Raw genomic sequence first — 144,179 nt, forward strand, 5'->3', positions numbered from 1 at the left:
TTCCGGGAAGCAATCTAACTTCTCGACAATTTTCAAGAGAACTTACATTCTCTGCCACAGAAGAAACTTTTATGAAAGCAAAAAAAAAAGTGAAGCGTTTCTGCTTGAGAATTTCAGGGAGAATTCCCGAAGAAAAGCGATCAGTGGAAATCTGTAAAGGGCTTTGGGGATACTTGCTAAACATCCTAATTTATGTAGGGTAAACACCATCAGGAAAGGAAATAAATCTTATGTTACAGACTACCATCTTTTTACATCGTCATGACCTTCCCCACCGTTCAGTCCATTGTCTTTTATAAGTGTGCTCACTTGATCATCACAGATTATCGCAATCGAGCTTAATGGGGTCAAATAAGTAAAAGCTCTCTCCATCAACGAATTAAACATAAGGGCACATGGCTGCCTGATCAGCCCTGTCAAGTTTTTTCAAATTCATGACTAGCTACTCCAGTCCAGTCTTTTTTTAATTTGAATTCTGGGACTTGTACTCCTGTTTATTCTATTATAAAGTTGGGGCTTCAAATGTCTGAATTCTAAGGAAAAAACCTTGACTGGGGCAGATCACCAAACATGGACCTGGGCAGATATGCCTGATCTGTGCCGTGACATATGGAGACATAAGGGAACACTCCAAAGCCCAGGCTCCTTTATCTGGCTGGTGTTCTGAGATCCTTGTTATCCTCCTTTCTAATCACAATAAGTATCTGGTGGTGACTCATTCTACATCATGAATGAACTGCTGAATGTAGTGATTGGCCACTAATACAGGTGCTGTTATTAGGAGGGCAAATGGTCTCTGTGCATGCTCTCATTGGTCCCTTTTAATTGTGGGCACAAATAGCATGGTATAGTGGTGGAGACGGTGGATGTTATTTTCACCTAGCAATAGGAGGGCAGATTGAAAGATAGCATAATAGTGCTTATAGGAATCCACACAGAATTGGCAGAAATTGGCTACTCCGCATTATTTTTGTATTGTGGTAATTTGGCCAAATTCAGCCAATCGCCACGTGGCAGAATTTTTCCCAGGGAGGTTCCAGAAATGCGAGCGAGATTCAGTGTCCCCAGCACCATTTTCTAACACAGTCGGACGCAGGCGGATGCAAGCAGCTGCGATTAGAGGGCTACTTCTCGAGTAGATTTGCTGCACTTGAGTAGAATTTCTACTCAAGCAGCAGCAAAATCAACTCATGCTGACGCATGCTCTTGCTCATTACATGGTGCAGATTGTGCTGATTTTTCAGTGCTGCTTGAACTATTGGGGCTAAACTGCAGTATGAGTAGCATGGCATGCATATTTCCACCCTTTGGCAGAAGTCTGTTAAATCTTGCAGAGTTTTTATGTAACTCTTAAGAATTCTGTGTAGTAAAACTCTGTGACTTCTGCCCACCACTACTAGGATACCTCATATAAATTTGCGATCACCAAATAGGATGTCTGGGGAGCCTGAAGTATGCCTGTGAAGGAATTTAGTACAATATTATACTAGATCATAAGGAAAGCCAGCAGTGGAAAAAAACTCTTCAAAGGTGTGCATCACCTTCTGCAGTGGACCCTTTTGGGAAGCTTTGGTTTGGAGGGCCTCTCTAGAGATACCAACAGGACCAGTGGTCATCTGAGTGTACAGCAGGTTGGGAGTAGCTCTATCCTGAGCTGATGACTCCCAATCAGGATTCATCTCTATACTGAGATATAAGTTAAAGACTTACTGGAGTCCCTCCTCGGGCTGAATAAGAATTGACAGTGCTGGTTTGAAGTGCTGCCTTCGCCGTCTAACTGCACATCCATATAGACAGACCACCATTCCTGTGATGGCTGGCCACCATCTCTGTGATGGCTATTTTTCTTAATGGGACACAAATTGTGACCTACCTCAATAATATTCACAAGGTAGGTCAAATTGTGCCCCATTAGGAATCGCTCTTGAAAACCTTTGTTTTCTTACATTAGGAATTTGACTTCCTAACTGCTTTTATGTAAGAATTGCAAATAGGGAATCACAATTCCTAAATGTTGAGCATGTGGCCCTATATGTCTAACTAGGCACACTTAGGTTTCAGTAATTTAAACCTCGGCTGAACCCTTCGTAGCTGTAGCACAGATCAGTCAGGCTTAACTTCAAAGAAGTGTGTGCAGCACTTAAAAGTAACAAAGAAGTTTATGAGTAGAAAACACAACACAATAAAAATTCCTCTTCAATTTACAAAAATTGAGAGAATTTTAATGCAAAAATAGACACCAAAGGGACAAAAATCAGATGTTGGGAACCGGAAATGGGATTTTTCAAATTTTTAGATGTTTTGAGAGCCTAAAAAGCATGAAGCGACAACTGTGGGTATCTCATCATGGTAGACTACGTCAGAGGTTTAGGCTGATCATGACGGAGCACAGGTCAGATTCAGGGACCAGGATCAAGCATGCTGAAAGTATACTTTCTGACTTAGGGCCTGATTTAGATATTAGCAGATGAGTTACTCTGTCACAAAAGTGATGGATATCCTGTCTGCCAAAATCGAAATCCCATTATATCCGTTGTGATGGAGTAACTTGTCCGTCAATATCTAAATCGGGGCCTAAGTCTTTTTATTGGAAAATTCTAGACAATGAAGCAGTCAGTCGATCAGGGTGTGTAGTGATATTTGTATTTTGATCACTGATTTCGTGTTGCACCACTTTGCATCTGGCTTAGCTTTCCACCGTCACACTAGTGATCACCAGTTACAGACTCCATTTTGTAATCAGCCTAGCCTTAGCTTCACTGCTTCACTGCCACGTTAAGGGTACGAGTACTTTTCTGCACAAACATGTTATGCAACATGTTTTCTGTTCTGCATGTTCTGTTTCTCACCGAAGAGCTAGGACATATTATCACCGAAGAGCTGGGGCATAATATGGAGTAGTTAGTCAGTCAGCACGATAAGGATGGTACAGCAGGGAACGGCTTAGGTTTGGGAGAGACACTTTGGGAAACTGGCCAGTTCCAACCTGTTTCTTCTAACCCTGACCTAAAATAGCCAGCATTTTTTTATACTTCTTGCACAAGCAGGAGGGGTTTTTCCAGAAAGCTCCTTCTTCGATTTTTTAAGATATAAAAGAGACCCTGATCGACAGTAGGAGATTCAGAGACCTCGATCAGGATTTTAGACGACGAATGACTGATATATTTCCCGTGAGGGTAGAGATCTCTCTTTCTCGCAGTGGAATGGGTTAATCAGCTTCCTGGCAGGAGAAAGAACGAGCACCTGACAGGCCCTACAGAGATGCATTTTTATTAATGATTTGCTTTGCATTGTGTATGAATCTATATACAAATATTAATATAAGTGTTTGAATCCTTGCATGTATATATTTGCTGTTTATAGATTGAAGATTCTTTATATATGGTCTTACTTCATTGTTGCACATTTTAAAAGTACACTTTAGGCTATTCAACTTCCTTCACAAGCCTTGCGAAAAGCTATAATAAATGTCTTCTTCAGATTAAGAAGTGCATTCCAGAGAATCTTTTCAACTCCTCTCAGTGTGTATATTTAGGCTCAGTCAAAAGTAAAGCAAAACACCCCCCCCTGCCCAGCACCCTCAGAATGCGCACACTCTAGTGTGCAGACAGTTTGCATTCCAAGGGTGCCGTTGTGCTATAGTATTGGCCTCAGTTCCCTTAAGGGAGCTGAGACCAATACTGTAGCGCTGTTACCGCCGGTCAGCCTGGCAAGAAAGTCATAATATAATGTTCCTGCTGGCCAGCCTGGCATAAACATTGTAATGTTGGGGGGAACGCCGCTGACATGATGGCAGCCTCCTCCCTGTGGCTTTGGAAGTCCTGAGGTAGAGCTGCCAATGTCGTAATGGCCCCCATAGTGACTTCATTGAGTAACCTGTAGTCAACACAGAATCTTAGAGAACCTGAGCTCTGACTTCCCACCTTGCCTGGGGAAAAAGGAAGGGCTAAATTCAACTCCAGCTCCACCATTTTAGCAAACTCAGCTTTGGTGCTTGCTTGACCCTTGTCTGACAACTGGTAGAGCTTGCTCTTGAAAGGTAACCTGTTCTTGTGTCCATATCATGGACACACCACTGGGTCCAGCCAGGTGCCAATGAGAACAAGTCAGAATGCTGCTATAACAATTGGTGATAGTCCTTCTGCTGGTGTTCTGTCAGTGTAGTTGAGAGTGCTAGCCCCTGCACTGAACCTTCCTTAGCATTATGTCACAAGACGTTTAGGATAGGTTCACACGTTGCCTCTTCTTTATCAGTTAGCATGAGCATGGTCATGGCAGCCCTCTCATAGTGATTTTAGCTAGTGGTCATTAATCACCCTGTGAGGGTTTACCTGAGTATTCCTAGATCCTCCAGATAGGTGGCCTCATCAATCTTTTCCAGCACCGTGTAGGACCCAGTCTGTTTGACTTGGTGTACCAGGGAGCCACAGGCTGCACAATCCACACTTTCTGAGTGGCTGGTGCTCAGCCAAGGCAGCTTTCTAATAATACAAGTTCTTAACAAGCTCCTGGCTGGCCTACAAATTCTGGTTTGCCTACTTCATGTAGGCTGACAAGAAGGAACACAGGCGCAGTTCATAGTCTACCATGTCCATCTTGTGCTGTTTGAGGGATTTCTCCTATCCCGGTTTGAGGGACCTCTCAGAGGATGCCCAAACAGCCCACTTTCTTCTGTGGTACCTCCCTGTAGACAAACAGGTGTGGTATTTTCTCATCCCATTTACTCCTGCCTTTGCCAGTCAAACTTATGTTCATACCCTTAGGGTCTTGTTGAAGCTTTCAACTAGAACATTGGTTTGAGGGTGATAAGTGGGATTAACTGATAAATCACCCTACACTCATCTCACATAGTCTTCAGGTATGCAGACATGATGTTTGTGCCCCTGTAAGATATTACCTCTTTAGGAAACTCTACTCTGGTGAAGGCACCAAGCAGAGCTCCGACCACTAAGGGTGCAGTCACAGTCCATAGGGGTATTGCTTTGGGGTACCTTGAGTCATGGTCCACCACCATTCAAAAAAACTGATTCACTGAAGCAGTTGGAGGGTCTAGGGGACTAACACTGTCAATCCCCACTCCTTATAGGTATGTCCCAATGTCCCAATCACACTCAGTGAAATGAAGGAAAGCTGTGGTTTCCCTCCTGTCTTGCCACTGGCTCCTTCAGATTCACTGGCATTTGGGGTGAGTAAAAGTGGTAGACCAGTTTGTCACAGGACTTGGCCTGCCCCAAATGCCCAGCAAAGGGGACATCATCACCAAATTCAAGATAAAGGTCCTACATTGTTGAGTCTCTTGCTTTACCGTACATGACATTGCCCTCTCAGTAGACCCAATGGGGCCCACTCAGTTCCCTCCCCTGTTCATGGATTTCAGCCCAATGCAGGACACCCTCAGGAGTAGGGCAGTTCCTTTGCAATTGGCAAAATCCCTCCTTGGAGGGTCCTTCTGCCACTTGAAGCTCTGCAAGCACTGGCTGGTGTTCTAGAAAGGGCACCTTCTTCTTCATATAACAGGTCCTCTGCCTGAGGATCAGGCTCCTTCTGGGCCTTGGTAACTTGGGAGTCTGTTTTACTAGACTTTTTGCCCTTTCTCTCGGGTGTGGTGTCCTGAGCTGTTGTTCCAAACTCCATGCTCCCTTGATTACCCTGATGTGCTGTTTTGGCCCCACTGAAGACCACACACTCAGTGAGACCCAGCATCTCTACATGGGTCCTCTTCTCTACCAAAGACCAATCAGAGGTTTCAATGTCATTTCCCAGTAGACACTACACAGGGATGGCAGAAGGCCCAGTTACCTTCCTGAGGTCAGTAACCCTACCCCACTCAAAGGTAACCATAGACTTTGGATAGTATTTCACCTTATTGTCAGCATTGACTACCTTGTGAAGGACATTTGTAATGACCTGGTCTAGGGAAAGCTTGTCCACCACAGTGATCATGCTAGCTCCAGTATTCCTCAGAGCCTCTACTCTTGTACCCTTTGGTGTTAGGCCATTGTCTGTACTTCACCATGCCTGGATGTAGGAGACACAGGTCATCAACATCCACCCCACCCCTGAAAACTTAGGTGGCTCTAGTATACTACTTGGTTGCCCTTGGGAAAATGTCACCCCGATCCCTACACTAGCAATACTTAGAAGAGCCCACCAGTTTCCCTTTTGTCCTCTTGCTATTGAGAGTCATAAAACACTCCAGCTTGCAAGGGGTTCAAAATGCTTTCCCTGGTAACCTCTTCCCTTGACCTTTGGTGGGTTACAGGGTCACCCCCCCCCCAAGCATACTTTTGGGGCCCTTTTGTACACTCTTTCATTTAATCCCTACTCCTCCCCACTTTACCCTAGGGGGCATACCTCCCTTTTTTAGGATCACCCCCTGGGACTTCTTGGACACACAGACGCACATCCATTCATCAGCTACCATACTCAACTCTCTGGGCTAGACAGCTTAGAATCTAGCAGGTGTTGGTGCAACTTTTCCAAAGAAAAATCACTGAAAATGTGCTCTTTGACAATTAAATCGTACAAACCATCATAAGTGTTAAATGTATTGCCTTTCCACAAGGCTTCTAATGCCTTTATTGAGACACCTACAAAGTCCACATAGGACTGCTGTGCATCTTGTGGGTATACCTAAACTTTTTTTATACTCTTCTGGGTCAGGCCAAACTTTTAGGGATTCTATCATGTGATGGTAGAACTGTGCTACCCCTCTCCTCTAAGATCAGAAGACTATCTCTCCCAGTTACTGGAATCCACTCCAATAATAAGGATCTTCATTATTAGGGGCCCTTCCTTTTCATCTTTAATGTCTTTCAAAGGAGGCATACTATTTGTCTATATCATCCTCTTGGACAGGTGTGTGATCACCCCTCAACCCCCCGCAGATACTTCTTCACTTTTACTGACACCATTGCTGCTGGACTTCATACACATTATGGCATTCTTTTCTTCCAAGGCCAAGCCCTTTGCTGCAAGAGCTGGCGTTTTGTCTTCTGGGGTTATATGGGCCAGCTAGGTCTCCAACAACTTCTGGCTGAGGGCCATCACCAAACCATTGATGCCGGCTGAGCTTCTCCCACTTCTATCTCTAGAAGGAACTATTAAAAGAGTTATTTTTGGACAATTTGTTCTCTGCCTCACTACTTTCTGGAAGGGCTTCTATTGCCTTCTCTGAAGTTTTCTCTATGGGAGAGGTGATCTGAGCCAACTGAGCTTCCTCCCAGGAGTTGGGGGGCTTTTTCATTATCTTCTTTTTTGCCACTGTGGCCTAATTTCAGGTCCCTATCTTTGCACAGGGCTTTCAGTTGGGATAATTTGAGTCAGGACAGGCTGGCTACATCCATTGAGACTCGTAAGAGGTGCAAAAATCAGAATCAAAAACAATTTGAAAAAATCTAAATAATTTAGATTATTTAGAATTTCTAAGTGTCTAACTTTCCAATTCTTCATGGGGAGAAAGTCCAATCTTCACCACCCAAAGGTCCAGGACCTTCAGATACCACTTGGGTGTTAAGTTTCAATCTCTCAGAAGCTATCAGAAAGGTCCACGGCAAATTCAGTTGGAACTGGTTAGCTGGTCTCAGCAGAGTCTTGGACTTTTTGGAGCTTTTGTGTTGCTGAAGCTTAACAGGAGCTAGCCAAATAGCCCTTGGAGACTACTCTTCATGTCCTGGGTACGACTGGGAGCATATCCATCCCTTCGGGTTTCTCGCCACAGGTTTAAGTAGTTGTGGTCCTCTCTCTGAAGTCCAGAGTTCAGAAGGTGTAATCCTTCTTCTGTCTTCTAAAGATCGAGATATGTTCTGGAGAAGGTAGCTAGTGGTGTCATGTTTGGGCCTGGCACTAGCTTGTGGGTAGGGGTGTCTTGCTAACCAATAGGGAAAATGATCTCAGGGACAACTCTACTCACTGTGACATACTTTTCTGAGGTTTTGGCCCTACACAATCCCACAGTGCCCCGCTCTGCCAAAATCCAACATGGCAGAATCTTTCTTCCCTTGGTCATCACTCTGGGCCCAACCCAGAGGTGTGTCTAGGAAAATGCAAAACCAGTTTGGGAGTGGTGCCTATCTGGCTACTTGGACAATGGCAATAGCATGCCTAGGTGTGAGGTACAACTGCCTGTGACATGGGCTGCCCCTTTGAAGCTTACACAGTTTGGGGCCATCCTTTCAGGAGGAGTTCATACCACCTCCCAGCCAAGGCTCTTTTGTTCCTGTCCCGGGAGCTATTCACACCTGCCAGCAGAAAGCCATGTGATGGTTAGGGATTATCTCTGATGGGGAGGCTGGAGGCTTTAGAGAGGGAAATGCCAACTTTCTAAAAGTCAAATTTTCAAAATAGTTACTTAAAATATGACTTTACCATCAGGTTGCATTTTTAATTCTTCATAATTTGAGTTCTTGAACTACTGTTCTAGCTATTCCCAAACTGAATTGTTTTATAATGCAGCACCGTGATCCTTGCTGGAGTGCAAAATGACTGTGGAAATTTTCCACTGTCAGGATGTATAAATCTAAAGTTTGCGTCTTATTTCTTAAATGCCTTGCACCCTGCCTATGCGAACTTCAGGCCTGCCTAAGGGCTGACACATAAATATTAAAAAGGAAGGTTTATATTTGACAAAATAATTATTTTGCTAGGTTGTGAATGGTAATAACATTGGCCAAAAACTAAAATAATTCTTCTTTTTGTAGATAACTACACCTCTGCAGTTTCTCTCTCTTGTCCTTTTCATCTTTTCCTTAATCTACTGCTAACCAGCATAGAAATCCTTTGCATGGTTAGTAGGTTCAGGGAAGTGAGGATACTAGCATCACTGCCTTTGGATCTGATTTGCCAGATGAATGCAATCATAATAGTTTTGCCTAGTGTTAATTACACAAGAGAAGCCTTTGAGAGATTGATGATGCATCATGTGTCAGCTGGCATGAAAGACATTATATTTGAATTTGAAGAGAAATACTGGTAACATTGACTTTGAGCAGTATGTTTCACTCATCTCATAAGAACAACAGAACACAGGTGAATTTATTGATTTGTCTGTCATACAGCAGAAAGCCCACATAAAACACTGGGAATGTGAAAAAAATAAAGAGGCAATAAAGTCTCAGGTCACTCAGGCTTTTAAGTTATCCTCAATTAAGGAAGAAACTCTTACTAAAGTTGAGAAAGCAGGAAGATAAATAGGTGGTCATTACAACCCTGGCGGTCGGTGTTAAAGCGACGGAAATACCGCCAACAGGCCGGTGGTAAAAAAAAATGGAATTACAACCATGGCAGAAACCGCCAACATAGACAGCCACTTTAACACTCCGACCGCCACAGCGGTACAAACAAACACCTCGGCGGTAACCGCCAACAGAGAGGCGGAAGACAATGTACCACCCACACTATTACAATAGTTCAATCCGCCACCTTTTCCGGGGCGGATTCCCCGCGAACAAAAACACGGTGGAAACAGGACTTGGAAGGGAAAACGCTCACCTCTACACACCCCACGGGGAATCAGGATGCCATGGAACCGGAACTTCAGATACTCCCAGCCTTTATCATCCTGCTCCTCTACCAGGAGCATGAACGCCGGCGGCGAAGACCATGGTGAGTACTGCACCTACGACACGGGGGGGAGGGAAAAGAGAGTGACTCACACACGCAACGCGCAACACCCCCACCCTCACCCACAACAACACACACACTAATACAGCATGATACATTACAGTTACACCTCTCAACCCCCCTGGAAGAATGCAAGGACAAAAGGAAATTAGTTGAATAATTGTTATATATTCAATCACATTAATCAAAAATATTTACATATATATACATTTACACTATAAACAATTATATACACCAAGAACACAAGTCCAAGGGATTCCACCATCATAGTCCGTGGACCACTGGGCCCAAAAGGCATGGGCGAGGCCCACACTCAATACCCGAACAAGACGAAGAGAACACTGCTGGGGCATCAGATAGAAATAAAACAGGCACCTCAGGAGCAAGGGAAGGGGGGGCACCTAAGCCGGATGAGTGCACGATGCCAGATCCACGAGGGGGCTCCATGCCCACTGTTCAATCCTGGGGAGTGCAAAGCCACAGTCTCTCAAGTCTATGCAGTGGGTGGGTTGCCCACTGTTCAATCCTGGGAGTGCAAAGCCATAGTCTCTCAAGTCTCTACAGTGGGTGGGTTGCCCACTGATCAATCCTGGGGAGTGCAAAGCCACAGTCTCTCAAGTCTCTACAGTGGGTGCGTTGCCCACTGTTCAATCCTGGGGAGTGCAAAGCCACAGTCTCTCAAGTCTATACAATGGGTGGGTTGCCCACTGATCAATCCTGGAGAGTGCAAAGCCACAGTCTCTCAAGTGGACAACAGTCTCCACTGGTTCTGGAGAGGGCTTGGTTCCCAGAGTGCTTCATCCTGCCAAGGACAGTGGTAGTGGATGTGATACTCCACTGGTTCTGGAGAGGGCTTGATGCCCAGAGTGCTTCATCCTGCCAAGGACAGAGGTAGTGGATGTGAATCTCCACTGGTTCTGGAGGGGGCTTGGTGCCCAGAGTGCTGCATCCTGCCAAGGACTGAGGTAGTGGATGTGAATCTCCACTGGTTCTGGAGGGGGCTTGGTGCCCAGAGTGCTATATCCTGCCCGTGGCGGCCTCAGTAGCGTTGTAATCATTGGCGCTCACTGTCCTGCGGTGGTGCTGGCGGTCTTGTCCTGGGCAGCGGGGCTGCTGGCGGTCTTCTCCTGGGCAGCGGGGCTGCTGCTGGCGGTCTTGTCCTGGGCAGCGGGGCTGGCGGTCTTATACTGGGCAGCGGGGCTGCTGGTGGTCTTGTCCGCCGTACTGATCTTCCCAGACTTGCTGGTTTTACTGTGCCCCTTCCCCACCTTGGATGGTGTCGCAGCTGTCTCCACACTCCCAACTGTACCCCTGAGAGCGGTTTTGGTGGCTGATTTCTTTCCCCTCTCCCACCGGGCACTGGTCAACTTTTTATGCTTGACAGGTGGGGGACTGTCCGTGCTCTGGCTCCTTGCCACACTGGCTGCCCTACTGCCTGGTGCACTCCAGAATCCGGTGACTCCTGTCACCACTGGTCCCGCCGATGTTGTGGCTGAGGTGCTAGGTTGGGACCTGGAGAATCAGGCCCTAGGAGACTGAAGGGGTGGGAGAGGTGAGGGAAAGAGGTCAAGGTTGGCCAGGAAAAGTTTCTTAGGAACACTGGGACGGGTAGCTAGAAGTGGTTTGGGAGTGGAGGAAGAGGTAGTGGTTGTAGGAGGTGTAAGTTTGCTGAATTTGGGTAAAGTTGCATGGGCTGGAGGCTGTCGTGAGGTGGACAGCTGTTGGGCAGGTGGATGGCTGCGTTTGTGTACCTAGGGAGGTGGCCTCACAGACACACTGGGAGAGGACACAGGGGACGTGTGAATGGTAGTGGGGGTGGTGACTGCACGCGAGCGGGGTGTGGTGGTGGGTGTGCTGGTGATGGACGTAGTGGCTGAGGATGTAGTGCATGCAGGTGTGAGTGGAGGTGAGACAGGGAGGGAGGAGGGAGATGAGGAGGAGGGGGACACAGTGGAGGCAGTGGATGTTGGTGTGTCTGCATGTGTGTGATGCTTGCGTGGGTGCCTGTGGGATGTGTGATGCTTATGTTTGCCAGAGCTTCCCTTGTGTGTTGACGTGTGTGCATGCTGGTCTGATGGTGTGCTTGGGATAGGCTGAGGTACAGGAGTGTGGGTCTGAGTGGAGGAAGTTGGAGGGGGGAGGCTAGAGACAGGGACAATGGCTGCCATCAGTGCTGAGGCCAGAGTCTGAAAAGCTTGCTGAAGGGCTGCCTTACCATAATGAATGCCCTCCAGGTATGCATTAGTTTGTTGCAACTGCCTCTCTACACCCTGGATGGCATTCAAAATGGTAGACTGCCCAACAGTGAGGGACCTGAGGAGGTCAATGGCCTCCTCACTGAGGGCAGCAGGGGTGACTGGGGCAGGGCCTGAGGTGCCTGGGGTGAAGGTGATGCCCACCCTCCTAGGTGAGCGGTCACGGGGCAAACGCTGAGGGGCTGCTGGGAGGGCGGTGCTGGAAGGGGGGGCGGAGGCTGTACCTGTAGACGTGGTGGGCACAGATGGGCCCGCCACCGCAAGGGAGCTCCCATCAGAGGAGGAGTCGGTATCGCTGGTGTTAGCTCCTGTTCCCGCCGTGGAGCTCCCCTCGCCCTCCGTTCCACTGGTGAATTCAGACTCCGTGGTGTCACCCTCCAGGGCCTTGTGGGATGCAGCTCCCTCTTGCTCCGGTGCCACTGCTCCTCCGCCTGATGATGCTAATGCACATAAGAACAGGGAGACCACAAAAAGAAGAAAGACATGTTGAGTGCATGCAATACCGCTACCGTTGGCGGACACGACAGACACAGAAGCCCCCTGCACTACGCCGCGCACTTTGATTCCACTATTCACTCCCAGGGACATGGGATACAAGGCTATGCCTGATTTCTGCACACATGGATGTCACAGGAGCCTGACTAGGTGTAGTTGGCACTGTACACAGGTGGGGTGGGGTGCCACAGGGCCTGCTTTAGGAAGGGTCCTTGCATACTGAACTCGCCCTGGTCTAGGGGAACCCCCAGCCCACCTCCCCCACCCAGACACCTACAATGCGTGCTGAATCAGCAGAAAGAGAGTGTACTCACCCCCTTGTGTCTGCTGTGATGCCCTCAAGCGCCCATCCAACTCCAGGTACGGCACCGCCAGGATCCTGAACATCAGGGGGGTCATGGTGCGACAGGCACTCCTCCCACATTGGGAGGCCCTCCCCAGCTGGGCCTCCGCCGTCTTGTTGCTCCAGCGGCGAATGTCCTCCCATCTTTTCCGGAAGTGGGTGCTCCATCTGTGGTAGCCCCCAGGGTCCGGACTTCCTTGGCGATGGCACGCCAAATGTCCTTCTTCTGGTGGGCGCTGACCTACAGGAATTGTACAGGGGAAAAAGAGAAGTTATTACCATCTGTACCGTCACAGTCATTGGCCCGCATCCCTACCATTGCCATAACGCACATGCAATCACCGTCGTTTCATGCACGCCTCATTCTCACCCCCCCTATCTTTCATCCACCCAACTCCACACAGGCATTGCCCATACAGCATGCTCACAGTGTACTTACCTGTTTGTCTGGAGGACCGTAGAGTAGCGTGTACTGGGGGAGGACCCCATCCACGAGTTTCTCCAACTCCTCCATGCTGAAGGCAGGGGACCTTTCCCCAGACACACGAGCCATTGTCTCTTCCAGACTGAGGTCACAGCAGCACTTGCAGTGTAGGTCCTCTCCTGTCGAAGATCAGGTATCAAGTGATTGAACAAATAGAAAATGGCGGTCACGTCCACGGCGGTGTGTACCGTCACCGCCGGCTTACATCGTCATTGGCTCCTGGGACCCATAGCGTCCAATGTTAACCAATGCAGGATTGCGCCGCAGTGTTCGACCGCCTACTGCGACGGTGTACAACGCCAGCGCAGTTACCTCATATCCCCATGTCCCACTTTACAGGTCAGGCAGCCGCCATTTCAGGGGCCCACATGGCATTATTTTGGACTGCGTCACACATATCTAAGCCTTGCCTAAACACTCATACAGGCATATTTCGATTTGCTAGTATTTTCAGACTAAGCTGTGTTTACGTACCTCAGAGTTGGTTGACTCTCCGCTCGCTGTTCTCCTCCATAGGCACCGTCCGCTGGGGCATGTGAGGAGATGACGGCATCCTCCGGTGTACAGACCGCTGGTGGACCTGTCGACAATGGAGGAGTGACATGTGATCATCACCTACAGGCTTGATCGTGCCACAATCCAGGAACTGTGTGCCCAGTTGGAGGCAGACCTGAAGTCTCAAGTGCAGGTGCTGTCAGTACTCCATTTCCTAGCAAGTGGGTCTTTTCAAACTACAGTGGCCATAGCATCAGGGATGTCCCAGCCTATGTTTTCCAACGTGTTGTCCAGAGTGTAGTCTGCCCTGCTGAAACACATGCGGAGCTACATCGTTTTCCCTCAGGTGGAGGATTTGCCTACAGTGAAAAGTGATTTCTATGCCCTGGGACATATCCCCAACATCATAGGTGCCATTGATGGGACACATGTGGCCTTGGTATCCCCCTCCCCGCAGGAGTGAACAGGTGTACAGAAACCGGAAGAGTTACCATTCCATGAATGTGCAGATGGTGTGTTTGGCAGACCAGTACATCTCCCATGTAAATGCAAAATTCCCTGGCTCAGTGCATGATGCTTACATCCTGCGGAATAGCAGCATCCCTTATGTGATGGGCCAACTCCAGAGGTACCGGGTGTGGCTATTAGGTGAGTACATGGACCCAATACAGTGGGGATAGTTGTCTGGGTCTGTGGATGTCCCTATGAGTTAGTGTGTGACTAACAGTTGTCCCTCGCCATTTGCAGGTGACTCTGGATACCCCAACCTGTCATGGCTACTGACCCCAGTGAGGAATCCCAGGACAAGGGCTGAGGAACGCTACAATGAGGCCCATGGGTGAACTAGGAGGATTATAGAGCGGACCTTCGGCCTCCTGAAGGCCAGGTTCCGGTGCCTCCATATGACAGGTGGTTCCCTATTCTACTCACCAAAGAAGGGGTGCCAGATCATCGTGTCCTGCTGTATGCTTCACAACTTGGCTTTGCGACAACTGGTGCCTTTTCTGCAGGAGGATGGTCCAGATGGAGGTGTTGTGGCAGCTGTGGACCCTGTGGACAGTGAAGATGAGGAAGCAGAAGAAGAGGACATCGAGAACAGAAACACGGTGCTCCTGCAATACTTCCAGTGAGACACAGGTAAGAAGACAACACTGCCTGCTACATCTGATTTTAATCTACTACCTCTCTACCGTCTGTCATTTTGACCCAGTGTATGGTCATTGAGTTGTTACTTTCCCTTACGATTTCACAGATGTGGGTCCCACTGTGTGACATCTGCTTTGTTTCCTCATGGACTAGAGCTGTGTGACATAGGTATGTTGACATTACATTTGAAAGAGCATTTTGCCACTGTAATTGCTAATACATTATTTTGAAATCACAGAAAGACTCTATATTGTTTTGTGCTTCAAGGGTGTTTATTTAAGTGCTAAATATTGGAGGGTGTTGTAAAATGGTCAGAGGTGATGGTGGAGGAATGTCCATGGCAGAGTCCAGTCTATTAGTCTCACAGGTGCATTGTCCAAAGGGGCATACGAAGTGGAGCTGGGGCAGTTTGAGGATGGACAGGGTGACAAGGTGGGACATAAGGATGACAATCAGGGTGGTCTCATTTCTTGGCGGGGGTCTTGGCATCGTTCTCTGACTTTGTCCTGGATCTCAGGGACCATTTGCGGGGTGGTTCTCCCTCTGCAGGGGGTGGGGTGATGGTGTGGTGGTCCTGTGGCGGTGCCTCCTTTCCACTAGCGCTGGCAGAGGTGGTGGGCAGCTCATCGTACAGGCTAGTGTCAGGGGCCCCTGCTTGTGCCACAGTGTCCCTCCTGGTGTCACGAGTTCCTTCAGCACCTCTACAATGGTGCCCAGGGTGGAATTGATGGATTTGAGTTCCTCTCTGAAGCCCAAATACTGTTCCTCCTGCAGTCACTGGGTCTTCTGAAACTTGGCCATTACCGTTGCCATCGTCTCCTGGGAATGGTGGTAGGCTCCCATGATGTTGGAGAGGGCCTCATGGAGAGTGGGTTCCCTGGGCCTTTCCTCCCCCTGTCGCACAGCAGCCCTCCCAGTTCCCCTGTGTTCCTGGGCCTCTGTCCCCTGAATCATGTGCCCACTGCCACTGCCCCCAGGTCCCTGGTGTTTTTTTTTGGGTGGTGGGTTAGCCTGGGTTCCCTGTAGTGGTGGACACACTGCTGCATAACGTGTCCTGGGGACAGAGGTATGGGCCCGCTGGGTGGGTGCTGTGGTGGTTTTTCCTGAGGGGGGAAGCTCTGTAGTGGCTTGTGCCAGTGTGAGGGGAACCGACTGTCCCGAGGTCCCAGATGAGCCGGGCTGGTCATCTAGATCCACTTGGACAGAGTTGCTGTCATCACTGTCGGCCTCTTCTGTGGGTGGAGTGGACATATCTGAACCCTCCTGTCCGGTGACATTGGGTAGGGGTCCTGCAGGGGTGTAAAAGCATGATTATTGCATCTCTGTGTGCCATGGTGTGCAATGGGTGGGTGACCATGTACCCCAGTGCTTGCATTCCTGTGTAGAACCTTGTGTGATGATGGTTTAGGGGGGGTGTATGGGTATGTGCAATGGCCATACTTTGGTGATGGGTGTCCATGCTTTGGTGTTGCATGCAGGGCTTGGGTTTGGGATGTGTGGTTTGTGATATTGGGACATGTGTGAGAAGCTGGAGTGATGGGGGTGAGGGCGAAGTTGGGGGTATGTGATAGCATGCAGGTGGGTGGGGGATGAAGTAATGAATGAATTGACTTACCAGAGTCCATTCCTCCAGCTACTCCTGTGAGGCCCTCAGGATGCAGAATAGCCAAGACCTGCTCCTCCCATGTTGTTAGTTGTGGAGGAGGAGGTGGGGGTCCGCCGCCGTCCTCTGTACCGCAGTGTGGTGTCTTGAGACTACGGAACGTACCTTCCCCTGTAGGTCGTTCCACCTCTTCCTGATGTCATCCCTAGTTCTTGGGTGCTGTCCCACTGCGTTGACCCTGTTCACGATTCTTCGCCATAGCTCCATCTTACTAGCTATGGAGGTGTGCTGCACCTGTGATCTGAATAGCTATGGCTCTACCCGGATGATTTCCTCCACCATGACCCTGAGCTTCTCCTCAGCGAACCTGGGGTGTCTTTGACGTGCCATGGGGTGGTGTGGATGATGTATGGGGTGGTGTGTGTTGTGATGTGTGGGGTGATATTTAGAGGTGTGTTGTGTGAGGTGCGTGGATGTTATGTGAGTGATGGTGTTGAGTTCCTGTGGATGCTCGTTTGTAGATGGTGGTGTCTCTCTGTGTGCTTTTTTCTCAATTGTTGTCGTAGGGGTTTGTGGGTGATGTGGGTGTGTGTTTTATACTGTATTGGATGTGTGGGAGTGGTGTGTTTATGTGTATCAGGTGTGTGTATTTCGAGTTGTCAAATGTGGCTGTGTTTTGTAAATGTGTGTGTATTTTGAGCGCGGCGGTGTGTACCGCCAATGGAATACCGTGGTTGAAAAACCGCCACGTGGATTTGTGGGTCGTGATAGTGTGGGTGTATTCCTGTTGGCATGACAGTGGAGGTTTTGTTATCGCCAGTTTTTCACTGACCTTTGGTGTGGCAGACTTGTGTGGGTGTCTAGATTTTGGCGGATTCTGGGCTTTGGGTCATAATGACTGTGGTGGTAGTCCACGGCCGCGGAGGTGTGTTGGCGGTCTTCTGCACGGCGGTAAGTGTCTTTTACCGCCAATGTTGTAATGACCCCCATATTCTTGACATAAGAAGGGCTGCTCCCCCTGTTGACATTTAGAGGAAAGAAGTCAGTCTGCCTTGTTAAAGACTGTGTTCACACTGCATTTACAGCCTCTAACACATTGCTGTGTCAAGCAAAAGAAGTGTCACAATGTGACACAAAGTTAGTCATTTCAAAAGCACATGTAAAGAGGCTACTTAATATCTAGGAACACTGGTTCACCTTCAGAGAGGAACTCACAGTGAAACCCTGACAAGTCCAAACCTGTATCCCAGTCAATACATAAGGCAAGAGACCATCAGGATCTGTTCATCTGAAAGGCCTCAATCTGTGTCTAGTCCATTGCAAAGAGTGTGTTCTCTGTGTGGCGTAACATCCAGTCAGATAATGATAGCAAGTAAGATAAACTCATTGAATGTGTTCTTGATGTTGATCGTGAAAATATCCTCCTTAATGGGCACAGAAGCTTCAAGTAACACCATCACGTATACACAATTTCCTCACTTGTACAGGAACTTACAGCTACAACCAACAACAAGTTCCATGTGTACAGATCAAATATGACCAGTACAGCTGCACGAAGGTCATTGTGTGACACTCATTTTATTTATCATCAAACCAGCTGCTGACACAGGCTAATATTAAACTTTAGCTCTGACATGAAGCTAGATCTACTAAAGACCTTCTGTCATTTGATTGCCAGAGTGAAGTTGTAGAAAATATTCTGGAGAAGCTGATCCCAAACCCTGTTCATAGACTTAAATAAGCTTAGCAATCAACAGGTACACCTGTAAATTGGTCGATCTGTGATGTTTGTGGCACATTTCATAAGCATGCCCTTTAACAATTAAAGGCAAGTCAAGGTTCAAATCAATAATCTGCAGCAGCCGCTAAAGTAGCCCTATCCATGAGCTTCATCTGAAGTTAAAAACCCAAGAGACAATCTAGTGAACAGATTCACATATGTGTGGACATACTCTAAACCAAAAAAATTAGTCTACACAACAAGAGAGCACTTCGTTCCCCACATTCAAGACATTCAGGACATTGTAAAAGTTCTCAATTTTAATCCAAGCTGGACCTCGACAACGGCTATCAGCTTGTGATAGAAGAGTCACCCTGCTGCAATACCACATTGGCTGCATACAGGGGCCTTTCCTGATACACTAAGCTAAAGGAATTGTGACTTCTGCAAGGATCCACTCAATTTCTTTGGCCATACATTTCCTAGTGTTGGCACGCAGTGAGACTTAGACAAAATGGATGCCATTTAGTCAGTGCTTTCTCCACATAATGTATCAGCACATGAATCATTCTTGGGCTTGGTCAGTTACTGTACCAGGTGCATTCACCAATTCTAAGTGCACTACTGTGTGATCTCACTAAGAAAGGTTAGCCTTAAAAAACGCTCACAATTGTGTCAGAGTTCTAATAAAAAAATTATTGTCAAAATAGTTGACAGGACCTATATTGACCCATATTGCATACTGGAATGAGTGTTGATGGTCGGCTGGATGGCATAGAACAACGTGAGCCTGATCTTTCTGTACCCAGAAGAGTTTTTGCTTATCAGCTAACATTTGATGGCCCAGAAAACAATTATTTCTTCAAATTTCCCTTCAATTTTCTTAAAATTTAAGGTTCTTTAATTTACAAAATTTAGAGGAAATATACTAAAGAAAAGAGGTCAAACAACTCAAAGACCATAGAGTTACATATATTAATACTTAAACTTTGATAAAATTCAAGATGCAGTCATGAACTATTGGAATGTTTTGAATTAGATAGTCCTTTGAAATAGATTTTAAGGGACTACCATTTTTTATGAAAAGGATCCTTACGTTTGAAGGACATACTCATTAAAGCAGAAAGTGTTAGTGAATGTGACTATACACAAACGATGAGGACAAGAAAGAATGGAATATTTGCGTGTTTGTTTATTAGCAATATAGCAGCTTGGTTCATGGGAACTCTATTAGGATAAATGATGATTTTAAGTGTGGGCACATTTGTAATTTATACCACTTAGAGGGTCATTACAACCCCCGCGGTCAGTGATAATATGCCGTAAGTATTGCCAACAGGCTGGCGGTACTTACCGCCATATTATGACATTGGCCAATGTACCACTCTGACCGCCGCGGCGGTAACAGCCGCTGGGCTGGAGATATCCATCTCCTACCCGGCGGCTGTCACTGTTCCACCTGCGGGATTATGACCCCGTCTACCACCATGGTTTTCATGGCTTTCTTAACGCCACGAAAACCATGGCGGTAGGCACTATCAGTGACAGGGAATTCCTTCCCTGTCACTGATAGGGGTCTTCTCCACCTCCAGTTAGCTCACCCACCCCCTGTCTCTTCAAAGCACTCCCTACCGCCCCTACATTCATGCCCCCTTCACACACATGCATACACACACCCATTCCCACATGCATCCACACATGCATACATCCATTCACACACACATCCGCTCACACTTTCATACATACATGGAGACATCATTCACATAACACAACATACACGCACTCACACATCCATACTTGCACACACGCATTCAACACGCAACACACACCTGCATCCACCCACACACAAACATTCACACCCCCCACAAACACACACATACAACACCCCCCACCCCCCTCCGCTGTCGGAGACCTGACTTACCTGTGTTCAGGGGGTCCTCCGGTAGGAGACGGGACGGGGCGCTGCTGCTACCAGCAGCACCCGCCAGCAGAACACCGCAGGCCATAATATGGGTCATAAAATGGCTGGCAGCGGTCTACTGGTGTGGCGCTGCTGGTGGCAGCATTGCCACCTTACCGCCATCCGCCGGCATTGCCACAGCTGGATCTCCGCCATTCTTCTGGCGGAAATCCGGCTGTGGTCATAACACGGTGAACGGCTAGTAGCCACAGCGACGGTCTTTTGGCAGCCATCGCCGTGGCGGTAGGCAGTTTTAACCGCCAATCTCAAAATAAGGGCCTTAATGTCTGTGCAAACCTCATTACGTAGAAACAACTTAATTCAAAGCAAAAACACATTAGCATGAAGAAAGTCTAATATTTTGACAAATTGTTAAAAATCACCTTTGGCACTACATTTTAAGGCAAATAGTCACTTGTTAGTACATCGGTGTACATAAATAGTGGAAAAAGTAAGGGCTATATGTACAAAGAAATAGCGACTCACAAATCAGTCGTAAAGTGGTTTGCGACTGAAAAAGTGGTTTTATGCGATGTGCCAAAGCCATTTGCAAATCAAATTTTGCGATGCAGTTGTCATATAATTTGGCATTTCTTGTGACCCTAGTTAACAAATCACAATTTTAGAATCCCAAATTGTGATTCGCAAATGGTATGTTTGAGAATGTCACAATTAGCGACTAGTTGCAAAAAGGCCCATTTGCACATGCAATTTGACACCAATTCCACCCAGGTGGCAACTGTGTGCAAACTATAAAAGCTGGCGAATGCAACAGGGGTTTCCACAATGGCTGCTCTGTTTTTCAGAGTCAGGCTGACCGTTTTTCAACAAACAGGATGAAATAGTTGACAAATACAGAAAGAAGTTCTCTGTGCACCAATTCCATCCCCACTCTTCAGGTGTTGAGCTTGTTACATCTTTTGGCCACTGGCAGTTACCAGGATGTGAATGCTGTTGCAGGAGGTGTGTCTCAAAGTATGCTTTCATGTTTTTTTCTATGCAGTCCTAGATGCAATGCTTTTCCATATTCACTCCCACATAAACCTAGCCTAGAAACCCCAGGCAATGCAAAGTATCAAATTACAATTTTACAGGATTACCATATTTCCCCATGCCACAGGGTGTATAGATGGGACACATATGCCTTTATGTCCTCCATCCCAGCTTGTATATCTTTTTTGGAACAGGAGAAATGCACATCCCATCAATATTCAAGTAGCATGCAATGCCCACCATACAATAACTGATATTGTGTCACAATATCCAGAAAGTACCCATGACCACTTCATGTTTAGGCACAGCAAAATATGCAGATAGCGTGAAAGAGGGGGGTTTGATGACGGTTATTCATTAGGTACTGAAAAGCAATGTAAATACAAATACGTTTTTGGTATTTCCTTGCAAAATGTAGGTAGGTTCACGCTAATTTATGTGTTTCAAGCAATAGTGCCTATGGCTTACCTCCCTGGATTCTGACCCCATGTGCCACCATGTTGAGGTGCATGAGTACATCTGCTACTGCGTTGCAGCACGTGTGCATCTGCAGCAGAGATGTGGTGGAGCTGAACAACTCCTCGCTATTAGGAGGTTCTGCAGTTACCCCACTTCAATTTGGGCAGTTTGTATAACTTTCAGTGCGGTGATAATCTGCCCTCAGTCACTTGATAAATCCCTACTGAAGTGGCCCATTTCCACCCGCAGCACTACAGTTTGCCTTGATAAGGTTCAGGTGGCATGTGCTGACCTTCCAATAGACCTTGTTAAGGCATCCATAATTGCAACACTCCTTCTCTCTCTTCACCTTTGATTAGCAGTGTCCTCTGCCAACTGTTGCCATAATTTCTCTATGCACTTGGTAATTTGTCCATTATAGTGGCCATCCCAGACTGATTGTCTGCCAATTGATTGACTACAGTACTTAAATTTGAAGAAATTGTTTTCTGCTTGGTCTGGAATTTTTTGCTTACAATTGTTAATTGTTTATGCTGCAGATGCTGAACTTGAAGCATGGAAGTCTCAAGCCCACCACTGGATTTTCTGCAGTTGGCTGAGACACAGAGGATTTGTTGCCATGAGATGTATAATGGCACCTACGAACACGCACTGTGAGATGTTGCTCTCGGGACATAACTGGCTTTAATGATGGTGGTTGTGAGGAGAAACATGCACTGCAAGATTGGTCATGAGGTGTAGTAGGGTGGCTCTCCAATAAGACTGGAACTTCTTCCTGCACCACTTGTGCCTGTTCTTCTCCCTTGACATTTGTACCATCATTGTCTTTCTCAGGTGCATTTTTAATAATAATGGACACACTATTAATGTTATTACATGGGGGACCTTTCTATTTGTTGGTGTCATTTCGTTAGTAAATATCTGATACTGAGTATAGTCAGTTACCCCATCTCTGCATGTCCCATTATGCACTATAAAGGGTGCTTTTGCTAAGGAATTATTCTGTACAAATAGGCTTGCATTAGAATAAATTATACATGTATGTAGAAGGCGGTTTTAAGGTAAGAAAAGTTCTCATTAGATATAATGTACACTTACTTTGCGATATTAATTGGCAAAATCAACAACCGCATGTGGCTTCAAGGTTGTCTTTAACATTGCCTCCAGTGTAATTGGTGGGGGCACAGTAGAGGTACTACCTCCTGTTGCCCAGCACTCACTCAGGTGCACTGCGACTTTTTTTTTCTCTTTGGTATCTCTTTGATGGAGCACTGTTCCACCCCTACTGCATTTATTTTCTACTGCATCCCATGCCAGATTTGATGCTTTTGTGCCTCTGGCAAAATCATAGATGACCGCCCAAACAAAAGGTCATGATTATTACAGCACTCCTCTGTACGTACTTCCAGTTCTTTTTCGGAAAACTTCAGTTTTCACTTTCTTCCCCCTGCTTCCTTCTCTGGTCTTGGCTAGCCATTCTTTTTGTTGGGAGTTGTTCCTTTGGAGGTGCGCGCATCAAGTTCAATGACAACAGTTCTCCACACCCACTCTGGCTGCTTAACAGGCTCGAGATGTCCACCACTGCCTGGTTGTGGGACACTCACTATGAATCAGCAAGCAATTGTCCATGTTTCTCTATTTGCAACTGTGTTGGCAATTTTGGAAATTGCAGAATGTTATTTCCAAAATAAAGAAGCAACTCGTTTGCGAGTCACTAATTTTACACGACCAACATGCATACATTCTAATTAGTGATTACCAAATTGAGATCTGCTAAAATTCACAATTAGGTAATCGCAAATTTGAAGCTTTGTACATCTAGCCCTAAAATCCTTAACGAAAGGGAAATCATAAATTACATCTATTACAGTGGGATACGTATTGGAGAAATCAACTTGAAACAAATATATTGAGAGGGTTTAATGACCAGGAGGATTTACTGTGTTTTTTTATTACATTTTACCAAAAACTCCAAATCAGTAATCAGTAATTGACTTTTCAGTCAACATCCTAACAATCACAGAGTTAGTGAGTTGGAAATGTAATAAAATGACAGATAACTTCCCAATCCTCTTGAATCTGTATATTGAGCTGCTAGCTCAAATTTTAAAGCAAGAGACGGATATTACTCCTTTTAAACATGGCCTGTTATGCAATATGGTCGCACTGTATGTAGCTGACCTACTAATATATATACTGCGGACATTGAACACTCGTTATTTAAGATTAACTATATCACAAAGGAATTTGGTATTATTTCTAGGTAACAGGTCAATGATTATAAATCAGAACTAATGATATGATATGTAACAGAGTAAATAGATACCAGAATAAAACAAGAAATTAGGTATTTGGGTTTAAACATTACACATAGGGTAAAAGACATATCAATAAACATTACGTGAAAGGTCATGAAGGACATTGGTCGCTGCCTGGAAAGACGGGAGAATGTGCCACTAACAATTAACAGAAAAATTTATTTAGTTAAACAAATCAATCATCTTATGTTTTAGACAATATCATGCTGCGCTTCAATAAATCTGTAGATAGGCTCCAATCTATAATCAACAGTTTTATCTGCAACTCAAAAGAAGCCAGAATGTCATGGATGAAATTTAGGAAGAAAAAGCTAAAAAATGGCATGAGTTTGACAGATGTTAAACTCTTTTGTTGGACATTCCAGATCAAAGCATTCCGATTATTACTGTGGTTTCTATGGAAGTCTAAGGTAGGAGTGCTTTATCAAGAGATGTTGACAGGATTATTCAGAGAAAACGTTTTGTATAAATTTGTGGGATCCCATATTATGGATCCAGTTTGGGATTCCCCTGGCACCCTGGAGCTTTTGAAGGAGTACCCGAGGAAAACCGCTACTTAGCAGTTGAATAGTTCAGTAGGGCATTTAATCAAGTAAGGAGACCTCCTCTTCTGGGAAGACTCACACCAACAGTCTTAAGGGAATATCTTGCAGTTTGGGTATTAACAATTAAGATCCTGGGGTGCAAAGCAGAATGGCCTCAAAAGGACATCTTGGAGAGAGGAAGAGGCTTTGCACTTACAGGCCTCAAGGGAAATGAGTAGAAGGGCATTTTGGAGCCTTATCATATTTGGGAATTGGACTTGCCAGTGCCTGAGATAGGAAAGCTATGGCAAGTATTTCTGGAATATCTACGTAGCACTCTAAATCTCCTTCACACTTAAGGAATAACTTTTTTACCATTTACAGAATCTACTGGTCCCTGAAAAAACTGTGTAGTTCTCCCACAAGGGTGAGGTAAGGTGTAAGAAGTGCTATAAACCCAGTTGGATGATCTTCAGATGCTTGTTGGATGTTCCACCCTGTAATTATATTGGAGGGGTATAAGTAGGATTAATATAGGAATTTTCGACAGGACATAGAGGTAAGCCCCACCTTATTATTTTTAGAATAAGGAAAGCAAGGGATGTTTACTTAAGAAGTGTCTCTCAGTGCCTTTTATTCTACTTGATTCTTTTTGCAAGAACTCTGATCTGCAAATATGGGACCGAATCTATTGCCACATCTGCAAGGGAATGGATATCCCAAGTTGTTTTTTTACCTAGATAAAAAAAACTGAGGGACAATCTGGAGGAAACTATGGGAACGTTTTGTTGCTTGAATGAGAAATCATATCTGATGGTTACATCATAGCCGGCTCTAAAAGCCTCCCCCTCCTCTTGTCAGGGATAAGGGGTTTTCAGAGGACCCTCACTCCAGTGCTGGAAGACAGAACGGTTTCGGACAAGGACTACAAGGTGCAGTAGATGTATAGACCTATACTTGGAGCAACTATTTTCTGGGGAAAAAAGAATGAAAGATAATTTACAAACTAGCGTGAGTGAACTGAAATGTTGCATTGATATGTACACAGGAACCAACAGATCTGGATCAAAAAGAGAAGTTATGTGCTAGTGTTACCATAAACAAATACAGAGAAATGTGGTGAGTAATCATATTGCGGAGAAAGGTGGATGTAGGTGAAAATACAGAGTGGACACTAGAACACTGGTACGTTCAACAAAGAGTGAAGCAAATTGGGACTACAAGTTGGTCATGACACATGTTCAAGTGTGTTCTTTCTTTCCATAGTTATGTTAAAACCAAAGGTAAAAGTCAACAAAAATGAATGAAGGAAAGACAGAGAAATAAGACAATTTGCAAACGCACCAGAATGAGCGATTGAGTGAGATTTTATGGACAAGGAAAACTGTAAAATATTTGATAATGTGATTGTGCAGATGTAAGGTATAATGTTAGTGCAGGTGATTTGCAGTTAGTGAGTGCTGGACTTCCACCCAAAAGTGCAAACGTTTCATACTATCAGCAAGATTGCCTCATGATGCTTTGTTTTGTAAATAGTGAAATTCTGTGCTAATTCATTCCTTGGATTTTTTTTTTTTTTAGCAAAGAGTGATTATGTGAGTTGCAGTTGTATGCATTTGTGCCAACTTCCTTCATGTCATGAGGGTGAGACACTGCCATTTAGTGACGTCTTTTCTGTTTAAAAGAATGAGCACCCGGGGGGGAAGCAGGCATGCAATTATAGTATTAAAAGTGAAACTATAAAGCCACAAAGTTTAGGTTTGTTCAAAGAAAAAAAGAACTGACTCAAAAACTCTGCCATTATGCCTAGCAAGTTACTTCTTTTCCGCCTCAAATGCTAACCTTGCTGAGCAATGTAGGCACACACTTATAAACAGAAGAGTGCAACTATAAAGCCTCAAAGCCTAGATTTGTTGGCTTAAGAATAGACTGAATGATAATCACTGTCGTGGCATGGGGCAAGTTGAAAACTATTTAACGGTTACTATGTTCTAAATAAAATAGTATGGCCCTCATTATGACATTGCCGGTAAATCACACTTACCGCCATTCTGACTGCTGCCAACATACTGCCACCGCGGCGGATATCCGCTTACCATATTATGACATACCCATACCAATCCGTCACTATATAGCCACACCCACAAGTCCCCCGCCCAAAGGTCAGTGATAAAGTGGCAATATCAAAACCCACACCGTTACGCCAACAGAACTACTCCCACAACATTATGACCCATGAATCACCACAGCGGACATTCAATGGCGGTAAACCATTGGCGGTACATAACACTGCGCTCAAAATACACACCCACTAACAAAACAACATCACATTGGACAACTCAAACTACACACACCTGACACACATACACACACCACACACCCACACCACTATAAAACACACACCCACATCACTCACAACCCTTTATGAATACAAACCTTTGTCACGAGACAGACACCGAGACCACAGCCAAGACCAGAGCCTCACACCACCTACACCTATGCACCACCCACCCACCCCACATCACACACCCCAACACATCACCCTACACACCCACACTCACACCACTCACACCACACTCATGGCACACACAACGTCACCCCAGGTTCTCAGAGGAAGAGCTAATGGTTATGGTGGAGGAAATCATTTGGGTAGAGCCCCAGCTATTTGGATCACAGGTGCAACAGATATCCATCGTTAGGAAGATAGAGCTATGGTGGAGGTTCGTGGAAAGGGTCAATGCCGTGTAACAGCACCCTAGAACAAGGGATGGCATCAGGAAGAGGTGGAACGATCTACAGGGAAGGCGCGTTCTATTGCAGCAAGACACCAACTCGCTGGGCAGAGGACTGGCAGTGGACCCCACACCTCATGGAGGAGCAAGTCTTGGAAATCATGCACCCTGAGGGCCTGGCAGGAGTAGTAGGAGGATTGAACTCTGGTAAGTCAACTCTCTATTCCTATCATCTCCCTACCTGCATGCCATCACATACCCCCACCCTCACCCTGACTCTCATTACTCCACCACCTCACATACACCCCACCATCACAACCCACTCATCCCAATGCCAAGCCCTGCATGCTCTACCAATGCATGGACACCACTCACAGGCCTGCATGGCCACCTATCACCACAGCATGCACACTAGAGAGAATCACCTAGTCCACCAAATAACAACTCACACATGTCAAAGTTGCCAGGGCAATAACAACCATAGAGGGCAACACCCCATGCACAATATGTCACATGCAGAAACAATAGCACTGCATTTACATCCCCACAGGTAACCCAGCCAATGTCACCGGCGAAGAGGTGCCAGCAACATCCAGTCCCCCCCCCCATTAAGAGGCCCACAGTGATGACAGCAGCTCTGCTCGCCTGGATCTGGATGACCAACGTGGCCCATCAGGGACCGCCGGACAGTCGGTTACCCAGCCACAGTCTCAAACCACCACAGAGCCTCCTCCCTCCGGAAACACCACCACAGCACCCACCCACGGGCCCATAATTCTGTCCCCAGGACACGTCAATCAGTAGTGTGTCCACCACTACAGGGAACCCAGGCTAACCCACCACCCCAAAAACAACAGGGACCTGGGGGCAGTGGTAGTGGGCACACGGTCCAGGGGGCGGAGGACCAGGAACACAGGAGAACTGGGAGGGCTGCTGTGTGCCAGGGGGAGGAAAGGCCAACGGAACCCACTCTCCATGAGGCCCTCTCCAAGATCATGGGAGCCTACCACCACTCCCAGGAGACGATGGCAACGGTACTGGCCAAGTTTCAAGAGACCCAGCACCTGCCGAGGAACAGTATTTGTGCTTCAGGGAGGAACTCAGAGCCATCAATTCCACCCTGGGCACCATCGTAGGGGTGCTGAAGGAAGTACTCAACACCAGGAGGGACACTGTGGCACAACAAGGGGCCCCTGACACTAGCCTGGATGATGAACTGCCCATCACCTCCGCCGGCGCTAGTGGACAGGAGGCCCCGCCACAGGACCATCACACCAGCACCCCACCCCCTGCAGAGGGAGAACCACCCCGCAAACGGTCCCTGAGATCCAGGACAAAGACAGAGAACGATGCCAAGACCCCCGCCAAGAAATGAGACCGCCCTGAATGTCATCCTTTTGTCCCACCTTCTCACCCTGTCCATCCTCAAACTGCCCCATCTCCACTTCCTATGCCCATTTGGGCAATGCACCTGTGAGACTAATACACTGGACTCTGCCATGGACATTCCTCCACCTTCACCCCTCACCATTTTACAACCCCCTCCAATATTGAGCACTGAAATAAACACCCTCGAAGCACAAAACAATCTGGAGTCAGTCTGTGATTTTGAAATAGTGTATTAGCAATTATAGTGCCAAAATGCTCTTTCAATTGTAATGTCATCATACCTATGTCACACAGCTCTAGTCCATGAGGAAACAAAGCAGATGTCAAACTGTGGGACACACATCTGTGAAATCTTAAGGGAAAGTGACAACTCAGTGACCATACGCTGGGTGAAAACGACAGACAGTAGAGAGGTTGTAGTGTTAAAGTACATGTAGTAGGCAGGTTTGTATTCTTACCTTGTCTCACTGGAAATATTGCAGGATCACCGAGTTCCTGTTGTCCATGTCCTCTTCTTCTGCTTCCTCATCTTCACTGTCCACAGGCTCCACAGCTGCAACAACACCGCCATCTGGACCATCCTCCTACAGAAAAGGCACCTGTTGTCGCAAAGCTAAGTTGTGAAGCATACAGCAGGCCACGATGATCTGGCACACCTTCTTTGGTGAGTAGAATAGGGATCCACCTGTCATATGGAGGCACCTGAACCTGGCCTACAGGAGGCCGAAGGTCCGCTCTATTATCCGCCGAGTTCGCCCATGGGTCTCATTGTAGCGTTCCTCTACCCTTGTCCTGGGATTCCTCACTGGGGTCAGTAGCCATGACAGGTTGGGGTAACCAGAGTCACCTGCAAATGGCGAGGGACAACTGTTAGACACACACTAACCTGGAGGGATACCCCCAGACAACCATTCCCACTGACTTGCTTCCAGGTGCTCACCTATTAGCCACACACGGTGCCTCTGGAGTTGACCCATCACATAAGGGATGCTGCTATTCCGCAGGATGTAGGCGTCATGCACTGAGCCAGGGAACATGGCATTCACATAGGAGATGTACTGGTCTGCAAACACACCATCTGCACATTCATGGAATGATAACTCTTCCGGTTTCTGGACACCTGTTCACTCCTGCGGGGGGTACCAAAGCCACACGGGTTCCATCAATGGCACCTATGATGTTGGTGGTATGTCCCAGGGCATAGACGTCTCCTTTCACTTTAGGCAAATCCTCCACCTGAGGGAAAACGATGTAGCTCCACATGTGTTTCAGCAGGGCAGACAACACTCTGGACAACACGTTGGAAAACATAGGCTGGGACATCCCTGATGCTATGGCCACTGTTGTTTGAAATGAACCACTTGCAAGGAAATGGAGTACTGACAGCACCTGCACCTGAGGGGGGATTCCTGTGGGATGGCGGATAGCTGACATCAGGTCTGGCTCCAGCTGGGCACACAGTTCCTGGATTGCGGCATGGTCAAGCCTGTAAGCGATGATCACATGTCTTTTCTCCATTGTCGACAGGTCCACCAGCGGTCTGTACACCGGAGGATGCTGCCATCTCCTCACATGTCCCAGCGGACAGTGCCTATGAAGGACAACAGCGAGCACAGAGTCAAACAACTCAGAGGTACGTACCCACAGCTTACACAGAACACTAATCATAATTCGAAAATTGGCCTGTATGTGTGTTGAGGCTAGGCCAAGGTATGTGTGAAGCAGTTAAAAATTAAGCCATGTGGGCCCCTGAAATGGCAACTGCCTGACCTGTAAAGTGGGACAATGGGATGTGAGGTAACTGCGCTGGCGTTGTACACCATCGCGGTAGGCGGTCGAAGACCGCGGCGCAATGCTGCATTGGTTAACATTGGACCCTATGGGTCCCACAAGCCAATGACGATGTACGCCGGCAGGTGACGGTACGCACTGACGCGGACGTGACCGCCATTTTCTATCTGTTCAATCACTCGATACCAAATCTTCGACAGGAGAGGACCTACACTGCAACTGCTGCTGTGACCTCGGTCTGGAAGAGACAATGACTCGTGCGTCTGGGGAAAGGGCCTCTGCCTTCACATCGGAGGAGTTGGAGAAACTCGTGGATGGGGTCCTCCCCCAGTACACGCTACTCTATGGTCCTCCAGACAAACAGGTAAATAAACTGGGAGTATGCTGAATGGGCTATGCCTGTGTGGATTTGAGTGGATGAAAGATGTGGGGGGGGGGAGAATGAGGCGTGCATGAAATGACGGTGAGTGCATGTGCATCCTGGCAAGGGTAGGGATGGGGGCCAATGACTGTGACAGTGCATTTGGTAATAACTTTTCTTTTCCCCCTGTACAATTCATGTAGGTCAGCACCCACCAGAAAAAAGATATTTGGTACCCCATTGCTAAGGACGTCCGGACCCTGGGGGTCTACCAGAGACGGAGCACCCACTGCCGTAAGAGATGGGAGGACATTCGCCACTGGAGGAAAAAGACGGCGGAGGCCCAGCTGGGGATGCCCTTCCAAATTGGGAGGGGTGCCCGTCGCACCATGTTCGGGATCCTGGCGGTGGCGTACCCGGAGTTGGATGGGAGCTTGGGGGCATCACAGCAGCCACAAGGGGGTGAGTACACTCTCATTCTGCTGATTTTGCGCGCAGTGGAGGTGTCTGGGTGAGGGAGGTGGGCTGTGGGTTTCCCTAGGCCAGGGCGAGTTTAGTAGGCAAGGTCCCCTTGTTCTGGCAGACCCTGTGGCACCCCACCCCACCTGTGTACAGTGCCAAGTACACCTAGTAAGGCTCCTGTGTCATCCATGTGTGCAGATGTCATCCATAGCCTTGTAGATCATGTCCCAGGGATTGAACAGTGGAGGCCAAGTGCGTGGCGTAGTGCAGGGAGCTTCTGTGTCTGTCGTGTCCGCCAACTGTAGCGGTAATGCATGCACTGAACATGTCTTTCTTCTGTCGTCACCCCCCTTTTTGTGGTCTCCCTGTTCTTGTGTGCATTAGCATCATCAGGTGGAGGAGCAGTGGCACCGGAGCAGGAGGGAGCTGCATCCCACATGGCCCTGGAGGGCGAGACAACGGACTCGGAGTTCACCAGTGGGACGGAAGGCGAGGGGAGCTCCACGGTTGGGACAGGAGCTGACACCAGTGACACAGACTCTTCCTCTGATGGGAGCTCCCTTGTGGTGGCGGCAACATCTGTGCCCCCGCATCTACAGGTACAGCCGCCACCCCCCCTACCAGCACCGCCCTCCCAGTAGCCCCTCAGCCTTTGCCCCGTGCCTGCTCACCCAGGAGGGTGGGCATCACCTTTGCCCCAGGCACCTCAGCCCCTGCCCCAGTCACCCCTGCTGCCCTCAATGAGGAGGCCATTGACCTCCTCAGGTCCCTCACTGTTGGGTAGTCTACCATTTTGAATGCCATCCAGGGTGTAGAAAGGCAGTTGCAACAAACAAATGCATTCCTGAAGGGCATTCATTCTGGTCAGGCGGCCCTTCAGCAAGCTTTTCAGACTCTGGCCTCAGCACTGATGGCAGCCATTGTCCTTGTCTCTAGCCTCCCCCCTCCAACTCCCTCCACCCAGACCCAATCCCCTCTATCTCAGCCTATCCCAAGCACACCTTCAGACCAGCATGCACACACGTCAACACACAAGGGAAGCTCAGGCAAACATAAGCACCACACATCCCACAGGCACTCACGCAAGCATCACACACATGCAGACACACCAACATCCACTGCCTCCACTGTGTCCCCCTCCTCCTCGTATCCCTCCTCCCTCCCAGTCTCGTCTACACTCACACCTGCATGCACTACATCTACAGCCACTACTGCCATCACCAGCACACACACCACCACACCCCACTCACATGCACTCACCACCCCCACTACCATTCACACGTCCCATGTGTCCTCTCCCAGTGTGTCTGTGACGCCACCTCCCAAGATACACAAACGCAGGCACACACCCACCCAACAGCCATCCACCTCAAGACAGCCTCCAGCGCATGCACCTTCACCCAAAGTCACCAAACACCTCCTACAACCACAACCTCTTCCTCCACTCCCAAACCCCCTTCAGCTACCCGTCTCAGTGTTTCCAAAAACTTTTCCTGTCCAACCTTGACCTCTTTCCCACACCTCCCCCACCCCGTCAGTCTCCTAGGGCCCGATTCTCCAGGTCCTATCCTAGCACCTCAGCCACAATATCTCTGGGACCAGTGGTGCCTGTAGTCACCGGAATCTGGAGTGCACCGGCCACCAGGGCAGCCAGTGTGGCACGGAGCCACAGCACGGAGAGTCCCCCACCTGTAAAGCATCAAAAGTTGGCCAGTGCCCGGTGGAAGAGGGGGAAGACTACAGCCACCAAAGCCGCTCCCAGGGGTACAGATGGGAGTGTGGAGTCAGCTGCGACACCTTCCAAGGTGGGGAAGGGCCACAAGAAAATCAGCAGGTCTGGGAAGAGCAGCACGGCGGAGAAGACCGCCATCATCCCCGCTGCCCAGGAGGCCACCGCCATCATCCCCGCTACCCAGGACGCCACCGCCATTATCCCTGCTGCTCAGGAGGCCACCTCCAGCACATGCCCTGCTGCCAAAGAGGCCACCGCCATCATCCCCGCTCCCCAGGAAGCCACTGCCATCATCCCCGCTGCCCAGGAGGCCACCACCAGCACATGCCCTGTTGCCCAAGAGGCCACCGCCAGCACATGCCCTGTTGCCCAGGAGGCCACCGCCATCATCCCCGCTGCCCAGGAGGCCACCGCTAGCACCAGCCCCGCAGGGCCAGAGAGGACCGCCAGCACCAGCCCCGCTGGGCCAGAGAGGACCGCCAGCACCAGCCCCGCTGGGCCAGAGACGACCGCCAGCACCAGCCCCACTGGGCCAGAGAGGACCACAAGCACCAACCCCGCTGGGCCAGAGAGGACCGCCAGCACCAGCCCCGCTGGGCCAGAGAGGACCGCCAGCACCAGCCCCACTGGGCCTGACACGACCGCCAGCACAAGCCCTGCTGAGCCATGAAGGACCGCCAGCAGCTGAGTCACTGCAAAGGACCCCGCCACCACAAGCACCGCTGAACAGGGCACCGCCACAACAAGCACCGCTGAACAGGGCACCGCTGCCACAAGCACCGCTGGCCCATGAGCGCCAAGGGCACTGACACTACTGAGTCCATCACAAGCAGGATGAAGCACTCTGGGCAAAAGGCCCCCTCCAGAACCAGTAGAGATTCACATCCACTACCTCAGTCCTTGGCAGGATGAAGCACTCTGGGCACAAGGCCCCCTCCAGAACCAGTGGAGATTCACATCCACTACCTCAGTCCATGGCAGGATGAAGCACTCTGGGCACAAGGCCCCCTGCAGAACCAGTGGAGACTGTCATCCACTTGAGAGACTATGGCTTTGCACTCCCCAGGGTGGAACAGTGGGCAAACCACCCACTTTAGAGACTTGAGAGACTGGCTTTACACTTCCCAGGATGGAACAGTGGGCAAACCACCCACTGTAGAGACTTGAGAGACTGGCTTTACACTTCCCAGGATGGAACAGTGGGCAAACCACCCACTGTAGAGACTTGAGAGACTGTGGCTTTGCACTCCCCAGGATGGAACAGTGGGCAAACCACCCACTGTAGAGACTTGAGAGACTGTGGCTTTGCACTCCCCAGGATGGCACAGTGGGCAACCCACCCACTGTTGAGACTTGAGAGACTGGCTTTACACTTCCCAGGATGGAACAGTGGGCAAATACCCACTGTAGAGACTTGAGAGACTGTGGCTTTGCACTCCCCAGGATGGAACAGTGGGCAAACCACCCACTGTAGAGTCTTGAGAGACTGTGGCTTTGCACTCCCCAGGATGGAACAGTGGGCAAACCACCCACTGTAGAGACTTGAGAGACTGTGGCTTTGCACTCCCCAGGATGGCACAGTGGGCAACCCACCCACTGTAGAGACTTGAGAGACTGTGGCTTTGCACTCCCCAGGATGGAACAGTGGGCATGTGGTCCCCTTGTGGATTTGGCGTTGTGCACTCAACCGGCTGAGTTCCCCCGCCTTTCCCTCTCCCTGAGGTACCTGTTTTCTTGCTATCTGATGCCCCTGCAGTGTTCTCTCTGTCATGGTCGGGGATTTTGTGGGGGCCTCGCCCAGACCATGTGGGCCCAGTGTTCTGCGTACTTCAGTGGAGCACTACCTGGACTACTAATCTAGGTGTATATTTTGTTTATAGTGTATACATGTATATTTTTGCATACTGCATTTTAATATATTACAATGGTTACACTCATTTTCTTTGGTCTTTGCATTCTTTCGGGGGAGGTTGGGGGGCGTTACTATAATGTATCAATATGTATTAGTGTGTGTGTTGTCATTGTTGAGGGTGGGGGTGTTGCGTATTGCGTGTGTGTGTCCCTGTTTTTCCCTCCTCTGTATCGTAGGTGCAGTACTCACTGTGGTCTTCGCCGCCAGCGTTCGTGCTCCTGGTAGAGTAGCAAGAAGATAAGGGTTGGCAGGATCTGCAGCTCTGGTTCCATGGCGTCCGGATTCCTCGTGAGGTGTGTAGAGGTGAGCGTTTTCCCTTCGAAGTCCTGTTTTCTCCGTGTTTTTGTCTGCGGTGAATCCGCCCCGGAAAAGGTGGCGGATTGGTAGGTTGTGATACTGTGGGCGGTACATTGTCCTCCGCCTGTCTGTTGGCGGTGACCGCCAAGCTGTTTGTTTGTACCGCCAATTGTTTTACCACCGGCCTGTTGGCGGTCTTACCGCCGCTTTAACACTGTCCACCAGGGTTGTAATGACCACCTGAGTCTGGCTTGCTGATTGTTAGTTGACAAGAATCTCCAGTGTTGCTGGCTTTGCAAAAGGGATGATTCAGCATTCAATCTGTATTTCCATTCAAACAGGCCTAATTGTGCCCAGAAAGCCCCTTATAGCCCCTTGCCTGCGATATGAACCCTTATCTCCGATTTGACTATTAAGATCTCAGGACAATATCACAACAAGCTCCCGCATTCATTCCGTCTATAGATTTTCCCAAGAGGTTGCTAACCAAGCAGAAAGGAAAAGTGTTATCCGTCAAGTAAAAGTAATTTAATCTGACCTTCAAAACACCCCGTCTGACAGCAACATCAGCTCCCAATGAGACCATATTCTTCTGAAATTGAAGGATAAAGAGATGCTGATATTTCCTTTCCACAATCAAAGGCTTCACTGCTCAGGCGTGGCACTTCAAAGATATCTGTACATAGCACGTGCGCTGTTACCTAAAGGAATTGTTTTTCGGGCATTGTGAAGATGTAGGCCATGGCTCAGGAAGCTATTTTCGGCCCTAAACGTACGCTTGTGGCTGAGAGAGGAAGGAGAAAGTTCTGTTTAATGTGAGTGAGCGCTACAAGGCGTGGTTTGCCTTCTAAGATTAGGAAAACCCGCAAACGTGTACAGTTGTGGGCATTCCCAACCTCCCATTGGAAGCTTTCCCACTCTGAAAGTGGTCAGAGATTTACTTCAGTCAGTGCCTTTAGTATGTCCCCTTTAAGTATGGGAAGGAGAACAGATCACCCACATAGCTGTAGAGTGTAGAACGTTTTTTACAGAGGGAAATCTTTCCCCAAGAAGTAAAAAGAAAAACGTGTGTTTGCACATTTTGCTGCCATTCCCACAGTGCAGAATTGTACACTATGTACAATCAGAGCAGTGTACGATTCCACATAAGGGAAATAGGCATTTTTAAAATGGCCACAGGACAGGTGCAACAGTATGCCTGGAAACCTGAACCTTGCATGGATTTCAAGTCATGCCATTCATTACATGTACTTCGCGAATTTGAAAAGAGAAAAGTATGTTCATGCAGAGGCATAGAGCTTCACCCAAACTTTTGCTTTTTTTATGTCTCGCCTAACAGACAGCACAAGCTGTCAAGCAGGACAAGACCTATTGTTGGCTTACCAAAAACTTACAAAGAGTTAGATGCCATCTATTACTTACCATTCGTTGGTTTCAATGTTTGCTTATTGAATGGCTTTCCTCGTCTACCTTGTGTTTGTTCATCCCCTAGACCATAGTCTCTTTACAACTCTTTTGCTTGGCTAAATTGTATCCATCCAATGATGGCTTTTAGAGAACGTTTGGTTTATGTTTCCTTAAACACTCCACGAGAGCGCATGTACTTTCCAACTCTGTCCCTCATGTGCTTCTTCCTGCACTCTGTGTTGCTGTCTCCAGGGTGTTGCAAGCAGTCTCTTTTGTGTTTCTCCTCCGTCCCCCTCCATGCTGCTCCGTGCTCCTTATTGCTTCACCCCCTGCCCCCATGTTGTAATCCCTAATGTGCTGCATTACTGCCCACTCCATTTCCCAAATTCCTATAATTTTTTTTTAAATATATACATTTTATGGAGGGTGGGGCAAGAAGAGGAGGCAGCAAATTGCTCTGTACCCACCACCTTAAAAAACACTTTAAAGCTATTTTTATATTGCATCTTAAATCAGTAAAAAAATGACATCAGCATCATTTGGTAGGTGTGTGCATGTGTAATGGCGTATGCACCTTTGCAATCATACTTGTGTGCACACACCTAATAAAAATAGGCCAATCTGCCCCCAAGGGGGGCAGAAATGGCCTGAAGACAATTTTCTCCCCAGGGGAGTGACCCTTGCCTAAGGGGTCGCTCCCCACATATAAAAACGCAAAAACAAAACCACAAAAAATCCCTGGTGTCTAGGGTTTGCGGCCTAATTACAATGGGCCGATCTGCCCCCAAGGGGGGGGGGCAGAAATGACCTACAACAAATATGTCCCCACAGGGGTCGCTCCCCTCACGTAAAACTGACAAAAAAAATCCCTGGTGTCTAGTGGTTTTTCCCCCCTTGGGGCAGACTGGCCTAATACAAATAGGTCATTGCCTAAGGGGTCGCTCCCTATATAGAAAACAAAAAAGTAAACAAAAAAAATATATATCTCTGGTGCCTAGTGGGCATTTACTTTTGCCCGATCGCATTGCTATAGGGAAACAGAAATGCATGCAGACACATGAAAGGCCTTTCCTTTCCTTTCATGCCTCTGCCTGCGCCCTCCTCCCGAGCGGAAGAGAAATGCTTAGCATTTTTCCTCCACATCACGGGAAGTGACCTCTGATGAGGTTAGCACGCGAACGCTTGGGAGGGGGGTTTGGGGGTGGAAGGGAAGCGATTCACCTTCCGTCCCTGACAGGGGGTGTGGGCTGGGTGCATGACGACCTGGGAACGTTCTCGGCACACGGCAACCATGGCCGATGGCAAGTCCAGCTCATCCAAGGCACCAGAGGGGTTAATTTAATGAACAAAACAGAAACAAAATGACAAACAACAAATAAGTAGAAGTTGAGATAAGAATTTTTAAAGAATATCTGCAATTGTAGTGCTTAGAAACTTATAGTGCCAACCGGGGCTACCTGGTTGTGCTATATTGGGGTAAATCCAAGAGTTTAGGCCTACCACAATGGAGCACGAGCTAGCTACAGGGACCAACCTTGTCCTGCTTAAACAGTTCTTTGCGTGGAGGACTGTGTCAACATCGAGGGTCCGATGTGAGGAGCATAGAAGATGATGCAAAGGCTAAGCATTGGTGCCGACCCACGCAGTCAAGAGATGTCTCATCAACGAGCCACACAGTTGATGGAGTGACCTCAAGTTGTGGTGTCAAACCCCCCTTTTCGATTAAGCCGATGGAGTTTTGTCCAGCCATGCAGCTGGCGATGCGCATTGGTCAATGGTGAGGCATTTATCAGGAGCTGAGCAGTCAGGGATGCAAGGTCCTTGTCCTCCTCAGTGGCAGTGGTGTTGCATTGAAGTTGATGAGGGATGTGGTGGTTGAGATCGGCACACTAGTGGTGATGCATCAACATCAAGAGTTGCAGCAGAAGAGACCCCACTTCCAAGGGCATAGGACTGGATTGGCGCCACTGGGCAGGGCCGGACTCACAGGTGGAAGAGTGCAGGTCGTGTAGGGAAGATGCAGGCAATCTTTGATATCCCTGAGACTGCAGAACAACCCTTGGAGTCAATTGGTTCTGGGGATGTGGAGTCTCAGGTCCAGTTCTTCTCACGCCCAGGCAAGGAGACCACAGGGCAGGCACAGTAAATCAGGGGTCCAGGAAACCCCAGCAGAACTCCAGCAGAGTAGCAGTCTCTTCAACAGCACAGACGTCCTTCTTCCTGGCAGAGTATCCTCAGGTCAAAAGGTGTACTGATTTGGTAGAGTCAGAAGTCCAGTTCTTATACCCAGTGGCGCCTTTGAAGTGGGGGTGTCTTCAAAGAGAGGTACTGAAGTGCATACACATCTTCCCTTTCCTGCCCTGGCTCCAGACACATTACAGGTGGTATGCAACTCTTTGTGTGAGGAGAGGCACATCCCTATTCAGGAACAAGTGTCAGCTGCTCCCTACCATCTAGCTCAGGAAGGCTTAACTACCATGTGATGGGCACACCAATGTTACAATGTTTTGGTGGAGTGAGCACATGCACTTTAGCACTGGTTAGCAGCAGTAAAGTGCCTAGAGTCATAAGGCCAAAAAAACAGATCAGGGAAATTGATGCAAAGGAGGCAAAACGTTTGGGGGAAGCCCAGCCTAAGGCTATCAATTCTAACATTGCCTGACCTCTATAATCAGAGAAACAGTTAATCAGAATTGGCTTACATGTGGCATAGTTGCTTGTCACATTGACTGTGTAAAAACATCAATGTAGAAGGAGAAGGCACCTCTCAGCTCCACAGAAATGGAGGATTAAATAGTTACTGCAACTCAGCTGAGTGAAAGGCCAGCTACTCAGCATATACTCTTCTGGTGTTCACTCTTTCTTTGCTTAGCTTCTCAATTTTCAGAATGATATTGGTACATGTCACTGCAATGTTAAATTGTGTTGAATGGTACGCCTATGCTTTGACACATTTGGAAGCCCGTAAACATTTACTTCTTCCACCATGCCTTGAACTTGAGGGCAGTGAAAGGGATATCAGCAAGAGGTTGGTCAGGTGCAGTGAGGGATAGTCGTGAATAACAGTTGCTACAGCTAGGAAGCCTTAAAAGACTCTAGTACATCCTGTGCTGGATGACGCACTGGCTGTAAATGGCCACAAGGGGAGTTGGACTGGTAAATGGAGGGAGAAAAGTTGCAAAAGGTGATGCTGAGGAATGGCAGTGAGAAATTAGTTAGACAACAGATGACAGTGGGCAGATGTGTTGGACCAGGACAGTTTGGAGCTGAAGGATGAGGAGCAGTTCTGAGGCAGACTTGGAAGTAAATTGCAACAAGGTGCCAGTCGTGCAGGTCCAACCTCAATAGTGTACAGCTCACTCCAAAGTCTTGTTTGCATAAGTGTTGCCATTGAACTTCACTGACCAAGTGCAATTTATGTTGCCAAAGAAGCCTCTTGTCATGGACCAATGGATGCATAACAATGTTGGTTTCTATTTGTTTTTTTATTTTTAAGAACAACACTGAAGGTCCCAAGAATCTTTGTGTAATGTGGCACAACCTTTCTGTAAGGTATACAGACCAGAAAGCATGAAAGAGTACTAATAGTATCATCTAAGGTGGTCCAATCCATGTTATGTGACTTAATTAGTCTGCATGTTTTGCATAAACTAACAACGCATTTTTCCAAGCAGTGATACATAACATGCTGTGACTTTCATTTGCAAGGACTACCACTTGTGGATTTCTAAACAAAAGCTGTGAGTGTGTAAATGGATGTGGGTGGATGAACAATCAAGATCACCAAATTTAACTTAGCTCTTGAGTAGTAAGAGTGTGCTGGCAAATTTGACATGTCTTACACCACTTCTGCTTAGTTAAAATCATCTTCATCTGGACATCTCTACAACGACCTTTACTGTTTAGAAGTGTATATTTAGGGAGTGAGGCAATACCTTGTCTTGAAGAAATCACTAGATTTTCTGCCATAGTTCAATGAGAAATGTAGGCCCATTAAAAAAAAAGAGTGAGTATTATACATTCAAAGTGGCTAACATACCAAAATAGAATTTATTGTGATAAGTCTGCACACTATACAATGTTAATGTTTTTTTCTTTCACGTCTGTGATGTCTACTTTGTACATTCTGGGGCTTTTATGTTGATTTCTTTTGTTACTAAAGGTTCCTGGGGAGAGTATTCAGAGTTGTGGAAACCACATCCAACATTGCATGCATCCTTGTTCTGGATGACAATTATTTGCTTCGTAGATTCAGTTCTTGACTGGCCTCAATCGCCCACTAAGTCTGACCAAAAGCCTGACATAGATACATATATTTTATGTATTGCCTTTACACATAGACTGACTTTTGCCCCATTGACTTCCATATCAAACGTCTACCCCGCTAACCATATTGGGAAAGTTGCAACTTTTCCTGCTTTTGATCTTTAGGGAACATAATAAAATATTTGTACAATTGACGTATTAAATACTGTTTTTGTAAATGCAATGTTTTTATCTTTATACCATTTAACTATTTATTAAATTATAACTTCATTTGACTTTGCCTCAATCCCTTTCCTCTTGGAAATAGTAAGCACATCCTTTTAGAAGAAATAGAATATTATATATAACAGCAGATGGGGTTAATCATGTAGGCCCTCATTATGACCCTGGCTGTCAGTGTACATATGGAGGAAAGTACTGCCAACAGGCTGGCGGGACTTTTCTCCATATCAAGACATTGGCTGTTTGGCTAAAGCCAAACCGCCAATGTACCACACCGACCACCACAGCGGTAATGACCACCGGGCTGGAGACTTCACTCTCCAGCCCGGTGGCCGTCACTTGGCTACCTGTATGATTATGACCCGCCTACCACCATGGTTTTCATGGCATCCTTACCACCAGGAAAACCATGGTGGTAGGCACTATCAGTGACAGGAATCCCTTCCCTGACACTGATAGGGGTGTTCCCCGCCCCCTCCCCTGGTTTCTCCCCAACCCTCCCCCTTCCATTCCAGACTTCCCACCCCCTACATGCCCCTAATTTCATACACGCACACACACACCCATACCAACAAACATCCATGCATACATACATCCATTCACACACACACCCGCACACACTTACATACATACACACACACATGCATTCACACAACTCAACACACATGCACTCACACATCCATACATGCACACACACACACAACACAAAACACACACCCGCATACATGAACGCACAGACATACACACACCCCTAAACACACACACAACACAACACCACCCGCCCCCCTCCCTTGTCGGAGCACCTGACTTACCTGTCGTCAGGGGGCCCACCAGCAGGAGACAGGATGGGGCGCTGCTGCCAGCAGCAGCGTCCGCTAGCAGAACACCGCCAGGCCATATTAATGTCATAATACATCCTTCTGGCAAAAATCCAGCTGTGGTCATAATACGGTGGATAGCTGGTAGCCGCGGCGACGGTCTTTTGGCAGCCGTCACTGCAGCGCTAGGCGGTTTTTAACGCCAATGTTATAATGAGGGCCATAGTGAAGCATTTCCCTAATATTGCTTTCTCTGCAGTGGGAATAGTAAAATTAACCTCTTCATAGTTCAACACTTTCTGTACTGTTGTGTTGTTTGGAGTGGGAATACCTCCACAATCCAGCACTTTCCCTACTGTTGCACAAACTGGACTGGGAATAGTAAATTTTATCACTCCAAAGTCCAACACTTTCCTTACTGTTGCACTGACTAGAGTGGGGATATTAAATTTCACCCCTCTGAACTCCAATGGTGTCCCTAATCTTGCACAGACTGGAGTTGAAATAGTAAATGTTACCACTTCAAAGTCCAGCACTTTCCCTACTGTTGCACTGTTTGGAGCGGGAGTAGTAAATTTCACCCCTCCAAAATACAACAGTTTCCCTACTGATGCACAGATTGGAGTGGGAATGGTATTTTTTAGCCCCTCCAGAGTCCAACACTTTCCTGACTATTGAGCTGACTTGAGTGGGAATAGTAAATTTCACCCCTCTGAAATGCAACACTTGGTCTACTGTTCCACAGACTGGGGTAGGAATAGTAAATTTTACCCTTCCAAAGTCTAGCACTTTCCCTAATGTTGCACCGACTGAAGTGGCAATGGTAAATATTAACCTGCTGAAATCCAACGCTTTCCCTACTTTTGCATGTTTGGAGTGTGAATAGTAAATCTAACCCCTCCAGAGTCCAACACTTACACTACTGTTGAGTAGATCGGAGTGGTAATAATAAATTCCACCTCTCCAAAGTCTCAATGCTTTTCCTACTGCTGCTTAGACTGGAGTGGGAATAGTAAATCTAAGTCCTGCAAAGTCCAACGCTTTCCCTATTATTGTGGTGACTGGAGTACGAACAGTAAATCTAACCCCTCCAAAGACCAACACTTTCCATTCCATTGCATAAACTATAGTGAGAATAGCATATTTATTCATTTTAGTTTTCCTAATATTGTATAAATAGATTTCACAGTATTATTTGTTTCAATTTTTATATTTTATATTATTGGCTTCTACTTCCTATGCCCCATTGGACAATGCACCTGTGATACCAAGAAACTGGACTCTAACTGGACATACCTCCACCATCACCCCCGCCCATTGCACATCCCCCTTTACTTATTAGCACTTAAAGAAACACCCTTGGAACAAATACAATTCTGGAGTCTCTCAATTGATTGAAATATGTATTAGTACAACATTCTGAAAACATTGCAATTCATATGTACAGCAATTCATACATTGGTATGACCTGTAGTGGGCAGCAGTTAACACCCCAGGAGCCAGAGTGGGGCACAGAGATCTGAAAATAGAGATGCCAAAGGGTACAGTAAGTGGCCTTAGACATAGGGAAATTATGTTGCCATGTACAATGTCCAACAGAAAACAGAAAAGTAAAGTGAAGTTACAGTGTCTTACCTGTGTGTCACTGGAAGTACTGCTGTATGATATTACTTCTGTTGTCCACATTTTCTTCCTCTGCCTCCTCTTCTTCACTGTCCACAGGCTCCACCGCTGCCACAAGACCATCTCCAGGCTCATCCTCCTACAGAAAAGGCACCTGGGCTCTCAAGGCCACATTGTGCAACATGCAACATGCAATGATGATCTGGCATACCTTCTTGGGTGAGTAGTACAGGGATCCACCAGTCAGATGGAGGAACCAGAACCTGGCCTTCAGGAGGCCAAAGGTTCTCTCAATAATCCTCCTTGTTCGCCCATGTGCCTCATTGTAACGTTCCTCTGCCCTTGTCCTAGCATTTCTCACTGGTGTCGGTAGTCATGAGAGGTTGGGGTAACCAGAGTTACCTGCAAATATCAAGGGACAACTGTTAAACACACACTAACCCTTAGGGATAACCCCATACCCAGACACCAACATATACTGGGTGGGGACCTTGGGCTCACCTATTAGCCACACCCTGTGTCTCTGGAGTTGAGCCATCACATATGGGATGCTGCTGTACCTCAAGATAAAAGCGTCATGCACAGAGCCAGGATACTTGGCATTAACATGGGAGATGTCCTGGTCAGCCAAACACACCATCTGCACATTCATAGAGTGATAGCTTTTTATATTCCTGAACACCTGTTAATTTCTCCGGGGGGGGGCAAATGCTACATGGGTACCATCAATGGCACCAATATTGTTGGGGATATGTCCCAGTGCAGAGAAGTAATCCTTCACTGTGACCAAATCCTCCACCTGGGGGAATACGATGTAGCTGCGCATGTGTTTCAGCAGGGCAGAAAACACTCTGGTCAACACGTTTGAGAACATTGGCTGAGACATCCCTAATGCCATGGCCACTGTTGTTTGGAAGCAACCACTTGCCAGGAAATGGAGCACTGACAGGACCTGCACTAGAGGGGGGATACCTGTGGGCTGGCAGATAGCTGACATCAGTTCGGGCACACAGTTCTTGAATTGTGGCCCGATCAAGTCTGTATGTTAGGATAATGTGTCTGTCCTCCATTGTCGCAAGGTCCACCAGGGGTCTGTACACTGGAGGATGTCTCCATCTCATATTCATCTTCAGCGGTTGAAGCCTAGGGAGGAAAACAGTGAGAAGAGGGTCATATACACACTTCTATTGCAATAATGATGCATCTCTTAATTTACAGAACCAGTATGTGAATCCGAGTCAGTTGATGTGCCAATGTCTGTTGTGATGAAGTAAGGTGCCAACACCTGTGCCCCACTGAAATGGTGGCTGCCTGACCTGTGAGGAGAGACAAGTGGAAATGAGGTAATTCCGCTGGTGTTGTGCGCCATTGCGATAGGTGGTCAATGACCGCCACGCAACTTTGCATTGGTTATCATTGGGCCCTATGGGTTCCAGGAGCCAATGGCGATGTACGCCGGCAGTGACGGTACGCACCGCCACGAATGTGACTGCCATTTTCTATCAATTCACTCACTTGCTACCTGACCTTCAACAGGAGAGGACCTACACTGCAAGTGCTGCTGTGACCTGTGTCTGGAAGCGACAATCGCTCATGGGTCTGGGGAAAGGGCCCCTGCCTTCACTTCGGAGGAGTTGGAGAGACTTGTGGATGGGGTCCTACCCCTGTACACTTTACTCTATGTTCCTCCAGATAAACAGGTGAGTACACTGTGAGCATGATGTACGGGCCATGAATGTATGGAGTGCTTTGTGTGTAAGCCACATGTAGGGGGGGCTGAGGTGTCCTGGGCAGAGTGCTGCATGTATGGTGGTCAAATGTATGTGCGTTAGTCGATGGGAGGGATATGGTGGGCCATGAGTGTGACGGTCCGGACGGTACTACTAATCCCTTTTCTGCTCTATGTTTCCTGCAGGTCAGCACCCATCAGAAAAAGGGTATTTTGCGTGCCATCACCAAGGAGGTGTGGACCCTGGGGATCTTTGACAGGCAGAGCACCCACTGCCGCAAACAGTGGGAGGACCTGTGCCACTGGGCAAGGAAGATGGCGGAGGCCCAGCTGGGCCAGGCCTCCCAATGTGGAAGTGGTGCCCGTCGTACCCCGACCCCCCTGATGTTCCGAATCTTGGCGGTGGCCTATCTGGAGTTGGAGGGGCACTTGAGGGCATCACAGCATCCACAAGGGGGTGAGTACAAATTCAGATTCATGAGTTGGCGCACGTTAAGGTTTTACCTGGGTAGGGGATGTGGACTGTGGGTGCCCCAGGCCAGGGCGAACATGGCAGGGTAGGTCCCTTATTGAGCAGGCTCTGAAGCATTCTGAACCCAATGGTGTTAGTGGGCATCTACTACTGGCCAGGGTCCTATGGGTTTCAGGTGTGCAGTTGATGGTGTTATGCCACGTCCCCCATGGGCTGGTGACTAGCATTGTACCTAATAGTGCATGGCCTAGTGCATAGGGCAGCTCTCTGTGTGCTGTGTACGCCAACGGTAGTGTTGTTGCTGGCATTGACCAAGTGTATCCTCTGTCTCTGCCCTTCCTTTTTGTTTTGTCAACCTGTCATTGTGTGCATTAGCATCATCTGGCGGAGGAGCAGAAGCATAGGCGACAGAAGGAGCGGCATCCCAGATGGCCCATGAGGCCGAATCCACCGAGGGTGAGGGCACTAGTGGGACGGAGGGTGAGGGGAGCACCATGACGGAGATAGGAGTGGACACTACAGACAGCGACTCCTCTGATGGAAGCTCCCTGGCGGTGGCGGACACCTCTGTGCCCACCCCAACAACAGGTACAGCCGCCACCCTTGTGCCAGTACCACCATTCCAGCAGCCCCTCAGCGTGTTTCCCGTGCCCACTCACTCAGGAGGGTGGGCATCTCTTTCACCCCAGGCACCTCAGGCACTGCCCCAGTCAGCCCTGCTGCCCTCAGTGAGGAGGCTATTGACCTCCTGAGATCCCTCACTGATGGGCAGTCAACCATTCTGAATGCCATCCATGGTGTCGAGAGGCATTTGCAACAAACAAATGCATACCTGGAGGGCATTCACTCTCGTGTGGCGGCCCAACAGAGAGCATTTCAGGCTCTGGCCTCTGCACTGATGGCAGCTATTGTCCCTGTCTCTAGCCTCCCCCCTCCAACTTCCTCTACCCAGTCCCAATCCCCTCAACCCCAGCCTATCACAAGCACACCTTCAGACCAGCATTCACCTAAAACAACACACAGAAGTGGCTCAGGCAAACACAACCATCACACTTCATCTCACAAGCACTCACACAAGCACCATCCCCATGCAGACACACCAACATCCACTGCCTCCACTGTGTCCCCCTCCTCCTCCTTGTCCACCTCCCTCCCAGTAGCGTCTCCACTCATGCCTGCATGCACTACATCCTCATCCACTACCTCCATCACCGGCACGCCCATCACTACACGCCCCTCACTGGCAGTCACTAACCCCACATCCATGTACACATCCCCTGTGTCCTCTCCCACTGTGTCTGTGACCCATCCTCACAAAGTACACAAACTCAAGCACACACCCACACAACAGCCATCCACCTCACAACAGCATCCGGCCCATGCACCTGCACCCAAACACAGCAGGCTGACACCTCCTACAACCACTTCCTCTTCCTCCACATCCAAACCTTTACCCTCTTCCCACCCCAATGTCCCTAAGAAGCTTTTCCTAGCGAACATTGACCTGTTCCCTACCCCTCTCCCCATCCCTCCCCTCGGGCCAGGGTGGCCAAAACCCAGCCCAGCACCTCAGCCACCAAGTCCACGTCCGCTGTGGTTCCTGCAGCAGTCAGAGGCTTAAAGGAGGCACCCATCAGCCCAGCCAGTGTGCCACAAACCTGTGCTAAGGGCAAGAACATTCCGCCACCTGGCAAGGTGGAGAAGGGGACAGCATCCAGCAAGGGGAAGGACCCACAACAACGCAGCAAGGCTTCCCCCCCAAGTGCTGCATCACTGGGCACAAAGCCCCCTCCAGAACCAATGGAGAAAGGCATCCACTCACCCTATCCTTGGCAGGATGAAAAACACTGGGCACAAAGATCCCTCCAGAACCAGTGGAAAACGGCATCCACTCACCCTATCCTTGGCAGGATGAAGCACACTGGGCACAAAGCCCCCTCCAGAACCAGTGGAGAAGGCATCCACTCACCCTATCATTGGCAGGATGAAGCACACTGGGCACAAAGCCCCCTCCACAACCAGTGGAGAAGCCATCCACTTGAGAGACTGTGGCCTTGCACTCCCCAGGACCAAGCAGTGGGCAAACCACCCAGTTGAGAGACTATGGCTTTGCACTCCACAGGACCAAGCAGTAGCAGTGGGCAAACCACCCACTTGAGAGACTGTGGCTTTGCACTTCCCAGGACCAAGCAGTGGGCAAACCATCCACTTGAGAGACTGTGGCTTTGCACTCCCCAGGATCAAGCAGTGGGCAAACCACCCACTTGAGAGACTGTGGCTTTGAGCTTCCCAGGACCAAGCAGTGGGAAAACAACCCACTTGAGAGACTGTGGTTTTGCACTCCCCAGGACCAAGCAGTGGGCAAACCACCCACTTGAGAGACTGTGGCTTTGCACTCCCCAGGACCATGCAGTGGGCAAACCACCCACTGGAGAGACTTGAGAGACTGTGGCCTTGCACTCCCCAGGACATCGCTGTGGGCATGGACCCCCCTGCAGGAGCAGTGGCGCTGTACCATCTTCTGGCTGAGGTGCCCCCCCTTCCCCGTCCCCCTGAGATGCCTGTGTGTTTTTGACCTGATGTCCTTGCAGTGTTCTCTCCGTATTGAGGCAGGAGTCAAGTGTGGGCTTAGCCTATGTGTTTTGGCCCAGCGGGCCACGGACATTTTGGGTGGACATTGTCCCGCCTTTTGTACATATTGTATATTTTGTAATTACAGTTTTTGAGATATTAACGTATTTCTGAGTCGTTCTAATATAACACTAATTCGACTCAATTTCTTTTGTCCTTGCATTATTCCAGAGGGTTACGGGGTGTAAATGTTATGTTGTTGCATGTGTTTGTGTGTATGGTGTTGGGGTGAGGATGGGGGTGGGGATGTTGCGTGTTGCGTGTGTGTGTCACTCTCTTTTTCCTCCCCCCCTCCCCTGTCTACTAGGTGCTGTACTCACTGTGGTCGTCGTTGCCACCGTCGGTACTCCTGATATATGACAAGATACACCAGCATGGGCAGGACGTGCAGCTCGGGCTCCATGGTGTCCTTGTTCTTCCTTGAGTGTCGAGAGGTGAGTGGTTTCCCTTCCAAGTACTGTTTCCACCGTGCTTTTGATGGCATTGGTATCACCCCGGAAAAGCTGGCGAATGGGCGTGTTGTAATGGGGTGGGCGGTACATTGTCTTCCGCCTGGCTGTTGGCAGTTACCGCCATGGTGTTTGTTGCTACCGCCTTGGCGGTCGGAGTGTTAAAGTGGCTGTAGGTGTTGGCGATTTCCGCCGTGGTCGTGATTCCATTTTTTTTACTGCCGGCCTGTTGGCGGTATTACCGCCACTTTAACACTGACCGCCAGGGTTGTAATGAGGGCCTTAGTACATTAAAATCTGTTTTATTAAATTAAAAAAATCAAAGTTTGTCCATTTTTGAACAATTTTAGTGTCAACAATATTTTTTCAAATATTTTTGTACTTACTAATATAAGTATAGGAGCACGATACTGTGGTAAACGATACTTTTGTCACAATATTTTTGTCAACAGTATTGTTTACCACTATGTTGTGTCAATTATCTGGCAGGCCACCAGATCCCAGAGGTCTAGTGACTGGACACCACAGCTCAATAAACAGTGCACTTAGTCTTGTGCTTTGCCTGCTGTACATCATAATCAAAGTGGTAATCTACTTTGGGGGGGCTTTGGTGTACATCTATGCAGCTACAATGATCATAATATTTCCAATCTTTGATAACAAATACTTTGAAATATTTGGCTATTTCCACCCCTTACTCCTCTCAGGTGGGTGCTCTACAATGTGCTTCCAACAAAATGCTGCAGAAATAAAAGATAGCAACATCGGTAGCAATATGCTTCTCCTCCTAAAGACAGTTACTGGGATTTTATTGGGGTGGGTAGGAGCTGCATTACAACACCAGGCTCTTCAAGAGCATGGTGGTACCATGCTAAGAGGAATTGTATATTAGTGATTTCATTGAAAAACAATTTCATGGAAATTACTGAGAAACCATGTTACCTGAACTGTTTAATAGAAATTTTCAGAATGAATAGCATGAACCATTTCATAGAAACCTATTCATGATTTTTTTAAATTGAAATTGACTTTTGCATGCTCACTTTTTAAGCTGTAAATGCATTGGCTAAAAAGCTCTTACCTCGGGGGCGTGGCCAAGGAACATAGCCGACGGGACGTGCTTCTAGTGTGCTCCCGTCCTCGGTGAAATCCTTCTGTGATCCTGCGGCTCCTCCGGGCTGGGAGAGCCGATCTCGTTGATCGGGAGGATGGTTGGTGGGTTCCTGCGTCCCGGAAACCTGTTTCCAGGGTCTGATGACGCGGCGGTGGAGGCGGTACCCGCGCGATCCTGCTGGTCTGCGACAGAGCTGTTTGGGCCAGGTGGTCCCTCACCTGTACCGGGAGTGCCCTGAATGGTTGTGGGGGGGGGCTAGAGAGGTGTGGACGCTGCCCCAAGTATACAAGAGGCTGCACCCATGCCGGGGCAGAAGGATCTGAGGCCCCGTGGCTGGAGGGGCGGCCTATTGGTGGTGGAGGCACCTCCAGGGTTGGGGCCGGGACGAGAGGCCTGCTTGCTGAGCTCGCTTCTGAGCTGGCCTGTGGGACGAGCGGCTTGTCGTGCCATTTAGCCTGCTGGGCTCGGGTGGCTGCAGGCTCGGGGATGGCGTTTCGAGCTGTGAGGTGTGCTGCTGTGTCCCCCTGAGGTCCTGGAGTGACGGTCTGCCATCCTGGGCTTCTGGGCTTACGGAAGTGCATTGATGGGCGGCGAGTTTTCATGGAGAGAGAGCCTGGAGGTATCCTTTGACGACCTGGCTGTTTCCTCACTCTTCATTGCCTACACCGTGCTGTGGTCCCTGAGCTGGCCTTGCTGGTGCATGTTGCCTGTTAGCTTCGCATCTGCTGGTGAGACTGGCGGCCATCTGATCTTCCTGCCTGGTTGGACACTGATTTCTTAAGGAGTGGAGTATTGCGACAACTGTTTTTGGGGTGCTTCGTTGTGTGGACTCTGCAGAAGGTGGCCAGTTGTATTTAGGCCCTGTGTGGAGTAACATGGGGCGCCACAGACAGACGGATGCTTCACAGGGCAATACTATGGAACAGTATACTACCCCTGTGGCTCTCTCGAAGCTGTCGGTGGGATTGGAGGTGATTGGAGATGCAGCCGGTGCGCCTCTGAGTGCTGGTGAGCGGTCGCGAGCGGAGCTACTTGCGGCCATTCAGGGCTCCTGGGTGGTGCTGGAGGGCAAAATTGAGACAGTCGTGGTGGAGGTCAATCTGCTGAGAGCGGAACTTCAGAAGTTGTCGGATAAGGTGAAGGTGGCGGACGGTCCCATTGCGGAGCTGCGGTCCAAGGTGGGGACACTGTGGACACAAATGGCGCAGGCCACATCTACCGTGGGACGGCTGGAGGCGAAACTGGAGGATGAGGAAGGGAGGTCCCGGCGGAAAAATGTCAGGTTGCTGGGCTTTCCGGAGCGTGCAGCGGGGTCTGCTGTGGAATCCTTTGTGGAGAACTGGATCAAGGACGTGTTGCAGCCAGCAGGGCTATCCAGAGTGTTTGTGGTGGAGCGTGCTCATTGGGCCCTTGTGGCACCGCCGTGGCCTGGTGCTCCTCCTAGGGCCATTATTGCACGCTTGCTTAATTATAAGGACCAGGACTGTATCCTGCGCACAGCACAGGTGTTGGATAAGGCAATATTTGAGAACTGCAAGATCTCAATTTATCCTGATTACACTAATAAGGTGCAGAACTCTCGTAAGGGATTGATGGAGGTCAAGGCGAAGCTCCGAGCCATGAACATCAGATACATGCTCCTGTATCCAGCCCGTTTGAAGATTTTATCGGGTGGCAAATCACACTTTTTTGAGCGACCTGAGGAGGTGTGGTGGTGGCTGGAGATGTGGGACAAGGTGGCCCCTGGCAGACTGGAGGCGCCGCTCGACGGGCATCGGGCTCGGAAAGCCCGGACTGGAGATCACATGGTCGGGGCGGCTGGCGGAGTCTTGCCACAGGGTTGAGATACAGCGAGATGGAACAATGGCGGTGGTGCCTGCATACTCGGATGGGGGCCAAGCTTCGGAGTGGAACTTGGAGGCGGGTGGGGATGCCGAGATGACCTGACTGTTGTTCTTGCTGTGTGCTGTTTGTTGTCGGTCCTGGAGAGATGATGTGGGCCTGGGATGGGACTGGTCATCCCGGGTGCTATTGGTGCTTTAGTTCTCAGGTTCGGGGGGTACTGGTTATATCGTGATTTGATGCGTGGTGGTCACTCCACAGTTGTGGTAGGCCATTTGTTGTGGTAGGGAGGGGTTTAGACTGTGGTTCTGGCAGCATTCATGGACTGGACTTACAGTATGGTCAATTTTGGTTGTTTTACTGTATTTGGGTGGGTTGGGGTGGGGAGGTATGTTTATGTTCATGGTTACAGTTTATTCAACAGTGCGGGTATTGGAGCGAGGTGTATAGGTTTTCCTTCTCTGTGTCGTCCTGGGGGTGTAACGCATGGTGGGTTGTGTCCTGTGGGTGGGGGCATCCTTTTCTACTGAAATGGGTCATCTTATTAATATGCTGACTTGGAATGTCCGGGGTTTAAAAAGTTATACAAAATGCTATAGTGCATTTGTTCCTTCGTAGGTACAAGGTTCATATTGCTTGTCTTCAGGAGACTCATATGACAGATGAGGAAGTGCATAAATTGGCTAAGAAGTGGCTGGGACAGATGTTTTAATCCTCCTTTTCTTCCTATGCATGGGGGGTATCTATATTTGTGGCCCCCGGGGTTCCCTTTACCCATGTGTACAGTGAGTTGGATGTGGAGGGTCGCTATGTTCTGGTGGAGGGCATGTTGGATGGTCTACCCATTGTGATCCAACACGGATGATTCCGTCTTCTGCTCTAGAATACCTGAGATCTTAGGGGACAGCTTGGATAAGCCCCTGGTTTGGGCAGGGGACTTTAATTGTGTGCTAAATGGGGGGTTGGATCACCACCTGCTGAAGCTGGGAAGCAAACCCCTAATGGTACAATCTCTCAGAGATGTGATGGTGCACTTGGGTCTCTGGGATAGTTGGAGGGAACGACACCAGGACGGTAAGGAATACCCTTGTCATTCTAGAGCACATGATACATATTCTCAACTGGACAGGTTTCTGTTGAGTGGCCTTAACGGTTCGCAGGTCCTGGATGTCACTCATCTGGGTCGGTTTGTGTCAGCTCACGCGCCGGTTCGGCTCAAGTTGCAGTTGGGAGAGACATTCTCCTGTGCGGCTCGAGGTTGGTGTATGGCCACGGACTTGTTGTCTGATCAGGGATGTCGAGAACGAGTAGACGCTGCCATAAAACAGTACCTGGACTTAAATTGGAACATGACTGCGTCTTGCAGCTTGGAATGGGAGGCTATGAAGGCCGTCCTCCATGGGGAATGTATAAGCATAGTGGGAGGGGTGGGCAGACAGTGGGAGCAGGACCTTACGACCCTGGAGGTGACACTTGAGGAGGTACAGCAGAGGTCGACCGAATCGAGCGCAGCCAAGCAGGAGGAGCTTAGGTTGTACAAGGAGGTGAATGCATGTTGGGACGCACTAAGTAGAACAACTTTGAGAGAGTATAGGCAGTGGTTGCACCGCAAAGGTGATAAGTCAGGCAAACTCCTAGCGTGGGTTCTGAAACGGAAAGTGGAGGCTCTGCCAATACTGGGCATAAGGAACACTGAGGGTGTGTCCCTCACGGGCGTAGGGACATTTTAGGGGGGTAGGCGTCCCACTTTCAAAGGGTGCCTAGGGCTGGCACGGTACCATTGAGAAGGGGTGTGGAGCAGTTTCTGCTGCGGTTACCGAGGTTGAACCCGGAGAGTAGGGACGTGCTTGAACTCCCGATCATGGTAGAAGAGGTGGGAGAGGCAGTGACGGCAATGGCAAAATCTAAATCTCCTGGTAGTGACGGTTTTCCTGTGGAGTTGTACCAGGCTTTTTCCTCCACACTCGGGGACAGAATGTTGGAGGTGTTTGAGGAAGGGCGGGTGTTGTAAGTTACCAGACACCATGCGCCAAGTATAGTGTGTTTGTTGCTTATGCCGGGGGGGAAGCTGCGGATCCATCTTCGTATCGACCGCTAACCATGTTGAACAGTGATATCAAGGTACTCTGTAAGATTTTGGCAACGCAGCTCAGGGGAGTGATTCGGGGCCTGGTGCACGAAGACCAATGTGGGTTCATACCGGGTCATAGTACGTCCCTTAATCTACGTCGATTGGCGCATGTTCTACACGAAACTAAGGGATTGGAGTCCGAAATGGCGCTGGTGTCTCTCGATTTGGAGAAAGTGTTTGACACGGTTGAGTGGAAATATTTATTGGATGTGCTGTGGGGAATGGGCTTTGGCTCCAGCTTTTGCGTTTGGGTTCGACTACTGTAAACTGCCCGACAGCTTGTGCGCGTGTTGGAGGAGAGACATCTACTAACTGGGAGATTGGTAGGGGTACACAACAGGGGTGCCCGCTCTCGCCTCTCTCGTTTGCCCAGGCTGTGGAGCCCCTGGCGATTTGGCTTCGTGAGGAGTTGGTATAGTGGGGGATTCCGGTGGGTCGGGACGTGCATATAATTTCTATGTATGCAGATGATGTTTTGGTATATGTGCGGGATCCTCGTGTGTCGGTGCCGGAGCTGCTGCAGAGAATGAAGGTATTCGGGCTGTATCTGGTCTTCAGATCAATATGAAAAAATCACTTCTGTTCCCTCTGGGGTCTCTGATTGGGGTTCCTCTGGTTGGGCTCCCTGGGCTGGGGTTGCGCTGGGAGTTTGAATGCTTTAAGTACCTGGTATATGGGTCACTAATTCTGTGGATGTGTATAATGAAAACAATGTTGAGCAGGTGGTAGCAGGTCTGGAGCGCACTGTAACTTTCTGGAACAGGTTGCCCCTTTCCGTTGTGGGTCGGGCTGCAGTCCCAAAGATGGTGTTTTTGACCCGGTGCCTTTATTTGGTACATAACTCATTGTATCCGCTGCCTGCTCGGCTTTTTCAACGCTTGAATAGCCTGTTGATCTCCATAGTATGGGCCGGCAGGCTAAGTAGTGTGGTGCTATCTGTCCTGTCAAATGACCTAGAGGGGAGGGACTGGCAGTCCCCAACATAAGATATTATTATTATGCAGCGCAGCTACAGTGTGCAGCGAAATGGATGTCAGAGGCTGATAATTGGGAAAAGAGGTTGTATGCTAGTATATGCGATGGGCAGTCTTTGGCGCATATTCTCATGTCTGGGGGCAGACCTGATCCCGCTGCACCTTCTCTGGTGAGGGCTACTGCTGGGATCTGGGAGCAGGTGGGTAAACAGGTGCTCCGAAGTGCCCCCTTTGACAGGGAATTGAGGATATGGGATCTGTCTCAGTTTCGGGATATAGTAAGGACAATTTCGATGAAGGCCTGGCGGTCAGGTGGATGTGAGGTGGTCGGTGATTTGTACCCTAATGGTGAATTTCTTTCATTCCCTGATGCTCAGGAGCAGTATGAGTTGGGCTCTGGCCAGTTTCTGCGATATGCCAAACTTGAAAGTGTAACCCACGAAATCTGGGATGGTTTCCCGATGGCCCCCAGGGCTTCTTCGGTTTTGAATGGTCTTCTTAATTGGAGCGAGGATACACACTTGATCGCTCGGTTCTATAAGGCATTACGGGAGGATCAACCTGATGAGAGACCTCTGACCTGCCTTCGGTCAGGAACTCGCTCCCCCACGACCGCAGCACCACCTTGCTGTGTCCGTGTCCCTGACCCCCGCCCACGCTGCTGCACGCGTGTTCGAGGCCCTCCTCCACCCGCAGGCATCCGCCTGCACCTCATCCCTGGTGTCTAGTGGGCTTCTGGTAAGCGTCGCTAGACTCGTGTGCATCGAGCCGTTTTTATCGTATTTGTGACTGTATTCTGTGCCTTGCTTTACTGCCTTGCTTTACTGTGCTATTTGTTCCATCTGCTTCCATTTGTGCCTTTTCTGCTTCTGTGACCGCTTTTGCCCCTTGTGCTCTCCCCTTGCCGGCTCTCTGAGCCGCGTTCCCCGCCGCTGCCTCCCTGTGGCCCGCCCCTCTTGCGCCCCCATTCGGTGCTCCCTCCCACCTCCCAACTGCTCCTCCCTCCCCCCTCCATCTTTATGGCGGGCGCTGCGGAGGCGGGCCAGAGGCAAGCCCGTCTGCGTCCCTCGGCGCCTGGACCGCGCCCAGCGCCACCCCCCCTGGTCCGCACGACCCCCCGCACCACCAGACACCCCTACGCGGCCAACCGGCTCAACGCCCTCAACCCCGGCCGCTTCACAACATGCTTCCAAGCCTCACCGAAGAACACCAAAGGACCCTTCTCCTGCCGCGCCTGCAACTTCACCTGCGACCAAACAAGGAAACCTGCAACAACCGGTACAAACCACCTCCATTGCATACTCCTCAACACACGCTCCGCACGCAAGCACGCCATTGAACTCTGGAACCTGCTCGACACCACCGCCCCAGACGTAGCCTTCCTGACCGAAACCTGGTGGAACGACTCTTCAGCGCCTGACATCGCCATAGCCATCCCGGACGGCTAAAAGATCACCAGAAGGGATTGCGCCAATGGAATCGGAGGAGGAATAGCCATCACCCACAAATCCACCCTCAAAATCCACACCCACACGGACGACACCCTCAAGACCGCCGAACACCTGCACTTCCGAATCCACACGGACCCCAATACCACACTCAGAGGAACGCTCATCTACAGACCCCCAGGGCCACGAGCACCCTTCAGCGACTCCGTCGCCGACCTCACCAGCACCCACGCGCTCTCTTCGACGGACTACATCCTCCTTGGAGACCTCAATTTCCACTTGGAGAACAACAACAACACCAACACCGCATCTCTGATCGACAACCTCTCCACCCACCCACATCGCCGGCCACACGCTTGACCCGATCTTCTCCGCAAGCACCCACGTCACCTTCAACCACACCACTGAACTTCACTGGACCGACCACCACTGCATCCACTTCACATTCAAGAAGAATATCGAGCACCACCGCACCCAACAACCACCCAGCCGTCACTGGAGCAAAGTCACTGAAGACCAGCTGACCAGCACCCTCGCCCAGAACCCAGCCACTGACTCCGCCAACCCAGACACCGCCGCACTCAACCTCCGACGGTGGATCAACGACTGCACCAACACCCTTGCAACACTCAAGAGACCCACTGGCAAACAAGAAAGAAAAAAAAGCTGCCTGTTCATAGACGAACTCCTCGCCTCCAAACGCGTCTGCCAGAAACTAAAAAAGAAATGGCTCCTCGAACACACACCCGACAGCCATACAGCCCACAAGGATGCCACCCGCAAGCACCACCAGCTAATCAGACTAGCCAAGCGATCACACTTCACAGAACGCCTGAACAGCAACGCACACGACAGCAAAGAACTCTTCTGCATTGTGAAAGAGCTCTCCAACCCCAGCGCCAACGTCAACGACATCCCACCATCCCAAGAACTCTGCGACGCCTTGTCCACATTTTTCTTTCAAAAGATCGCCGACATCCACGACAGCCTCAACACCACGCCCACGACAGACCCCACCCCTAAGAAGCCCACCTGCACCAACCTCCTGACCACCTGGACCAACGTAGACAACTCAGAAACACGCAAGATTATGAATTCCATCCACTCAGGATCTCCATCAGACCCATGCCCTCACCACGTCTACAACAAAGCCAACTCTTTCATCGCCCCCCAACTTCAAAAGGTCATAAACATATCCTTCGAAACTGCGACATTCCCGGAAAGCTGGAAGCACGCCGAAATCCACGCCCTCCTTAAGAAGCCCAAAGCAGACCCCAACGACCTCAAGAACTTCCGACCAATCTCCCTGCTCCCCTTCCCGGCGAAGGTTACCGAGAAGATCGTTAATGCTCAGCTAACCCACCACCTCGAGGACAACTCCATCCTGGACCCCTCCCAGTCCGGTTTCAGACGTAACCACAGCACCGAGACTGCCCTTCTAGCCGCCACAGACGACATCAGACAGCAAATGGACAACAGCGAAACATCAGCCCTCTTCCTCCTGGACCCATCCGCCGCCTTCGACACGGTCTGACACCGCACACTGAAAACACGCCTCCACGAAGCCGGAATACAAGGAAATTACCTCAACTGGGTCTCCTCATTTCTCTCTGGCAGAACCCAGAGAGTCCGCCTCCCACCCTTCCGCTCCGAAGCCACCAACATCATCTGCGGCGTCCCCCAAGGCTCCTCACTGAGCCCGACGCTGTTCAACATCTACAAGGCCCCCCTCGCACAATTGGCCCGGCAGCACAACCTCAACATTCTCTCCTACGCCGATGACACCCAGCTCATCCTCTCCCTCACCAAAGACCCTCACACCGCCAAAGCCAACTTCCACGAGGGAATGAAGTCCATCGCCGAGTGGATGAGACACAGCCGCCTGAAGTTGAACTCTGACAAGACGGAGGTCCTCATCCTCGGACGCACCCCCTCCGCCTGGGGCGACTCCTGGTGGCCCACCTCTCTGGGGGCCCCGCCAACACCTACCAACCATGCTAGCAACCTGGGCTTCATTTTTGACTCTTCCCTCTCCATGTCCAAACAGGTCAACGCAGTTTCCTCCACCTGCTACAACACCCTCCGCATGCTCCATAGAATCTACAAATGGATCCCGACAGAAACAAGAACGGTGACCCAGGCCCTCATCAGCAGCAGGCTAGACTACGGCAACGCACTCTACACAGGCATCCCAGCAAAAAACATACGACGCCTCCAACGCATCCAAAACGTACCCAGCAACTGCCACGTCTCCCATCACCTGAGAGACCTCCACTGGCTCCCCGTGGACAAGAGGATCACCTTTAAGCTCCTCACCCACGCTCACAAGGCCCTCCACAACGCCGGACCAGCCTACCTGAACAACAGACTTAACTTCTACACCGCCACCCGCCAACTCCGCTCCGGCAACCTCGCACTCGCCACCGTTCCCCGCATCCAGCGTAAGACCTCCGGCGGCAGATCCTTCTCCTTCCTCGCCGCCGAGACCTGGAACTCCCTCCTGACCTACCTACGACAGACCCAGGACCTACTCGCCTTCAGGAGACTTCTTAAGACCTGGCTCTTCGACCAGTAGCAGCACCCCCCCCCACAGCGCCTTGAAACTCTAACGGGTACGTAGTGCGCTTTACAAATTTTGTGATTGATTGCTTGATGTGATTAGCACGGGACATAAGGCATGGGAAGTTGACTTGGGGCTGCCCATTGAGGACGCTGATTGGGATGCGGCATTATCTCTGGTCCGAATGGTCTCCTGTAATCACAGGTTTAAACTTTAGCATTTTAACTTTGTCCACAGAACGTATATCACTCCCAGCAAGCTAAATAAAATAGGCCCGGGTCAAGGGGCTTGTTGTCCTTGATGTGGCGAGCTTGATGCTTCATTTCTACATATGGCTTGGTCCTGTAGTGTTGTTCCTGTATTTTGGCAGGAGATGATGGCGGAGATCTTTGAGGCTACAGAGCTTGAATAGGAGGCCACTCCGTTGTCTTGTCTCCTGGGGGTGGTGCGTAGGCCGCGGGGTCCAGGGGTGGTCTATACGATGGTACAGTTAGCATTAGTATTGGCCAAGCGTAGAGTAGCAATTGGTTGGATGAGCGTGCGGACCCCTGTGACTTCTGCCTGGCTGCGGGATTTGCTGGAGTGGGGGGTGGCGGAGGAGCAACATATGCGGATAACACGCAGCGATGAGAGGGCACTCACTGATGTGGCTGCTTGGGGCGCCGTGCTGGAAAGGTTCACTGATGAGGAGAACGTAGGCTATTTGAGTAGCAATGGGGCAGCTGGATGGAGACACATACTCTCCCTCTTCGCACTCATGACGACCGAATGTGGAGTTTAGTTATCTTGCTTAATTATGCGATATAATGTCTGGTCTCATCAGGATGTGGGATGGGGTTTTTTGGTATTGAGGACGGGATCAGTGGTGTGGTTTGTCTTCCTTGATGATATAATGCTGTATGCGCCCTCTGGGCATCATTATATGTTGGTGGCATACTGCTTTGCTGTAACCTGCACTGTGTCGAATTTTATGTTGGTTTGTTAATGAAAAATAAAAACAGATTTAAAAAAAAAAAAGCTCTCACCTCCCCTAAACTCCACCCATTCTGGGACATAAAAACCGTTATTACCGCTAAACTCTACCCATCCCCCGAACCTAAAACCACCTTTCTATGCATGAACTACTCTCATTCTTGACCCGTAGAAACCGCTCATGACCACTATCCCTTAACTCAAAAGTCCTCACTACTCCTAAACCACACCCAAGTTTAATGTAATTTTGGATTTGTCCTCAAAATTATCTTTCCTTTAAAATGTTCCTTTATTTTAATGTTCAAGTTATTTGTATTTACTTAAAATTCTCTTTCCTTAAAATTGGTATTCCATGATTTCTGTTCCCTCCAATATGGTTTCTTAGTTTTTGTTTTCACATTAATTGACAAACATCGCTAACAGGTCCTCTTCATCAAGGAATGCCAGACCATTCTTGACTCAGCTCTGCCAAAACTCCCACCAGGCTCCTTAGTCACTGGAGAATAAAGATTAAGAACTGGGACCCCCACTTCTTCTTGACCAATTTGTCTTTCAGAAACGGCTGGTATGTGTTTCAATTGTGTAGGTGAGAGATGTAATTGAACAAGTGTGAAAGAAGATGTACTGCAAATTGGGCAGATTTGTTTTAGAAAGGGTGGAAAGCTGTCTAGCTATTGTGAGGATATGTTACTCAACTAGTGTGCAAGCAATGCACTGTAATTTAGGTCGGTGTTAGAGATATTATTGAGCCAAACACAAGTTTGAGGCGACGATATTGAGCAATGGAGTTTATGGTGGGAGACAACTGGGAATTGAGATGGTGTATGTGAAAAGTGTTCTGTAGTGGGGCAGTTTGGTGAACACCATAAGGTATATGATGAGGAGGTTGGTATTGACTATTAAACTGGTATGGACAACCTTTTGAGGTTTGAAAAACATTGTTAGTGTTCGGTGATTTAATATATGTGTATTTGGCTGCTGGCTGGCTAATGCTCATTGAGATTAGAATGTTTTGACTAATATGCAGGTGTAGGGGGAGGGTATTGATTATTGGTAATATGTAGGGGAAGGTACTGGGTTTATGTAGTATCCCATTGAACAGGAAGGAGAAGAAGAATGTGCTCAGATGATTTAATCTCAAGGCAGGTGAAAACATGTTTTGGTGCTATTTTATGCTGTTGTGGTAGGTTGTGTTTTTGCGTTATGTTACTATGTTACAATATTGTTTTGTTATTGTTTTATGTGGCTGTGTCATACAATTCTAACACTGCATTACAGAAGCCACATTTCTTGCTTCCTTCTGTGCGTCATTGTATTTTTAAGTTTAAGAAAGCCAACACAAAACAAAGCAAAAGTCTGTGACTTTTAGTAGGTGAACATGCACACTCCTGCCAATAGGTTGCATGTTGTCTGAAGCCTCTTAGGGTGGGATTACGATCTTGGCGGTACTCCCTCCATTGCAGCGGGACTCTTTCCGTCGCAGCAGGACTCTTTCCGTCGCAGCAGGACTCTTTCTGTTATGGTGGGACCCACTCCATCCCAGTGGGACTCTTTCTGTCGCACCGGTTTCAGGGACTTTGTTGGGCCTGTGGACTCCTGGCTTCTGTATGTAGACAAGGTCAGTGATATTTGGACCGTCTTTTATCCACATACATCTCAATACAGTGGCTGGACCACCAAGGAGATGGAGCCCGGGCCCCGTCGGAGCTCTGACCGAGGGTACGACCACAGCCTCCCTCCCTGACAAGAAGTGGGAGAGGGCTTCCAGGACCTGCTGCTTCCCCTTTGCCAGGCCCTGCTCATTCTGAGAAAAGTAAGCCTTGAGCCGGGCCTGCCAACAGCACCTCGTGGGTGGTGCGGGACATCATCAACAGTTGCTGCCATTGGAGACTGGGCCCATACATCTGCTGAGGGCTTCTCAGAGCTCTTCCAGGAGCATGTTCCAGATCGGTGCCCCGGGGGCTGTACCTTTATGCAGGGCTGGTCTCTGCTCTTGACCCCAAACCCAGTGTGGGGGGGGCAAGAGAGTCTCTCTGGTCTGCAGCCACCCTGTCCTGGGTAGTAACTGTTACTGCCATGTCATGGGATCAGGGTACTGCTTTGGGAGGTTGACTTCAACATTCCAGGAACCCAGACCTGGGGTTAAGTCTAGCCCACCCCACACCCTTTCCACTTGAGCCTGCCCAGAAAGCCTTTTTTCCTTAACTATTAAGCCCCTATGAAGTGGTGGCTTGCACAATCCCAGTTGGGGGGACAAAGGTTAGATTTACCCACACCAGCCGGCCAGGCCATCTGGTTTCCCAGCCTGGTGACCAGATGGCCCGGGATGACCTAGGGAACAGGTAGCCCAGGACAACCCAGTAAATAGATAGCCCAGGCCACAGTCACACAGCAGTCCAATGACAACAAGAGTGGCTGTGCATTCTGAAGCAGCGCTCTAGAGGCCCCTCCTTCCTGGGGATACTTGCCTCCCATTGACTCCTGCAGGGTAGGGACCCCGTTTCGGTCATCTGGTCATCTTGCTGACCTGAAAGGGATTGTGCTTCAGTCCCTGCAACTGGCTGAGCATGGTGGGAGGGGGAGGTCCCCCATGTTGGGTGGTATGTGGTGGAGGCGGCCTCCCACAAACCTCTCCACATCCCTCCCACTGGCCTGGCAGCGGAGGGCCACCCCTGTGTGTAGTGGTATGTGGTGCCTTGGGTACCCAAGCATGGAGAAAAAAGCTTGAGTTTGACTGAGAGGATGACTTTCAATAGATCGCAGCGAAGTAGCTACTCTGCTACTTACGAAACCCTGATCCAGAATCAGGTCATCTATAAATGATTTAGCACTGGGTGCCCCACAAACATGTGGTGCACTAAGGGCATTGAAGGCAGCCCCCGTCCATCCACAACCTTCCGTCTGTGCTCCAGTCCCCTTTCTCAGTCTGTATTCATACTGAAAATCAAGATCAAGTGAGTATTTGCCCTCCTGCTCCTGAGGAGGTTTCTGTCCTCCTTGAGTGTACCTTAGAAAACCTGCATCATTGTTTAACAGGTACACTGCCCCAGAAAAACTCCCCACCTGCCACTGTCCCGGTAGCAGGCCTTAGAGCCAGAAGCAAGAGCCCCATGGGGCTCATTCCCACCTCAACAGGTAAGTGAAAATATGATAAGAGTAGTGGTATTTTACCGACCGCCCAAGGGCCTCCCACTTATACTACCCCTCTCATGTTTCTTCACAGTGCCAGAATGGAGTCAAGCTCAAAAAGGGTTTTCTTTACTCTTTGATTCTGCCAAGCCCAGTCCATTGTCTGTGGCTTCGCTAGATAGTAAGTAGGGACAGTGGGAATCCCGTCCATCCATTCATTTGCATCACTATTCAGATGACGAGGCATTTGGCTATTCCTATACCACCACGAGGTGCTCATTCTGGTTTATTATTCCTGTCCATCAGTGTCAAATCCAACTTGCTTCCAACAACAAAATAACAATATACATTGTGTATATCCTGTCAAATTAAGGTATTATTTGCATGTCATTAGGAATCATTGCTCAAATCTACACAGATTATTTGTAAGTAATTACTGTAAAGCTATTCTAAACTAACACACTAATCCACTATAATATATACTGTATCAAACTTCTCACACACTTGTAAACTATTACTAATGCTAGTATTCAACTGAAAACATGCCAACTATGCTAAACTCTATGTGCACATATAAACATTCTTAAAACATCGTACTAATATGAAAAACAACATATGTAATATCTGAAATATGTGCAAAGCAATAAGTTAGATGAACAATTGTCCATCAATATTTGGCACGTTTTTAAAGAGTCCAACAAAGTAGTCAGACAAACATTCTTCTTAAAAGGGAAAGACATTTGTTGTCCAAGATCAGCCGGAGCAACATTGGGACATTCTGTGAAGTTTTTAGTTACTTGTGATAGGGATGTCGGCTTCCTGTCCCTGCCTGCTCTCGGGGAAGACATGCTCCAAGGAAAGGCCCATTGGGCAGAGCTGTGAAGCAGGTGCTGACCCAGGCCCCTGGGGGCCCAGTCCTGCCAGTCCAGGCCCTGGTGGCACTCAGCTGAGAACCACTGGACCACAAAGTGTTCTGGAGTACCCTGCCCCTAATAATCCAAAGGAAAGCTACCCCACTTTTTTGTAATCCGTGCGCACTAAGTGACAGAGGGGACTACCAGCGCAAATGCACCTGACTTATTGAGCCCTATCTAGGCTCAAGGAAGCAAATAAGCCCTCATCAGGACTTCCAGGGCAGCCCGGCTTTCTGGACCCACCATTGTGAAGCTTTGCATGTGCAAACAGAGGGCCAAGTGGCTATGTGTGTCCATTTGACTGTGTTCAAAGGACAGCCATCTGGTCGTGCTGTGCTTAATGAAGGGGGTGCCGCTTGTCCTTGGTGGGTATGGGGACTCTTCAGCCTGGGTGCTTGGAGCTCCAGTTGGGCCTCAGGCATGGGGCTGCAAGCGGGGCCAGTCGGGGTTCCGACCTGGGCCCAGAGGTACCTTTACACACCGGCAAAGCAGGAGAGGCCTCCGTGGGCCCAATGGACACCCATCCCAGGCCCTTGGCAGTGTGGCAGGCCGGAGGACAGAACCCAGGACGGGGGCACCCACCCCTTGACCTGGGGGGCCCTGGGTCTCCATTCAGAGTATCTAGACCTGGCTGTGCAGAGGAGGCCCCATCCAGGGTGCTTTGCCATGAGGCAGACCTGAGGACGGGGCTCCTACTCCCGGGCAGGGGTGTCCCACCCACTGGTCCCTCTGGAGCCTTGGTCAGAGCTTCTGAACTCAGCCAAGCATAGGAAGCCTTCCTGGGCCCGATGGACCTCTGTTCCAGGACCGTGCCAGTGCAGCAGGCAGGAGGACGGAGCCCAGGGTGGGAGCACCTACCCCACACCTGGCACCCTGGGGTCAGAGATTGTGGGCCCTGCCACACAGGGGAGGGCCTGTCCCATGTGCTCTGACACACATTGGGCCTGGGGACAGGGCCCTGGTAAGAGCTTCTGAACCTGGCCAAGCAGGGCCCTGGGCTGTGCGGAAGGCTGGAGGAGGTAGCCTAGGGCAGGAGTGCCCAGCCCACCACCCGCCACCCTGGGTTCAGAGCTCCTGGACCCTGAGGCCCAGTTCCAGGTGCTTTGCCACACAGCGGACCCGAGGAGAGAGCCAAGGATGGGGGTCCCCAACCCAGGGACCTCCAGGGCCTGGTCAGAGTGATTGACCAGCCAAGCGGGGGAAGCCTGTCTGGGCCTGATGGACCCATCCCAGGCCCTTGGCAGTGCAACAGGCTCGAGGATAGAACTCAGGTCGGAAGCGCCCGCTCCAGGCTCAAGCAGGACCCTGGGTCCCTTGTCAGAGCTCCTGGACAGGGTCCAGGAAGAGCACCCATCCCAGGGAGTAGATGAAATTGCTGTCACTGACGGAGTCCCACTGCCACAGAGGACGTCCCGCCAAGATCGTAATCAGGCCCACTGTATTAGAAACCCCTCCCATGGAAGGAGTTCTGCCGCCACAGAGGGAGTCCCGCCAAGATCGCAATCGGCCCTGCCCTGAGTTTTATCCAACAGTACTACTTCTAGGTGGAGGTCTTGGCTAGATATTAATCTAACAATAAAAGGACTAAGGGCTGCAAAGTCAGAACTGATTGATGCTGTAATGCATGACATGGTGCAACTTGAAAGATCGCCATATGCAAGGCACAGCTGTAGTGAATGCAGTTTGGCCAATGCCACTTGTGCCTTCCTGTATCTAATCTGTATTCCACCTCACTGCTCCCTGTAATTAAAGTGAGTCATACTTAATGGCAGAGGTCCTTCAGCAGCTGAGATTTTAAATTGGCTTTCCTTTAATTCAATGAGTGCTGCTCTGGCAGAGCCTGCACAGGCCATTAAACAACTGCAGACACTGGGTGCAAAGTTCACTCAGTAAGTTATTACAATGGATGCTGGGCTCACATCCCAAAGCAGGAAGCCTAAAGCAACTCTATGCTTTTAAGCGCGCAGGAAATTGAAATTCCAATGTTAATAAATGCCAAATTTTCATACATGCCAACATTTTAGCAGTGGCGGCCGGCAGCTTTAGGAGGGAGGGGGGCGGGCGGGGCACACACACACACACACACTTATTTTTTCACACACAGACAAACACGCACGCATGCACATCCATAAACAACACTCATACCATTCAAACATGCAAGCATGCACCAAACATTCATTTTAAAACATCACACACACTCATTCTTTCACACACGCACGCACATCCTGTAACAACATTCATACCATTCAAACATGCACCAAACATTAATTTTAAAAGATCGCACACACTCATTCTTTCACACACACACGCACATCCATTAACAACACTCATAACACTCAAACATGCACACACGCACCAAACATTCAATTTAAAACATCACACACATACACACACACACACACACACACTTACCTTTAGCCTCCAGGTCCCAGGAGGGTTGGGACTGCTGTCTTCCCTCATTGGCTGACCTGAGGTCAGCCAATGAGGGAAGGCAGCAGTCCCAGCCTCGTCACAGAGTGGGATGGGGTCAGTGAGACTGCTGACCCCACCCCACTTTGTGACGAGGTGTCACTGATTGACACTCACCCTGGGCGCTTCAGGGCTTAAACCTGAAGCGCCCAGGTCGAAGTCAATGGGTGACGCTTTCCTCGTCACCCAGGGAAGGGCCTCGAGGCACCTTTGCTGAGCCGAGGAGGTCACGCCCATAGGAGCTGTGACCTCCTCAGCCCAGCAAAGTTCAGCTCAGGCAGCCAGGAGTCTGCGCAAATCGCGCATGTCTGCTCCTGGCTGCCTGAGCTGAAAATGAAGAGTGTTTGTCAGGCTGGTCTTTGTTCAGCCTGACAGACACTCTTCATGAGGGGCAAAAGGTGGGGGGGGGGGTGTGGCCAAGCTCACATAGGTTTGGTGTCCATTCGTGGTTCGCATTCCACTTTTGGAGTATATGGTTTGTGTTGCCCCTATACCTATGTGCTCCTATTGCAATCTACTGTAACTTTACATTGCGTGCATTACTTCCTTTTGCTATTACTGCATATTTTTGGTATTGTGTACATATATCTTGTGTATATTTGGCACCCTCATACTAAGGGTACTCACTGAGATACTTTGGGCATATTGTCATAAAAATAAAGTACCTTTATTTTTAGTATATCTGTGTATTGTGTTTTCTTATGATATTGTGCATATGACAAGTGGTATAGTAGGAGCTTTGCATGTCTCCTAGTTCAGCCTAAGCTGCTCTGCTATAGCTACCTTCTATCAGCCTAAGCTGCTAAAAACACCTCTTCTACACTAATAAGGGATAACTGGACCTGGTGCAGAGTATAAGTACCCCTTGGTACCCACTACAAGCCAGGCCAGCCTCCTACAGAAATTGACTGGTGTTGGCAATTAGGGCCGGACTGGCAATGCCAGGTACCAGGCAATCCTCCAGTGGGCTGTTTTGAAACAGGTGGCTGGTTTTGTTAATGGGGTCCCATTTGTTAGCAAAATCGGCCTACAGTAACAAACTCAGAAGGCCACTGTGTCAGTCTGCACTCTGCCGTGTGGCATGGAGCATAATCTTTCAATATTATGCAATACGTGCCTGGACTCCCCAATAGTTCCTCTGTGATATGCAGGAGCTCCTCCCTCCCACCCCCTCTGTACCCTCTTCCCCAACATCCTACCCACACAGAGAACAGCCTTAATTGCTTTTGGTGTGCTAGCTGCTCTGTCAGAGTTGAGAGCTGTCCACACAGCACTGGTTGATGATTCATTTGCACTTCACACCTGCTGCAGAGATTATGGAAGACCAAGAGTTGACTTTGTTTTGCAGCAATAAGTGCATGTGGGTGCACGCTTTTTAAATTGTGATTGTGATGATGTACTTCACTTACAGCAGGCATGGCTAACCCCCCAATAAAGCTTCTAATCAGCCACCAGGGAGCTCACAATGAGGGGGTGGTTGTCCTTGTAGAGATCAACGGCGTGACTATCAGGGGGTCCACTCACTGCACTGGGGTGGAGACCATCCCAGATCCTGCAATCTTCCTGCTGCTGCCTGTCTGTATCATAGGTGTGAAAAGGGCAGGGTGGGGTGCCCCTAAGGACTTGAACGATGAGAGCAGTGGTGTGCTGTATGGGTATGAGGGCTTATGGTGGTGATCCTTCCTGTACCTAGTGGCGGGGTACCAGAGTCTGTCTGTCCATTGGACACTTCAAAGGCCATTTGTCCAGGGTCACCATTCAACCTCTGGCAGAATCAGAGGAAGAGAACGGAATATGTAAACCCTCACGTGTTGCCCCTTGCATTGCAAATGTGCACAGGGCTCCCTTGGTGCTTCTGTCTCTGAAGCAGAGTGATCTCAAGTTTTGGACTAATACTGTGTGGGGCTTTCTCCAGTGCCACCTTAATGGCTGACATTTCTAATGCTTTGTGGCCTGGGCCATAGGTGTTGGAAATGGGCATGGTGTGCTGCTGCAGCACTCCCAAAATATTCAGGGTAGAGTTCAAAAGGGGAATGGGTAATAAATTGCCTTTACCTTTTTCTTTTCATCCTGTCACATTTGCTTGTGTTGGAAGACAGGTCAAATGTCAGGCTATGTCTTCGAACAAATTGCTGTTTATTCTTTTTAAATGGAGAGTGATATTTACTTTTAGTTCTGTGGCTGCAAAGCTAGAGGATTTTGCAAACAAACTATCTGTAAATGAGCTTGTTAGCGTGTCAGACCATATTAAGTAAACTTACAAGGAGACGCGTATAGGCCGATGGACCTTTTCACTGTGCTTCGAGTAGTTCCCATCATATATCCCGTACCAATACAGATCAATAACAATAAATTACATCAATAATTAATAGGACTCAGTAATTTCCACACACCATGACCTAGCGGTCACGAATAACCACACATTTATGTAAAAGTTAGAATGTTTATTTCCCTCTATCAGAGGTCTTGGTCTTCAATCTGGGGGGCCTAGGGGGGCGTCAAGTGATCCCAGGTGGGTTCTAGGCTCTGGCCAAAAGAAGCACTGCAAAGACAACAGTATTTTGTTTTAAGCAGAAACATGTTATTGCACTTTTAAAAAGGTAACAGTACTTAACTGCAATGTTTAGATAGGTCTAGACATATTTAAACATTGGCATGTTTATAAAATAATTGTGAAAAATCCTGAGGGGGGGCCCATTGGTTTTTATTTTTCAACTCGGGGGCACAGCATTAAAATGTTTGGAGACTACTGCCCTAAATTAACAATGCTAATGTCACGTAATTTCTCAAAATCAAATGATAAACATACAAAAACAATACTGGCTGATCAAAGCAACAAAACAATCGCAATCTAATCAAAGCTTGTACCACTACACATTCTAAGGTACCAGTACAAATTAATAGCTTGATTAACTGCGCAAAAGAAATGGCATACATTTAGATTCAGCAAGGAAAAGACATCAACTATTATTACATGTAGCGAACTTCATCAGTGAGAACCCTAACTAACATCAGATTAGATTGTATGTTTGGACTTCATACAAAACAATTTAGTCACACAAATGTGGAAAAACATCTATCTATGGCTCTATCAGAATAGCGGTTGGTCACTAGAGACAAAAGCAAATAGACATAACAACCAGTTATATCGTTTTATACCTTGCCTCAGTATGGTTCAGCAAGCTGCGACAGGCTTCGTCAATTGGACATCAGTTCGGTCAGCAAGACATCAGGATTTAGCATCAAAGTTCAGGAACAACAAAGGGCCATATGTACAAACACATTTTCCCATTGACACAGAATGGAAAAAACCCTTTGCTACATCTGGCCCAAAGTCTCTTCATGCAGTTTGGAAAAGAATAACTAAACGTTCAGAAAAAAGAAGAAGAATGGCCTCTCTCTTCTTGGTGCAGTCCGGCTAAGTTAGATTTCCGAAAACTGCTTCCCTCATACTTATTGGTGAATGTATCACATGTTTGCATTTAGTTCAATGAAAGTAAACCCCCAGATCTACTAGTTTTCTAGTAAATGGTTCACATGTTGATAATTGGCTCCTCTTCTCCTGTTCTCGTCATTCTGCTTGTCAGGTATCAATATTGTTGCAGCTTATACTCCAGTCAATGCATCCATTGTCTTCTCCCTGGGACTTTCACTCTCACACATACTATGTTATACATTGTATCCCTAGCTAGTACATCATCTTGTAGCAAGCAGTTTCTCATGAGAACTAACTTCAGCTATGAGCACATGGTCAGTACAGTGGAAAATCACAATTTAATTTTCTAAGCAGCCATTTTATCAGTTGCCTAAGAAATGCAGCTCGACATGAGGCCATTTGAATGCTACATAGTTTTATCAGTGAAATTGCCCAAAAATCCAATGGGATGTCAATGGGATTTTTTGGCAAATGCAAAGGAAAATGTTCTGTGTGTAAATGACAGAGCTCTAACACACCATGCTTTGGTAATATAGTTGAAACAATCATCTTCAAAATGCTCCTCTACCTACATACCACACCCTCACCACCTCCGCCGGAATGGGCACGGCTCATTTGCTATGCTTGTTCTTTGTGTGATACTTGGATTTTTCACAATCCTATGACTTTGATGGCAGCACCCACACTCTGAAAATTGTTCCACTTCCACTGGCCTGGGAGCCTTTGTGTGTCATTTTCATGCTTTCTGGCCTGGGTGTCATGTGTGACATTTCCATACTTTCTAGCCTGGGTGCTTATGTGTGACATCACCATGCTTTCTGGCCTGGGTGCTAATGTGTGACATTTACATGCTTTCTTGCCTGGGTGTCAAGTGTGACAGTTTGTGCTTTCTGGCTGGGGTGCATATGTGTGACATTTTACTGCTTTCTGGCCTCAGCACCATGTGTGACATTATCATGCTTTGTGTATGGGTTGCATATGTGTGGCATTTTCATGCTTTCAGGCCGGGGTGCTTCTGTGTGACATTTCCTTGCTTACTGGCCTGGGTGCTTCTGTATGACATTTCCACAATTTCTGGCCTGGATGCTTCTGTGTGAGATTTCCATGCGTTCCGGCCTGGGCGCTTATATGTGAAATTTCCATGCTTTCTAGACTGGGTGCTTATGTATGACAGTTCCACGGTTTCAGGCCTCAGTGGCCTCTGTACTTATGTTTCACATTTCCATGCTTTCTGACCAGGGTGCTTATCTGTAGCAATTCCACGGTTTCGGCCTGGGTGCTTATGTGGTGCTTATGTGTGACTTTTCCATGCTTTCTGGTGTGGGTACTTATGTGTGACATTTCCATGTTTTCTGGCCTGGGTGCTTATGTATGACATTTCCACGGTTCTGGCCTCCATGACATGGGCGTTTATGTGTGACATTTCCATGCTTTCCGCCCTGGGTACCTGCGTATGACATGTCCATACTTTCTCACCTGGGTGTATAAGTGTGACATTTCCAGGCTTTCTGGCCTGGGTACATATGTGTGGCATTTTCATGCTTACTGGCCTAGGTGCTTCTGTGTGAAATTTCCATGCTTACTGGCCTGGGTGCTTATGTGTGACACTTCCACAGTTTCTGTCCTGGGTGATTATATGACACATTTCCATGGTTTCTGGCCTGGGTGCTTATGTATGACATTGCCACGGTTTCTGGCCTCAGTGACCTAGGTGCTTATGTGTGACATTTCCATGCTTTCTGAGCTGTATGCTTATGTGTGACATTTCCATACTTTCTGGCCTGGGTGCTTATGTGTGACATTTCCAAGCTTACTGACATGGATGCTTAAGTGTGACATTTCCACGTTTTCTGGCCTTAATAGCCTGAGTGCATTTGTGTAACATTTACATGCTTTCTGGCTGAGGTAGGCACTGTACGGGGCTGGTCTGACTTATACTTTGTGTTCTCTGATTCTCTACTCTCCTGTTTTTTTTTTTTGTGTCCTCTGTAAGAATATCTATGGGTAGGTATTACTGGGTATCCTGGTGCTCTTTCAGGTCACCATTTACTTTGTACTTTGCTTTGGAAGTTAATACCATTAAATATGCAATGAAAAACGTGTTGTAAAATGCACCATTTTGGTCTTTCTTTTGCAAACATTTTTTGGAGGGAGTACCCCTTTCCCCAGGCCTCCCTTGTAGCAGTCAGGCTCACTCGCTACATACCGTACGGAGGCTGCTCTGACAAAATTTGCCAGGGCAACATTCATTTCCCAGTGCAGACTTGTTGGAAAACAGACAATTATAAAAAAAAATCCCATTGGGCCATTGAGTTAATGCCACTGAAAACCTAGTTAGCCTATTGCCAATGAAGCTATCTTATTTTCAAATTAAATAAATAATGGCCAAAGGCGTTGAGCATTAATGACGTCCGTTAGTTATCTGTAATGCCCATAAGGAACTCCACAACACACTCACATAAAAATAACTGGATTTGATGCATTTTCAAGGCAGTCTATGGTTGGTAATGAGGTTTAGAGTCCACCCCCTCCTTCTTCAATAAAGCTGTGCAGAAGAATCTGGTGTTCGGATTCCGCAGCTCATTAATGAAACTGAGTGGTGTTGTGGAAGGATATCGCTGTAAAGACTGCTTCTCAGAGCAATTTAAAATGAGGTGAGTATGCAAAGATGAAAAGAAAGATTTCTTATGTTACTTTCGTAGCAAAATTGCACTGTCCAAAAGTTGCAAATGACTTTTGCACACATGTTGGTGCTACAAAGCACAGTAAGGGCAATGTTAGTGCGTGCTTCTAAAGATGCAAATGTGCTCTCTAATTAACAATCACAAGCTACTGTACCAGCAGTTTCACACCGTGCAAACATTTCAATATTGTTTAGCTGCTTCTGCCTACACTAGGCCAGAGCAAATCCTTTGTATAGTACACAGTATCCAAATGTAATTGTTCCACTTTGTCTATGAGAAAAGCTGGCAGTCTGCCAGGCACATATGAGCAATCAGTGGTCCTTCCTTGTTTTCATAGAGTACAAATGTGTGATGTATATTTCTAAGACAGGAGCTCTATGTGCCCTTTAGACTTCTATCCCTGGAATTAGATCTGAGTTACAAGGCCATGACCCAGCTCAAAAATATTCAAGAGGCAGGCCAGCCATGAAGGTTGGGGTACACAAACTTTCCACACTTTGGACCTTATTACGACCCTGGTGGTCTACTGACCTCCACAGTCACAGTGGCAGTCGGATCGCCACCAATGCGGGGGTCAAACCACCACATTACGACCTCGGAGGTAGAGCTGCGGTTGAACTGTCAGCACCACCAGTTTTCCTCCACAGGACGGTCAATCCGCCAGAGCAGTGCTACAAGCAGTGCCGCCCTGTGGATTACGACCCTCCCTCTCCACCAGCGGTTTCATGGCAGTAATACTGCCATGAAAAGGATGGCAGAGATTGGGTGAAGGTTGCCCCAGAGGAGCCCCTGCACTTCCCATGCACTTAGCATGGGCAGTGCAGTGGCCCCCTGGCCAGCCCGTCACAAAGTCCACTGTTTGCTTTGCAGACAGTGAACTTTGTGACGGCTGCTTGTGCACCCTAAGCACTACAGCATTGCCGGCGGCTGTATTACAAAATGACAACAATGCTGTAGGCCATTTCCCGCTGAGCCAGTGGGCGGAAACAGACCTAGCAGGAAACTCGTAATGGGGCCGGCAGGGAGGCGGCCGCACTGGCGGCAACCTACCCATCAGGACTTCGGGAGACAGCCTTTTCCATCCCCTGAAATTGCAATGACTCCTTTTGTGTTTAACATGCAGACCTGCCAACCCAGAAACCTTTTTCACTGTGTGAGAGAGGCATAGCTTTCAGCTCTTGGTTGCGTAAAGATCCTTTGAGGTGAAATGAAAGGATTGTGGCAACAGAGAGAGGGTAGGGCTTAAAACCTTTCTACGTCTAAGAAGCCTCTCCCACCCTCTTAAAACAAAGCCAAACAAAGCTATGTTTTGCTGCGGATGATGCAAAAATCTTCCTGGACTGCAAGAGTCTCTAACATATGACCTTGAAAGATACTCTATGTAGAACATTCCAAATCTCTCTTCGCTCATTGTGAGATATCAGTTCTTCCCTTGGTGATCATTTGAAGAGAGCCGGTTAGAACTGGGGTTTCTGGTTGTCAGAGTCTGCAACCTGTAAAGACAGAAACCATCACTCTAGTCACGGCAAGTAAGATACACATTAAAAGATGCCTGTGCTCGCCCTCTGGTAGCTTGGCACAGAGCAGTGAGGTTAAACTAAAGAGGCAATATGCAAAGTATTTGTGCATCACACACAGCAACACATTGAAAAGACCACAAACAGATTCCACATGGCATTGGGAAAATAGACAAAATTGTTCTATTAAAAATAAGACCAAAGTGACGAAAATCCAATAAGTGGATCTCAAGATATTTCACTTTTTAAATTAATCACAAATATTGTGCTTCTCTTACTGTGATTAGAACTCCAACTGGGGGAAGTGCGAGCAGCATGCTTTTAATGTGACCAATTCGGGGAATCCTGCGAGTGTCTGGAAAGTATATTTCTCAAATAGCGAGGAAGGCGGTATGGTGTACGGGGATCACTCAGGTCCTAATCCAGTTAATATTTACACCCAGATTAGTGCACATGGCTGGGGTTGGGACAAGCCATTTGTGCACTCCTGCACTGAATCAGGATATTGGCGTCACTCAGCATCAGGTTTAGCCACGCTGAAGGTTTCCTTCAGTGTGGCTGCGGCTGCGGCCACGGCCACGGCCGGGCACAGTTCTTCTGTGCTAACAGCAGGAAGGGCAGTGGTGGAGAAGGGTTTCCTTTGGTGTGGCTTCAGAGGATGTGGAGATGGGGTCTCTGACCGTCACGAAGGTCGGGGGCCCTGGTAGCTTCATCTTAAGAGGATAAGACAATGTAGGCTGGTAAAACTGGCAGTTACACTGGGTTGACACACCGCACTCACTTCTCGTCAGCACCAGCTGACAATCTGACATGCTAGCACCAAGCGGAGGCTGGAGGCAGGTTAAGACGGTGCGATGAATGACAAACACACCAGTTTCGAGGTCTTTGATATCCCTGAGACTCCAGGTAGAAAAGGGTGCAAGCCCTTGCAGTCACTCTGGAGCAGAGCAGTGCAGTAAAACAGGACAGCAGTTCCTCAAAACAGTCAGGCACAGCAAAATGGCAAACCTTCAGCACAGCAGCCTTCACTCCTGAAGGGTTCTGTTTAAGTCCAGAAATGTACTGATTTTTATTGGGTCACAGACCAGGTGCTTATCCTAAAAAGTGCCTTTGATGTGGGGGGTGACTTCAAAAGGGTTCTTTGAAGTGCACAGGTCCCCCTTTCAGCCCAGTCCCAGCTCCAGACTATCACTGGGAGTTAATCATCCCCTTTGTGTTGGCTCAGGCCACTACCCTTTGAAAAGTAAGTGTGAGACCTTACCACCCACCACCCTATGAAGACCTATCAGTATGGAGATGAATGCAGATGCAGTTGAGTATCCTGTGCTGTGGGTGTCTGAAGGGAATTCACATGTGTAGCTGTCGCACAGCCCAGGCCAGATGATTATTGGAGACAGGCTGTAGGCACACGGGGCAGTGACATGAGAGAAATTACCACTTTCTAAAAGTGGCATTTCTAAAATAGTAATAATCTGCCTTTACCAGTAAAGAGGATTTGTCATTAACATTTTAATGGTATCAAATATGGTGCAGCTACTCTATTATGATCAAGAATTGCAGCTTAAAATTATATTAAGGCATTCTCAAATGCTGATCAATGAAAGCAGAAGGCCTCATATTACTGACATGTCTTCGGGAGCTGTTCATTACCGGGACATGTAAAACTAAAAAGTATATGTCTAGCCTTTCACTTACTTTGCACCCTGTCATAGGGGCTACCTAGGGCCTACCTTAGGGGTGACGTATATGCATAAAAGGGGGAGTTTACGGCTTGGCAAGAGGTTTTAAATGCCAAGTTGAAGTGTGAGTGAAACTGCACATACAGGCTCTGCAGTGGCAAGCCTGAGACATGTTTACAGGGCTACTTAAGTGGATGGTACAACCAGAAATGCAGGCCCACTAGTAGCAATTGATTTACAGGCCCGTGGTATATGGTATACCACTTTAGAAGGGACTTACAGGAAAATTAAATATGTTGATTGTGGATACACCAATGTTAGCATGTTTGGGAGAGAAGCATATGCACTTTAGCACTGGTTAGAAGTGGTAAAGTGATCAGTGTCATAAAGCCAACAAAAAGATACATCCACAAAACAGGAGGTTCACCCTAGTGATGTCAGGTCTAACAGAGCCCATAGCATGTGAAACATGGTTCATTGCGAGGCCTGAACCTGGCAAAGGTAATCTAGGGCTCTACAAAATGAATTGCACCTGTTTAGCTGGTGAAGGTTTGTGTAAAAAGGAACACATGATTCATGTGCTGAACTCTCAGATAATACACCCATACTTTCAAGCTGACATGCTTTAACTGGCAGGTGCCTTTAAACACGGAGGGCTGGCAAGACTGTGACTTTGTTAGTGAAGGTGGTTCTGAGTTGTCCCTAGAGTCTTGGCCCAGATGACCAGGCCCTAGTGTGCATTCATACTTCAATTACCTCTTATTGGGGCTTCTTGGAGCTGGTCAGTCATCAGGAATATGAGAATTATCCCTGATCTGGAGGCAACTCACCGTGGGTAGGGAACGTGGTTCCTGGTGGTGCCTCTATCCCTTTTTCTCTGTGACATGGCTCCAGGCATCCATGTGTGATTCACCAACATCTCACTGGGTGTTCTTTAAATTGGCCAACCCTCAAAAGTACGAGACCTCGTATATCCCCCCCATCTGGTTCCACCGTGCTCTGGATAGTGAATGTGGATATGGCTAGCTCCTCTAACCTTGGCTCTGGGGACAAAGCCTCAGTTGCCTGCATGGGCTTCACTGGCATTTCACTAGGTCCTCTTTCAGTTAAAACCCTGGAAGAGCTCAAGAATCCATCTGACTGGCAGCACCTGTTCCATGTTTATGGAAAGTTGGCTCTGGCCAATGGCTAAAGCCCTGCCTAAGGATCAAGGCTGCAGACATCGACACATGCTTTACTGACATCTTAGTGAGGCTTCTATGAGGTGGTCAGCCCAGAGAAGCTAGTGCTGGGAGCCCTGACTCTGAGGACCAGAGCGCAGCCATCTCTGCTGACTTCACCAAGCTCCAATTGTGATTTTATCTGAGATCAACTCCTCTGAAGAGCATAAGGCTCCTACCTGGTCTGGCAGTACCCTGCTCTGCGTCTGGCACGTGGCTCTAGCCTCTCAGGCCAGAGTCTGAAACTCTGACCCGAGGGAGACAGGTTCCCAGAAACCATAAGGGCTTCACTGACTTCTCTTATGAGCTTGTTCAAGCACTTCACATCCTAACTATGCCTTAAACTGCCAGCCCAGTTATTTGGTCCTAAATGCCCAATGTATTCTTCCACTTCCAAGTCCCAAGGCCAGGTTAGATAAGGTTGTTTCAGACCCCCGCACTTTTCGGACCTACCCAGGAAGCTGTATTTCCTATACTAGTAAGCCTACACAAAGTGTGAGTTCATGGATATCGGAACCAGACATGAGTCAGAGTTAAACTCAATAGCTGGCCCTGTAGTCACCTGATCTTCTGTCCACCTATCAGATGGCTCAGGCTAGCTGCCTATCAGGTGGCCTAGGCCTCCATCCAATTAGATGTCCCACGATGGACATCCACCAGAGGGTCCAGGACATCTTCCTTTGGTGATCATATGAAAAGAGCAATAGCATGCAGTACTGTGTTAATTTTAATTACCAGACCTGAACATAATGCTGATAAAACTAAGGGTCTGCAAAATTAATTATGCCTGCTTTGCAGGTTAGGTTTTGTGTACAAAAAGAGCATGTGGTTCATGGGCAGACCTCAGAGATTATACAGTCATACGTGTCCCTTGGCAATATTTTGAGAAAGGGAGGTAACTGGAGACATTTTATCCAATCCACATTTTCAAAGTTTCAAAGGTGATATGCTTTAAGAGGCAGAGTTTGAATATTTTTCAAACACAGAGAGCTGGCAAGACTCTGATAGTGCAGTTGGCTTTGGTCTGTGCCTGGAGCTGAGGCCCAACTGACCAGGCCCCAAGCCACCACACAGGCTTCACTAACTTCTTATTGGGGCTTGTAAGAGCTGGTTAGCTAGAAGGAGCATAAGAATTATCCCTGATCTAGCGACAACCTTCCCTGGGAAGGCAAGGTGGCTCTGGACAGTGCCTAGATCCTCCTTCCCCGGGATTCCGTATGGTCTTCTCCAACCTCCCACTAGTTGTTCTTTAAACCTCAAAGCTTGGCCCAGGGAGGTGAGACCTCAGCTATTTGCATGGACTTCACTGACATCTCACTGGGTTGTGTTTTAACTGGTTGGCCCAGGAGAACATAAAATCCATCCAGGCTAGCTGCATTCTTCCCTCTGTATGAAAAGTTGGTTCTGGCCAAAGCCTGGAGCCCTGGCCTAAGGATCAAGGCCCCAGGGATCCACACATGCTTCATTGACTTCTCAGTGAAGCTTTCTTAAAGTGGTCAGCCCAGAGAAGAGGGAACCTGGCTCTCTGGCACTCCGGACCTGACCCCAAGCATCCCTGCTGACTTCACAAAGCTACCATAGCTATCTTGTCTGAGCTCAATACTTCTGAGGGAATTCAAGACTTGTCCCTGGTCTGGTGGCACCCTCCGCTGAGTGTAGAAGGTGGCTCTAGACTCTCAGGTGGCTGACTTAATCGTCATACTTACTACGAAACAGGCAAAATTCAGACCTTGCTGTTTTCAAGAAATACTTAAAACCACACCTGTTCAGACTTTATCTGCCTGACTAATCTCACAGAAAAAAATCCTTCACTATTTAAACCTGATCTTTCTCTAATAGTCTTAGGCAACTGTGTTATCGGTAAAGCACTCTGATGCCTTGTGGGTAGGCCGGCCGGCACTATAAAAATATGTTAAGTAAATAAATGGTGGTCTACGTGCCAATATTTTGGTGTTTTGTGTCTGTGGCTTAAGCCGGGGTTTAAGCCACAGATATCTGGAGTGTAACCCACTTGGAGTTACTCTCTCACACTGGAAGCCATACAACATAATATGCCGTTTCTTGGCACAAATTATTGACTCATTATAAGGCGATGGTGTCATAGACAGTTGTCTTGGTCGCATAGGCTTAAATGAAGATTACTTTGCATGTCGCAGAGGTCTCAGTCTTCCCACGGACCTTGTTGGATTTTTTTTTCATTTGAAGACATTACTTCTATTAGTCACTCTTGCCTCCATGTGTGTAATTGGAGTCGCATACATTGGAAAGTAGCATCTATTAAACTACAATTTCTCCATTTAGTTAAAAAGCATAGGCAAGGTCATTATTTCCGGCCTTGGCAAGAGTACATTTATTTATTTAATTGTGCAACCATATAGAAATTACATTTCATAAAATTAAAAAAGTAAAAATTCCGCTGTGTAAAGGAACCAGGCATATGCTCTTAAAAAAAAAACAAAGAAGCATTGCAACCCTTGGTCCACCATCAGTGGTACTACTGAACTGCACATTTTTAGGTGGAAGTGCACATGTGATCATGTGAAATCTCATAATTCAATTTGCAATACAACCACTGGCTGAAGTGAGGTGAACAATTGATCTATGCTGTAAACTATTGTGAGCATCGGCAAAATGTGGTTGATACATGAACAGACCAGTGGATTAAGAGCGCCTAACCTAATACTCTCTATGTATTAGAGTGTGTCTGTATGTATTATTTAACAGATTTGTTATTACATTTTGCTGGCAGACAGTTAAAGCTTCCTTTAGGGATGAACTAATAATTGGTCCAAGTATCAGCCAATAAATATGTCATTCTGTGCACCGGCTTTTCAGTAGTGACATGTTTTAGCAATGTTTTCAGAGTCAAGCCTGAGGTGTCTAGGAACAAGTGTTGTAACATGGTTTCCGCTGGATGAACATGTTCTGTCTGCTATAGTAACTTTTAGGAAATTCTACAGGTTTGGAACATGGTATGTTACAATGTGAGTCCCAGAATTAGGCTACAGCACAGTGGAAACCTCGAAATCGGGGGAGGGAGAGAATGTGCTAGAGGGAGAATGAGGGAGGAGGCTGGGAGAGAGTAGTGCTTAATTTGTAAATAAAAACGTGCCGGTGCCCAAAGTCGCACTCTGAAACACGCAGCTGCTGCAATTAAATGTGCGAACACGAAATACTGAGGCAGCCTAATCCTGGAACCATCCCGAGCCTCTTCAATCCATTTACATCCACCCCTGCCCCTTCAGTGCACTCTTGCGGCTTTTTGCTTTCTCCGATTGTAAGGCTTTTCGTTTTTCTCTTCCTCTCTTTCCCATATGTGTCTTTTGCACGCAAGTAAATGCTTCAGGCAGAAAAAGAAGTGCCGGCACTCAAAAATAAGTGTAGGTGCCTCGCACCGGAAACCACAGGAACAAATTAAGCACTGGGAGAGAGAGAGATGGAGTGGGTAGGTGCCGGCGTGTGTGGGATGTGGTTGTGAGAGCGGGAGAGATCGTTTACGTTGCTTTCGTTTTAGAAGATTAATTCTCCCAAAATATTTTTGTAGGAACCTTCTGTAGTTGAAATTACGTTCCTAAAATGTTCTAACTTTAACAATGCTGCTGATAGTACTACAGTTCCACACATCGACTAGTGCAGCATTCCAGTTCCAGTAGCAATGCAGTGCAGACTGGTCACTTTACTAGCAGCAGGAGTTAATAATTTTACAAAGTTTGCTGGCAGTTTCTGGAAGCAGATGCCTCAGTTTGCACAGTTGCCCACTGTAGAGTATTAACACATTTTTCTTTCTTTCACCTCTCAACGTATCAGAAGTATGCCTTCATTATAAGATCAGTGTAATATTAATTAATATTAGTATTGAGGTATCAGTTTTAGATTCTCGTGTTACCGGACCGAAAATATGCCTTGAAAGTTCTTCCCTTGGACCACAACTTCCATGAGGTGTATCATTACCCACTGCATACAGCAAAGAGCTAGAAGCAAATCATCAATTACATTCAGCTACTGGCAATCACTTCGGGCCATTTTTCGCCCACTATGCCACCAGTGCTTAATTTGTAAAAAAAAAAAAAGTGGTAGGGTCCAAAGTCTTGGTCATAAGCCTGTGGTCGGCGCTACAAATATCAGAGATGCTGGCCAGTGCTGTGACATCTTGATTCAACCTCATGTCTTTTTCATCCACCAACAGACACTCCATGCCCTTTCATCTCACTTTCACTGGTTATTTTTCGATCCTGCTTTCTCCAATTGTCACAGTTTTTTCAATTTTTCTCTTCTACTTTCATTTCCGTTTTCGAAATTTTCTCTCTCTTGCTCTGGATGACAGTCTGATGAGGAAGAATAAGTGTTGGTCCTCCAAAAGGAGTGCAGTTGGGATTCCACTTACAAACACTGGCTCCAGTTAAGCAGTGCATGACACTTTTGACAACGATCATCAAACCTTGAGGCCTGTGACACAGACAGCATGGGACCCAAGTTTGGACATTGTCATTGCACGTTGGGCATCTTGTGCAACAAGCTATAACATTTTGGGAGGAACGTTTGAATTGAATCTTCACTTTTTTGTCCATCAACCTAACCACAGTGAGAGAAACAAAATATTGTCCTTCCCTTCTTGCCCCTGGCACTATATTGACTACAGAGTTTCCTCATGGACCATTAACAGTTCCTGTTCTCTAAGTAAGTTATTGTGACAAATATTACGGTGTTGAATTATTTTGCCAGTTTATGATATATACATGGTTCTCTTCAAACAGGAGAGTGTCTTGTGACTAAAGGACATGAGAATGCCCTACAAATTTACTTTAGGTATTATAAAAATAAAATATACTCCTCCACCTTTGTGAAATAAAGGTGTGCCATGTTGTCATGGCCATTGTATCCATTGTTGCACATCTAATCACACTAACAACTTCTTCCTAGGAAATTAGCAAACTGAAAAAATGTCTTATTAAACTCAGGGTCCATTTCATATGTGATCCTGACATCTTGCAGATGTCTAGCATATCGTTGATTAAGGAAGTGTGTTCCAGAAGGGGGGAATCTTTAGACTCAACTTTCTGGGGATATAAACTTGATAAACACCCAACCCCTTTTATCTATTTTTATGTATGAAGGTGCTGGGATGGAAAAAGTCCTCTTAAAGGTAATAGATGTGTACACATGCCCTAAGTGCCCAACTGTACTGATGTCCGGAACCCTAATGCTGATTTTTGCTTTCATAGAAAAATACAGATCATATAGGTGTGCCATGATATAAGCATGTCTCTGTGATTGTGTCTAATTTGATCCAGAGGGGCTGCCCAATGTGTTACCCTAATAATGATAGAGGATTACTGCTTTTGCCAGAAGTTAAGCAGCATGAGCAGGGGGGTGGCAGTATACTGTGTGGTGATCAGTAGGATGAACAGGTCCTTTTAAGCTGTGTCATTGCAGTGAGGCCCACAGGCTCACTCACTTTTAAAAGGTTTTGCTGCTGTGTGCTCACCTCATCCTTGGCCTACATCAGGTTGGTGTGAAGTGCTGCGCAGTGCAGAAGTGGTGTACTTTTGCTGGGTGTATGTGTACCTGAGGATGGTGCCATAAAAGGATAAGCCTGTATTTAGTAGTGCGTGCATGGTATAAGCATTTACTGAAGGTGCATGTGCCTATGAATGCTACAGTGCCTGAAGGATAGTGTCCTGTGCAGTACATGCAGGATAGGTGTATGTGCTGGTTGTATGTGTACATGTGAATGATACAATATATGAAGGATACAATGCACACATGTTAAATGCACATGCTTGATGTATGTGTATCTGTGAGGGGTACAATACATGAAGCGTGAAGTGCATGCATGTTAAATGCATATGCTGGATGTATTTGTGCCTGGTCATGAAACAATACATAAAGGACATACTGCTCACCAGTGCATGCATGTTAAATGCCTATGCTCGATGTATGTGTGTCTGTGAGTAGTACAGTAGATTGAGGATACAGCATTGTGCAGTGCTGTGTTTGCTGTATGCAATCACTGAGACTATGTGTGCCTATGGATGGTACAATAGATGGAGGGCCCTGGGTTCCACTTTGGGAGAATTCAGCCTTCATGATGAAACATGGAGCAGTGGTAGGGAGATCCCCCAGACATATTTGTGGGTTGCTCCATTTCCGTAAGTTGGGTGGGGCACAATCTGGTGAGAGGAGGGCCATGCCTCTCCTGTACACTTGAGAGGGTGCTCTCTGATTCAGGGAGCGGTCACAGTGAAGGGGCCTGGGAAGATCTCAGGTAGGAGATGGAGCTCAATAGAGAATCCTAAGGAGTCCCTCCCATGATTCTAGTCACTCCCATGGCCTGTGTTGTGGGACTATCAGCTTTGGAGATATCACTGCTGTGACAGATGGCTTTTCAAGAAGAAGATGGAACTGAAAAGTAGATGTTTCAAAGGAAGCAGAACCTCAACATAAAAACAACAAAGACTCTAACCCTAAATCACATTTGATGCTTGGATACAAGACAAAGGGAAAGCTGAGCCCCCAAAAACTGTCATCCACACACAGCCATTATAGCTCAGATAATCTATATAGCTGGGTATCACAACAGCACTACCACTAATGAGCAACACACAACTTAGAATGGAATATGTTAGACAGGCTCTGAACCTCTACACATAACTTTATTGATACTCTATGTTTATGGACACAAAACAGCACCTTCCACTTAGAAACAATACTGAACATCCAAAGAATGTGCTTGACTGGCAGCAGATCATTGCGCTCTCATCAGGAGTAAATGTAATAAACAACATATCCTAGACCGTAACACATTCGACACAACATTACACACATATGTCCAGCACAGGTCACAGTACCCCACTCTTCATATAACAACCTACCAATCCATAACAACACATAACACTAATTCCTAACACCCTGCCATTATTTTAAGTTAGGGCTTAATTTATATCTTGGAAAGGGTACTTCATCGAAACGGTGACAGAGTTTCCTCCTCAGCAATATAGTGCTCCACCCTCCACATTTCCATGAAGGTGGACCTTAGGGTTAATCACTGCAAAGACTACCATGATTGATCCCCTCCAACAGCCCTGGGGAGTCAGGGTCAGGAAAAACCTGGCGGTAAGGAACAGTAAATACATTAAAAGGCTCCCCTGCATGGGAGAAGCCAGGTAGGCAGTCATTTATAAATCTGGCGGGTGGAGTAGTCACAGCCTGGCAAGACAATAAATCGGGCACTGAGGCCCATATTTATACTTTTTGTGCACCGCATTTGGAAAAAAATTTTTAACGCAAATGCGGTGAAAACTTAACTCCATATTTATATTTTGACCTTAGACATGTCTAACATCAAACTATTGGAGTTTGCACCATTATTTAGATGTGTGAACCTACCTTGTGTCAATGAAATGCAAGGTAGGCATTAACATCTAAAAAATGGTGCTATCCCCCCCCCAGTTACACCCCCACCCCCACCAGAGGGACTCTGGAGGATGGGAGACACCATCCCAGGTAAGTAAGGTAAGTAGAGGTAAGTATTTTAAAAATGTATTTAAAGTGCCATTGGGGGCCATGAACTGGGCCCCCTACATGGCACTGGGTGCAATGCGATGCCCAGGGGACCCTTCCCCCCCATGTGCTGGCCATTGGGGTGGTGGGCATGACTCCTGTCTTTTATAAAGAAGGAGTCATGTGGTATAGAAGGTTTTGCATCAGAAAATTACGCTAGGCTGGTTAAAGGTATTTTTTTTGCCTCTAACCAGCCTAGCATTATTTTTTGGTGCAAAACTCCCTTCTCCCATACCGCCACTCCCTCCCAGCTAACATAATTTTTTTATCTTAGCTCACCCTTTGCGGTGGCTTGCGGGTTCCATAAATTGGGTGCCTGGTTGGCTCTCTTGAATGACACAAGCTGGTGCTATACCTTTTGACGCAATACTGCATTTGACCAGTTCTGCATCAAAAGGTATAAATATGGGCCTGAGTTTGTTAAAGAAATACTGTAGACTCTCAATAAGACATCAAACTGGCAATGAGCATTATAATTTTCACAGAAGGCACATACTCAAACTGCTAAAGGTTTCAGGCCACATGCATTAAACACTACTAGCTGTTGGAACACACCTATGACACAATCAGATGTACAGAAAGGGCTTCTAAACACACATATGCTAATAATTATAAAAGGAATCCTCAAGAGCATGTCGTGAAGGAACCTGACCTCAGACATTGGTGCAAGGTCATTCTAGTTGCAGACACACCCTGTGAAAATCATTGTAACTTAACGCAGCATAGTTACAGGGAATATTATCTATGTACATATCAACAGTAGAAACGTGTCTATGTGTTTTTTATATTTGTATATGTAAGTATGCTTTGCAGGAACTATACCTTGCATATGCATGGTCAGTGACATTATCTGTTACCTGCTTATATGATAATGTGAATAAGAGATAGTTAATTTTAGATATTATAGGAATTGGACCCCTTCTGTAAAAACACCTGTGTGACAAATACTCTTAAACAGGTGTACTGTAGTCCAGTACATTGCGTAGGCAATTTAGTCATCTTCTAAGTCATTATCACATAATTTACTCCCTATTCTTGCGACATTCTATTGCATGAGGTGATTAGCTTGGCCGGCTTATGTATTCACATTTGCATCATAGACCGTACTGAATTTGGACCAGTGGATGTCCACTGAGCCACATCGGCACTTATCTTTGGGCATGGGACACTATCCTTGTTATTGTAGATCACAGTCCTGAAGTGCTGCTTGCAGCCTTTCCTCTCATGTCCTTGAACACTTCCAGAGAGTCTCTCCCCCGCCGAGTGGATTGCTAATCTTTGAATGGACAGGCCACATTTGCAGTACTGGTTTAAGGGCTTCAGACACTAAAATATGCACTAGTATTTGTCTGCCTAGCTCCTGCCCTTGACTTCTGCCATAGGCCAGTGCAGTGTTGCCTGCTTGGCTACTCTTTATGGATATGTAGATTGCGGAGTGCTCAGTTCTTTCTAAAGATGGTCTAGGGAGAAGGGGCTGCTACCTCGATGTATCAAATATGAGTATAACTGACTAACTTCTCCCAGTAGATGGAGGGACCAGGTAATTTTCGATTAGCAGGAGATACCTTTCATAAGAATTGTGAAGAATCAAGTCAGAGGTTCAGAGAGAAGACATAGAGGAAGAGGCTGAGGGCTTTCATCACCTGGCCACATAGAATCCATTAAGAATCGTTTCAGGCATCTCTTCCATCCACTAACAAAGGGCATAAGAACCCTTTGGCATCACCTCTGCACTCCCCTTCGTGGTGGAGGGGGGGGCTCAGTCCCTATCAACAGCTCACAGCCCCAAGGGTAGAGCAGCCTGCTTACTTTTGATGAAGGGCCTGTTTGTGCAGATAAGCTCAAGTATCAGTGCCTGCCATAATTTAAAATGTAGGTGCACAATCATTCAAAGTCACCCATCCATCATGATCAAGGGGTAGGGCTCAAACATATCTTTTTTATTTTCAGTTTTTAAAAAAATTATTTTGCTATCTGCCAACCCCTGTAATTCACATTCCCTGTTCCTCTTGTAAGGCCAACTCCCCTTACCATACATTTAGTCTGTATGGCAATGAGGTGCAGGGGTGGCACTTTATGCACACTAGGCACTCTGTCAGGCAGACCAAGCCCTCCATCAATTCCAGGTCAGCAGTTTCAGTTGAAAGGCTGGAACTTGAATGAGTGCATCTCATCTTATCAGTGGAGTGTCATCCAATGTCTTTGGCACTGTTAACTCACGAGGGCTAAGTTTGCAAAGGTCTTTTGGGAGTGTAAAAAGCAATTTTGGCTTGAAAATCCTCACCCATTTAACTTCTGTTTATTACTAAAATTAGGAGCTCTCTCTCACAGACACAGATAATTTATTGGGTATGGAGAGTTCCTAGAAGGATGGACAGGCGGACTGGAAGTGAAGTCACTGTTTCAGCATAAAAGTACCTTTAAAGTTAGCATTAGTGTTACCTATTATATACATTACTTAGAAACAGCGTAAATAAAAAAAAAATGATGCCCAACATAAAAACAGGTTATTGCTATTAAAGATTTTACCTGATAAAAAGATTTCTTAAGGTCAAAAAGAAAATTTAAAAAATGTCATGTATCAGAATGCTCCATTGTTAACAAACTTAATACAATGTGCCAATGTTGCTGCCCAATAGTTGGTTAGTTCATCAGAAAACAATCCTTAAAAAACTGTCTCCTTCTGCAAACAAGATAAAAAAGAAAACATTGCTCAAGTGGGGTGGGGAAGAGAGTGGGGCAAAATCCAGAGTTTCAGCAGGACCAGGGGAATGTTCATCAATATTAAAGGTTCAAAAAAAGATGGTGTGACAGAGAGGAAGGAGAGAATGAGTGACTGATTGATACAGAGAGAGAGAGGTGAGAAAGTCAAAGAGAGGAAAATGTGTCTGGCTTTTAATTAAAAACATGTTGGTAGAGAAACATTTATAAATGGGGAAATGGGGAAAAACAAAAGAGAAAAAAAGGTGGAAAACAGATGGGCTTATGAAGGAGGGTCTGAAAAGTAGAAGGAATGTTAAATCCTAGTCTGATAAAGGACAAACGAACGCCACAAGCAAGTTGAAAGCTTCATTGGAGAGAAGCACCCCAGTCCAACCACAGCTAGAACAAAGTAGTCCAGACAGTTGGCAACAGGCTCTCAACCATTTTAACATAAACGGCCTGTAATATAGCACCAGATACAGGATGCAAACATTACTTCTAGAAATAAGGTACATCAAGATAACAACAGTGAACCAATGGATCTCCTTTCATTACAGAATATTCACATAAAAAACTCTACTACAGAAACTGTAACTTCCCGAGTAAGTAACTTACCAATAAGTTTACATGAAGAAATGAAAGATGAGTTGGAGAAGTTGTCCTCTTTAGAAGTGATAGAGCCTGTTTGATGTAGAGAGTGGTTCACACCTATTGCTGTAGCTCGTAAAGTTGATGGGAAAATCCGCTTATGTGTGAATTTGAGAGATCTAAATAAATCAGTAGACAAAGACCCCTAACTGAATATTACAGAGATGACAGCTACATTAACAGGTGCTAAGATCTTTTTGACATTAGCTCTGGTGTCAACTACCCACCCGATATGGCCTTTTCGGGAATCACAAAACATGATAGTGTTTTTTATATGCATCCATAGGTATTGAAAACATGATAGTTTGGCATACCTATGGATGCATTTAAATTAAAACATGACCTTACGGCTGTATCAGTCCTGGCAAGGGCCATGATGTTGATGTTGACATCCATTCACAGAGTTTTGTAATACCAGGATGACATGCTGGTATGTGGGAATGACCAAAGACACCATGATGATAGAGAGAAAATGGTATTAAAGAAATGTTCAGAATTTGATTTGATGGTCAAAGCAAAAAAGTGCACATTTGGGTGTAAATACATATTTATCTAGGACACAGATTCACATTGGAAAATGTTGAATCAAAGAAAGAACTGGTAGAATCTATAATGAAAATGGCCTCACCAAAAATCAAGAATACACTTCAATCATTTTTGGGAATGGTTGAATATATAGTAAATTTATTAACAACATGTTGGCAAGAACATTCAACATGAGAAATTTGCTGAAGAACAAAGTGGTGTACATGTGGAGTAGAGAGGGTACACTGAGATTGTGGACATAAAGTCCAGACTAAAATTGGCACGGAAATTAAAAGCTTTCATACTTGGATGCAAGGTGGTAGTATCAACAGATGCATTTGGGGCCAATGTTGATTCAAGGATGATGAATTACAGGGTAACAGAAAAGGAGTTTTGGCAGTGCCTCGGGCTATTAATAAGTATAGAAGCTTTTTATGATGTTCTCCATTAAGTGCTTGCACAGACTAAAAACCTTTGAGAGAAATCTTTACCAAACAAAGGTCGATTGTTGTATCCAGCAGAAAAAGTCATTGGGTCATAAACTTACAAAAATTCATCTTTTGAAGTTGAATACATTCTGGAGATTAAAAACAAAGCTGTTAACTGTTTAGACTGGTGGATCAGTGTGAAACGAATGAGAAGGGTGTAAAAGACGAATCTTGGCCACTAGCAAATGTTTGTGTCATTACTGAAAGATCAATATCTCAAGAAGAATGGAGGAAGCAATTGGTTGGTGATAAGGTTTTGAGAAAGGTGCAATGCAAGGTTAAAAAAAGGTTGGGAATATAGCGATGATTTAGGATAACAACTCAGACCATTTTGGGTGGTGGACATTAATTGGGCGAACTTGAAGGGTATCTGTTAAGTGGGATAAAACCTATACCTCTCCTGGTGTTGCATAAGAAATTGGCCAGCATAGCACATAAATTACATTTTCGTATTTCCAAAATGAAGGAGAGGTTATAATTAGAGTTCTGGTGTCTGAAAATGGACATTCAAGTGGAGAGAGAGTAGTGAGAGAGTATGTTTCATGTGCAAACAGTGGCATAGTGTTGAAAACCAGAAAACCACCAATGGACTGCTGTCAACTGCCCAATGGTCCATGTATGGAGACTGCTAAGGACATTTTGGGACCATTAGCAAGAGAGGCACATTTTTCCTTATGTGAAAGTGTTGATTGATCTGTTCTCCAGATGTCCTGCAATTAAATGGCTTGCAGGTATTACCACAGAGTAATAAGAATTCTATATGAAGTGTATACCAAAGAGGATTTCCCAAATTCCATTCTCACAGACCATGGAGATCAGTTTTGTTATGGTGAGATGCGTAAGTATTTGAAAGATAAGGGGATAAAACATCATAGGTGTGCATTAAACCATCATGAAACCAACTGTGGTTTTAGAATATTTCAATAAATCAGTTAAGGAGGGTACATAAATGGCAAGAAGTAATGGATCGAGTTGGGAAGATTAGGTTTTGGAGCTTTGACTGCCTATCAGTTGACATTTCAACGCATAATAGGAAAAACACCCTTCAAGACATTTAAAGGCAGATCACTGAGTTCTAAGTAGATTCCAGGGTGGATGAAGTGTCAAAAAAAAGGAAGAAAGAAAGACTATGGTGTGGTGAAGAGCACCAAAGTGGTGGATGTGAAGTTGGGAGATGCTGTGAAGGTAAGCACTCCAACAGGTAATGATAGGTGGTCGAAGTTCACCTGACTGATGAAACCGATGTAAAAGAAGTTTTGTAATGAAGTAAAGACTTAGGACTTTACGATTTGGAATTTAGGGCAAGTACCTGAATTTACCAGAGGTGAGGAGGATGGTTTAGGTGGTTTGTGTGATGACTTGTGATGTGGAAGAATGATGGTGTTGGGGTGAATGAGCCAAGGCATGCCTTGAGTATGACCAGTAAAATGTGTTACTCATCCTCTGAGTTTCTTTTAAAGACTATTGGCCAGATTTCGACGACTATCCCGTCCACTGTATTACAAAGGCAACATATTACACAGCACTTGTAATATGGTGGATGGGATATCTGTCACATTTGTGACAGAGTAACCCATCCATCAAACTCTAAATCAGGCCCTATGATATAATTTTCTCCAGTGAATCCCCTTAAATTATTAGAATTTTAGGGGCATATTTACAAGCCCCTTGCGCTGCCTTAGCGCCATCATAGCATCATTCTTTTTTATGCTGAGGTGGTATATCCCCTGCGCCACATTTATAAAGTGGCGCAATGCATGCTTTGCGCTAACTTGCAACCCTTTGTGCCACATTGTGCCTGCACCAGGTATAATGTATGCAAGGGGGTATTCCACTGCAGGGAGGCCCGAAAAAATGTCTCAGAGCAATTTACTAGATTTCACTGCTCCATTTTTTCTGTCATTTTTAACACCTGCTGAAGGCAGGTGTTAAAATGATGCACCCATTAAAATCAAAGGGCCTCCCTGTGCTTTGCTCCACTTGCGTCATTTTTTATGCTAATGCAGCATAGCGCCACAACAGCGTCAAAAGTTCTGACACTGTTGAGGTTTCATAAATTCACAGCAACCATGGTGTTATTAGGTGGGGCAAGGCAACGCAAGAGAAGTGGCATTTTCTTTTTTTCTTTTGTCCCTTTTTTTTACTCTCTACCTTTTTTGCACATTTTGTCTATAGTTTGTGTAAGTTATAGTTTTTGTAGCAGAGTTCTTTTTGTTGTGACTATTCTGCAATGAAGGGAGCTGTGTGGTATTCACAGTAGTCATTGTTTACGGTATCTATAAAAAATAAACAACCATCTTATTCAGGGCTTGTCACAGTGCCTCTCATAGTCAGCTCCTCGCCAGTGTGAAATTCTAGTTTGATGAAAGACGAGGAAAAATCACAAGTAGGTTGAAAGTTTTACTGTTGAGAAACACCTCAGCCAGAACAAAGCCGCTCATACATTTGGCAACATGAGCCCACCATTCTTATATTGATATTCTTTAAAACATCACTATGTACAGGTTAAAACCATTACACCTAGAAAGAAGGTACACCAAGATAGCTGCAGTGAGTACCACAGGGACAGAGGTAGAGAAAGAGAACAAGAAACCCAAAAGGAAAATTCAGTGTATGTAACAATTGTTTTTTGGGAATATTTGTAGTAGTACCAAGTACAAAAATATTATATAACTATATTAGCCAATGAATAGACGTTATTTGTGACCTAAGCTACGGTGAGTTCAATTCTAGAGTTTCCACATCTGCAACAAATGCAGACAGCCAGAATAATTGTTCATTAGGCTAATGCACCTGCTGCAAAGGTTTCCATATACCTTGCAGATGGCAAGCGTGAAATAAAGGGGTAGGATGTTTAGTGCCCAGTGCAAAGGCAGGTAAGAATATGCACGGTAAAATGCACTGTGTGAGTTGCAGATTGAGTAGGAAGGTTTAATTTTTGTTGTGGTCACAAGAGCGCCGTACCTGGAGGGGAAATTCATTCTTTACTTTCGAGCCTGGACGGATTAAGAGAGCATCTGTTCCCAGGGGCAATTTGGTCCCAGCAGCACTGGGGATAAGCAATGCTTTGAGGAAGCAAGTATTGCAGACTCTGAAGAAATCACTCTGCATGTCATGTCAAATAAGAGGCAGAAGTGGGTGACAAAAATTTTAGCGGGCTGTGCCTTAGAAGAACAAATTTGGACACTGGTATTTATGTTTTACAATGTAAGCACTTGTAATAAAATCATGTTTTGTCTTGAGTGGACAGTCAAAATCTGTTAGTCCAAGGCCTTTGATAAAATAAATATTGAATAACTTCTATAAATGTGTACAAATCATGTAATTTGTAAATGCAGATGAGTATGATCAGTTACATTTTTCATTGGCACAAAACCCTTAAATTGTTGAAAGGATTTTTTAGCAGAAGTCTGTTCCTAGCCCCGTTGATTATAATATGCCCCTTGAGTGGGCATTGCAATGTAGGTTGTCTTTTCTTTGTAAGAATGCATTCTATGCACCCCTAACTATTTAAATGCCAATTTTAGAATGGATCATTTCTGATTGATTTAACTTGTTAATTGAAAACCCGAAAAAATAATAACCCAAGGGCAAGTGAACCTGAAGTTAAGATTACTGAGTCAACTGTAGTTATGATTGACCGTACCTCTACTATTTAATATTGCAACACTGCAGGCATTTCTGATCCTATTAATCATATTATTAGTAAGGGCCTACTTTTTAGATTTGGTTTGTTTTCCTAGGGTATGTGCCTATACTACCTATGGTCACCCATTTCTTAAAATATATAAAAAGTCTGCCTTGGCTCCACCAAGAGGACTATTTCCTTCTCACCTTCTGCTATTGGAAGTTTTATGATGTATTTAGACTCCTGTAGAGTGTTTTATTCCATTTCAAATTTTCAACGCTTCACTGAAACCTCATACATGACATTCTTTATGTCACACATTCTCTTTATAAAGGAAGCACTATTTCTTGCTTTGTTTTTCACTGAAGGATGCTTTTCTACTCTCTTAGGGCCTGATTAGGATTTTGGCGGATGGAATACTCTGTTACAAACGTGGCGGATATTCCATCTGCTTTATTACAAGTTCCATAGAATATAATTGAATTGTAATTTGGTGGATGGGATATCCATCACGTTTGTGACAGAGTAACCTTGACCACCAAGATCGTAATAAGGCCCTTACCCAGGGCTCATATTTTGTATACTGGGGCATTCCTTATATATTGAAAAACACACACTGGCAAAGCAGATGGGTCTTACTCTAAATTGAGAACTGAGGCATGCACAAATGCTGTGTGAATAAGTCCACACACTAAAGTCAGGCCTACTAGTTGTGTCAATATTTGTTTCTGAATGTACATTCATAGTGAAAATGACTTTCATTAGAAAAGGACATGATGATTACTTTCCCTAGCTAAGATTGTATCTAGAGCGCCATTTTAATTAAGAATTCATTAAAAAAAACTATGGATGTTTTGGTAGCTCCTTCTTTCTGAATTCCTAAACATTTCATTATTAAGAGACTAGTTGACCTATGTTTGGCTTCAATAAGTGTATTTGCATTTGCCTATTGGTTCACAATGATGGGCAAGATGTATCAAGCCTTTACGCATACCCAATTTACCCAATTTGCAGAATCAGGCTGTTTGTGACCTTAAAAAGTAATTTTGGTATCTAAGAAATCCAAATTGCGATTCAATAACAAGTTATTGAATCTCAATTTAGGTTTGTGACTACATACCAAATTGGAATTTGGAAAAGCATGTTTAGGACACATCTTCGTAATACTGATTTGCAGTGGGATATATTAATGTTTTGTAACAAAAATCCAGTTGTAAAACTTTAATGTTTTACCAAGTACTTTAAGATGGTGTGAAGGCATTTCAAATGCGAGAGGGTCCCCAAGTGACGCATTCCCCTTTGTGAATGTTGACAAAAACATTTTTTAGAGGTAGGAAGTGGTCGGCGATGATCCAGTGGACAACTGCTTAATCTTAAAAAATGTAAATTACATTTTTCTATATTTTGATGTTTAAAATACTTTATTTGGATAATTTGAAAAACATATAAAAATCATATCACATGATTTCTTATAAAACCATCTAAATTTGGAAAAGGCATGTTTAGGACACATCTTAGTAATACTGATTTGCAGTGGGATATATTAATGTTTTGCAACAAAATTCCAGTTGTAAAACTTTAATGTTTTACCAACTACTTAAAGATGGTGTGAAGGCATTTCAAATGGGAAAAGGTCCCCAAGGGACACATTCCCCTTTGTGAATGTTGACAAAAACATTTTTTAGAGGTAGGAAGTGATCGGCAATGATCCAGTGGATAACTGCCTAATCTTAAAAAATGTCAATTTAATTTTTCTATATTTTGATGTTTAAAAGACTTTATTTGGGTAATTTGAAAAACATAGAAAAGTCACATCACGTGATTTCTTATAAAACCATCTAAATTGAAACTTTGAAAGATACAATAAAAGTCTTTTGTTTTTAGGAGTTTTTCTGGGGAAACTGAGGAAGGAGGGGTAAAGGAAAAATACATATCTTCAAATGTAAACAGATTAACAGAAATTTAAAAATTGAGTAGTATAATAATAAATAACATAGTCATTTAGTGAACATAATCAAAGTTTAAAGGACAGAGAGACAGGTTCAGACAGGATGAACATTTTCTGACAATATACCATCCGTCACGATACAGAAATGTCTTCTGTATATAAAAAATTTGTCATGGGCAACGATAACTCTTGAGCATTTTGCTTCTTAGAACATTTATGTAAAAATAAAGTATCTAATTTATGGTGATACAAAACATTATTCCACCACGCCAAATATGAAAGTTTAGAGGAACATTTCCAATGACATACAATTTGTTGAAAAGCAATAGCAAGAAAAATAATAAACACTTTGTTTTCTGATGGATTATAAAATAACTCATTAGATAAAGTACCTAAAAATATGTAAAATGTTAAACAAGTGTTTTAGTTTGAATATCTGAGTCAATTGTAACCATATTTTATGCCAAAAAACGAAAGTGTTTGGGCACCAAAATAGTAAATGTAATAATTCTGCTTTGGGAAAGTCACACGACCAACATTTAGGTAAAGTGGAGGGGGAAAATGTTTGAACATTGAAGGGGTGTAAAGTAGAGCCTGTGATAAATAAAAAATTAAGTTTGTGTGATGTTAGCTGCCCTGGAAATTTTATAAATACGGAACCAAATCTTATTACAAAAGATGATTTCCCAATTAACTCCCAGGTCTTTTTCCCATGAGAATTCAGACTTAGACTTGGCTTGATTGCTATCAGGAAGTAATAAAACTTAATAGATAGTGGAAGCCTTAGGGGTTGAACTAAGTAAAGTAGTGAATGTAGAAGGATGGGGAACAACAGTATGTTCAAGGTGTATTAGAAAACAGAGAATTTAGGACCATATTAATTAAGATGTTGAACCATTTTTGGAATGAGGCAGAGCAGTTCAATTTTCACTGAAACTGAGGAAAAGAAAGTGGAACATTCCCTTCAAAAAGGTGGTTAATCCATATAATACCTTTAGGCTTCCAAGTACGACAAAAATAGGTTTATTATTGATTTTAATTAAATTATTATACCATAAAGATTCAGCGAAGAATTTAGGAGGAGTCAATGATTGTTTAGAGAATGTAGACAGAGTGTGTATGTTTAAGAACTGGAGTAGAAAGAAGAGAACATTTTGACGTAAAAGATACATTTTATTTTGTGGTGAAGGGGTTCAACAAGGCTGATTCAATTTGTAACCATAATGGAGAAGAAAGATTCACAGATTAAGAAAGCCAATAAGGGGCTTGCAGTAAACCAAAAGCGTAATGATATTTAGCATAATTCGGAAAATTCACCCCACCTTCAGCTTTCAATTTCTGTAAGCAAGCAAAGGATATCCTTGCCTTCTTATTTTTCCATAAATATTTGGACAATATAGAACTTAGTTGTTTAAAAATAGTATTTGGAATAAACACCGGTAGCATAGAACTAGTGTAAAGTAACAAAGGAGAAATCATCATTTTTATAGCATTCAACCGTCACCACCAAGATAAGTATAAAGGATTCCATGAGGAAACTAAGCAGTCAATCTTTTGATGAAGTTTTTTTAAATTAATATCAATAGGTTCTTTGACAGAAGAAGTAAACCAAATACCTAAATACCTAATCCTAGAGAAGGAAACCCAATGAAAGCCAGAATCAACAAAGGAATCTTTAAAAGTACATTTATTTAGTGGAAGGACTTCAGTTTTATCTTTATTAATTTTATACCTAGAAGTTTGTGAAAAGAGATCTATTTCATTTAATAGGGCTGGAAGCGAACTGTCAGGCGAGGAAATAAAAAGAAGGATATCATCTGCATATGCAGTTAATTTTAACTGCTTGTCTCCATATGTAAAACCAGAAATATCAGGATTTAGACGAATACGTGTGAGAAAGGGTTCAAGAGCTAAAACAAGTAATAAGGGTGAAAGAGGACAACCCTGTCGAACAGCACGTTTAAGACAAAATTAAGGAGATATTTGACCACTGACCAAAATTGAAGCCTGCCGGGATTGATATAGTAATGCTATAAAAGAAATAAAATTAGGGCCAAAAGCATGCCATGATAAAGTTTTAATCATGAAGTCCCAATTAATTCTATCAAATGCTTTTTCTGCATCAATACTTATGGCAGCTAGAGATTTGTTAAGAAAAGGTGCTTTATCTACCTTTCATAAACCCTGATTGTTGTGGAAGGAAAGATTTGAATCTTAATGCTAGTAGTTTTGCATATATCTTATAATCTACATTGATCAAGGAAACAGGCCTATAATTCTTACATAGTGATGAGTGTTTTCATTCTTTAGGTATTATACATATTGCAGCTTCTTGAAAAGTACCTGAAGTGGTTCCAGAAGTGATGAAATAATTGAATAAAGAAGACAAATATGGGATAAGAATATGTGAGAAATGCAAAAGCATTCAACAGTAAAACCGTAAGTGCCAGGTGTTTTACCTTTCTTTAATGAATGTAGGGCTTGCAAAAGTTCTGTATTCAAAATATCAGTTTCTAAGAAAGCAAAATTCAGATCAGATGAATTAGCAACAGGTGTGTGGAATAGATATTCATCAAGTAGAGAAGGAGGTGATCATACTCCCCAGGCTCCTCTAAGTATTTTTCAATATACCAGTCCCACCAACTAGACATTTTTTTAAAGCATTAAAAACACAGATGATTAGGCTGGTTTGGGCTGGTAAGCAACCACGTCTAAAATGGGAGATCCTGGTGCAACCCTTTGCTTATGTGGGCTTCGAAGCTCCAGATCTTGAATTGTATTATTATTATTGTGCACAGGTGCAATTTGTGCATTACTGGTACCACCCATCTCAGCATATGGCACACTTGGTGGTAGAACAGGGATATATGACTCCAGTCCCAATGCTCTGCAAATTTGAGACTGGACATGGCTGTCACCACCCCTCGGGACAGCCATGTGGGGTGCACACAGCTAGCCTGGAAAAAGGTAGCTACTCGAGCAAGTAGCAACCTGCTGTACTCACCATACATGCCGCTGCTGGGGCACAAGGTGATATCGATGACATGTGAAGCAGGGGGGGCAAAATTGCTAAACAAAGTGTAACATCCTCAAATGGGGGGATTTCTATGTAGACTCACGTTTTTGGGAACAAAACTTTTTTTCACAGTACAGGTTGCAATCCCCACTAGAGACCTTCCTATACATGCGCCTTAAACGATCAATCAGAGACCTCACTCCTTCCTTCCCCTCAGAACCGCCTAAGATTAACACATTTCATGCACTGTTACAATTAAGCTCACCACTGCACTTAGTTAGCATCTTCTACCTCTCAATACAGCAAGAGCAGTAGATCATTGGGGGGAGGGCGTGTGAGGGTTGGGAGGAAGAGTTGCAGATACAATTATCAGATGCACAATGGACGTACTGCTGTCAGCAGACTGGTAGAATCACTGCAAGCATGAGATTGAGAATCATACACTATAAATATTTGCACCGACTGAATCACACCTGGGCAAAACTCCATTGCCACAGCCTTTGAATGGATGACAGCTGTGCCAGGTGTGGGGTAAGAGACGCAGACTTCCTGCACTTGGCCTGGTCATGTCCCCCAGTGTTAAATTATGGAAGGGAATTGAGAGGGCACTGTCCACCATGATCTCCATTCAACTGACACTCACACCACTGATTGCTCTACTAGAGTACACTGGAAAGATAACGGTTGGGCAGCGCAGATAAGTAGACTTTAGCCTCTTTCTGGCCAAACGGAAGGTGGCCTGCGAATGGGGCAGAAGGAGGGCACCCAAATTTAAAGAATGGCTCTCTAACTTGCTTTACAGTAAAATGCAGCTGGAGACATGCTGAGTTGTAGCCTCCCTCATCAGGCCGTAGAGACATCTGGGCCCCATTAGATGTGTATCTACTACAACACCTGGACAACATCTCCATTGCAATTCCCTGAGGGACCCTCTTGGTGGTGCAGAGGTTTTTTGGGCCATGCATTGCACGTTCCTCCCCCCCGGGAAAGTCTGGGGTCGATGGGGTTAGACTCCATGTTCAGGGGAGCTTTAATGACACTATAACCTCTTCGCTGGGGTGAGGTGAGATTATACTGGGGGTGCAGCACCCTGGCACAGTGGCTTTTGCTACATTAACTGTTCGCGAGAGGGGGTGAGTGGGTGCTAAGTTTAACAACTTACTGTGCAGTGCATTTAACAATCATCAAATGAGGGTGGGATGTGGCTCGGGAGGGTTACTATATGTTAAATGTTATACTTTTGCTCTTGTTGTACTTATTGTAAAACCAATATATACATTTTCAAAAACAAAAGTAGAGAAGGAGGAATCGGCGTTTCTGGGGAATATAATGTTTTATAGAAGTTGACAAATTTGTTCAAAATATCATCTTGTTTCCTCAGTACTGTACCATCCGGTCTAGAAATCAACTGTATTTGAAATTGTTGTTTTCTAACTTTAAGATAATTAGCTAATAACTTGCCAACTTTATTCCTTCCACCATAATAAGGGGCATTGCTTTTTAAAAGATTGGAGAAGGCTTTCTCTGTAGAGAGGGTGTTAACTTGTAATTTTGGTTTGAGCAAATTGTTTAAATCTATGTAAGATTTAGATGTGTGATATTTAGGCCCTCATTATGACATTGGCCGAAAATCCCACTTACCGCCACGCTGACTGCCGCCAACTTACCGATGCGGCGGCAGATATCCGTTCACCATATTATGACACACACACACCAATTCATCAGTATTCAGCCACAGACACATATCCGCTACACCAAAGGTCAGTGATAAACTGGTGGTATCAAACCCACACCGTTACGCCAGCAGAACAATGCCCATTACATTATGACCCACGAATCACCACAGAGGACATTCAACAGCAGTAAACCATTGGCGGTACATACCTCTGCGCTCAAAATGGACACACACATACAAAACAACACCACATTGGGCAATTCAAACCAGTCACACCTGACACCCATACACACACCACACCCACACCACTATAAAACACACACCCACATTACCCACAACCATTTACCATTACAAACCATTGCCAGCAGAGAGACATCAAGACCACAGACACAACCAGAGCCACACACTATACACACCTATACACCACTCCCGCCCCCCACAACATACACCCCAACACATTACCCAACACACCCTCACCTACACACCTCACACAACATCCATGGCACCACAAAGACACCCCTGTTTCACAGAGGAGGAGTTGAGGGTCATGGTGGAGGAAATCATCAGGGTAGATCCACAGCTGTTTGGAGCACAACAGACATCAATAGCTAGGAAGATGGAGCTATGGCGGAGAATCGTGGACAGGGTTAACACCGTGGGGCAGCACCCAAGAACTAGGGATGACATCAGGAAGAGGTGGAACGACCTACGGGGGAAGGTACATTCCATTGCAGCAAGACACCAGCTCGCTGTACAGAGGACTGGCGGTGGACCTCCGCCTCCTCCCCCACAACTAAAAGCATGGGAGGAGCAAGTCTTGGCAATCCTGCATCCTGAGGGCCTGGCCGGAGCAGGAGGAGGACTGGACTCTGGTAGGTCAAATCTCTACTTCCATCACCTCGCCTACCTGCATGCCATCACATACCCTCACCCTCACTCCCATCACTCCACCACTTCCCACACACCCCACCATCACATCTCACTCATCCCAATGCCAAGCCCTGCATGCTCTACCAATGCATGGACACCCCCCATGGCCCTGCATGGACACTCATCACTAAAGCATGCACACTATAGAGAACTAATCATCCCACCATACACCAACGTACACAAGTGAAAGCTGCCAGGGCAAATACAACCAAAGAGGGCAAGCCACTGATGCACAATATGTCAGACACAGAGACCATAACACATCATTTACATCCCCACAGGTACGCCAGCTAATGTCAGTGGAGCGGAGGAGCCAGCAATAACCAGTCCCCCAACAGAAGAGGCCCACAGTGATGACAGCAACTCTGGTCTTCAGGATCTGGATGCCCTACCTGGCCCATCAGGCCACTGGACAGCTGGTTACCCAGGACCAGTCACACACCAACACAAAGCCTTCCCCATCAGGAAACAACCACAACAGCACCCACTCAGCGTACCCACACCTCTGTCCCCAGGACACGTCAACAGCAGTGTGTCCACCTCTACAGGGACCCCAGGCCACACCTCATACCCAAAACAATCAGGGACCTGGGGTCAGTGGGAGTGGCCACACAGTTCAGGGGACAGAGGCACAGCCCAACAGGGAAACTGGGGGAGTGTTGTGTGCCAGGGGGAGGACAGGCCCAGGGAACTGACTATCCGGGAGGCATTCTATGAGATCCTGGGAGCCTACCAACATTCCCAGGACATGATGGGCCAGATACTGGACAATGTGCAGAAGAACAGGTGGCTGCAGGAGGGACAGTAACAGGGGATCAGGGAGGACTTGTAGGCCATCAACAACACCCTGATCTTCATTGCAGGGGTGCTGGCAGACATGGCCAATATCATGAGGGAGGCAGTCTCACACCAGCGGGCACCTGCCACTAGCCACTAGCCAGACATCAGAACAGCCTTCCACCTCCGCTACCACCATTAGTGGACAGAAGGCCCCACCACAGGACTCACAGGCCACCAGCACACTTCCCCCTGCTGAAGGAGAACCACCCTGGAAATGTTCCCTGTGATCCAGACAGAAGCCAGAGACACTTGCCAAGACCCCCTGCCAGGAAAAGAGACTCTCCTGATTGTCAACCTTGTGTTCCTCTCAGTCACCCTGTCCACTTTTAGATGCCATTGCTCCGCTTCCTATGTCCCCTTGGACAATGCACCTGTGCTACAAACAGACTGGAACAATATCCTGGACTTTCCTCCATCATCACCCCATCCCATTGCACTTGCCCCTCTATATTTTAACACTTTAATAAACACCCATACAATTATGTATTCATTGAAACAGGTAGAAACATTGCAATCCAACTGTACAGAAAATGAGCATAGATTAATGGCCGGTAGCTGGCTGCTGTGATCACACTAGGAGTATATGTGAGGTCACCAACAACTGCAAAATGAATTGCCAGAGGGAACAATAAGTGGGCATAGAGGTGGGAAAAACAGCATGCCAGTGCCACAGATAATTCATACAAATGTCATTGAAATGTGAAGTAACACTGTCCTACCTGTGTGTCATTGGAAGTATTGTCTGATCACTGATGTTCTGTTTTCCTCATCCTCATCCTCTGCCTCCTCATGCTCACTGTCCACAGGGTCCACTGCCGGCACACGGGCATCTCCAGCCTCCTCCTCGTGCAGGAATGGGACATGGCGTCTGAGGGCCAGGTTATGCAACATGCAGCATGCCACCCCTATCTGGCAGACCTTCTTGGGTGAGTAGCACAGGGATTCACCTGTCAGATGGAGGCACCGGAACCTGGCATTCAGGAGGCCAAAGCCCTTTCAATTATCCTTATGGTTTGCCCATGGGCCTCATTATAACGTTCTTCTCCCCTTGTCCTGGCATTCCTCACAGGGGTCAGCAGCCATGAGAGGTTGGGGTAACCAGAGTCACCTGAAATATTGAGGGACACCATTTATACACACACTATCCCATATGGTCCACACCATACCCATACACCAACATAAACTGGGTGGGAGCCAGGGCTCACCTATTAGCCACACCCTGTGCCTCTGTAGTTGGCCGATCACATTTGGGATGCTGCTATTCCTCAGGACAAAGGCATCATGCACCAACCAGGATACTTAGCATTGACGTGGGCGATGTACTGGTCTGCCAAGCACACCATCTGTACATTGATAGAGTGGAAACTTTTCCGATTTCTGAACACCTGTTCATTCTGGCGCGGGGGGACAAATGCAATATGTGTTCCATCAATCGCCCAAATTATGTTGGGGATATGTTCCATTGCATAGAACTCAGCCTTCACTGAGGCCAAACCTTTGACTTGGGGGAAAACAATGTAACTGCAGACAACACTCTTGTCAGCACTATTGAGAACATTGGCTGTGACATTGCTGCTGCCAAGCCCACTGTCACTTGGAAAGAACCAGTTGCAAGGAAATGGAGCACTGATAGAACTTGCACAAGAGGGGGGATCACAGTGGGGTGACGGATAGCAGATATCAGGTCAGGCTCCAATTGACCACAAGGCTCAGTGATTGTGGCCCTGTCAAGTCTATAGGTGAGTATTATGTGCCTGTCCTTCAGTGTTGCCAAGTCCACCCGGGGTCTGTACACGGGGGTCTGTCTCCATCTTCTATTCATCTGCAGCAGTAGGTATCTAAGGGACACAAGAGTGAGGAGCCGGTCACAAAATGAACAATGGAACTACAACAGAACTTTGCATACTGTTAACATGTAATGGGTCAGTGTGAGTTGTGTCCAGTATGTCCTAATTTCGCCAGTGATGCAGATATTTTCCACGGCCTGCCCCCTCCCCCGAAATGGCATCCGCCTGTTCTGTGTGGAGGGACAGGTGGAAGTGAGATAATTCCATTGACATTGGGTGCCGTTGTGGGAGGCGGTCGGGAACCGCCGTGCAACTCCTCATTGGTTAACATTGGGCCCTATGGGTCACAGTGGGCAATGGGGATCTATGCCGGCGATGATGGTATGCACCGCCGCAGACGTGACTGCCATTTTCTATCTGATCTCTCACTTGCTTCCTGAACTTCCACAGGAGAGGACCTACACTGCATGTGCTGCTGTGACCTGTCTCTGGAACCTACCATGGCCTGTGTGACTGGGGAAAGGGCCGCAGCCTTCAATTCAGACGAGTTGGAGAGACTGGTGGATGGGGTCCTACCCCATTACGGACTGCTGTGTGGGCCTCCAGACCAACAGGTGAGTACACTGTGGGCACGATGCATGTGGCATGAATTCATGGAGTTGTGTGTGTGAAGACCTTGTGTAAGGGGGTGGGTGGATGTACTCTGGGCGGCGTATAGGTTGTGTACTGGGCTATGTGTGTAAATGGTGATGGAACTGGGATATATGTGTAACAGTCTGAACTGTTTGTCTTATTCTATTTCCCTGTGTCTATTGCCTCTGCAGGTCATTGCCCATCAAAAAAAGGGTATATGGCGTGCCATCGCCAAGGAGGTGCGGCCCCTGGGGTCTATGGCAGGCGGACACCCACTGTTGGATACGGTGGGAGGACCTGAGATGCTGGGAATGGAAGACCGCGAAAGTGCAGCTGGGGATGGGCTCCCAACGAGGAAGGGGTGCCCATCTAACCCTGACCCCTGATGGCCCGCATACTGGCAGTGGCCTATCCTGAGCTGGATGGGCACGTGAGGGCATCACAGCAGCCACAGGGGGGTGAGTACAGTGCCCATCATAACAACTTACGCATGGTAGAGTGGTATCCGGGTGGGGGATGTGTGTCAGTGGGTGCCCCTAGGCCAGGCCTGACATTGCAGCATAGGTACCCTGGTGGCTAGGGTTCAGAAGGGATAATCTTTCTACCTAGGTCGTAGGCATCCACAACTGGTCAGGGCTGCGTGGGCCCCAAGTGTGCTGCATTTGGTGGTGTGTGCCCCTCTCCATACCTTGGCTGCTAAATATTTGTCTGCTAGTGATATGGCATATTGCGTAGGCCTTTTCCCTGTGTGTGAGGGTGCTGTGTTTGCCAACGGTGTTGTTGGTGCAGCCATTGACCCTTTGTATCCTTTGTCTGTTTCCCCCCACTTTTTGTTTTGTCATCATGTCCATATGTGCAATAGCATCATCTGGCGGAGGAGCAGAGGCACCGGTGACGGAGGGAGCTGCATCCCACAGGACCCAGGAGGCAGAGTCCACTGGTGCGGAGGGTGAGGGGAGCACCACGGCAGAGAATGGAGGGGACAATTCCGACACAGATACCTCCTCCGATGGAAGCTCCCTGGTGGTGGCGGACACTTCTGTGACCACCCCAGCTACAGATCCAGCCGTCACCCCCAATACCAGCACCGTCCTCCCAGCAGCCCCTCATCGAGTTGCCCGTGCTCGCTCACCCTGGAGGGTGGGCATCTCCTTCGCCCCAGGCACCTCAGGCCCAGCCCCAGTGAGCCCTGCTGCCCTGAGTGAGGAGGCTATTGACCTCCTGAGATCCATCTCTGTAGGACAGTCAACCATTGTGAATGCCATCCAGTGGCTGGCAGCCCAGAGGCAATGGACTAATGCGTTCCTGGAGGGCATTCACATTGAATTTGCGGCCCAACAGAGATCAATTCAGGCTTTGACCTCCTCTTTGATGGCAGCTATTGTCCCTGTTCCTACCCTCCCCCCTCCAACTTTCACTGCCCAGTCCCATTCTCCTCAACCCCATCCCATCCCAAGCACACAGGCAGACGAGCATGCACACAAGACAACACACAAGAGTGGTACAGGCAAACACAAGCACCACACTTCTTCCCACAGGCACTTACACAAACACCATCCAGATGCAGACACATCAATATCCACTATTTCCACTGTCTCCCCCTCATCCTTCTCCACCGCCTCCCATTTAGTTCCATCCACACACACCTGCATGCACTACATCGTCATCCACTACCAGCATCATCACCACACCAAGCTGAACACACACCTCACTGGCAGACACCTCCACAACAGCCATACACACGTCCCTGTGTCCTCTCCCACTGTGTCTGCCCCCCCCAAGGTACGCAAATGCAAGCACTCAGACACCCAACAGCCATCCACCTCACAAAAGCCTACAGGCCATGCACCTGCACCCAAAAGCAGCAGACACACACCTCCAACAACCACTTCCTCTTCCTCCACTCCCATTCCTTCTCCCTCTTTCCGCCCCAAAGTCCCTAAAAACTGTCCATACAAAACCTTTCCTATCCACCACTGACCTCTTCCCTCCCCCTCCTACCCTGTCCTGCACTTATGGCCGGGGAAGAAAGAACCCAGCAAAGCACCTCAGCCACACAGTTGACGGGCCCAGTTGTCACCACACCCACTTGTGGTAGAAAAGGATACAGGCGACATGTCCTGAAGGTGAAGGAACCTGCACCAGGCAGCCTCAAGGGAAAGGAGCCTGCCCCAGCTGGCAGAAAGACCAAGGAGCCTGCCACTCCTGCCAGGAAGACAAAGGAGCCTGGACCAGCAGGCAAGAAGGGAAAGAAGCCTGCCCCAGCTGCCAGGAAGAGCAAGGAGCCTCCACCAGCAGGCAAGAAGGGAAAGGGGCCTGGGGCAGGAACTGTGACTGAGCCCCCTCCACCAACCATGGTTGTGCAGCCGTCCGAGGTTGCAGAGGATGGGCAGGAGCCCCCCACTCCCCAGCAGCAGCACCACCACCTAGCAGCCACCCGAGGTTGCAGGGAATTGGCAGGCGCCTACCCCCACCAGCAGCACCACCACTGAGCAGCTGTCTGAGGTTGCAGGGGATGGGCAGGGGCCTCCCCCCTGCCAGCAGCAGCACCACCACTGAGCAGCCATCCAAGGTTGCAGGGAATGGGCAGGACCCTCCACCTACCAGCAGCAGCACCACCACCACTGAGCAGTCGTCACTGCCAGCGGACGGTATGTAATCCTGCCTCCATGGGATGCTGTGCCGCCCTCTCCCTGCAAAGCCAGTGGGTATGACACCCACCTGAGAGACTGTGACCTTGCACTTCCCACGATCAAGAGCACAGGGCATGTTGCCCCCTCCAGAAACAGTGGGCTAGACATCCACTTGCTCAACACTCCCCAGGATCAAGAGCACAGGCTACGATGCCCCCTCCAGAATCAGTGGGTAAGACACCTACATGTCCAACACTCCACAGGATCAAGACCAGGGAACAATGCCCTCTCCAGAACCAGTTGGCAAGACACCCACATGACCAACACTCCCCAGGATCAAGAACAGGGCATGATGCCCCCCTCCAGAACCAGTGGGCTAGACATCCACTTGAGAGACTGTGGCCCATCACGCCCCAGGTCCAAGAGCACAGGGCATGTTGCTCCCTCCAGAGCCAGTGGGTGAGACACCCACTTGAGAGACTGTGACCTTGCACTCCACAGGACCAAGAGCATAGGGCATGTTGCCCCCTCCAGAGCCAGTGGGTTAGACACCCACATGCCCAACACTCCCCAGGATCAAGAATGGGGCACTATGCCCCCTCCAGAACCAGTGGGCAAGACACACAAATGCCCAACACTCCCCAGGATCAAGAACAGGGCACAATGCCCCCTTCAGTACCAGTGGGCAAGACACCCACATGCCCAACACTCCCCAGGATCAAGAACAGGGCACAATGCCCCCTCCAGAACCAGTAGGCAAGACACCCACCCAAGAGACTCTGGCCCATCACTTCCCAGGGCCAAAAGTACAGGGCATGTTGCCCCCTCCAGAGCCAGTGGGTTTGACACCCACTTGAGAGAATGTGACCTTGCACTCCACAGGACCAAGCACAGGACATGTTGCCCCCTCCAGAACCAGTGGTCTTGTTCCATCTCCTGACTGAGGTGCACCCCGTCCCCCATCCTCCTGAGTTGCCTGCCTATTTACCAACTGATGCCCCTGCAGTGCTCTCTCTGTGTTGAAGCAGGTGACTTGTGTGGCCTTGGACGTTGGTCTGTGGCCATGTGGACTACGCAAACAGTGATTTGGGCTGTGTCCCTTTTTCTGCACATTTGTATAAATCTATTATCTTGCCTAACTTATTTTTTGTCCTGTGTTGATCCCTTTATATTCACTTTTGCAATATAGTTTTGTCCTTGCATTATTCATCCAAGTTACGGGGTGAAATTATTTTTGTAATGCAGCTGATTATGTAGGGGTGGGGGGTGTTGTATGTGTGTGTGTCACTCTTTTTTTCCTCCCCCCTCTCTTGTGTGCTAGGTGGCTGTACTCACCGTCGTCGCCGATGTTGGTTTTCGTGGTGGAGCAGAACATAGTAGATCATGGGGAAGACATGCAGTTCAGGCTTCATGGCGGCGTGGTTGTTCTCTGTGTCTCCAATGGTGAGTCCTATCCCTTTTGAGCTCAGTTTCCGCCAGGCTTTTAATGATGTGGGTACCGCCCCCGAAAAGGTGGCGGATTGTCTTGTCATAATATGGTGGGCGGAACATTGACTTCTGGCCTGGCTGTTGGCGGCTCCTGCCATGGTGGCTGTAGTTTACACCCTGGTGGTTGGTGTGGTGCATTGGCTGTCTATCGGAGATCTTTCCGCCATGGTCATAATTTGGCAGTAGTTATCACCAGCCTGTTGGCAGTATTACTGCCACTTTAACACCAACCACCAGGGTCATAATGAGGGCCTTAGTTTCTAAACTCTTAATATTCGATAACTGGGAGTTATGCCCTTCAACGCGAATCTTCTTTTGTTTGGAAGAATAATCTAGGGTAAGTCCTCGAGCAGCTGCCTTAAATGAGTCACAAATAATAGAGGGTGACAAATCAGGGTGATTATTAATCTTTAAAAAATCAGAAATAAAAGAAAGAACTGAACTAGAAAATTGTGAATCTTGTAGTAATGAATTATTAAAGCGCAATCCATTGGATTGAGTATTTGGGGGAGGTAGGTCCAAATCAGTGACCACCATGCCATGATTCGAAAGTACTATGGAGACTATAAAGGATTGAATTATGTGTTGCATCATGGGTTTGGATAAGAAAATATGGTCTAATCTAGTGAGTGAACCATGTGTATGTGAGTAAAATGTGTAATCGCACGAAGTGGGATTAGCAATCCTACAAGAGTCTATAAGAGAGGAATTTGCTATAGCAGAATGAAATTGCATATGCATTTTATGAGAAGAGAAATTAATTGGAGATTGTTGATCTAATAAGGGATCCATAATTTGATTACAATCCCCACCTGAAATCATACGTGTGCCATAATATTGAAGACATTTATGAGAGATCATAGGCCAAAATTTTAAATCATTCTGAGTGGGGCCATAAACATTAAAAATAACTACTGGAATATTATTAATTATAAGTCACTCTATAATCCATCTGTCCTTCTGATTTGTTTCCTGTGATAGGAGCTTATAGTGCAGATGTTTATTACATAAAATAATAGTACCATTGTTTTTATTATCAGCAGGGGATACAAATACATTGCCCACCCAACTCCGTTTGAGTTTCAAAGCTTCTGCTTCATCAAGATGTGTTTCTTGTAATAACACAATATCAGGAGCAAGTTTGGATAGATGAGATAAAACTCTCTGCCTTTTAATAGGATTATTAAAACCTTTCACATTCCATAAAATAACTCTGAATGGTAAACATATAGGTAAAAAACGCATCATATACAAAAAATAAGATAACAATCAAATATAAATATTCAAACACCATGAGGGATAGGAAAAGAGGAAAAGGAAAAAAGGGAGAAGAAACAAAAAAGGATAGAAATGAGAGATGAAAAAGAGAGATAGTACATGTCAATAAAAATGACTGTTTTACGTACCTGACAAAATAAAAATATTGGGATATGGGATAATCTTTTTGTTTTATCGCTAATGGTATCATAAACTAATCAATGTGGCATCTACAGTCACTACTCCCTTGCTTCTCTGCTGCTTCTGTGCCTCTGCCCATCTTTTAAGGCCAACCAGTCTTACCCTAATATTTGGTGCCTCCTGCTCCTTTCAGTTTATGGTGATTCTGTGGGTTGCCAATATATAAGCCAGTTTAGATCTTTGTATGTTGCCCAGTGGACAGGTTGCTTGAGTACACTCCTCCCTCATATTAGTTATTTATGAAACAAGGATTAATATTTCACCCCAGAATCTTATCACCCCATTGGCACTCCTATTTCAAATAAAAAACAAATCCACAGCAGCATCATCACATCTTGGAAACTGGTCACTCATCTGTAGGTAAATCTAGGTGATTCTCACCTGTGAAATGTACATTTTTTGTAAAAAAAAAAAAGAATTGAACTTTATGGACATAAAAGAAACATTTGATCAAGTTTTATCCCTTTCTAAGTCAGATAATTAGTTTTCTATCCCATATCACTTCTCATTCAACTTTCTTTCAGCTGGATAAAATGCAGGAAATATTGCATTATGGATTAACGTCACCGTATGCCAATCATGTCGACGTATCAGCATTATTTGCATTGCCTCCAAACTAAGGGATTTATCTCTTCCTACCTCCAAGAGAACCTAGCTTCCCTTACTAAGGCTTCGTGCATCATGAATTGATTCATTCCTTTGTAGGTTAGATCTCCAAGAGGATCATACATGCACAATTTACGTGCCTTGTATAGTTTCCCAAACAACCATATGCACCTTTTGTCCAAGGGCATTTCTCCTTTGTGTGTGCTATTACATGAAACCTTAGGAGACACCACAATAGAATGTCAGGGGAGTTGCAACAGTTGGGGATCTGTTTATAAAACGTCTTTGCCAATCAATCAATCAATCAATAATTTGTTAAGCGCGCTACTCACCCGGTAGGATCTCAAGGCGCTGGTGTGGGGGGTGCTACTGCTCGAAGAAGTTCCAGGTTTTGGCGGCGAGGTGGGAGAAAGACCTCCTGCTGGATGTGGTGCGTTGGATGTAAGGAACTGTTGCGAGGGTGAGGTCCGCGGAGCGGAGTTGGAGTGTCGGGATGTGGAAGTTAAGTCGTTTGTTGAGGTAGGCCGGTCCAGTGTCATGGAGGGCTTTGTGAGTGTGGATTAGGATTTTGAGGACAATCCTTTTGTTGATGGGTAGCCAGTGTAGGGTTCTGAGGTGGGTGGAGATGTGCTCGTGGTGGAGGAAGGTTAAGGATGAGTCGTGGTGATGCGTTCTGGATGCGCTGGAGTTTTCTCTGGAGCTTGGCTGTGGTCCCCGAGTAGAGGGTGTTGCCGTAGTCCAGTCTGCTGCTGATGAGGGCGTGGGTGACCGTTCTTCTGGTTTCTTTTGGAATCCACTTGAAGGTCTTGCGGAGCCTACAGAGGGTGTTGAAGCAAGAGGACAATATGGCGTTGACTTGCTGAGTCATGGAGAGAGACAAGCCTAGTATGAAGTCGAGATTGTGTGTGTGGGTGGTGGGTGTCGGGTGGTCCTAGGGTGGCTGGTCACCATGAGTCATTTCATGCTGACTTGTTGGGTCTGAAGATGATGATCTCAGTTTTTCCTGACTTGAGCTTGAGGTGGCTTGCTGTCATCCAATTATCGATGGCGAGAAGTCCGTTATGGAGGTTGTTCTTGGTGGTAGAGGGGCTCCTCATGAGGGAGAGGATGAGCTGGGTGTCGTTGGTGTAGAAAATGATGTTGAGGCCATGGGGTCGGATGATGCTGGCGAGCGGAGCCATGTAGATATTGAACGAGGGTGGGGCTGAGTGAGGATCCTTCGGAGACTCCACATATGGTCTTGGCGGCATTAGACCGGAATGGGGGGTGACAAACTCTTTGGGTTCTTTCGGAGAGGAAGGAGGTGAGCCAGTCCAGGGCTTTGTGGTGAATACCAGCGTCGAAGAGGCATGTGCAAAGGGTTTTGTGGCATATGGTGTCGAAGGCTGCGGAAAGGTCGAGAAGGACAAGGGCAATGGTTTCACCCTTATCCAGTCTGGTCCTGATGTCGTCAGTGCAGGCGATGAGGGCGGTCTCGGTGCTGTGGTTTTTGCGGAATCCAGACTGGGAGACGTTGAGTATGTTGTTGTCCTCCAGGAAGCTGGAGAGTTGTTTGTTTACTATCTTCTCTATGACCTTCACGGGGAAGTGGGGTAGAGAGATGGGTCAGTAGTTTGTGAGGTCTTTGGGGTCTTCTTTGGGTTTTTTGAGCAAGGCGTTGACTTTGGCGTGTTTCCAAATATCTGGAAAGGTGGTGGTCTCGAAGGAGCTGTTGATGACGGACCGGAGCTGGGGAGCGATGATTTGGCTGGCCTTGTTGAAGAGGTGGTGGGGGCGGGGGTCTGTTGCAGAGCCTGAGTGGATTGTGCTCATGGTTTTGGTGGTTTCTTCATCGTTAGCGGGGGTCCAGGTGCTCAGTACGTTGGTGTGGCACGGTGCTGTGGGGTTGGCCGTGTCAGTGGTGGTGATGGTGGGTGACGGCGTTATGAAGCTTTCATGTATGTCTGCAATCTTGCGGTGGAAGTAGCTGGAGAGGGAGTTGCAGAGGAATTGGGAGTGCGGAGGGTAGATGGCACAGGATTTGAGTGTGGTGAGTTCCTCGATGATGATGAATACTTCCTTGCTGTTGTCTGCATTGTTGTCTACATGCTCTTTGTAGACGGATCTTTTGGTGGTCCGGATGAGCTGGTGGTGTTTGCGCATGGCTGATTTGTGGGCGGAGAAGTTGCTCACTGATTGTTCTTGGTGGCAGGCTTTCTCAGTTTTCCGGCATTCTCGTTTGGAAGTCTGAAGTTCTGCGGTGAACCAGGGAGCTGTCGTGTTGATGTGGGTTTAGTTTTTTTTTTTTTGTGGAGCGAGGGTGTTTGCGCCGTCGTCGAGCCATCGTTTGAGGTTGAGGGCGGCGGCGTTGGGGTCGTTGGTAATGGGTGGAGTAGATTGGGAGAGGTTGGAGATCAGCTGTTCCTTGGGCATCTTGTTCCACTTGCGGTGAGGGATAGGATGTTTTGGTGGTGGGCTTCAGGAAGGAGAAGTGAATGCAGTGGTGGTCAGTCCAATGGAGTTCGGGGACGTGAGTGAAGGTGATGTGGCTGCTGGAGGAGAATATGGCATCAAGCGTGTGTCTGGCTGAGTGGGTGGGTGAGGTGACCAGTTGCTTGAGGCACAGGTTTGTGACGTTGTCCAGCAAGGCAATGGAGTTGCAATAGCTGGCGCTCTCTAGGTGGAAATTTAGGTTGCCGAGGAGCAGGTAGTCCAGGGAGGCGAGGGCGTGGGAGCTGATAGTGTCGGTGATGGCGACACAGAGTAGGGGACGGGGGCCTGGGAGTCTAAAGATGAGGGTTCCTCTCAAGGTGGTGTTGGTGTTGATGTGTATCTGAAAGTGTAGGTGCTCTGCGGCTTCCAGGGTGTCGCTGGTGTTGGTGGAAATTCTGATGGAACTTCTGTGTACTATGGCGATTCCTCCTCCTGGTTTGTTGATACGGTCTCTTCGGGTGATTTTGTAACCTTCCGGGATGGCTATGGCGATGTCGGGTTCAGATGAGGGGTTCATCTATGTTTCAGTGAGGAAGGCGATGTCGGGAGAGGCTGTTGTGAGTAGGTCTCAGAGCTCGATGGCGTGCTTGTGGATGGAGCGGGTATTCAGGAGGATGCAGCTGAGATGATTGGGGTGTCTGGTGTTGTTGTGGTGCTTGTTGGCTTGATTGCAAGAGAAGCAGCATGAGTGACATGCGAAAGGTCCATGGGTGTGTCTGGGGTCAGCCTGGGTTGAGAGTGTGGAGCTCTGCAGTGGAGTAGAGGCGTTTAGGGACGTGGGAGGTGCGTGGACCAGGGGGATGGGTGCTGGGCGTGGTCCAGGTGCAGACGGGCGCAGACGGGCTTGCCTCTGGTGCACCTCTGGCAGCAGCCGCCATGAAGAAGGGGAGGTGGGAGGGAGGGAGGAACAAATGGGCACAATAAAAACGAACGCAAAACACAGGGAAACAAAATACAGATACTATGCCTACCACTAGACACCAGGGATGAGGCACAGGCCGGTGCCTCCAGGTGGTGGAGGGCCTCGAGCTCTCGTCAGAAGCAAGGGCGGGCTCTGGGGCACGGAGGCAGGCTGGTGCAGCTGCTCGGTGTGTCGAGTGACTCCTGGCATTAAGGCAGGTTAGAGGGTCACACTCAGCACCGCTCAGCGGCCGCCGTTAAGAAGGGGAGGTGGGAGGGAGGAGCAGCTGGGAGAGGGGAGGGTGTGGCAAACGGGGGTGCGAGGGAGGTGGGGCTGCAGGGGACGCAGCGGCAGGGACGGGGAGACTGGCAAGAGCCAGAAAAAAGGCAAAAACAGGTCACAAAGCAAAAAAGGCAAAACTGGCAAAACGAAGTAAAGCGGAGCAAATACAACAAATGGGCACAATAAAAATGAATGCAAAACACAGGGAAACAAAATACAGATACTACGCCTACCACTAGACACCAGGGATGAGGAGCAGGCGGGAGTCTCTGGGTGGTGGAGGTCCTTGAACTCTCGTCAAAAGCAAGGGCGGGGTTTGGGGCACGGAGGCAGGCTGGTGGAGCTGCTCGGCATGTCGAGTGACTCCTGGCCTTAAGGCAGGTCAGGGGGTCTCTCTCTGCACTGCGCAGCTGCTGCCATTAAGAAGGGGAGGTGGGATGGAGGAGCAGCTAGGAGCAGCTAGGAGACAGGGGGGAGTGGCGAATGGGGGCGCGAGGAGAGCTGGGCTGCAGGAGATGCAGCGGCAGGGACGGGGAAACCGGCAAGAGCTGGAAAAAAGGCAAAAAAGGTCACAAAGCAAAAAAGGCAAATCGGGCAAAACAAAGTAAAGCGGAGCAAACACAGCAAATGGGCACAATAAAAACAAACGCAAAACACAGGGAAACAAAATACAGATACTACGCCTACCACTAGACACCAGGGTTGAGGCGCAGGCCAAACAGTGAAATATTGCCAAATTCAGTTTTCACTGTTGCAAGGCATATGTCTCTCAAAGGTTAACATAGGGGGTTCCTTTAAATATTCTTAAATTGCGGCTTCCCTTTGAGAGCAGAGTGAGATCTGGAGTTTAAGGTCTATGAACTCACAATTTTAAAAAACATCATTTAGGGAGGTTGGTTTTTAGATTGTTAGTTTGAAAATGCAACTTTTAGAAAGTAGGCATTTTCTTGCTTAAACCATTCTGTGACTCCGCCTGTTTATGGATTCCCTGTCTGGGTCAGACAGACAGTTAGGCTGTTTGTGAATCTCCCCTAGACAGTGACACAAAGAGAGCTGGAGTGTAGCCTGCAGATCCTGGGCTAGGTGAGTGGTCACTTACACCTGAATGGGCTGTGCCTGCCCTCACACAATGCAGTCTCTAACCCTCTGGTGTGTGTCTGGGGCCTGGCCTTGCAAGGCAGGATCCTGTAAACAACAGAGACTTTTCTTTGAAGTTGGGCGACTTCAAAGGAAGAAAGAGGTATAAGTAGTGGATCCAAAACCCCAGAATTTACATTTCTTCAAGATTTGCTTCTGGATCCAAGAGGAACCTCTGCCAAGGAGAAGGGCTGAAGAGTTGAGGAGAAGTGCTGTCCCTGCCTGTGACTGTGCTTTGTTGGGCTATCCTGCAGTTGCTGCTTCTGCCTGCGAAAGGGGACAAAGACTGGACTTTGGGGTGTATTCCTGCTTGAGAAGAATCTCCAAGGGCTTGGGCTGAGCTTGCCCTCTGTTCTGAAGCTTCAGGGCCATCAAAAACTTCCTCTGCCAGCACATGGACTCTCTGCTGAGACTCCTGCCCTGGCAAGTGGTGCCTAATCCAGTCCCTGGGTCCTTGAAAGGAGACACTGTTGGAAAAACCAAGAAAAACCAAGTAAACTGACTTTGCATGACTCCGCACTAATGCCGCAACTGAATCCCATGACGCTGCCTGCAACCGAAGCCGTGGTCCTCGCTGGAGTGCGACGACCCCGAAGACCTGACGCCGCTGTAGCCTCGCTGAAGTCCGTGACTCCATGGATGTCACCGCACTACAATGTGACCACCGGATACCAACTCCGCCAGAAGTCCAGGGATCCAAAGCTTCAGACCGCCTCACCACCACCACTCTGCGGCAAGGACCCAATTCCTCTTCATGTTGTCTCCAGTCCTTCGCTCCACAGAACTGGAACTGACGCCGTGATCCCCGACTCCGTGCACCGGCTTGTTTACTCATTTTCACAAGGTACTGTACCTGGGGGTCTGTGTGACTCCGGGACCGGCGCCATTATAGTCGGATTGTTGGGAAAGACTCTGTCTGATATCACCAATTCGAAGCATTTGTTTTTCTAATTGCTAGCAGTGCTAGCAAGCAGCGCTGCCCTAGGGATTATGACCTCCTTCTCTGCCAGCGATTTCATGGTGGGAACACAGCCCTGAAAAGGCTGGTGGAGATGGGGTGCAGGGGGCCCCGGGGGGGGGGGCTGCACTGTCCATGCACTTGGGATGGGCAGTGCAGAAGCCCCCCTGGTCAGCACCACTGCAATGTTCCTTGTCTGCTTTGCAGACAGAGTACATTCCAACAGGTGCTGGTGCACTCTACGCACTACAGCATTGCCACCGGCTCTATTACGTGCCAGAGACAAAGCTGTAGGCCGTTTCCCGCTTAGTCAGTGGGCAGAAACTGAGGTTCCACCCACTGACCCAGCAGGAAACTTGTTATGAGCCCGGCGCGGGAGGTTGCCACACTGGTGGCAACCTACCCTTCGGGATTTCAGCAGACAGGCCTTTCCATGCACTGAAATCATAATCAGGCCCTCAGGGTACAAATGTTTTATGCTAATCATGTATGGGGCTCCTGGGGGTATCCATATCAATGCGCCTCTTAAGTAAGCTGAAAATATAGTACCAGTAAGTTGACCTTGCCATTTTTATGAAGCCTCACGTTTTTCTTCTCTGCACCTCTTAAAGACATACATTTGGAACCTTTTGCCCGGAGATCCCATCCCCCTAAAAATCCAGGTTACATAATTATATTTAATCTATCTATTATAAATACTGTATTGAGCATTATGGCATTATTATCTCGCAACACAGATTTATGTGGCTCTGTCTAATCGGGACATAACACTAAAGAAGGAGTGAGAGGAAATGCTTCCCTGTCCGACCTCCCACTATATCAATCGCTAACACTACAAGACAGGAAATAACCAGTGTAAATGCCCCAGAGAGGGTAATCACCAGTATGAAAAAACTGCCCTCACCCACAAATTGTGGCATGCTTCATCATCGGGCTACTGCTAACACTCTCCTTCATAATCCCAAGTCAGAGTGGAGCAGAAAGGGCGGGGAACCATAAAGGCACACAACATACAAACAACATGAAAAACGGGGTCCAAGGACGAACAACAGAATCATAAAACTGTCTAATCGGGCCCAGCTTCTTATTCTACGAGTAGGGGGGCATTTGTATTTGTAAATAGGGATATATATGGGTCCATGCCGTGTTCCCCATTCCATCCACCTCTCCTTCCTTATGAATCTGGTACCTACCCAACCATTGCCCAAGGTCCCGTCACTGATCAGAACTACAGCAGTATTCTGACCACAAAATACAACAATGAATATTAACTCTTGTAACTTATTGTTTTCCATGTCTAATTATCATGGGGGATACATTGCTTGTGTGACTATGTCTCCCATGCCACTTATACTTCTAATGGCAGTGTATACACCCTTGGTATACCTCCTCTCATATTACGATTGAAATGATCTTCACCTGTATGCTGTGTACTGCTTAAGCCTTCAGACATGTTGTCTTGGTTACACAATGTCATCCGCAGTCATAGTTGTGACTGCAGGGGCCATGTAGATGCAGCACCATTTGATTTGTGGTCGCTGCTGGAAACGTGCCTTTAAGTTCCATTCTCTTGCAGCAGCACATTACCATCTGTTTCGTAGGGGAACCTGCTCTCCCATTTCTGTGGCAGGTCCTGCTGCATTTCCTGCAGGTCATTCTTTCGTCTTTCACTGGAGAGTCCTTTACTTTTAAGCCACTTTCAGACGTCCTTCAGATCCAATAGGAAGTGCACATCATTATTTGCTACCATCCCTATTTTTGTAGGACAGATCAGTGTATATACTGGAACAGATTGACATAGTTGTTTCTTGATGGGTACACAATTGCTGTGTAGACGTTTCATCTTTGAGTATTATCTTAAAACAATATGCACTTTTTTCCAGTCCATGTCCGATGGACTTTACCATCTGGCCACCTATAAACTATTGTCATGCTCATGCCGGTACAGTGGAAGCTGTGCTGGGACGCCTGCTTAACCACTAATTATTATGAGATACTTCCTGGTCATTGTAAGCCATTGTTCCATAAACAGATCAACAAAAGGCCCCTTCGATTTTTCTGGAGCTCTGGTGACGTGGTTGCTAGTGCTCCGAGAACAACCCTTGGTATTCCCAGCGTTGTCCTGTAGTTTGAGGTCATTATCAGTGCTATATTTAATTTACTGCTGCATATCAGTCGATGTCTGGTGTATAGTTGCTAGGGCAGAAAGCTGTGTCCATCACTTTGTAAATTTTCTGGGATCTGCATGCAGCAGACCATCATTTAAGGCATGTAAGGTAGTTTTTCTTTGATTTCGACACAGTTCTTGTTTTGAGGACTACCTGGAATATCTTATCAAATGTGTCTGCATAAGGATCGGGTATGAGAGTTTGACTGGCTGCAGGAGGTCTTGCATGACTCCCCTGTTTGGATTCTGGGAGCATGAGGTATTTAGGGGCATATTTATACTCTGTTTGCGCCGGAATTGCGTCGTTTTTTTTTACGCAATTCCGACGCAAAACTAACTCCATATTTATACTTTGGCGTTAGACGCGTCTAGCGCCAAAGTCCATGGAGTTTGCATCATTTTTTTGCGTGGACACCTACTTTGCGTTAATGAAATGCAAGGTAGGCGTTCCCGTCTAAAAAATTGACTCCGAGGCATGTGCGCCGTATTTACACTCCCGGGCAAAATTCACGCCCGGGAGTGGGCGGGTCAAAAAAAATGACGTCCGGCGGCTTTTGCGCAGTTTTTTAGCGCCTGGTCAGGGCAGGCGTTAAGGGACCTGTGGGCTCGGAAGGAGCCCAGAGGTGCCCTCCCAAGCTCCCAGGGACACCCCCTGCCACCCTTGCCCACCCCAGGAGGACACCCAAGGCTGGAGGGACCCATCCCAGGGACATTAAGGTAAGTTCAGGTAAGTTTTTTTTTTTTTTTTTGTGGCATAGGGGGGCCTGATTTGTGCCCCCCTACATGCCACTATGCCCAATGGCCATGCCCAGGGGACATAAGTCCCCTGGGCATGGCCATTGGGCAAGGGGGCATGACTCCTGTCTTTGCTAAGACAGGAGTCATTTCAATGGGGGTTGGGAGTCGAAAAAAATGGCGCAAATCGGGTTGAGGCGAAAAATTTGCCTCAGCCTGACTTGCCCCATTTTTTGGCGCCCAAGCTCCATATCCCCCTACGCCGGCGCTGCCTGGTGTACGTCATTTTTTTTCACGCACACCAGGCAGCCCCGGCGGCTAACATCATTGAATAAATACGGCGCCCGCATGGCGCTTCAGAATGGCGTTAGCCGGCGCTAATTTTTTTGACGCAAAACTGCGTTAGCGCAGTTTTGCGTCTTAGTCACTTTTGCTGCTGTCTGTTTACCAGCTTCAGCCATAGCTCCAGAATTCACATTTCCCCCAGTTGCCAGTTCCTGTCATACAACCAGTGAATATTGCTGAAGTGCCACAACTCACTACAGCAGCAAGGGGCTGCCTCAGCTTCCAGCCACCCAACACTACAGGATGAACAAATCTGCAGGGATCCGATCAGCTCCATAAGACACGCCTGACAGAGTAATTCACTGCAGGGCAGGGGCTAAATGGATTTAGGGATCCTCTTGCATCAGTGTGCTCATGGATATGTTCCACAGGCATTCCTTTCACTGCCCCTACGCATGTTTCTGACAATAGTACATCAATTATTATTGCTGCTTCACGAAAAGGAATAGGTTTGATTTGGTCTATTTGACTGGAGACTGCTTATTGGGCATTAGGTTCGATCTTGTTTCCGCATAGGATTTTCCTTAGAAATGAACACAAAGGAAACAGTGCGAATAAATAGGGAAGCTAAACTGCTTTCTGAGCTACAGAGCAGACCCAGATCACTTTAAAGGAGAATAATGTTTGAACCCTGTAAATCAGTGCTTGTCACAGTATAACAATATTACCAGAGGTTACAACAAGGCAGAGGTTCTTATACGGCAGCATATTTGTATTTTAAACTGAATGGTAAGAGGCCAATGTATCTACTAGATGTATTTACCTTTGTAATGTGTGCATTCTAATTGATTAGTATCACTGACAATCTTAAGTGTTGCTGGCTGGAAATCCTACCAGTAGTCAAAGGGGCTGACTCCCTAATTCATTGTGTAATGAAACAAATGAGGAGTAGGTAAACGTATATCACAGAGGTTGAACTGGCTTCTAAAGACTGTTATGACCACGCACCCACTGGTAGTGTATAATGTAGAGGAGATTTCTTGATAAATTGGTCTGGTTGCAAGAAGCACATTTTTATAGTTTGTGTTCCTGTTGGGTCAACTAGCATTTCAAACAGTCGAATGTGCATGTTTAAAGAAGGCCAAATGTGCATGTTTAAAGAAGGTCAAATGGACCATTAAGTCACTGATATGGCTTTTAAGTTGAATAATTCTTATGAAAAACATGAGATCTCCAGGTAAATATTGATGTTTAGGCTGCAGAAGGGAAATAACAAAAGGCAAGAAAAGTTACAAAACAGTATTAGACAGAAATACTGAGCATGGATGAGACGAAAGTAGTACCAGAGTAGGCCAGAAGGAATTTCAATTCAAATTGTGTCCTCAGGCCCAGAACGGACACAGAGACACAGTTTATACTGAAATATAGTGCTAAATGTTGGTTTTGTATTGTGCATAATTATGCATAATTGTGTGGAATTAAGCAAAAGCAAATTACACAAATTGCGTGCATTCATGTACAGTAGGTTCAAAAATATAACACCAAGGAATGTTAGATCTATATTGAAATACAAGAAGGATCTCTGAGACAGTAAGTAACTAAACTTTTAATAAGGCTATGTACGTATTAGATTTAGATGTTCCAAGGTGCAACCTAAAAAATAAACTTTACATTTAAGAACAGTGGGTCGGACATTCTACTTGCCAAAAACGTGTGACACAAATATTATGATGGGTTTCAGGCCATCAAGGTCGTTGGCCCCAGGGACCTTTTCCCACAAAATTTTCAGACTTTGCCAAGTGTCAGAGTTAAGATGCAATCTCCTTTTCTCAAACCCTGGATTTTGGTAATTCAGACTCCTTCAGTAGGGGAAAAAAAAAATATTGTGCCTTATCAACGAAGGGGGCCATTCACAAAAAACGTTTTTGGCGCATGCACAGTCGTACTACCTTATACAATTTAAAATACAGTTTATATACCTCCAGCCGGAGATCGTTACCTCCGCTTTTCCTATCTTTTCTGTAAAGAGATCTCCACCCCAGTGGCAGAGATGTCTGCAGATGCATGTATATGATTTATTAGTAAATGCAGAGGGACAAGAGGGAATGGTTCAAAAAGTTGGGAAATACTTACAACTAAATAGATGGAATTATGGGAAATTGAAGCGGGGTTTAGAGAGGGGCGTGTTAACAATAAACACACATTCATATATGAGTAAGGCTATTTAAAAAATACTCATTTAAGTCTACTGCGGTAGTACTGCTGATGAAATAGCCTAAAAATGTACATAAACCCAACCTTGGAGTAAGTCACATTCAACTCAAGGTCAGCTACTGTTGCTGAAACACACTCCCATAGAAATCAATCAAGACAGGTAATAACACTGACACATAGGGAAACATCAAAAACAAGTTCAAATAAAAATGAAACATGAACTGTACTTACATTATTTTTTAAGTTTATTATTGAATATTGTTATTATAGTACATTAAAAGTTGTTTTTTTAATCTACATGATACCATTTATTGAAATATATTGTAAATGAGAATACGGATAATGTAATATAAAAATGTCATCCGAGATTGTGACATATTCTACACAAATGATATTGTAAGGGGTAAGGGAGGGAAAATGAATATTTGATTTGATTAGAAAAAAATAAATCAAAATTATAGTGAATTATGTTAAAGTGTAATAATGTGGATACAACAGTGCAGGTATATTGTCCTTTGTTACTGTAGTAGTCCTAGGTGAATAACTGTATGGGAAACGTATTTTGAAGTTTTTATTTTTAAATGAAAATCAACGAATCTTAATATGGTAATGTAAAGGTCATTAAATTCCCTATTACATTCTGTGGGGAAATCTCCACCCCAGATGACAGAGATCTCCACAAACAGCTGGAAAGTTATTTCTGGTCATTGTTCAGGGCATACATTGAATCAAAGGAGTCTTCACTCCCTCTTTGACGAATTGAAGACTCACATCTAGGTGTAAATCTACGCATGGAAATAGTGAATTGCATTCATGAAAAGATTTACATCTAAGTGTATGGGTAGATCTATATGTTAGGAGATCTGCATATGGAAACAAATCTTTGTGAACACTGCCCTTAATGTTTATTATATATAGTTCTACGGCATCGGTAACTGTGATGCTAACAGATATGAAGACATCTAGGCCTCAATTACTCTGTTTGTGCAAGGATCCCAATTACATGTAGTGTAAATGTTGTCACACTCTATAAATACAAGATTACCAGATAAATACTGTACTTTAGATTTTTCCATCAGGAATGAGGGCCTGGTAAATAGCAGGATATGCACGTTTTAGTGTAGAACACATCACTAAAATCGAAATATTTTGTCCCAATTTTAGGGGTTCAACCTATAATAGGTGCTACTTATGGCACCTGGTAAACTCTGAACCCTAGTATATCAGTTTTGAATGGGTGTAAATAATAACACATCGCACTCCGTATAACTGACAATTGAGGCCATGGTTTATTCCCTCTATAAATAGCTAAAGACTTCTTAAGTTTTTTGCCTTTGTCCAAGTCAACAATTCGTTGTGTTCTGCTGGAGGCAATATTGAAAATATCTAGGGCTCAGTACTATAATGCAGTTCCTCCTGGCCAACGGTATTCTCTGGTCTATAGTGTTGTCTGACCTGCTGAATGCACCACCATCTTTTGTGTGACTAAAACCTTGACAGCAGTTGATTAGACCTGACCACCTATGTGCTGATAATAATCAGGAGGGGGAGGGAGAGCCGTTAATAGAATGCCAGTCTCATTCATCACAGTGGATAGAGGCTCATAGAAATACAGTAAGCAATTATTGGCACAGAGTCTAGCTGTATCTTACACATTATTGCCCAAGCTGCACAAAGCAAACCTGATTGAGATAGGACGAGTAAACTGCTAAAAGAAATGATATGCACAATAGGATATTTCAAGGATTTTAAGACCCTTTCAAGGCTCGATGCTTCATTGCTCTCTATCCACAAAAATGTTATTATGAGTATACAACGTCCCGAGCTCTAGTAAAACCCTCCATGGGGAGGTGGCAAGCAAAATGGTGGAAACAGGCATTGGTGGCGAAGGTCAACCATTTCTCTCCTTGATCAACACACTTCCAGAATAACAGAGGAGACAATTATGAGGCCAAGACAGATGTTCTAGCGATGGTAATCCCCTATCAAGCTAACTTGATCTCACTTTGCAATTGATGTGTGGTGAATATGGAAACATATGTAACAAACATGATTGATAGATAACACACCAAGCAAGCAAAGACCCACGACCAGAGTATTTTAGTTGTGACAGGCCCAAAAGCATCTGAAGCCATTTACTCTACTGGTTCCTGGCACTGCTTACTTTCATCCTGCGGTGGAGGGGTCCGACACCAGTTGCAATTTTTGGGAGCATGACTTAGGGGCATATTTACAAGCCCCACTGTGCCACCAGAGCATCACATTTGTGATGCTCCAGTGGCAGAAACTGCAGAGCTACATCTACAAGGCCACGTAAAGCCACCCTGCATGGCTTCTCATGGCCTTGTAGATATGGCGTGAGACAAAGCTGGGCAAGTCACTGTGTTGCCTCACACTGTATTCGTTAGGTGTGCCATGGGCATTCCCACTTTACAACCATGGCATTTGCCACAATCCCAGATTTGCGAGAAATCGTAAACATGGAAATGCGTCAAAATCCTACGCCTCTCGAGGGGTGGCGTAAGGGAAGCACAATGGGGAGAAATAACATTTGTTCTCCCCATTTTTTCGTCTATTATGTGTGCTGCATTCTGCAGCACACATAGAAGGAGGAAATTGCCTTGATTGATTGTTTTTGTGCAGGTACAAAAACAATCATACCCACAACGCAGACATCCTTGCACCATGGTGCAAGGGTCCCTCGTTGGCGCATGGCAGCCATTTGTGCACCAGCACAGGGGGAGAGGACAGAAATGCTTGTATCTAGAAGATGCAGTGCATTTCTGCCCTTTTACCGGTGGTGCAGGCCAGAGCTGCAAGGCACTTGCTCTGCTGCCCTGCACCATGGGGTTTGTAAATATGCCCCTTAGTGTTCAGCAAGAGATGCTGGCCCAGAGCAAGAGAAAGAAAAGCAGAAATGGGAGAAAGAATGAAGAAAAAAGATTGGAAAAAGTGGCATATGGTGAAAGAATGGATGTGAAAAACATGCAAGATTGATATAAAGAGACCGAAAGTGTTGAGAAGTGACAACAAGCATTTGGAATGCAATGAGTCTCGCATTTGCTCAACTTAGAGCTATTAGTATTGTAAAGTCCTAACCGGACTGTTATTGCCACATAAAATTAAAATGAAAAGTAGTACAGTTTTACATAAGCGACCCAATTTAAAGCGCCACACCATGAGCGTGAAGGAGCACATAAAATGAAACAGAAGTTCGCTCGCAGTCAAACATATCAGCAAATGTGCAGCGAAATCGCGCTGTATAGGAAATAAAAATAAAAAGTAGTCCAGAAACCATGCTGAAAACATGGAGCCTCATTTGATTTCAGTAGTTGGCCAGTGCGCTCGAGGAGGGCTAAACACCAGAAAAGGTATGATGTATGCATGCCTTTCAAAAATAAAAAGTAAGTGACTTTTATAAGGCAAGTCCATGAACCAACTAAACTTATGGGTGTGCAGTGGGCATGGATAAAAGCCCACAGAGAGATTACAGCAGTCAATTAATCATGTAATGGAAGAATGGAGATGGTTGGCAGCCATCAATAAGTAAAGCCCCTGAGATGGCTGTGACTATATAAAGGTGCATTGACTCTTCAAATGTAATTCGTCAGTGATTTCACTCCAGGTGTTCTGTAACAGATGTTAATTCAACACACTCTGCCAAAAAATAGAGACCGGCACTGCAGAAGGGCGACTTCCTGATGCAAAGATACTCTGAATCATTTTCCCAGGAATTATAATAACATCAAACATTAGCAGAAAGGCCAGGTAATCGCTGTAGGCTACACTTGGGAAAAGGCCATTTTGTGCTCAGTATTGTGATGTATTAACTGAATAAAAATTGCCAGCGTACATGAAGGTGACAGAATATTTTCAAGTAAGAAAAGATTTTATGAAATTCAAATCTGGCCAATGGTTGGACATATGTGCCTCCAGAGTATGGAGTAAAGATTCACATTCCAAGGATAATAGAGAATTTTGTCACGATGGACATATAAGTCAGTGTGTCTATTTAAATGGTATGCAGTTATCTTAGTTGCAAATTGATATACTTGTGTCACATTTGAATACATATATTATTATTGATGATAATTATGTATTAGGTAGGCTCATGAATATTACGGTTGCCTCTGTTGTTATAGATATTATAGTCGTTTTAAAAAAAGTTATTTTATTATGAACATTTATATAAACTTTGTATGTGTAGATATGATGCTTACATGATAATATGCACCTTGTATACATTATTAATATATAATGCTAAGTAGTGCATATTTCATTAACTGTACATAAATAATAATTAAAACACGACTTGCATACAAATAATTCGTTTTTGTAAGGGCTTGTGTAGACATAATACAGACAAGGCTTAATAGCAACCTGTCTTGTGGTGCAAATGAGGAAAAAATAAAATTTATAGCCGTGTAAGAGACTACGATATACACATGGCTATTGCTATGGGTTTGCAATTAAGGAAGTGCAACTGAAGGTGTTTTTACTTGTGAACTAAGGCCAGTGGGGTCAGAATGTAACATTTTGAATGCACATCTACACAGAGAGTATAGTGATTCTGGCAACATTTAGGAGCTGTACAGGTTTGCAATCATTAGGTAATCATTTTGTTTTTCTGTTTATGTACTCCCACTGCTCTTCATATGGTTGTATATTCACTGACTTGAATACACATTTTTAATTTATAAACGCATGCTGCACTACACAAGTAAAACGAATGCTTCATTATTAACATTTTCTTTCTTCTTGTTTGATAGCACATCAATTATTTATTTATATGTATTTGTAGGACTTGTAATTAAGCATGGGAGAAATTTTGATAATGCAAAAGTAATTCCCCAAATTACAGAATTACACCAGTTTTAGTAATTTGGGACATAAATCCTAAGCAGAAGGACAAGAACAACAAACTTAGAGAGCACGAGGGGGCTGATGGCTGCTCCTATTCGTGTCCTGTTGCATTTAGTACTATTTTCTTACTGCAAAATGCGTCCTCTGGAAGCTGGCGCTAAATACTGGATTACTTTTGTCATTCAGTTACAAGTAAGTATGAGCATTTTGTGGTAATTATGCATAATTATGAAAGGGACAATTATGCAAACCTTACATATAATGTGTTTTAGAAATACGTGAACAGTCAACAAGATTAATACATTCATTCTTGCATTCAAGTTTGACACTATTCATTGCAAGGCCTGCTCTTTTTTTTATTTAAGGCTGGTACAGACAAGTATCAGGCAGAAAGGAAGATTAATCTTTTCCTTGCAAATATATATAAAATATATATATATATATATATATATCTTTTCTCTGAAAAAAATCAAAGCTTACAGGGGCATGATAGTTATGAACTAGAGTTAAAAAAATCCCACAGGAATTCACTTAAAAAAAAGCAAAGGTTACAGGGACGTTATAGTTAGGCTCACATTTTAAACGTAGGAAACCATAGAAATTCACCAGTTATAGAGTTATCACAAGTAACTATAACTCGTGGCCTAAGATAACTATAACTCGCCCTTGTCATGCACAGTTGTTTGTCAAATATTTTACTGCAAATATCACATTGATATTATCAATGATGTTATGAAAGATGGCATGAGTGCTGTAATTTGGGGGGTAATTAGAAGTGCATAGCGAGGGCGCGAGTTATAGTTATCTTAGGCCATTAGTTATAGTGAATTTCTATGGTTCTTTTAACATATGGTAATTTTAATTACTATATGGTAATCCAATACATTAGATTATTTATATTATTATTTTAATTACTATATGTTACTCCAACCACCGCTATGCATGGCCTTCAGCTGTGCATGGTGGTGGTTGGGCCAGGCCCTGAGGCCAACCCACGATAAGCACCCAACCTTGCACTGTGTACGACCTTGACACGTCTCGCAGGGGAGCTTGCCCCCAAGACCTGGCCTGCAGCCAGACCCTAAGGCCAACACCCCCTAACCACCCAAACCCATGCTGTGCACAGCCCTTTTGCTGTGTGCAGCGGGAGTTGGCCGCGGCTTCCCTCGGTGTGAGAATAGGTGTGAGAGGGTCTATTTGCAGGTGAGAGCGGCTTTCAGATTGGCTGTATGGGTGTGAGACTGTGTACATCAGTGTTTTAGTGGGTGCATAAGTGTGTGCGCGGGTCTGTGAGCTGGTGCATGAGGGTGTCAGTGAGTCTGTGAGTGGGTGCCCGAGTGGGTCTGTAAGTGGGTGCCTGAGTGTGTCTGAAAGTGGTTGCATAAGTGTCTGAGTGGGTGTGTGAGTGGGAGATATTCATTGAAAGAGAGAAAGAAAGTGAGAGGGAAAGAGATAGAGTTTTTTTAGGCTTTAATATTTCATATACTTAGAATGAAATATTTGTGTGGTATTTTAAAATAAAATGTATTTATTATTTTTTTAAATACATCATATTTTTTATATTAAAAAAAGGAAATGAGTCTAGCTAGACTTGAACCCCCAAAGCTTATTGTGAAGGTCTGTGACTTTCATACTGAGCGATGTTTTTTTTTTTTCACCCTTTATGGGCTTTCTGGAACCAGGAGGGAGTCCTCAAGGGCTACCCCGCAGTCCCTATGTATTTATTTATTTATTTTAATAATTTTGAAATAAAAACCCTTATGGGCTACCTGGATTACCTCTTGATGTTGTTGCTTCAGCAAGGAGCTGCTTTTAACAGCAGCTCCATGGTTGCTGAAGCATTTTATCTCTGTTCCCTGCATGCGTGAAGGGGACATAGATGAAAGATTTGGTAACTATAACTATTTTTATATTTTTAATGATGTTATAGCATTTGTCATTAGTGCTGTAATATATGGGGTAATTAGTAGTGCATTGCGAGGGTGCGAGTTATAGTTACCTTATGGTACGAGTTATAGTTACTTGAAAGGACTCTAACTATAACTGCTGAATTTCTATGGTTTTGTGTGAGTAAATTCAGAACCCAAATATAAACGACCCTTTGTTTTTTTCTGTGAATTTCTATGTTTTTTTAAATTTTATTTCCTAACTATAACATCTCTGTAACCTATGTTTTTGTCAGTGAATTTCTATGTTTTTTTAAACGTAAAGTTATTTAAATTACTATTTGTTATTCCAAACTCTGTCGCGCAGCGCCAAAGGCCATGCACGGCGGGGGTTGGTCGCAGAGCCTGGCCTGCGGCCACACTCTGCTACTAACCCCCTATGATCACCTAACCCTTTGTCATCGTACCATCTGTTTCTGCATTTCAGTTTGTTTCTTGCCTTCTGTTTGTCCATCTCTGCCCATTTCTTGCTTTCTTTTTTTGCTTCTCTTCTTGTTTTCTGCTTGATTCTTGCCCTCTGTCTGTGCCTTTCTGCTAATTTCTTGCTCTCTCTTTGTGCCTTTACAATCGTCCCAGAACAGTTAGTTCCAACAGTTTAAATGCCTCAGCTGAACTGTCTTCAGTGAGTCTCCTGCGCAGTGTAATCAGAGCTGGGCAGATATTTAAACAAACCTTCCCAACAGGGTGCCTGCTTGCCTGAGAGAAATGCACGTGTACAACAAGGTAATCTGCAAATGTTAAGGATGCTTTGGAGCTGGTACAGACTTCAATTGACCTAATCAAAGCTTTGTGAAGACAAACATTTGGGGCAAAATTTAAGAAAAGTGGCACTGCACCCAGTGCAGAGCCACTTTTCTTGCACCCCTTAGCACCCCCCTAACGCCACCATGTGTGCACCATATCTAAGATATGGCTCACCACAGCCGTAACTAGGGAACTAGCAAAATGTTTGATGCTAGTTTGGAACGTTGCAGGATTAGCATAAAAAATTGGTGTACCTCTTTTTAATGCCTGCTCTGAGCAGGCTTTGAAAGGGCTGAAAAAGTACGCAAAGAAATCTCTTAGATTTCTTTGCACCATTTTTTCGCCCCCCCCCCCCCCTGCACACATTATGCCTGGGGCAGGCATAATGTGGTGCAAGGGGTTACAAAGTGGTGCAATGCAGACCCCTGCATCACAATAAATTCGAACCTCGAGGAGGTGGTGGTCCCTGGGGCTCTGAGGGGGGCTGGGTGTCCCCCCGCACAAGAATAAATAATGCCTTCAGGACATGGCCTCCTCGGGGCTTCAACTAACAAAACCAGAGTTAAGGTGTTAGGGTGTCTGTACCCTGGCTCCTTTTCTTTTTTTTTACATTTTTTAATGGGACTCAAACCAGCCAATCAGAGCTGTGCATTTCACCTGCATGAGCTCATCATTAGTTGCAAAGTCATCATGGCCAGAGGGATACAAATTTGGATTTCCTTTAATATCTCGAAAACTAATGAACAGATTCACACCAAATAACCAAAAGCGCAATCTCCATAGCAAAAGCTAGCTTTCTGCCAAATTTGGTGCAATTCGGTCCAGCGGCTGTAGTTGTGTCTAAAGGTCCTATCGGAATTAACATGGGAAACACAACTTTTTTGTCCCACCGTTTTTCTCGGTCCCTGCTTGACGGATCACCCTAAAACTTCCATTGTGCAACAAGAATCCCCGGGACACTTTTTTGGAAAATGTTCTGAAAATTCGTCAAACAGTGCCAAAGATATAGACAGGTCAAAAATGCTTTTTCTATGGAAACATGGTCCTAGCTAAAGTTTCCATAGGAAGAGCATTTTTGTTTTGCCAATAACTTTGGTGCCGCTTGGCACATCTTCACTAAATTTTCAAAACTAATACAACAGTCAGTTCAGATGCTGTCTTGAGAGTTACGCTGTGATACGTTAAGTGGGGACCGAGAAAAAGAGGGGGTCCCAAAACGCATTTTCCCAATTCATTTTTCCATAGAATCTTTAGACATGCGTACAGCCCAAACTGCTGAACTGAATTATACCAAATTTGGCAGGAAGCTAGACCTTCGGCCATGGGCAGTCCGGGACATAGCAGGAGCTGGCCCTGGGTAATGGCGGTCCCGAGGACCATCATTGGCTCCCTCCAACCAACAGTCCCAGGGAGGTGGTGGTCCTTGGGACTATGGGGGCCATGTGTCCCCCGCACTCAATTTTCACAGTGCCCCGGGGAGGTGGTGGTCCCTGGGGCTGTGAGGGGGTGCACAGCTCCCCTACACTCAATTTTTAGAATGTCCCGGGGAGGTGGTGGTCCCCATGGATCAAGGGGGAGCGGGACCGGAACATCCCATGTTAAAATATTAAATGCCCCGGGACCTGGCCCACCAGGGGGCTTGATTGAAAACAAGCACAGTAGCCAGCATTTGCTTTTCCAAAAATGTTTGCCCAGATTAGCGACCCAGCTATGAATTTACGGCATTTTTTTTTCAAGTGCTTTTTAGCCCTGGGGTGTCCCTGTAGGACCCTACCACCAGAGCTAAGTGGTCAGGGTGTCTTTCCCCTGGCCCCTTAACTTTATTTTTAACACTTTTCTCTAGGCCTCGCCTGAAGCAGTGTCCCATCATGGCTGCCAACACTTCCTTGTTAAAGTGTTGGTAGCCTATCAGATCTCAGTACAGGATCGGAAGGGGTTGTGAATCCTTCGTGTTCCCATATGTACAAATGTGGATTTTCTTTGATTCCTCTAAAACTACTGAATGGATTTACACTAAATATAAAAAAGGGCACTTTCTGAACCAAGAGCTACCTTTCTGCCAAATTTGGTGTAATTCCGTCCAGTAGTTCAGGTGCTATCGCTGTTCAAAATCCCTATGGGAATTAACATTAGAAATGCTCCTTTTTTGACCCTGACCTTTTTTTCGGCCCCCGCTTGACCGATCACCCTAAAAATGTCCAGACAACAGCTGACATGACTGTCAAATGTTTGGGGAAATTTTGTGAAGATTCATCAACTGGCGCCAAAGATATAGGCAGGTAAAAAACTGCTAAAATGCTTTTTCTATAGAAACTAGGTCCTAACTATAATTACCTAGTGGCGACTGTCACTAGGTTACATATAGATATATATATAGGCAGTAACCACTCTGTAGTGATAGTTGGTTTCCTAAGTATGAGAATTCCTTGAAAGTTTGGCCTTTGATACCTTTGCCCTTGTTTGACGCATCTCCACATTACTTTCCGAACCTATCGTTTTTCTACATTGGCGGATGAAAAGTTTAGTGGTGATTGGTCATGGGGGTGTAATGATAAAAGATAAAACATATTTTTCCATCAATGCATTTTCCATAGACTTTTGTGTCACATGTAATGCAAAAACGGCTGAATGGATTTCCCTGACATTTGACAGAATTAGACAATATGGAGCATAGATGATTCTTTTGGGTACCACAGGTAAGGAGGGTATGTTTTTTTTTAAGTTATAAGACATTTTATCTTAGTAATATCTGTTGTTGCTGTACTTTCTCAACATTTTGGGGAATTTTGCAGTATGTTGCTGAAGAGCTGCAGTATGTAGAGATGACAAGTCATTATATGACTTGCTTATGACTTCCTTTTCAAAGATTGAAGGCAGCCATGTTGTTTTTAGGCACACTTTGGCAGTGTTCTCTATTACACCTTTAATTTTTAGGAACGTATTAGGTTTGGTATTTCTCCCTACCTATTGCTACTTTATTAAATTGGTAATAGGTAGGTTTAGGAGTTTCTATATAGAAAGTGCCGGAGTGCCGCTGTACTTCTTTGGAAGTATTGCAGTACTTAAAATCATTAAAAAAAATTATTATGTTTAAAACATTAAAATACACTGTACTATACTATATTTAACAATTATAGCGTACACAAGTGGATTTGTTCAATTCAAGCTTTATTCGGTCAATTAACCATGAAAGCATCACATACATTAAAAGAAAAATTTCAACTCATTTTATAATCTGTACAATGATTAAATAATTTTATTAAAAAACCACATAAATAAATACATACATGTGATATCAGAGTATTCATCTAAAATCCTGTCTGGGCACGCTTCATGGGTCCTTGATTAAAATGGTGATCACGTATATGCCATGCTGCCACTAAAAACTTGCTGACTGCTAAAATTAATTAATTTGATCTATGGCTTTTTTAAAACCCTTATTGCTATACTGCAATTTTCCAGCCCCATTTCCCTACAGGTTTTTCAAATCCATATTGACTGTGGAAAAAAATATGTTGGGCAAAAAAACATAAAATGTTCAACTGTTTCCGGGGCACCGCCACAAGCCGGACATATATCTGAAGTAGTGATTGGCCCCCAGTTGCAAGTTAAAGACAACATTGGTAAGGACCCAAAACGGAATCTAGCACATAAACCTTTGCCCTGTAGATCTAGTATAATATCTTAATAGGATTCATACTGCGGAAACCACTTAAAATCAATAAAAAGATTAGATAATCGACCATGAGTTTTACAACAAATATAAATGTTCCATACATTGGACCAGTAAGCTGATTTCAAAGCAGTTTTATGGGATTTCACTAATTTTTGGGGATTCTCCCAATAATCTCCAAACCCCAAGATACAAAACCAATTGGACACATATTTAATCCAAGGAATAATAGCTGCATTTGGTCTCTTTAGCAGGTCAAGCAATAATGCTTTGTATAAATCCAATTCAGGGTGGTCCAAATCCTTATCCAATATAATAGAGGTCATAGGGAAATTAAATCAGCTACTTGGTTTAGCTCCAAATCAAGAAACATTGGGATCAGTGGTGTACTTCGGGGGCACACTATCAAAGCCCTCGCAAAATTGTTTTCTCCCACAGTTATATTTGTACATACATAGCTTTATTGGTTACTTTCAACCCTAAAAGCAAAACAACCACCGGTAGAAAGATAAAAGATAAGTAAAAATTATGTTAAAAAGGAAATAAGAGGAATAAAAAAAGAACATCCTTTACGGCCTTAAAACACATAAAAACCAAACACCTAATCTCCTACTGACTGTCATTTAAATCAATCATGGGGTATTGTTCCAGTCTAGGTGTGTGGTTAAAATTTGATGACTAAAACATTCCATTGTCAGTTTTTCATGTTGTCCTTATTTGGAAGTAAGTTCCGCATCAGCAACTTTCCCCAAGTGATTAGTACGTACATGCCAGGCAGCTGTAATGTACCTACTAACCGCACAGGGCAAGGGGGGGGAACTTTCCCTCATCAGAATTCTTAAGGCAACAATACAATGTCTTACCCCCACATTCCTACACACTGGCCGTAACCACTTTCGACGCGCAATCAAATAGGCAGGACATAAAAACATAAAATGTACAATGGATTCTGGATTAAGGGTACAGCTCGGACATAAATCAGATCTTGTAGTTGCACTCCACTTACTGCCATATGATTTGAGAGGCAGACAACCATATCTGAACTGGATATATAAACCCTTACTTAATGGGTCAAGAATTATATCCATAAAAGATTCAAAAGACGGATACCATTTAAAATCAAAAAATTGTGAGGTCAATCTGCCGTGAGTAAGGCACAGCAGATAGTTTTCCCTGACGTAAGTCCAGTATACCGTTTTCAAATGATTCTTCTGCTCCTTCCTTATACTTTCTGGATGACTCCATAGCTCACTAAGACCCAATTTGTGAAACCATTTAGAGATGTGATTAAACCAGGGAATGGTGAGTACATTAGGTCTATCCAAGATGTCTTGGATAGACTCCTTGTATGTAGATAACTCAGGGGTGGACCAAACACGGACCCAAAAAAGCAGAGGTCGTAGGGCAACTACATCTGTGATGCGTGGAAGGTCAAGGTCCCAGAACAATGGCAGCAGTGGGGTACTGGATTTGTTATTTTTAACATATTTAAATCCTACAAAAAATGGAGTACTGTGGCAATAGCTACAAATTACTGCACTATTTACAAAAATATTGCTCAGTTTTGCCTAAACTGCTTTAAAAATATATAGAACATTTTAAAAACATTTCTTTAACTATTATCACTTTAATATTGTGGCAATAGGTAGGGAACAAAAATAAAACCTACTACATACCTATATCTGAACCCTAACCTAGAATAAAGAGAAATGCAGAACACAGCCAAGCTGTGCTGAAAAAGACATGTCTGTCTTTTACTTTTGGTAAACACAGCCATTAGCCAATCACACACACTCTTCTCAAGCGCATGTACTGCAGTGTACTGCATACTTACTGCGGTATACAGGAGCGCAATATATAATGGAGTATTTTAAAGCTTATAACTTTAACATTACTTACACTACACATAGTACCATGAAGTAACATTTACACCTCATAATGTCTACTCCTGCCACATTACATCTACATCCGTTTAACCACTTTCACGCTGTGTCAATTTAAATTAATACATTTCAGACTTCACCACTGCACTTTATGCCACTCCAACATACACAACTTCACTCTACACTATTACACTCTACACCACTCCACTCCACTGTATGCCACTCCACTATAAGTCTCTCCACTCTACACTAATCCACTCTACACCACTTCACTCCGCACCACTCCACTGTAAGCTATTGCACTCTAAGCCACTCCATTTTATGACACTCCAGTCTATGCCACCCCACTCGACGACTCTCCAGTCTATGCCACTCCACTGCACAACCCTCCTCTCTACTCTACTCCACTGTACGCTAATCCTCTGTGCACAACTCCACTCTACAACACTATAATCTACACTATTCCACTTTATTCTACTCCACTGTATAACACTTTGGTATACATCACTGCACTGTACACTATTCCACTGCATGCTACTCTATTCTACACCACTCCACTGTACGTCACTTTCCTATTTCCCACTCCATTCTGCGGAAATCCACTGTATGCTATTACACTGTACACCATTTCATTCTATGCCGCTCAACTCTATGCCACTCCACTCCATACCACTCCACTGTGCGCTACTACACTCTACGCTATTGCACTGTAAGAAACAACTCTATGCCACTCTACTCTATGCAGTTCCACCACATAGCACTCTACTCTACGTAACTAGACTGAACAGCAGTACACTCTGCATTATTCCACTCTACACCACTCCACTTTATGCCACTCCACTCTGTGACAATCCACTGTATGCTCTTACACTACACACCACTCCATTGTATGCCACTTCACTTTACACCACTCCTCTCTAAGCAATTCCACTCTACCTTACTACACTCTACACTGTCCTCCTGTATGACACTCTATTCTACTCCACTCCACTCTATGTTTTTCCACTACATGGCACTCCACTTGAGTACACTCAACATTATCGCACTCTACTCCACTCCACTGTACCCTGCTCTACTGTATGCCACTCCACTCTCAGCCACTTCACTCTATACCACTCCACTCCACATTATTCCACTCTATAAAAACGTCATTCTACACCACATCACAGTACGCTATTACACTGTACACCACTACAGTCTACCCCACTACACTCTATAACACTCCACAACACTCCAATCTATGGTATTCCACTTTACAATACTCCACTCTATGCCACTTTTCTGTACACCACTCCACTCCACTCCAGCCTACATTGTTTCAATGTATGTCTCCACACTGTACCCCCGCTCCGCTCTATGCTACTCCACTGTTCACAGCTCTACTGCATGCCACTCCATTCTATGCATTTTACACTATACACCACTACACTCTAAGCCATTCAATTCTACACCAGTCCAGAGTACTCTACTCCACTGTATGCAATCCACTCTATGTGACACAGTTCTACACCAGTCCACTCTATACTATTCCACTACACACCACTATACTGTACCTCACTCCACTCTAGGCCAGTCCACTCTACGCCACTCCAGTCTACGCCACTCAGCTCCATGCTATTCCAATGTAAGACAGTCCACTCTACCACACTCCACCCTATGCAACTGCACCGTACACTACTCCACTGTATGCAACTCCACTGTATTGCACTCCACTATACACCACTCCAGTCTATGTAACTCCACTGTATGCCAACACACTGTACGCCAATTCACTATACACTTTTCCACTGTATGCAACTCAAATGCTATTCAACTCTATTTTACTCCACCATGCCACTCCAGTCTACATCACTCCACTGCAAGCTACTCCACTCTACACTACTCCACTCTGTGCTATTCCACTTTGTTGTACGCCACTCCACTATACCTTATTCCACTCTATGCTAAACACTGTAAGCCACTCCACTGTACACGATTCCACTCTACACCACTCCACTATACACTTTTCCACTCAACACAACTCCACTCTACACTACTCCACTGTATTTCACTACCCTGTGTTTCATTCCACTGTACGCCACTCCACTCTACACCATAGCACTGTACACTTTTCCAATGTAGGCTATTACACTCTACCCCACTCCACTCTACACCACTCCATACTTCACTGTAGGGCACCCGACTATATAATACTCCACGATATGCCATTCCACTCTATGTTACTTCACTGTACCCACTCCACTCTACACCACTCCACTGTACCCCACTGGACTGTACACTATTTAAATGTATCTCACTGCACTCTACACGACTCCACTGTACACTACTTGACTGTATGTCACTCCACTCTATGATTCTGCAATTTATGCTATTTCGGTTTAGATTACTCAATTGTACACACTCCCACTGTATGCCACTCCACTCTACCCCTCTCTACTCTACAACACTCCACTTTATACCATTCCACTCTACACCACTCCATTCTACACCACTCCAGTGTATGCTATTCCACTGTACGTCATTCCACTCCACCCCACTCCTCTCTATGCCATTCCACTTAACGTCACTTCACTGCATGCTATTCCACTGTATGCAGCTTGCAGCTCCACTGGATGCAACTGCAGTCAACACCACTCCACTGTGCTCCAATCCACTCTACTACACAATACTCTAGACTGTTCCACTGTACGAAACTCCACTCTACTCCACTCTATGCTATAGATGGAGGATGAGGCCAGCTTTTCCAGACTGTGGAGGTACATTGCTATTATTCCTGTGTCTAGTGAGTAGAGATCCAGACACTGCTTCTCCAGACTGTGGAAATACATTGCCTGCATTCCTGTGTCTAGCAAATAGATACCCAGACACTGCTTTCACAGACTGCAGAAGTATATTGCCTGTATTCCTGCGCCTAGTGAATAGGGATTCAAACACTGAATTGAGGAGGAATGAGACAGTGCTACCTGCCATTAAGAATTGTTTAGCAAGTGGTAGCTCAATAGTTCTGCCTGAACACAGCCATTGTGGTGGTTTGTGGACTGAAGGGTGGAACGGAAGTTTCTGCTTTTCAATGTAGGAACTTTCAGAATCAGTCCTGCCCTTTTGCTACACTCATTTCCCTGAGAAGCCTGTGACTGCTCGCTGCCACTACTACTGAGAGTTAAGTGCTGATATGGCTCTCCTTGACTGAGTTTGCATTGTCATAGTAATATAGACCCCTTGACACTGGAGGCAAATGACCCCAGTGACCTGTGGCCCAGTGGCCTCTGTCTGCTTCATGATCCTCCCAGATGGAGTCTGACTGGCACTATAAGATTACTAATAAGCCATAACTCTTTGTGAAATACACAAGATAACTTCTTGCTCCACACTTCCTGGTGGTTTACCTCCAAAGATAGTAAAGTTTTGGCTCAAAACTAACAGTAAACCTGCCAGTTTATTGCACAGTTAAGAGTGAAAATACTGTCAAACATGGCTGTTATAAATTAGAGAGCTGAGGCAGATTTATTTAGATGCAAAGCAAAATCTAACTAATGCAGTTGTATTTGTATTTGTACTGGTATTTATAAAGCGCAGTATCACCCAACGGGTATTATGGCGCTGAAAGCCAGAAACACCAGAAAGAATGGACTGCTGCATACACATGAAGATTAATTAAGAGATTACAAATGGAACAGCAACGTTTTTGAGGCCTTCTTAAAAGAATAGAGATCTGCAGAGAATCTGAGGTAGACCGGCAAGCTGATTCCAGAGTTGAGTTGCTCTGACTACAAAGGCCCAACCTCCTCGTCTCATTTTCGTATATTTAGGGACACAGATGAAGTTAGCAGATGAAGAGCACAGCGGTCTTCCAGGAGAATATTTTCAGAAGCCCAGCTGTAGAGGATGGAGTCCAAAGCCATGAATTGCCTTAAAAACAATACAAAGCAACTTGAAGGCAATTCTTTGGTTGATCAGGAGACAAGTTAGTTCTTTGAAAGTAGCGGAAACTGATGACCTTTTACGATAATTCAGAGCCAGTTTGGCTGCTGCAGCTTGCACTATAAGGTGTCTATTTACAAGGTTGTCACGGGGTACCTAGTAGAAGGGAGTTACAGAAGCCAAGCCCACTCATAACCACACAGTGCATGATTAATGGTTTTATCTGAGGTGGCATCAAGGGGAGAATTGTCCGCAACCTGTCCCTGCCACCTTCGAAATATGTGCTTCCAATGTCAGCTTGCTGTCAAAGAGAACTCCCAGATTGCAACCCGCTCTGTAGGGGTAAGTACTATCTTTGCTGTCAAAGGCCAGAAGCTGTTAGGGAGATTAAGGGGGGTTTTATCCTCGGAAGAGCACAAAAACTCTGTATTTTCTCCAATAAATTTGAGAGAACTAGAGTTGAGCCAATTGGGAAAGACCTTTACACAATCATGAAAGTTCCTAATCGTATTCTGTAGATCCCCCTCCAGAGACAAGATCAGTTTGGTATCATCTGCGTAATTCACTAGTCTGATATTGTAAGATTTAATAAGAGTCACCAAAGGTCTCATGTACAAAATAAACAGGATGCGGCTAAATAGGGTTCAGTAGGGCAATGGCCTATTGCTGTGACTCTAATCCTATCAAAACATGGAAACGCAATCATGTTGGAAGAGATGATTGCAGCTAAAGTACTGACACTGATGTGGCAGCCAGCACTTTTGTCAACACTGAAATGCTTGCCCCTCTCTGATTGTTCAGCATTTTTTTTTTGTGCTGCAGAAACAAACTCCCAAACATGGTTTATTTCTGAAAAACAAAATATCAAGTTCTGAAATACAGAGAGTTTATTCCAAGGGCGTGAGGGACTTTGATTATTTTCACTGCCTGTGTCTAGCATTCCTCACACGGTCGACCCACGCAGGGAAAACCTTTGTCAGGATAATTACCCTAAATGCAAGATTTTTTTATTTTTTAATGTTCTGAGCCACCAGTCCTGTAATGTGTGGGTCATAGTCTGGGCCACTGGAATTATGTGGTGGAGGAGGACCAAATTATGTGGTACGATTGATTAAATTAAACCCTAAGAAAAAACAAATTAAGCAGTTTAATGCAGCATGTTATGATGGTATTCATTCATTATTTTGAAATTTTTACTCACGATAACCAGTCAACTTTTGCCAAGGGCTTTTCACAGCGTGGGAATACATTGCATCATTTTTAGTAACTTTGATCCAGGCAAGTTAGAAATATTTCTTTTTTTTGTTAAAATCTGCAGATTATGAAGCAGAAGATGGGTTATGTGGCAAATGTGGCAAATCCATACACAAATTCCCTTTGGATGTGAATTTGAATCCTAAGACTCAATTGAAATTACGTTGCTGGCATGCAATTTTCTACATATATGGGATTAAAAAAAAAATCCTCTTATCCTTTATAATAAAACATAAGAGGAAAATATTTTTTTTATGTAAAAAGGTTGCAAAGCATTGTACATTGAAGATACATTTGGTGTATTTATTTAAATATTTTGAATAACAAAAAAATAAAAAGATAAGAAATAACAAAAAAAACCAATGTGCAGAGTATGGTCTTCAAATAGTAATGTTTGGGCCGTAGTGAAATTAGAAAACGGTCAATAGCCCTTAATTTTTTTCACCTTGTATATATAACTTTTAATCCCATATATGTAGAAAATTGCAGGCCAGCAACGTAAATTCAATTGAGCTTTAGGATTCAAATTCACATCCAAAGGGAATTTGTGTATGTTCATGGACTTTTAACCCTGCCCCTTTGGTGTTGGGAGGGGTACCTCTGATTTGTTTCAGGAAATGTGGCAAAGCCATAATTATGCAGGAAACAGCGCAGCTGTAGAATTGCAACATTTCTGTGAGGATGGTCAAAGACTTTAAACAATGGACTCAGAGTTGGAACCGCCAGAGAGTCCTCCTGCCTTACATGTAGTGAGGCTGTAGAAGTGTGGCAGTGCTGGTGCCTAACCAATTTTTACTGGGTCTCCACTTCACCCATTGTCTACAGCTCACCTTCACTTTTCACTAGCAGCAAAGGTCAGGTGAGGAGACACTTCAAGATTCTCTTGAGTAGTACAATCACATCAGTGCTTAATTTGTAAATAAAAACGTACCGGTGCCCAAAGCCATCCTCTTAAACATGCAGCTGCTGCAATTAAATGTGCAAAAACGGAATACTGTGGCAGCCTAATCCTGAAGCCATCTCGGCCTCTTCAATCCATTTAACCCCTTGGGTGCCCTGGACGTAATGGTTACATCCTGGGCAGCACCACTCGGGTGCCCAGGACGTAACCGTTACGTCCAGATAGGAGCCCACAGGGAAGCTCTAGCGCTCCCCCTGGGGGCCTGGCCCCCCCTCCACTGGGCAGGGATGGAAGGGGAATTGCTTCCCCTTCCATCCCCGCCCCCATCCCCAATGTGGCATCTGATGACGTCAGTGCACGATTGCGCGCTGACCTCATCAGATTCCTGACCCTCTGCACTGGAAGCTCAGCTTCCAGCGCTGATCGGAGGAGAAATGCTTTGCTTTTGCATTTCTCCTCCGATCATGTGGAATGGCCGAGAAAGGCATCAAAGGAAAGGCCTTTCCTTTCCGATCGTCAGCAGAAATGCCCACTAGACACCAGGGATTTTTTTTTGTGTAATTGAATAGGGGAAGTAGCCACTTGGGCAAGGGCCGCTCCCCAGGGGGGCAATTTATTTTTAGACCATTTCTGACCCCCCCAGGGGCAGCTTAGCCTATTATAATTAGGCCGATCTTCCCTCGGGGGGGCAGAAACCACTAGACACCAGGGATACAAAACATGTTTATTTTTTTAATGTCTGTGGGGAGCGACTCCTTAGGCAAGGGTCGCTCCCATGGGGGCAAATTTACTTTTAGGCCATTTCTGCCCCAAAGGGGGGAAGATCGGCCTATTTTTGTTAGGCCAATCTGCCCTCAAGGGGGGCAGAAACCACTAGACACCAGGGAGTTTTGTTTTTTATTTATGTTTATACATAAGGGGAGCGGCCCCTTGGGCAAGGGCTGCTTCCCAGGGGGGCAAAATAGTTTTAGGCCTTTTCTGCCCCCCCTGGGGGCAGTTTGGCCTAGTATAATTAGGCTGATCTGTCCCCGGGGGGGGGCAGAAACCTCTAGACACCAGGGATATATATTTTTTTATCTTTACTTTTTTTTTATAAATATTGGGAGTGACCCCATAGGCAAGGGTCGCTCCCCTTGGGGACAACTTGTCTTTAGGCCATTTCTGCCCCACTTGGGGGAAGATCAGCCTATTTTTGTTAGGCCAATCTGCCCCCAAGGGGGGCAGAAACCACTAGACTCCAGGGATTTTCTTTTTTTTTGTGTCAATTTCATGCAAGGGTAGTGACCCCTTAGGCAAGGGTTGTTCACCTGGGGGGGGGGATTTTTTTTAGGCCATTTCTGCTCCCCATGGGGCAGATCGGCCTATTTCTATTAGGCCGATCTATCCCCGGGGGCAGAAACCATTTAGGCACCAGGGATTGGTGTGTGTGTGGGTATGTGTGTGTTTAGTTTGGGGGGCAGCCCCTTGGGCAAGGGTCACTCTCCATGGGGGCACATTACCATTGGCCATATCTGCCCCAAGGCCTATTTTTGGAAGACCCATCTTCCCCAAAGGGGGGCAGAAAGCCCACCAGAGACCAGGGAAGATTTGTTTTTCCAAAATAAGAGGGTGGGGTATGGCCATGCCACCACCCCAAATAAATGGGGCCAAAGTTGTTCTGCCCACAAGATGGCAGATGGGGCAATTACCCTCCATCCATACCCGGGGGGGGGGCAGAAAGTCTACTACATGCCAGGGAATTAAAATATATATATATATATATATATATATATATATATATATATATATATATATATATATATATATATATAGTGGGGTGGTAGCTACCAACCAGTATGGGCATGGTTATGCCCCCACGGCAACTGAAGTGGGTAACAGTCTTTCAGCTCTAACCCTGCACACTAAAACATCTTATCCCACAGCAAGCAAGAGGACATTTGATTATTTTCGGCTTCAGTTTTACAATTGGGCCATAAGAGCTTGGCTAACTCTCAAAGGAGTCCACTTGGAATGGTGAAGGCTGCACTTTTTGGACTTTTGGACATTGCCATGTAGAAAAATACCCAAGACCTAGACACATCTGAAAACTAAACATCTCGGTGATTCCAGGGTGGTGTGCTTCACATGCACCCGCACCATTTTCTTACCCACAATGCCCTGCAAACCTCCAACTTTGATGGAAATCACACATTTTTCCCACATTTATATGATGGAACCTTCCGGAATCTGCAGGAATCCACACAATTCCTACCACCTAGCATTGTCTCATATATACCAATAAAAATTCTGTTTCACTTGTCAGCCTAAATTCTTTTTTTTCAAACTGCCCTTTTGGACCCCTCCTTGGCTCCCCCTCAATTTCAACATTTTTTCGGCTCTGCCCTGTCACAGGCACTTGGCCTACCTACACAAGTAAGGTATAATTTTTACCAGGAGACTGAGGGGAATGTTAGATGATAGGAAATTTGTCCCGGTGCGTTGATCCCACACAGAAATGTGGGAAAAATGTGATTTGTTAGGTAAATTTGAGGTTTGCTGAGGATTCTGGGTAAGAAAACATTCGGGGATCCACGCAAGTCAATCCTCACTGGGCTCCCTCGGGTGTCTAGTTTTCAGAAATGTCTGGGTTTGGTAGGTTTCCCTAGATGGCTGCTGAGCACAGGACCAAAAGCTCAGGTGCCACCCCCCGCAAAAACAGGTAGTTTTGTATTTGATCATTTTGATGTGTCCATATAGTGTTTTGGGGCATTTCCTTTCACGGGCACTAGGCCTACTCACACAAATGAGGTACCATTTTTATCGGAAGACTTGGGAGAACGCTGGGTAAAAGGAAATTTGTGGCTCCTCTCAGATTCCAGAACTTTCTGTCACCAAAATGTGAGGAAAAAGTGTTTTTTGGCCACACTTTGAGGTTTGCAAAGGATTCTGGGTAACAAAACCTGGTAAGAGCCCCACAAGTCACCCCATCTTGGATTCCCCTAGGTGTCTAGTTTTCAAAAATGCACAGGTTTGGTAGGTTTCCCTAGGTGCCAGCTCAGCTAGAGGCCAAAATCCACAGCTAGGCACATTTGAAAAACAGGTCTGTTTTCTAGGGGAGAATATGATGTGTCCACGTTGTGTTTTGGGGCATTTCAGGTCAGTTAGTATATCCTAATTGGTGGATGCCTTATATTGCTCTACCAATATGCCTTAGTTCCCTTTTGGTGAGAACATGCAGCTTAGTACGTGGTCAGTAGTGAAAGTGATACATTTTGATAAAGGCAGGCCTTACTTGAAGAGTCTTGTTTAACATTTTTGTAGAGCAATAATATTTCCGGCCGTTTCTGCTTCACTGCAGAACATGATGCTACCTATTGTTGTGCAGAAGGGTAAACTAAATAAATAACAAGGACCACATAATGAATAAGTAGATAAGTAAATAATTGTGATATATTGACAATGTAGTCGATATATATTATTGGCATTATTTATCTGAACTGGAATTCACCTGAACATTAGCTGGTATCTGCTGCTGAATTAAGGTCAATGTGGTCCGTTGTTTTTGTATGAAGATCCTCAAGGTCTTACCGGCATACCGAATACATCCGGAGTGTGAGTGTCTGGATACGATGATTTAAGCTATTGCAAATAACAGAAAAAGGGGAAGGACCGAGATGATAGAACTGTTTACTAGTAGTGGCTTACACTGTACTTTGTAACAATGTTGAAATGAATATAGCGCAAATGTTATAAAAAGAAAACTGCGGACTTGAAGTAAATAAATACCGATCACGGCGTTCGCTCTTCCCGCGTCTGCTGGCTAGAGTCAGCTGCCGCTAATCGTAGGCATTTTTATGCGCCCGTACGGTGGTATTGTCTGTGTTACTAGACCGCAGGGATGTACGCGAATATGGCAGTCTATCGCGGCTGCCATGTTGGAGGTATTCCGGTGACGCCGGAAAGATAAAAACAAAAATAATGAATGTATATTGTTCAGTACCTCTACTCAAACGGTGTAATGTCTATAGATGGATGTTATCCAGAGCTTACATATACTTATATGTAGTTCATTTGTCAATGATATAGACATAAGTAAAAACCAGCTATGGGCTCAGTTTAATAACTAGCTCTAGAGATGTAATGCGAGACTCAAAAGACATGGTTAACTCAAATAGTTCTATGGAGTATGCTCTAAGGTCCGATAGTGTAGATGATGGTAACTAGCAGAATCATTACCAGAAAGAATCTCTATCTTATTGTGGGTAGTAGTTTATATTGAAGTCATACTCTAGTCAAATTAAAATAAGAATAAAGAGTAGACTTATGTAATAGCATTTTCCCATGGAATGTATTCGTTCAATCCCTTTTCACAGCTATCTAGGGTAAAGATCCAGAAGACTTCTCTCTTTTTCCGGATTTTGTGATCCTCTAACTGTCCAGAGTTTTTAATCTTTTCTAGGACAGTCCAAGAGAGGTCCTCGATTTTATGTCCATGCTGTA

This window comes from Pleurodeles waltl, chromosome 11, assembly GCF_031143425.1.
Source record: "Pleurodeles waltl isolate 20211129_DDA chromosome 11, aPleWal1.hap1.20221129, whole genome shotgun sequence".
NCBI lineage: Eukaryota > Metazoa > Chordata > Amphibia > Caudata > Salamandridae > Pleurodeles > Pleurodeles waltl.